Source organism: Lates calcarifer, linkage group LG9, assembly GCF_001640805.2.
Source record: "Lates calcarifer isolate ASB-BC8 linkage group LG9, TLL_Latcal_v3, whole genome shotgun sequence".
NCBI classification, from domain to species: domain Eukaryota; kingdom Metazoa; phylum Chordata; class Actinopteri; family Centropomidae; genus Lates; species Lates calcarifer.
Window position 1 is genome coordinate 7,449,781 of NC_066841.1, and position 132,142 is coordinate 7,581,922.

General features: G+C 39.8%; 1 protein-coding gene across 1 annotated transcript; it reads left to right on the forward strand.

Moving 5' to 3' along the window:
* The first annotated feature begins 60,889 nt into the window (after positions 1–60,889).
* On the forward strand, positions 60,890–119,114 carry mmp17a (matrix metallopeptidase 17a). Its single transcript, XM_018680671.2, has 10 exons — positions 60,890–61,521; positions 81,865–81,997; positions 82,160–82,295; positions 93,402–93,688; positions 105,940–106,116; positions 107,217–107,319; positions 109,073–109,155; positions 110,027–110,179; positions 110,790–111,047; positions 117,316–119,114. Exons 1-10 carry the CDS (start codon positions 61,414–61,416, stop codon positions 117,639–117,641), a joined length of 1,764 nt encoding a protein of 587 aa, XP_018536187.2. The 5' UTR covers positions 60,890–61,413; the 3' UTR covers positions 117,642–119,114.
* Positions 119,115–132,142: the final 13,028 nt, after the last annotated feature.

Below are 132,142 nucleotides of genomic sequence, written 5' to 3' on the forward strand. Positions count from 1 at the left end.
GCTCTTGCAATTTAGCAGTATATAAAGATAAAAAAAATGGAGAGGAGTGAAGGAGGCAGGGTAATAGTCTCTGCTATCTCTCACCTGCTGAATTGTTCAGCACTTTTCAGCAGAAGGATATTAACCAGAATACTGAGTGTTTATTGCATCTTATATTCTCATAAATGCCAATACAAATTTTTGTTCTTTAACTTGGTCAACTGTTGCCTTGGACAATGTGAAAACCTTATTTTTTGTGCTGCTCATTAAGGCAAGTATTACTTTTTTAAAAGGAAGCCACAGAGTATGTATGTATATTTATATTTTAAGTGTAAACAAGTCAAGTTACTTTAACACGTGGATTTCTTCAGTCACTTCAGTGTTATTAAGAGCACCTGGGAAGAGTAATTTAGACTTAAATAAAATGACAGTAAAGATGTAATTTTTAGATGACACAAATGTAGCAGGTACAGAACATTCAAACACATGACTCTGAGTCACATGCACCTACACTGAAGTTATTTAGAACTCTAAGAATGTGTGCCAATTAACGCTGAATGCAGCCTGCCGAAACACTCACTTAAATAAAGTTATGGCCATTAGGGCTTGCTGATCCATGAGTGTTTACGTTCTCATTACTGGCGTCTATTCATCCCTGTGACAGCTGTGGAGGATGTTTACTGACCTGTGATTTGTTACGGGGGGGAACAATTGCTACCATTAAATTAGTCCTGGACAGTGATACATGTTCATAGAGTGGGCTGCTAACTTTCTTTACCTACTGTGAGAAACACTTTTGTTTTGGTTTGGTGGTCATACATTTTAGTCCCTGTTTTAAATCAGAAAGAGAGGATAGTTTTGTGTTCTCAGAGCTGTGATGAAGAGCTGCTTAAACATAAAATTTGTCTTCTGGAGTGGAGAAAGGGAAGAGCAAAACCAGGATTTTTCAAAACTACGAGCTTGAAAAGCACATTTTTTGTAGGGTCATAATTTTGAACAACTCATGAGTTATATCGACACAATCCTCTGTTAACTATGAGCAAATGTTTTGAATGTATCACTAAAGAATGCTCTTTGAACATCAGGGGGCAGAAGTTGATAGATTCAGCTTTTAGAGTAACAGCTTGCCCTGGTGGTTTCTTTTCAAACAAAACTCCATTCAACTGAAGCACTACCTTAAAAAAGGAGAAAGATAATGACTCATGATATGTCATGCTTAGAGGTGTTTATTGTTGTTATCCTTTTCATCTGTGCTCCTCCCGTGCTTGGCTAAGATTTTTTGCTTCTTGAAGCTTCCATCCCTTCATCCCCATTTTTCCCCTCATGTGCCTTCATGCTGCATATGTGCACAAAAGATAGGCATATGTCAATAAATATTAATCTCTGCAACAGCAGCTAGGGGGCACAACTGAGTGAAAAAATATGACTCTTCTTTGCTGGTTACCATTTCCCTTTAATAGAAGTGTCATCATAGACAGACAAAGCAGTGAATAATGTTTTAATGTACATGCCGCCTCCTGTTTTAATGATACCAATGATTTGTTTAAGCTTTCAATGGGCTCTCTTGTGTTGCATAAATAAATCCAACCTTTTTTATTCCTTCTGTACCAAAGGTTCATTCAGTGTAGCCTGTAAATACTTGAGCATGTTTGCTTTACATTCTGTCACAAAGATGGTGATACATATTCATCAATACATCCCACTCACCATAAGAACTGTACAGTACGTGGTTTCCAACATTCCTCCTACACTCAGTAACAAACTGCATCTTCATCCATGTATCACTACATCAATCTTGGTTCAAGAGCAATTGTCTTGCTGTCCCCCCCCTCTAACCTCTTAAAATGTTGCTTGACTGGTTGGAGAAAATTTACTTCTGACATGTCATCTGTATGTTTCACTTTTTTGAGAATTAGATAATAATAGATAATAAAAAGAGGATTGATAGATCATAATTTGGGATAAAATAGGGAATAACAATAATAAACACATAGTTAAGGATGTGGAATAGTCATGGTTAAAGAAACAATTATGGTTTCATGTGAGAAACAAACAGCAGTTTTCTGTGCTCCCACCTTTATTACCACCACCACAAGAGGTAGAATGAAATGTAACGGTGGGTTGTAATAACCTGCACAGATGACCCTTTTTGCAGAGGCGCAGATTTTAGTTATCACACTCAGTAAGAGATGTAGTTATATGATACATCTGCCAACCCTCATTAGAACAGTTTGCTCCTCCCATATGTCTAATTTAGAGCGAGTCCATACATCCCACACACTTAAACATAAATATGCTTTTCCTCACATCCCATCCACTCTTACAGACCTGTCACACCAAACTGCTGCTTGGAAAGCCTAATAGTTAACAAGGGAGACATAAACGCTAATAACACATCTGCCCCTCTGGAGCCCCAAATGTACATCCAGGTTGTACATAATGATTTTCTTCTAATTTGTCCTTGCAAATGCAGCAACAACAGACACAACTTATTGCTTGGAGAGACAGAGTCAAGCACTAAGTATCAACCCCTCTGACAACAATTATTCCATATATGGTCTCTGAATGACCACATACTGTACCTTCTGTCACCATTATCATGGCAGCAAAATCCACAACCACCTGTGCCAACCACCAAAGTTACAGAGGCACAAACATGACAGAAATGTATGGAAAACACTTTGTAGCAATTGCCACAAGTCCGAACCAATTCTGTGTCACCTGCTGTTGCAGTGATGTGGGATCCTAAAATGCCTTGCACAGACAGAATCAGGAGACTCAAACAATGTGTAATTTGTCAAGGATGTGTGAAGAGTGAGTCCGGTACAGACCAAAACACAGCAAAAGCAGTGAATACAAAGCATCCTATTGATGGACGGTGTAAATGTAACCTTTTATGCAGATTTTGTCCTACAATGTCAGGATTATAAAATAATGATTTGCAGCAGCACAGAATCGGTCTTTAACAAACTGTGGAGGTGACTCTGAGATGTCTGATAAACTCTCTCCAGGCAGAATTTGTCATTTTATGGAGATTTTTTTTACTTAATCTCTAGCAAAGGCTATGTACAATATATCGCAATGAATTGAAATGTTTTATCTAAAATCTGATTTTTATTTTTTCAATAAAATGCTTTCTGACTTCTGTTTGCCTGACTTGTAAGGACTGCCTCGTGTGTCCTGCTGCCTATGAGAGTCACACTTATGGGCTTTCAGTAGAACAATAGGATACCTTCTTCCAGTTTGATGGGTAAGGCACTTCAGCTTCTTTGCCCACATACATTGGTTGAATTTACAAAAAAGTCTGTATCAAAACCACATTTTCAGGTTGTTTTTGTAAAAGCCTAAACTCAGCACTGCTGACTGAGACATCCCCTGACCTGACATCTCCAAGACAAAAGTGTGAAAAGTGAAAAGTGTGTCTTTTCTCCAGATTGTGCCGACACATCAATAAACAATGTCAAATAGTTTGATGATCTTTGATGACAAATGAACAGAGGTTCTTTGTTAAGCTATCAGATGATCTAGTGCAAAGTGGTACAGACTGATTAACTGAAAGTAACGTCAGTAAAGTCAGTGTATCTGCTTTCGCTGTCAGCTTTGTTGAGGGATCCCTTGCTCATCGTTTCTAGCTTTCACCAAAAGTTTTTCCTAGTATATGACTCATTACTATTCTGACAACTTTGATCTCCCTGATCCCTTGATCTTGAGCTGGTCATAAGAAAAATGTTATAATTGACTAAATAGCAATTTACAGAGGATCTCAGCTCTCCAGGAATGAACCAATAAATTTTACTGTGCCAAGCTTACAATTAATAACTTAATCAGTTTCATGGGGTTAAGATGTCCACATGTGGGAACAGTATACACCCAAACAATATTTAAGCAAACAAGGGTACATCTGTCATTCCTTCAAAAATCAATTCACAGCCCCAGGCTACAGTTTCCACACCAGCAGTGTCGCCCATTGTTCCCCCACCGCCAATCACAGACAAGTTGTTGGATTGCATTGACAGAAATAGCATCAAGCGTGAAGAACACACGACCCATGGTGAGTAGTCTGATCAGAAATACATTTGTTTGACAAAACCTTCCTTGGTTTACTCCAGGGTTGACTTTCCGCAGCCCGGGAAGCAATACAACACCTATTACAAGTTTCATTTCATGCTCCTCTGTCTCTTTCTCCCTCTCTTTCGGTCTTTGTATTCGTCTGTGAAAAACACACCTAAATGACCCTTACCCATAGCAAGTCCTCAAACATAAATGACATAAAAGGTTCTATGTCCTTGCCCTCTAAAAGGAACAATACAACCATTACAAAAATAAAGTTCAAACATTCTCTGATTTGCCAGTGCTAAGATTTGGTCATAGGCAATTAAACTAATTGGATAAGACTAGGGAAAGGTTGTGGTCATTGATAAAAGAAACCATTGTTGCTTGGTACAGGTTGGTAACTTTGCCTGAAAATTTGTTTAGTCACTGTATCTGCTCTCTCCATCAGCTTTGTTGAGGGATCCCTCGCTCATCATTTCTAACTTTCCCCAAAAGCTGAAAATTTTTCCTGGTACATGACTCATTGCTATTCTGACAGTTTTGATCTCCCTGCTCCCTTGATTTTGAGCTGGTCATAAAAAGCTAGAAAGCTGCAGTCAGAATAAAAACTCTAGCAATTCCTTATGATACGATAATATGTAGGGAAACTACTTTAGAAGTCTAATGGAAAATAGCGGTCAGTTCAAAGCTTTAATGACATCAGCATGCAACACATGGAGAAAAACAGATATGAGACTGATGGGAAACCAGGACCTAGACATTAAGCAACCTTTAAAACCTCAGTGACTTTGATTCTCTAATTTGGATTCAGGTGTTTTGAGATAATGTGGGGCTGCACAGGAAAGATGTTGCCTGAATATTTGCTCACCAGTTTTAAAGTTTTAACTATGAAACAACACTTTTTGCTGTGCCTTGGGATAATGAACAGTACACAGCTGCAGTCATAACCAGACTCTGAGGTGTTATATTTAAATAGATATAGGGATATGATTTGAATTGGGGGGAAGTTTGGAGACCCAGTGCTCTTTGGTCATGCTTTGCAGTTACTTTCTTTGCTTTCACCTCAAATATTGTTAAGAAGGCAGAGGAGATGTGCCAATGTGTTTGTGGGTGTGTGTATGTGTTGAAAATCTGTTTTTTAAATGTCTCTGTCACCTGGTGAAATGAATTTATTGACTCTGTCTCACTCGCTGCCAGAAACTGATTTCACCTCAGAAATATTTAATTGGAATTCATCTAGGTTAATGCTGCAAAGAGAAAGTTATGGAGGATAAACAGGCACTTAAACTAATTAGAAATTAATCATTAGAGCATAGTTAGAGTGGGAGAGGTGCCTGTGTCTTAGTTTATTTGTTTCAGTTTTTTCTTTAATAACATCACTGTATGTCTGTCCTTGTTTCTAATCCCTAAATGAGACTATAAACTGAGACATTGGGACTTGCATTTTAAGGCAGATTAAGTATCTTTAGAGATTTTTTGGCAGATATGAAATCAAATTGAGTTTGAGAATTTCTCCTTTTGTATGTACAGATTTTGCAAGAGGAGCCAGAAAATAGGGGATAGAGTTGTTACTTATCATTCTTATTTGGATTTTTACTGTACTCTGCAGATCTTTGTCAGTTAATAACATGCATAAGTTTGGACCAAACTGCACAAACAGAACCAAATAATAGTAAATAAATCTACTGGTAATTTTAATTCTATCAATTATGTAATATTCTCAAATAAATATGAGCTAAATTTATCAAATAGTTAATGTAATAAAGTAGCTTAATTTGATTATCAACTGTGGTTGGTCTAATAAGGGCAAAGAATGTATGATTTTGGATGTGTGTTTACAGTCATGCTTTTACCTGGATGGACCTACCTAATTGCTCTTTATCACTTCCTATTCATTCTAATTATAATTGCTTGCTTAATGTGTCTCAGGTCCTTAATGAGGTAGCTGTGTCAACAGAGATGCAACACTCTGCTTGATAAGCCTAACACTTCAATGGCACTGGCAAAGCATGCTTTATTGTGTATTGCTGACCAGTAACTGTCACCAAGTAGTTCAGCATATAAAGGTCTAAAATAGTGTTTGTTGTCCTTCATTCTTTGTCGCTTTTACCTGAGATGTAATTACACTCATGAGAATATAATATATCCTAAACAAGCAGGCAGTTCAGCTCTCCTTTGTTCATGCACAGCAGGGTGGAGAGACTGCGCTGAAAAAAAGCCTTTACGTCAAAGACTCCGAGCTAAATTTCATGCTGTGGTAGAGCTTCTCAGGTTGTCTCAAAGGGATCTGCCAACAAACAAAATTCCTAATTAGGTGCATAAAATGGCAATCGATTTTAGTGTTGGAAATCCTGTTGGGGCAGACCTGCTCCCCAGTAGCAATTATACACCTGCAAATAAGTGGCAGTATGTGGTGCTTCAGAACCTCATCCAATTCCAGATTACACACATTATCTGATCTTATATGCTACATAAAATGAAAGCTTTTATGGGCTCACCTCTTTTAAAGCAGGCAATTTTCTCAGCAAGTTTCAGCCTGGATATAAGCTTGTAATCTCAGTCATTGTGAATGGTTATTGTGGTCAGTTCACCACAGCCCTCTGATGGGTCGTTTAAATAGAGGGTTTTGAAATGCATCTTGGCTGAGAGAACAATCTGTGGCTTGAATCTGTTGTTGGAGAGACTGCAAAAAAGCTCACACATTGTGTCAAGTGAATGAGAATGCCATTCAGCTTTCCTATTCACAGCTATTCAAACAAAAACACTACAACACTACAAATTAATGCAGATTTACTTAAATCTGTCTGTATACTGCACACCTGACTCTTACTGCAAACCTTGTGTTATACCTTTCTTCCACTTAGCACCCTGCGGTATGTCATAGTGCGAAGACTCATGCTTTCATTACAAAGTCACAGCAAGGAGTTGCCCTGCTGTGTGTTAAAAGTCCCCTCCCTCACCCGAGCTGTATTAACGTCACAGCACATGTTGAGGTTGTATTGAGCTTTCAGTCCTTTCTTCCTCTACTGCACAGTTTTGTTCCACTCTTACAATCCTATTACTACTTAAATATGCATTTGATCCTCACTGTTTTCTGATTTACACTTCTGTGTCAGAATATTGGAGCCGCAACAAAGCCCACTTCAGTCTGTTAATGCAGTCGACAGGATCCTTTCCTCAACATCATCTGTTGATGGTGTGATGTGTGTTTGGTGCTAATGGGACCCAAATACTACTGCCTTTAATGGTTCTGTTATTAAGCTTGTCTGCGGAGTTGTGTTTGAAACAAAAACCGGGGAGGTAATGTAGTTAAAGAAGACAGCAGCAGGCAGTGTTTGGGTTTACTCAGATCAGACTACATGCAGAATACTGTGAAGGCCTAGTTTTACCCACAGATAATCAAGCCACCCGGTAGAGAAGCTGTAGGATGATGACTGGATGATCTCAGTCATTAAACATAATTCATTCATGTCATTTTCTTGTTCTTGTAAAGTTCAAGAAATATTAATGAATAGTATTTTTTTTCCTTTCAAAGCTACAAAGTAGCTGCAAACCACAGTTACTCTTGTATTTGGAGCTTCAATCACAGCAGTGCAGCATTGACAGTTCACTGCAAACTTGGTATGAGGCTTATGTTTGTCTGAGGTTTGCACTCAGTTTAAAATAATCTCACTGTAAATAACTTTGTTCTCACAACCCTAATTCATTTACTGCAAACATTCATTTTTATTTGGATGTGCAGTATGTGAACAAGAATAAAATTAAAACTTTGCACAAAAACATTGTTAATGGGGTGGTCCTTGAACCTTTCCAAACAAATTTTGGAGCCATTTATTTGGAGTGAGATAATGAGCCAACCATCTAAGCTCAATGGCTCCGGTGGAGGATATAAAAGGATCAATGCAACACAAGTATCCCCACTCTGGAATTAAAGATCTGCTGTCAAACAGTCTTTATTGACAACATTTTAACTAAGCAGTCCCTCCTCAGGAAACAAACAATCTTTCCCATTTTGCCAAAACAAGAATGCCAAAACAACCCCCCATCCCCCACCAATCCCCTGGTTTTGACAAACAAATTAATTATTGCCTCAAGGCTTGCAATCTGCTCAGATACATAACTCTGATCAAAACTGATGTCCTTTTTCAAAGTGAATAGAGCAACTTCAGGATGCTCTCTCCTTATTAAGAGTCTTGGTTTTCCTCTTTATAACTTTAAAGTTTCAGATTTTAGATGTGCTGTATAATATTTATTTTTAAGTTCTGTCTGTCTGTTGCAATGAGTGGAACTTTGCTTTGATTTGACATGTATGAGCACATAACGATTTTGACAAGATGTCACACCATAACTGTGTCATATTCTTTTGTGACACTTATGTGTTGTATGTGTTGTGTGGATTGAAGCGCAGAGCACAACATACTGCATATTTGGTCATACTACAACAAGCAGACAATTCACAAGGGCAAATTAGTCCAAAAGGTGGGCAGGCATGCAAACAGAATGAAGGCTGCACACTGAAAGCTAATGTGATCTGGCAGATGACTAGTGATTGTGGGCAGGTATATGTACTGAGTGGCTGATTTAGGGGAATGAGGGGCAGCTGTGCTGGCAAGTAATGGTCAGCTAATGGGAATGTCAAGAAAAGCTGGGGACCACTGTTGAGTAGGGCTGGGCCTGAATGTACTGAACATTTTACAGGTGGCAGGCATTGATAATAGACCAAAAAACAAAAGAAAGAAAGAAAGAAAAAAAAGGCCAAAGTATATTTAAATGGAGCTGTCACCATGACAATAATGACGCATGGCTTGTATGGTGTTGTTATAGTAACAAAAGTTAAGAGTTCAAATGATTTATCAGAGAGGATACTTTAACACTCTCTCAGAGATTTTTTACTCTTGAAAAGCTTTGTGCTCTGACAAATGTGTTCTATCTCCTGCCAGCACTTGGACTCTCACTGCTCACTGTCTGAGTGTTTGACTATCTCACTGTTTTACGAGCTCAACAGTTACTTCATCTGACACCAGCTAATAACAATTAACCCTAAATAACTGCTCATATTTAATTCCCTGACCTGTCTGCCTTATTGAATCACTGCAAATTGTCTACACTTATTGTACACAAGTATCAGTAGCACTGGAATTAAATAAGTGTGTGCTCAAGTGCTAGTGAGAAAGTCTGGTGTCTGGAATGTTTCAATTTGGTTGCCAAATGGTGCCTTCTTACACTTTTCTGTCAAAAAAAGCCTGACGTGCTGTGTTCAGGCTGTCTTTGAAGCTGTTATATGAATGTAGCTTTCCTTTGCGCACACTCATACAAACAGCAGTTGGTCTCACCAGTGCACACTACAGAGCTGATTCATCTCCTTGCTGGGCTGGCTACCACTAATCTTTCTGTAGTGTGGGGAGTAAAGATTGGCTGAGTGAAGGGTGTGTGTATGTGTGTGTATGTGGGTGGAGGAATCCACCCGCAGCGAGCCCTGATCACAGACTTCATTTTACAAGGGGCAAACAAAATCATGTACGCACCTCAACGGAAATTCTTGAACTCGTCGAAACACCTTAATGAAAATTACAAACACGACTGCAGAGGTGAGTTAGATTTGGATGGATGCTAAAGAACAGCATTGTAAGCATTCTGTAAACACTCAGAGCTGTGCATACTGTAGGTTGCATTATTTAGTGTCCAAGCTTTTATTTCCTAGAATATTGTTATTAAATTCAGACAATTTTCAAAATGATTTCTTTGAGTGTGTCTGTGTTTTTATAACCCTGTATTATTTGACATTGTAAGGTGATTAACTGTGTTGACAGTTATTACTATGGTTCAAAATATAGTTTTTTATGTAATTATTTATAATATAATTTCTAGTCAATGAAATGGTATTGTACTAAGTACTGATCTCACACATGACAAGTGCAGTGTATTTTTTGTGCTTCTGAAAGACAATTACCTTTGATGTGTTCTTAAACACTATCAAACGTCTCTCAAAGTTTGTTCTCCTTTAATTCTGTGTCTCTGCTTGTATCATGACTTTTCCATTCGCAGCCTCTCAGCAGTGTATGCGTAGGTTGGGAGCCAAGAGCACTTGGTCTATAGGTGTTTCTACCGAGAGTTTCTACTTATCTCGTTCTTGCAGACAGGTTTTCAGTGGCAAGCAAGCCACTGATACGGGCTATGTGAAGGTACTTCATTGATGTGTTCTGATAGAGGCTTTGCTTACCTTTTGCTGGCAATGCAGTTTGCCAGCTAGGTGACCAAGCAAAGCAGTTTGCACTGTGCTGTCTATGATAAGTATAATGAAACTGCTGAAGAAATGAAGTGAATTTCATGCACAATTCTCCATTCAAGTCCTAGTGAGTGGACACATAAGCAAAGTGAGTGTGGAATATATTCTGCGGGATGAGTCTAATACACATGTATGCTAAATAGTTTTGTATTAATTGCACTACGATTACATGAATTTGTGATTCTAAAAATGTGTACACTCAGAAAATAAAGCATTCATCTTTCAAAAAAAGGATTACTTCTCATACATCTTAAAATGTTCTTAGTCAATAAACATACAGGCTGTAATATTTCCACACAAAGTGCACTTAGATAATGGAGCCAAATTATAGTACTTGAAGTACTAGAAGTTGTGATCTGATTCCAACTAGCCAAATAAAATGATTCACCACTCTCACTCCCTGAAGTTAGATGGGATATGCAATCCCTCTAGCGTTTTCAAGGTCTGCCCCAGGGTCTCCCTCTACTTCGACATGCTTGGAAAACTTGCTGAGGGAAGCGTTCAGGAAGCATTCTAATGAGATGACTGTGAGGGCCCACCTATCTGGCTTCCTGTGCTTTTCTGTTTCCTGCTTCTAAGAGCCTGAGTGGGTCGTCAGAGCAACTATCTGCACCTGAGAGCGGGGAGGGGCAAAGTGCACACACGGGCTGATCTGCTCCCCCTACCCCCGCGAACATATCGCTAGCCGAAAGAATGGCGCACTCACCATGGATACACCGTAGGACGAGGTCCCAGTCGTCCCAGTGTCCAATTAGTCTGTCAGCCCTTGGCAGCGCGAAAAAGTCCGTCATTTTGTTAGTCTGCCGTTCTTGGATACCATCCCGCCGGATAACCTCACAATCCTATGACATCATCCCGGCCGTGATTCCTCCTGCTAACATTACTGCACCTGCCCTCGGGATTGGAGGTAAGGCCGGAGTTTCCGACTTGGTGGACAAGATATGTTTTTATGAACAGGAGGTCTCACTCTGACTCCTTTTGAGAGGCTCCTTAAGAGCTGAAACTGAAAACAGACAGAGAGTGTGACTCTGTGAGTTGTGGGAGTGGGGATTTGTTACATGGTCACTGTAATTGGGTTGTTTATGCCATTATTGTATTACCTCTGAGTGTTGTGTTTCATTGCTTGGGAGTGCTGTACTGGTTGACCACGGGCTTAAAGGCAAGGCTAATTCCTTTGTAGGGGTCTATGGTGTCACGTTTGTAGCCAAGTTGTGCCAAGTTGGCTCCTGTCAATACAAAGAACAAACTTCTAGGCAAGTCTTGCCACTTGGCAGCCATCTTGGCAACACCTTCAGGTAGTTATTTTGGGCGAACAAAACCAGGCTCTTACCTAATTGAATGGGGCAGAGAGCTGTAACTTTGCTTTTAATGGCCACAAGGGCATGAAAATTGCACGAATAGAATCACCAATCAAATCAGATAGAAATACACCTAAAAAGTTTGGTGACTTTGCCCCAAAATGAGTTTTAAAATACCCTTTTTCCCCACAGGGTTTTCTACTATGTATGCCCAAGCTCAGTCCAAAATGCAATGATGTGATGTTCATATAGCATCTTTCAAAACCAAAGTTACAAAGTGCTTTACAATAAAAATAGATAATGCAAGTAAATAATATCCAAAACATTAGCATTCATGGTAGCTTCTATCAGTAATCTCATTCTTTAAGACTTGTGAGGGTATGAACATAAATCATCTTATAAATTGAGGGCCTCACGTTCATGCTCGGCTTCCTCTTTCAGTCCAGTTCGACCCTCTGAATCACAGCAGATGCTATACTTACCCACCTGACAATCTCACAACCGATTTACTGTCGCTCTCTGATCCTTAATGTGGGATTTTCGTCAGATTCTGCAAGGGATTCCGTTGCCAAGAGTGCTGATGCGTAGTAATGGGGGTATTTGAAAGCCTCTTCAAATGGATGACAAGGAAACAATCAAAGAGTGCTCGACTATGAGTCTGTGTCACGACTCACCACAAAAAAGCTCAAACTCTACATTTAAAGTGCAGTTGAGTTAAATGCACCCTCTCTATGTCCTCTCACCTACCCAGTGAAAAATACACCTGCTTTATTGAAATGAAAGTGAAGTTCAGACACAGGTGTCTGCGAGCACCATTAACTTACCTCACATTCTGTAGCTCACCTTTGCTTTTGAGGCAGTTTAAAAAGGGGTTCAAGCACAAAGTGAAGCAGTTTGAATGCAGCGTGTTGCATTCATCTTTGGTTTTTTGACTTGCTTCACAAAAAGTCTTGTGTTTCCATTTTGACATTTTTAGCTACCCTGTCATTTTTTAATCACCTTTTTTTAGGCTTTTAGTCACCAGTCCAAATGTGCCCTTGACTACATCTCTTGAAAATGACATTTGAAAATATACTTTGGTCTTTAATAAGAACTAGATTTCCATTGTTCTGTGTAATTGCCTTCATGCATGAACACAAGACTGGGACACAAATTGGTGTCACTTCAAAAATAATTGGAAGATGAGACTACTATTGGTAGCTGTTATAGATGTTTGGTAGATTTGGTGGGTGCAGATTTAGTTTTAGATATAAGTCAGAAAGTCTGAACCTTTTAGTGCCTTTTTGATAACAGCCTCTGATGGGAGAGAAAAACTGACCAGTCTGGCAACACTGCTTCACTACTCAGTGCCTGGCAAAGTGACTGATCACGACAGGACAGGATGGCATCCAAGTGGGGTGGGGGTGGGGTGGGGGAATGTATTATGAGAGCAGCAATCCGATTAACTTGTTTTTCATCTCTCCTGACATATTGAACTCCCCTCACTGTTACCTCAGCAGGGGGCAACTTAGAGAAAAGTATATGCTTTTACTGCCTAAATGTGAATACACAAGGGTAAACACCACATGAATGAACATTTTGCTTTCATTATACTTGAATATAACAAAATGACAGACCTGACTTGAAGATTTGTTAATTATTTTATAGCAGGTTCCACTCTTTTATTTTAGTTGGAATTAGATTAAACCTTTAGAAGCAAGTTAACAGTTTCTGCCCCCCTAAGACTTTGTTCATATCTCTCCATCACTTCACTCCTGGGCCACTGCTGAATCAGTCTGTCTTGTTTTTCTTGAATCAGTTTGACCTTCTTAACTCTCTCTGTGTTTATTTGTCTCCTCTCCAGCATCCAGTATTTCTGCTTGCTTCTGCCTCCTCTCTCCTCATCCTTTCATTCACATTCTTGAAATGAACATAATGTCATGGGAATATACTGTAGGTTATGAACTTTACATTCAACCTACATTGAAGCAGCAGCTACATAAAGTTGAAACAAAATGATCACGACTTTTTACTGGACCCTTTCAATTTGTAAAATATCTATTTTGATAGCACTAGTGGCAAAAACATGCTGAGTATAAACAATACAGTGTCCCTCCTCACTGTTAAAAAACCAAACAGATTCCTCTTCCATTTACTGCTTAATAGCAACTGTACCACAGTGTTAGCAGCACCTACTGTCAAAGAGGAGATTAGCTGTCACCTGGATATAATACCCAGTCATCAGCCCCAGGAGTGGCTGGAAAACCAAAACATGACATAATTTGTTCATTTTCTTCCCCAGCAGTGATATTATAAGTTTGTCCTCTGTGGCACAACAAATTTGTGTGAGCGCACAGTTTCTGAGTTAATCGGGAGACAGAACACACAGAGCTGCAACAAAAGAGGAAGGAGGAGGGAGAACCCCCGTGACCAAAACAAATTTCACTGATGGATGCCTTTCAGAGAGGCGGGAGGTGTCCTGGCAGGCTCCAAAGTATTTGTCATGAACCAGCGCAGTTGCCTGTCAGCCTCTGCAATGTTGTCTAGTTATTATTCTTTACTATTATAATTATTCGAAAGTCTTAAACATCAGCCCTCCTAATTTTAGTGTTTCAAATTACATAAAAATCTCACTTTCTTTTCATAGCAGTATGAAAAGTAACAGCAGCCGGTATCAGTGATTCCCTTTTACATGCCTTCCTCCACAACACCATTTTCAGTTCATTTCCTGCAACTCAATTCATTTACTTTTGTCTTTTGGTTTGTTTCCTGCAAGTACTCTCAGGCCAATTTCTTCACAGCTCTCACTTTAAAATAAGGCCCTAGCAGGTAGCAGGGAAAGTTAGTTTATGACCATATTTTGTGATATATAATGGCATTCCCAGTTGTAGTCATCTCTGCCGGGTATTGTGAACAGTGACCACAATGCTCACCTCCAATTATTCTGAGTTTATTAGCTGTACGTAATGTGACACATAGTAATGTCACATCTAGTAGTTGTTGCTGTAACATACTGCCATAATGTATTGGTTGCTTGATGCTGTAGTCTGTAATACATCAGTCTTCTGATGTCATCATAGTTGTAGGCTGTTATATAAAACAACCAGAGCTCTGGTTTGTCTGCACTGATGCACTGCTGTTTGGATTATTGGCCAACTAATGATGAGTTTATTGGAGTTTGGAGAGTTTGAACTGCAGCTGGAGTGTGCTTGGTCTAATGCCAGAAACTTGAATTTTAATCAGTATTTTGCTCTGCCTTTATGTCTCTCTCCATTTGTTACTCTTATGTGGAAATGAATCACTTTACTTTCATAAACAGGTTTGGATGGACTACTTGTGGAGTTTTGGGCTGGTATGATGGTGAATGGGAATGTGGATCCTGTCTATTTATGAGAGAGTGGTGTAAATTAAACATAGTTTGCATGATAAGTATAAAGCTTCGATGCAAGTCCTGTGGTTCCTTGTGAAAAGCCACTGCATGGTTCCTACTTTTGCCACAGGGAGCAGCAGAGCACCAATTTGACATGAGACCACACACTGAGGGTGTTTTCACATCAGGGAACCAAGCTCGGATCAGAGTACACTTGACCCCAAAGTCCAAAGTTTATGTGATGAATGTGAACACTGTGTACCGAGGCTGTCTCCAGTATGGTTTGCATCAGGTATGAGAGCAACTGTGCCAAAACACGATAACATATTTCTGTTTAGAATGAGTAGTGTAGTGTACTTTTCTTCATCCTTGTGTTTATTGGTGGATTGCAAACCAACTAAGTTCATGCTACCACTTACTTTATGGGGATATGTAGAAACACAAGTATACTTGGGTATGTAACAACAGAAGGGTGGTAATCATACTCAGGCATGGCACAGAGCAATCACACCTAATATGCAAACACCCTTAGATTACTACATTTTCACACATAAACAGAATTACTGTGTCATTTTGTTTTTCACATTTCATTTGAGTTGAGTGGAAAGCACAAATTCATTTATGACTGTTGTTAAGAGAAAGTAGAGATTGAAAGAGAAACTAGAAACACTGTGCAGGACAAAAGGAGAGAAAGGAAATGAGTCCTAGAATTTCTATTTAGGATAATGATTGTCATAAGAAGGTTCCCCTGGGGTTCTAACATAAAAAAGCAATTGACTAGATTGACTAAAATGAGCAGTGTTCGGGAGAGTGCAGGCATAGAGAAATTAAGCCTTCAGAATCATAAAATCCATCACTTCAGGGACGGTCGGATCACGCTTTTGTGCTACAGTAGATGGGGAAATGCTAGAAGAGAGAGTAATGTGCGCTCCTGTACATAATTGTAGGACAGTGTGACACTGTGGTACACCAGTCAGCAAACTACAGTACATGAAATGAGGGTCTTTAAGCTGCTCTGCCTCAAATGATGCTTTATTAACAGTTTTATACAATCTAATAAATTCAAGACTACCACTGGTACCAGGCCTTCCTTGTTGGAGGTGTTACTGAAAGTTTTTGAAACTTTGCACAGCTGTTGCTATGTTGCAAAATCTTTCAAAACATTCCAGAAATGACGTGTTGGCCATATTCCCCAGTGATGGTTAGAAAAATCAGACTAATATTCGCTAGAGATCTTTATTTCTGTTTGTTTAATATCTGCAGTCTCTGCCTGCCTTCGGAGAATGCTTACGGCTGCATAGAGCAAGAACTAATTTGTCTGTCTCTTGTGTGCTTTTTGCTGAAGCTCTGTTTGTGTCAATGACCCTAAGAAGCAGATGGCCTCTATGTCATTTAACATTTATTCTCTCCCCTCCTTTGTGACCTAGTTTTACTGTATCATCATTTCCTCTCACTTTAAAGTTTTACTATACTCCTTTCAGTCTCAGGGTCTGCATTACCTCTTTTTATTTCTACAGCCTGTCCAGTCTCCTCCAAAACACTAGTTTTCCCGCATACGTACACACCCCATAAAGTATTGGACAATCAAGGGCAAAACCCCAATTCTACACTAAGGCTGGAAATGGGCTAGGAAGGCTGTAGCAGTGCAGACACTTGCAGATTAAAGTTAAAAAGCAGAACCTCTTACAACAGCTATACCAGACCCTGTGGTTTCTTTTCCTCTTATCAACCTCGCAAACATGCTGAGCCAAGTGGGAGAATTCAAAACCAAAGCTTCTTTCTCCTCCTTTTCCCTCATCTGTTTTCTTTATCTGGATGCTTTATTGTGCACCACATTAAGAATTAGTTTCTTTATGACTGTAACACGAGCTAATAAAAGCCCACAAGAGAGCAGAAAAAACACCCATGCCTGTTTTACATTAGAGTTTTATGACTTTCTTTGTAACTCTCTCATTCCTTCTATTGCTTTCACTTTTTTTTGTTAAAATGTAACAAAACTAATATGACGAGGAATCAATAGGCCTGCAAGAAACAAGGTTACGGGAGGCTGTTCTGTGCACTAATTCCTGGCCACAGCCTCTGCAGCCCTTTAATTAGTTTATTCGTTTCTAAATGCAGACAGAAGATTTAAGAGTGCTCTCTTTACTTGTTCTCTGACCTAAATGGAATAAATTGGACTGGGATTAGTTCTCGGCACAACACTCAGCGTGTGATTGGTGAAAAATGATTCCTCCCACAGGACAATTTGGAAGCCAAGACATAAAAAGCCCAAAGGAAATGAGCCATCCTAGGATAGCAACTTTCATTTGTTCTGACTGACCCCAAATTATTATAATTTTTAGGTCTGATATCAGTTTTGAAACTTCGTGATTGTGATTTAAAAAAAAAAAGATTTCTGTCATTGTCGTCTTGTATAATTCTAAACATAAATATAAAGCATGTCCACCTCCACAGGCTGTTTATTTTTGTTCATAATGCTCTGAGAAGCATACCAGCAGATGAGATGGACTGGACCACTGTTGCTATGGTGCTGAAACAGGTGTCATGAAAAAAAAAGGGGGGGGGGGTCTCAGTTTGGGTACTTCACATGTATTTTTCAGTGAAGAAGCATGTGTTCTGGTTCAAGTAAACCTCAAAGAAACAGTGTGTGTTTTACCTACCTAAATACTTAACATACTTTCATTTAGCTCCTCCATCTCATGTCACTCACCAAAGAGAAATGGATGTAATTCAAATGCAAATGGAAATGCAAATAGATGCACGTCCCCTGTGAAAAAATGGATTACAGTAGACATATAACAGGTTGTATATGTGCTGAGGTGTTTGTTTCCTTTGTTTATATGCTCCTTATATGCAGAAAGGGTGCGTGGAATGGGGCTGATTTGATTGAGCTGATGTTTTGTAGTTGTTACCTTGTGATGTATTGTAATTTGACACAGCTTGCACATCTTTCTTTTCTATTCCTGCATATACCTACTCCCTCAATCCCTAAACACAGTGGAAATAAGATTTTTGTCTTCATTGTGTTATATTTGTTGTAATGTGTGTGTGTGTGTGTGTGTGTGTGTGTGTGTATCTATATATCTATATATATATCTATATATATATATATATATATATATATATATATGAGCCACTCAGTGTATATATAAAGAGCCAAAGTAAAAGAAGAACTCCAAGTTTCTGTACTAGACTTAACACCTGTAATGAAGCTAATAACTAATAAGCTAATAACATGTCATGTGGTTTAGATGCTAAGGACAGAAGTTTGAAAAAGAAGATTGAATATTGTTTCCTCTGCCAAAAAGGTTATGTTTTCATCCCATGTCTGTTTTTTTGTTGGTTAGTTTGTTTATTTGTCAGCAGGATTAGGGCAAAAAGTAAATGAACCAATTCACACTAAACTCAGTGGAGGGATAGGGCACAGGCCAGGGAAGAAGTCATTGAAATTTTGGTGCAGGTCTGGTTAAAGGGGCAGATCTGACAAATAAATCATTTATGTTCTCAGACTACATTCTTTTCCTTTTATTTTTCAATAATAACAGCTTAACAGACATGTGTAGGATTGTTTGGCCTTGGTGGAGTTGTGTGCTCCACTGAAAGCCATTCTAGTTTATTAAATATTTCAGTTTTTCATGGCCATTTACAAATATAAAACCAGGGGTTAAACATCCACGGTGGGGTGGGGGAGCATGTCTGTAATAACAGCAGCGTAGAGAGGAGGGAACAGAGTAGATGTTTTCGAAGATGAGAGATTACAGCTAAAAGTTTAGAAGAGACTTTGGAGGAAAATGTCACCCTAACCTACGCAGCTGCTATAGGGTTATAATCATGAAGGTTGCAATTTCAGTACAGTAACTGCTGTTTTGGATGCCAGTTTGGATATAGAAAGTAAACCAGGGAAATATGCTTCTTTAGAAAGACAGATGAAAGAAATGCTCAATGAGAAATTGCATTGAGTTAGTCCTGATATGACTTCAGGATTTTAGCTTTCAAGATACCATTTGAATACCTGTTGCAGCACAGATCCACATTTCTGGTAGAAGGTTGACTTTACATGGTTTATTTGAACTGTTGTGAGAGACACCTATCTCATGTGATTAGCTTTAAGTTTTCATTATTTAACACTGACCTCATTATTTTTTCCCACCTAAGAATTTTCAAAGGAGGATGGCGTACCATCTGTTGTGCTTGTATTTTACACATTCCACAGCTGGGTGACTGAACCAATCGTGTCCATGGAGATGGACAGCAAATGGATTTAATTTCCATTCAAATGGATATCTAGTTTATCCAGCTGATTATCTGCTGTGGAATGTAATCTATCCAAGCATAGTTACTGTCTGAAGTCTATTAACATTACTGGGTATGACATTACTTTGTCATGCTGCATACATCAGTTCCATGTTACTCTTCCTGGTCCTACTGTGAGCAAAATGTCCTTTGAATGCCACTAAAGACAGAGAAGATAAACGCTGGTTGGCCAGCTATGTCAAACACTTAAGCAAAATCTGATATTCCTGCAGAGGAACTGAAAGAGGACATCAGTAGGATCAGTGTTGCTGAAAGAAATGGATAGAGGGGATAAAGTGCAGCTTGATTACCCCGAGCAAAGGGAAGAATAGTCGCTCCCTCCAGCTCTAGTGCAGCTACCAACCTTTTGAAGGTCACTGCATGGATGTATTTTGATAAGACTGTCAAACCAATCAACACAATCAGATGAGGTATTATAATCTATGGCATGTTTGTAATAGTTTAAGAATATGTGTGTGTTAGTGTGCTTCAGGTATGGGCAGAAATATGTGTCACTAGAAGCAGAATTTGAATAATTCATATTTGAATTTGAATTGCTCAACTCGAATAAGATACCTCTCCTTTTCTCGTTTTTTTTTTTTTTTTTTTTTTTTTTTTAATGCAATGCAATTATTCAAGTTGAGCAATTCAAATTCAAATTCACTTTCTAGTGACACATATTTTTGCCCATAATATAATCTGTGGTTGACTCTGAGAGTGTGTACCCTCTCCTGAGATCCATGTGGCCTGCTCTTGCTGTACGGTAGGTGTGCGGCACCTTGTTTTCCCGGTATTTCCTGTGGTGCAGCTGTGATGTGAGCAGTGTTGATGTCTAATTGACTGGGCTCCATGTCTGCCATGCTCTGTTACAGACAGCAAGGCCCAGTCCTTTGGGAGGAGTGTCATCTCTGCTCAGGCAGCTTTACACCACAGGCTCAAGGCTTTGGCAGCCTGCTTTAACATCTTGACACAACTCAGCCAACTAATGAACAGTATTAGAGACCCATGGGCCAGCACATACAAACTCATGCACAAACACACACACACGTAGGCACCCCAAGAAAACTTTTTCTCCACTTTGCAGTTCACACAATTTCAGTATGCTGTAGAAGGTGTTTATGATTCTTACTTTCTTCTTTTTCTCTCTGATGTCTTTACACTTTTCTTTTTGTCTCTAACTTCCTCCCTATTCAGAAAGTTTTCTATGAATTTAATAAAGCATGAAATAACTGGGGCTACACTGATTGTCTCATAGATAAATGCTACATAAGGGGAGTTGTTCGACTGGATTCATCAAGCCGACAAAGACAAAATCAGATTCCTTTTCATCTCCTATAAAATGAAATGAAATATAAAATGATTTAAGATCTGTATTAGTGAACTCTCTCTCTCTCGCTCTCTCTGTTCTGTGTGTTCATCTCTTCCTGTCTCCTCCCATTCGTTTCCTCATTTCCCCATTAGGATTCCACCAAGGTCAGTTCAGCTATTAGTCAACTATATACACGGATGGTCAAGTTTTATCACTTGTTCTGGCAGGCAGGGGCATAAATCTTTCTCATCTAATGACCCCAACCAGCCTATTACGTGGAACCAAGAAGAGGAAAAGTCATAAATGACAGATGTGTTTTCAGTACTGTATGTCGTTGGTTAGTGTGTCCATACTCGATCAGAAAGCCAAACACCCTCCCTGTGCCACCTTTTCACCAGCTCCTGTCACTGACAGGTCTGTTCCAAGTGCTAAATGGCTAATCATCATCACCCTGTGTGTCACTGACATTAATTGAGCCACTTTCTCAGAGGTTCAGTACAAGTTTTGCTTGACTCCATACTTGCAGTTAAAAATGTGATTTTGTCTCACTTTATAACTTTGACAACCTTCTTAATTTAATAATGGCTTGTTGCCTAAAAGCAGCATGCTGCTTTTTCGAACCACTTACCCTGCAACATAACTTGTAAATGGCAGGATGTCACCATTAATACAAAGCCAGCACTAGACCAGACCCCACACTGATGCTGCTGATGGCTGTTTACAGCCGCCCCAGTCTCTTCCCCTGCTGTAGTTTGGGATAAATGTGATGAAAACTATGTTAGATAAACATAGCCAAAGAGCTACAAAGCACGTCTGTCTGTCAGCTCTTGTGAACCATAAAACATTTTCATCTCCACAAACGCAAGTTCACTGGAATGTTTTGTGACTTGCTTGACTTTGCTTTGCAAAGTATTTACAGACAGATTTCACAAATTCATGGAGATATCTATCAAACTGGTGTCACCCCATGACAGCTAACTGCACCTCCTTGAAATGCAGTTCATCATTAATGATCATAATAAACTGTGAATACTGAAGTCAGACATAATAAATCAAATCTTTATTTGACCAACAAGATTTAAATCAAGTGCTGGCTCTAATGCAGGTATTGTGTACATTATGATTATTGTATTATATCATTGTAACTGACAGTGATGCTGAAAGCCTGCATCTGCATGAATATCACACACACAACTCTGAACCCCAGGAGCTAAAATACTACACATCAATTCTTATTGCTTCAACTCACTCTCTCAATAAAACAACAGCGATCAGAGTTGTCAACCATTATGTCACATTGATTGATTAGAGGGTCAGTGGATAATTCTCAGATAGAAGTCATATAGCTGTTGCATATTAACAGAGCCTGACAAACCCAGCTAATTCAGTAGTATTAAAATGGAGATGACAGTGCTTGGCAGGGCATCACTGATTCTGGTCCCTGTGGATCGGTTTTCATTGGCAGGGATTGCATTTGTATATAGAGAGAAAGGCTTCAAGCTTAACATCTTGATTGAGGCAGAGTCTGTTTGTGTATATTTATGTTAATGACTTTAAGTATAAAAACTTAAAAACATGAACATGTCTTGGCCTCCACCTTGGCTTGCTGAATGAGCTATGAAACTAACATCCATGGGGAAAAGTACACTGCTAATATCATCCACAACACATCAACCAGCTTCGAAACTCACCTGAAAATGGCTTTTCAATGCTGCTGTCATCCTCACTCTTCAGTACCACTGCCAACAAAATGCACTTTGTCTACGGCAGGCTTGAAAGCTAGAGTTTAACTTTGTCTCTGTGAGCCTGCTGGGATTCACCTTTCAATAAATTAAAAAATCACTTTGACATGATTTTGACATCACTCTGACAAAAGGGGCGACTGATGGTAGTTTCAGTTCAAACTTCAGATGGACTTTGATTGAACTTGACTGCCCAAAAGCCTGACTTAATTTGGACTTGACTCCCTAAACAAAATACTTCTGCCAAGTCTTTTTCAGACCTGTAACTATGATAGAATCATGTATGTTGCATAGCTGCACAGTATGAATGCTTACTTTTTTTTGGCCAGTTCATTGATCTCATACAAAAGACTATTAATAGAGCTTTGAAGGATAAATGATCAAATTCTGTGTCATTTTAATAAGCATTTAAAAATTCTTACAATTGACTTACAATTTGCAGATGTTTTAAGAGTTTTGAGAATCAAGACTTCATTTTTGACTTCTCTGTTTACATGAAACCTGACTTGGACTCACCCTTAAAGTTTAAAACGCAGCCCTGATGGTGGTTATGTCTTAAATTTGTAGTAAAAATAAATTACCGTCTCACATTCTTCAATTCAAATTGAGGACTTGGGCTACATTAGGCAATTCCGCTAAATCTAAAAGACTGTGCTCTGTGTGTGTGTGTGTGTGCAGCAGAACAGAGCAGAATTAGGAGTCCAGGGAATAGCAGCCAGGAGTTACTAGGGGACACAGCCGTGCTGAATAAGGTGACCCGGAGCAGATTATTTGCAGACAATGAGATGTGGATCCTGGCACCTTTGCCTCTTTTTTTTTTTCTTTCTATCTATCATGACCAACTCTCTGCTGCCATGCATCCTTATCATTTCCTACCCTTCATATTGCTGCATGACACCCTGACTGACTGATGATCTGCCCCCACCCTCCTCCTGTCGCACTATTGCTCTCTGGTACACAATCATTTATCCTTCTATGAATAGTCCACCTGTCTCATCTTGCCTCTCTCTCTCACAGAGCCCCTTGTCTTGCAGTCTTATCTTCTCTGAGCTCTGCTCCTTCCTTTATAATTTTGCTCCTCCTGTACAGATTTGGTGTCTTTCCTCACCACCTCTCTCCTCTCTTCTCCTCACCAAGTCTTCCAAACTTCTCCAGCAGGTTTCAGAGACAGGATACTTCTCTGTCTGGTGTATGGGACAAACTTTCAAGATGTCAGTCTTAATGTCAAACCTGACTCTCCCCCCATACTGTTTCATTATCTCTCCCTCAGCATGAACACCAGATAGTACAAACAGAGAGAGGTAGCATCATCCCCTTATCTCCTCTGTTGCCCTGCATTTTCTCTGGACACTTAATCTTGTGCTGTGAAGCTTTGTCTTTATTTCTCCACTCTTTTTTTTCTTTCCTTGCCTCCCTTACCCATTCTGCTTCTTCCCTCTTCAATTTGTCATTTTTCGTAACATCTCGCCTATCTCCCTCTATTGCTCTGACCTGGCGTGATCCTGAGTCTATCGCAAAAAATGTTTTAAAAAGAAAAAAAAAAAGAAAACAGATGAAGATGATTATGAAGATAGACGATGGAGAGCGAAGGAGATAAATATAGATAACATCTCCCCTTCTCTGAGATAGACAGGGGCAGTTTTAGTCAGTGTATCCTGCATTTAGTTCTATTAATTTTCTGTGATGGGACACAAACTCCGGCCTCCTAATATTCTGATGTTCACATATCCATCTACCACCCCGACATCCACACACTTAGTTTCCGCGTTGTTAAATAAAGGCCACACTCCCTCCTGCATTGGTGCTCAATGTCAGCACTAGACGTACTGTAAATCCTGCACTGCAGAACCCTCCAATATGAGTGTAATTCTCTGGGAAAATGTTGAGGTGGTGTGTGCTCAAGCTAGTTCATTTTTTTTCCTTGTTTGAAGCTGTTCTGCTCCTGCAGACGAGAAGTTTTAACAGACAACAGGCACACTCAAGTATGACTTTGTGAGCTTTGCTAATGAAGGGAAAATGCACAACTGTACATTTCCTGACTGTGAAGGGGGTTTGCCTGTTTTTAAATTGCCTCCTCACCAGAACACACACTGAGTTTCATTTGAGTTATCTCTGAAGAATCTTCAGTTACATTCTTTTGAATAATTTTTGACTGATCATGTGTTAAAATACTACTACTATACTACTACACTGTTGCATCCTGTCAAAAGGCCTGACCTCCTAAAGTCTGTCTTACTTGCCAACTTGGTATGTAGTGAAAGTCTCTTCCTCAGTAGGACTCTTGGACACTCTGGTCCTGTTGTTGTAGCTAGTTTGGACCAAGTCTGTGAGCATAACTACTCAGGATCATGATGTTGTCCATATGATGCAACTTCTTTTGATCTACCTCAACACCCATGAATTCATCATTACCTACCTGAGTTTGAGGGGAGTTTCTTCACTGCTGCCTGTGTCTCACACTGGCTGCATGCACAACAGTGCAACAGCGGTTTGTTTATTAATGACCAGAATCAGGGGAGGATACAACATTCCCCAGCACAGCGGGGTGAGCAGTGGGCTGGATTAATGTCACTGACCTTGTTTCAACTCTGCTGATATGAGAAGAGATACCAGGAAAGACACAGTTTTAAATTTTTGCATGTTGAGCTGACCTGCTTTGCACTGGCTCTCTTGGTTACACTGGCAATTAATTAGATGAAATTAATTGGAAATGCACCAATTGAACACTGTTTCCATTTTCCCTACAATTAGTTCAATATTCAGTGGTCTTCTCCAGAAGGGTTATATAAGTTCATTTTTTAGGAAATTACTGCAAAACCATGAGACCCTTAAATTAAAGATGTTTCCTGTCAATGTTGACTTAAAAGTGAAGGTTTCGGATTACTGATAGTGTTTGACCCTCGATATAAGATGCTCAGATGGAAATCTTTATCTAAATCACAAGTTTTCTTCTCTTCATCTACTGATTTAATTATATTGTCTTCATTTTTGGCTTCCTTAAAATAGGAATTAATACACTGCTGCAGTCTTAATTATCTTATTTTTCAACTTGTGCCTGATGAAAACATGAGCAGACTCAGTCTTACCCTCAGTCACACGTGGATGGCTGCACGGGTGAATTCTCGGTTCCCATGCGCATTCAGCGGGGTACTAATCTAATTTGAGCAGACAGTGGTACACTTGGGTAATTAAAGCCACTTAGGGGTAGAGAGTTAAAACAAAGTGTGAAGCCTGAAGGCTGCATCGTGCTGGATAACCTACACCATTTCTTTTCTTTTTTCATTAGTCAAAGCTAAGTAAGTGCTTTTTTCTCTCTCTCTGCAGGAAGAAGGTGGTAACATAATTAATATGAATTCCTGGGGCATTTTTGCTCCAGATGGATTCTTTTTAAAGTAATTGTAATGATACCAATTTTGTTCCTGCAGATTTTATTTCAGCTGTTTCACTTTACGTCTTACTGAAAGTTGAAAGAGTAGTTAAGCAAATAGAGGGCTATCAGCATTAATTTGATGATGCGACAAAACCCCGGATTACATTCTGTGACAATGTCTTAACACACCCACACAACATCCATCACTGTAATGGAAGTTAATCCGATAGGATACTGGGTTCCTTATTCATAATGTTTCAATCCTAAGACCTTTGGTGTGCCTTAGTTTTTGTGTTTTTTGAAATCTATCAATGAAATTAGAGGAGTTGACACAACTGACAAGAAAATCCTTTCTCATCCACCTCTTTTGGTGATAATATATTTGGCTTTGTTTTGTCTTGTGTAATTTTAATACTTAGGATTTCAATTTCCAATAGTACCCAGAGTATAAAGCTTATAAAGCTATAAGGCTTATTTGCAGTAAGTACTGGGAGCCCTATATTTGAAACTGGAGTATCAGGTCTCATCATTTTGGAACACAGCCAGGAGAGAGTGAGGTGCTAACGGCTAGTGAGTAAGAGCCAAGTGGCCCAATCATATATTTTTATATGATTTAATAACAGGCTGAGGAGGGGTCTCATCTGGGACATTATAGTCTGCAAAGCCTTGGAGCACAGTCATTCATGGAATTGGGAGGAAAAAAAAAAAATCTGTCAAATATCTTTAGTTTTGTCACCAAGTGTAAGAGTTTCTCAAAATCATGTGGAAAGTGTGGCAGGAGGAGCATTGCTAACATGATGAATAGGAGCCTTGGTTTGTGACTCTTAGTAGTTAGTGGCTCAGAGACATGCAATGGGGCATATAATGTTCTTTTAGCAGATCATTTATCCTAGAAGATCTTTTGTCAGATCTAATTGCCTTGGTCTTTAAAGGGAGCAGTAATATCAAATTAAGACAAGCAGACGTGATCAAAATCACTTAGTAGTCCAGCAATACTGCCTTACAGAAATTACCTCACATACATTCTCCTGGAGTGCCTGAAACATAAAGTCTACAAACTACTGTTAGACTGACACATCAAGACAGGGTATAATATACTACCAGGCAGCACTGGGTATACTTGGTGGTCTTTTAAATGATTAGTTTTTGAGACATTTTTTTACTTTTATTAGAAAGTGCCAATAAAGTGATTATAGGAGTATAAATACAGTGGATTTTTGTGTCTAATTTTAGCAGCATTTAAATTGAGAATCTGAGTTAAAGTAAGAAAAACCCCAATTGTGTAAGAGTTTTGAGTCAACAAAAACTGTTAGAACAAGAACTAACAGGAGCTTAATGACTCAAGTTTAAACTGGGAATATGCACAAATGGAAGCACTTTAACAGCTTCATTTTAATTCTGCCATCTGTGGGTTATCTCACTTGCTGCACCCACATTCTCCTCTCACATTCATTTCCTCTCGGATGTTCAGGCCAATTTGTCATTATCAGTTGGCTGTAATTATGCCTACTTTATGGTGCCATTCTGATGATCCTGCGAGTAAATTCTACAGATGGAATCATTTAAGTACCGGGTTTTAAGAAACACTTACAGTAAGTGAAGTAGCCAGAAATTAAGCAGATCGAAGAAGGAGCCCCCCCCCCACCCCCTCTTTTTTTTGTTTCTTTCTCTGTCCTCTGCCAGATTTCCTGTGACTGCCCTTAATGAAGTATTTTCTGTCATCTCTCAGTGAATCTCTATTTCTTTCTCTCTCTGTGCTCGACTGTTGATCTCTTTCCTCCACTCTCCTCTCCTTCATTGATCATCGTCTCTGTCTGTCTGCCTGCCTGTCATTGCTTCTCCCTCCTTATTAGTAAAGGTTAAATGAGCTTGGCCTTTTTTCACTCCGCTGGGCAAATTTAAAAAGATTTTAATATCAACTCAGATCAGCCTACCTCTTGCTGTCTCTCTGTCTCTCCTCTCACTTTGTTCCAATATCACAACAAAAGCTTTTACACAAGTAAAAAATTAGGTCAGTGACTCCAAAGACCTCCACGTAAGAGAACTTTTTTGGTTATTTTTAACCTTCCATTTTCCACTGAAATTATTATTGTGTTGTTGAGGTTTAGGCAACTAATATAAATGAAGGAAACCGAATGGTGACTTTTGGCAGCTGTTTTGTGTCCTCATTTTTAATTGATTTGTTTATTTGTCCATCACCAGGTCAGTGCAACCACAGGTGACAGCTGATTGGTTTGATGTCCAGAAATGTACCAGTAATACACTTGTGTACAATGAAGTGTTACGTACAGTGCTTGTATTTTATTGTATCTTATCTTTTTCAAAATCTTTTCTTTTCCTTGTTCCTTCCCTTTTGTTTCCCTACCTGCCCACCAGATGTCTTCCCACATGTCAGTGTCTTGCTGCACACTCTAACAGCTGTATCAAATTAGTCATTAGCTCCTGCATGTCCCTTTGTGGGTTTGTCAGCTGCTGAAACTGTGAGGAAGTCAGTCTAACTCTGCACTTTTCTGGTTGCAAACTTAATGTTTCATCACATTGCTACACTGGCTGTTGTTCTTTGTCCCTGCCTCTGGACAAAAGGCATGTTCAGCTATTAAACACACTGTGAACCTTTTTGAAAAGTGCTGTGGAAATATCAGTTGGACAGGATCCAGACTCATCAGTGAATTATCCTGCTTTTATACACCATTACCTGGTACTGTCCCTTTATGAATACACACACCTGTTTGGGCAAAATGATTAGTTAGAAAATCCAGTTTCCAAATATGACCTCTGTCCACTGTCAAAACACTGGACTGTGCATGAACAAAGCCAGTCAGTGTCACAAACAACAATAAGTCAGGTCAGTAACATTAAAACCAGTGGCTTTTTCTCCAGAGACATTTGGGAGCAAGGCATCCTGCGTTCAAGCAACAGGCCTTCTTCACAGCAGACATTTTGACATTTCATTGTTAGATAAAGCACAGGTGAGTCAGCATGCACAATACCAGGACCCTGAAACTGAAGCAGATAAATGGAATTTTGCCATCATTCATTTTATTATTTACACCTGTGCTATTCTTACTGTGGCATGTCAAAATGTCCTCTGTGAGCCTATTGTCATTTACTTTTTTATTTGAACAAAAATCTCTGTAAATGTCACTTTCCACCTTGTAAAAAGAAACTAAATATGTGGTTTGGGGGGAAAAAAAATTTGACAGAAAGAAAGGCAGTTTCTCCTTTCTTTTAACCCCACTCTGTTGAAAAATAAATAAATTTATGATAGTGGTAAATCTAGAGTAAATATTTGATTCAAATTTGCTTTTACCTTGATAAAGGTTTTACATATTGTGTTTGCAGTTGTGGGATCCATTCTGCCTTTTATCTTTTCACTGGATTTTGGACTTTTACCTCATTGGACATTTACCTTTTTTTTGAGTTTCTCTCAGTAAACGTGCAGTTCAAGCTGGTAGAATATTACCTCTGTTTGGAGGATGTAGATTGGCTAAATTAGCATCAAATGGTTTCACTGTTTCTAAAGCTCCTGTGTTATAGGGTGACCACAAAAGCCAACCAAGGTTTTTGTGACCTTGTGAAGAAATTGATAGTTTGATTCCTACTTTTATCCAATGCATTTCCTCAAATTAGAAGAGGACTGAATGGATGGGAGGAAGAATAAAGTAACGATAACTATGGGGTGGAAAGGGACGAAGCAAATAATCAAATAAACTTTAGCTCTGGCTGCTGTGTGTGCTATTCATTTGTCAGCCTAAAATGAAAAGCATCAGGTAGACAGCTTTGTGCTGCTATCTCTGAATGAGACAGACATCAGCTTGGTTGGCCTATTTATTTTTTGGCTTTGTTCTGCAAGAGGATGGCAGAGGATGGTATTTTATTCTGAAAATTAGCTCATCACTGCAGGGAGGAAATAAATTTGTATCTGTTCATTTTTTTAGCCAACCCAGTCCCACAACAGTTGGTGAAATAGTCACAAAATGTAGTATATTGATTTTGTGTAGGTGGACACAAATTTTCCATTGTTTTATTGACAGTCAGCACAACTTTTAAACTTATATATTTCTATTTAAAACCCAAAGCCATGGCATAGACTTTTTAGTGACTACAGCAATATTAGACTTATTTATGGTTATGTGTATACACTCACAGCACTTGGCTAAGGTTAGGTAAAGATCCTTGCCTGGTTTATTTAAATTCAACAATCTTTCCCTGACCTTAACCAAAGTGCTTTTGTTGTGTAAACCTAACCACAGATGGGACTCTGGATGCGAACCCTGGTCTGTACACCCCCTATCCACACCAACCTCCTCCTTGCAACTCCACCGCTTTTAATGAATGTAGTGAATCAGTAGACTGAATTTTGTGCCTCTTTGATATACCATCGTGAGAGTGGGTTGCTTTTACCACATTTGAACAGTGAGATGAACTTCCATCCATTCAGCTACCTGTATACCACTGATTCAGTGTGGGGTTATGAAAGGGAAGGGGCCTATCCCAGCATGCATTGATCCGAAGACAGAGTGCTTAATGAATAGGTCTATTACACAGCTAACACACTTATATAGCACATATATAAGATTGAGTGAAGTGTTCATCAGGTAAACACTGGGTGGTTTTGACACTGACAATTAGTTCCAACTTATATTTCACAATCCACGCAGAGCAGTAAATCATTTGCAGCACTTACTGTTTAACACTTACACTGCCTGTTCACTTGTAGTGGGAGCGAGGCACTGGAAGAGAATAAAACAGTATTTCATTGATGCTAGATAATTGGATGGAATGATAAGTAAAGTAAAACTCTGTCTCAGTGGCAGTGGGTGTTTCCCAGGTGATATGATTTGGATGGTTTCTTGTTCTTCATTACTGTTTTCTTCTTCAGACACATTGTTGCTTCCACTCACGCTCACTGACGGCCCACAAGCTGAACTGTGGCACTGTGTCTGGAATAAATTGTGAAAATTCATCTGCCCCAACAGATTGAGTCTGGAATGGAATCAGACTGAATCTTTGCTGTAGCATTGTAAATCAGCTGAAAACCTATGTGTTCTGGCATGTTCTCAATGTCAAGTTTGAAAATTAATTTCTGAGGCTCCAAGTGAGTGAATGCAGTGCAGTTTTCCACTGCTTTGTGTGTGTGTGTCTGTGTGTCTGTGTGTGTGTGTGTGTGCTGTTTTTGCATGAATTCAGTTTTCTTTTTAAATGAGCAGTGTGATAGCAATGAACCAATCTGAGCCAAATTTATTTGGTTCACCCACAAGAAATTACATCTAAGCATGCTGTTTTGATTGTCTGAACTATATGAGACAAAATTTGAACACAAAAAACGCAAAACTTTTTTTTTTTGGATAGAAAACAAATTTGACACAAATAAATAGCATTAAAAAGTCCACATAAGTCAGATATAAATTCATGTTTAGTGTGCCTGATGTGAAAAGAAAATCTCACCTTTTACCCTCAAGGCATGGCTTTAACCCAGCTTTGTATGAAGCCCTTACTTTTCCCACACATCATTGTATTGGCAGATGACGGTGCATGTGAAATTTGGTCTAGTTGTCACTAAATGTCTCAGTGCATACATATACCCCTTCAATTTTTACCAGAGAAGTCTGATAATCTTGGAATAAGGGAGAGGCATTCACAATTTTGTGTATATTTTCTGGCGCTAATGAGGATGTCTTGGCTAGTGGCCTTTCTGGTATCAGGCTGTGTGTGAAATAGTGTTGGAAGGGGACAGAGCACAGTGTCTATTCTGAGCATCTTTACTATACTGTATGTGTGTGCTCATTATGACAGCTGGGCATCTTTTCCCACTGTCCAGAACTGGAGTGAGGCAAGCCAGAATATACTGACAACCCCAAAATCCCATTTGTTTGTTGAATTTGGGATGGACTAGCTCAGCCCTGTCAGCCCTGGTGAGGAATTGCCAGAAATCAACCATTACCCTACTTTACTGAACATGGGCCATTGGTATACCAATGGTATCTGAAAAGATAATTGTGGCAGGAAATAGGAACAGAAAGCAGAAAAAGTAAAATGGAATAAAAAATTATCTAATGCCCATCAGCCCTGCCACAAATACTGCATTACTGGTGCTTATAATGTCCATTTTTGTAGAGACGGTGGCAGAAAGGTTTTACATTATACAACTAATCATTGTCATTTTTGAAGTAAGTTTATAATGGATTGCATTAGAAGGTGTTCATGTTTGTTTTTGTTTTTTTTATCCCTCCAACTATGTTTACATGGCAGCCAATCTGACAAATGATTGCATTTAGAGTTGCTCAGTTATTCCATCTATCCATCCATTTACTGTCACTTATCCAGGCCTGGGTCACAATGGCAGCAGGGAAGTCCTTATTGGTGAGTCCAGACATCCTGCCAGAGACAATAATTCTGGTTGCTTCTATCCATAATACTAGTCTTCTCGTCACTGCACTTGGTTCATTACTGTGGATGAGGGATAAAAGGAAGATTGATTGTAGAGTGTAGCCTTCAAATTCACAGCCCTAATCACCCCAACATTATGCTACAACACCAAGATTACTGCCATCACCGCACCAATCCACCTGTTGATTGCTTTCTTCATCTTATTCTGAGATACCTGAACTCCTACACTTTGAACACTGCTCCTTTCCTTTCTGTTATCCCTGTTCCTAGCTTCATCAGTCTTTCACAAAGTTGTGCAACGTGTTGGTTTCATGTCCCAGTTCTGACTGACTGAGCTAATTAGATGTGCTCTTAATTTTTAAAAAGAAGTGACGCAACCCTTGACTGCTGAGAGGCAAACTTGCCCGGTGCAGGTGGAAGATGTTCAGAGTATTGTGATTACTGATGTCCCCTTACTCTCCCAAGGTATCTGATGGTGACAAATTAAAGCAAAAAATCTGAGAAATTAGTGGAGAAACAGGACAAGAGGACAATAAATGTTCACCTGGTCTAAAAAGGTAGTGCAGCTTCGAATGCAGGGAGTCAGTGAAGGTCAGAGTCCAAAAAACGTTTGTGCTGTAGGAGGTCAACTGAGTGTGAATGGAGAGTATGCATTTGGCCCCAGCAAGCCTGCAGCATCAGCCGCTTGGTGAAACAGGATCAACTTTCACTTTACCAGATGCATGAGTGTATATATGTGTGTACACACAAACACACACACACATTGTCTCTCTGTGTGTCTGAACCTTTCCACTTGTTTAACTCGCTGCTGCTCTCTAGCCTTTCACTCAACTCTGATTAAATTGCCAGTGTCCACATGAAGGTAGCTTTTCATTTCCTGTCGCTCAGAATTACACTAGTCATCCCTTCTTCTGTACAACCCTGATTCGTACATGTGTCATCTTTGTTCTTGTGGTTCTGCTCCCTCTTTATGGGTATATTAAGGCTTATCCGTACAGTATAACATTTTTTGCGGCACCTTTTTCCTGTTGCACACATTTGATTATATTCTTTCCCACTTCATCTCATCTTACTTGCTCTTTGGTACTTCTTTCTGCAGCTGAAGAGCAAATGGCAGTATGCAGCACAAAAGCTCCTGTATATTCTTTTCAGTCAGCAGGTCAAGTGTGCCATTTATACTGCTGAGGTGACAGATTGTAACTGAGTGGTTACAACTTTATATCTTGCTTTTACGGCTCACACAGGTGATACAAATACTGTAAGTGCACTTCTGGAACAGGTATGTATTTTGGATGAAAGCGGTCCCTAAAAACAATTTCAAAGTAACAATAATATATCATTTAACAGCTTTAACAGCTTTTTAAAAATAATCTGCATGTATTCAATGCTTTCTGTAGTAATGCCACAATATTCCAGGACCTTGTCTCTATATTTGTTTGTTTGTTTGTATGTGACTGGGAGGCCACATGCATGCACTAACATTCCCCCCTACCTATTGATATAAGTGCACAGGCTAGTTGTTACAGAAGGTCACCTAATGCTAGAAAATATGATATTGTTTTTTATCTGGTCGCCTAGTGCCTGAGCCACACCATCAATAGCATTACTGAATAGTTCTGCTAATATTAACTAAATGTGGGACAAGATTTTATGAAGATATATCACAAAAATGTATTATTTTACTATTCTGTCCACACAGTTTTGTTCACTCAGTTCACCTATGGAACATTTTTTCATGCTGAAACACAATAAATGAAATAATGAGTCTCCAAACTGGGACTTGTGTTAGTCTTGAAAAATATTATATTGCTATATTGCTTTGTTTAAGTCCCTCTAGCTGTCACATCAAATTTGTTGCTATGATAAGCAGAAAAATACATGTACAAACTAATACTTACCAAATTCCTGCCATTTTCCCCATGATCTTTACAAATTGTACCCTTCTGACAGATCCAGTCTGCAGGACGTAATGTGCCCAGTTGTTACATTAGTTATACTGTTGAAAATCACCTGCAATAGTTGTCACTACCAGCCCTATATTTCAGAATTGGTATGTGTTAAAAATGCCTTGCACAAAAAATAAAACGGAAGAGAGTCTCTGATTTCCACAGGATCATACCAACAGCAGACCCATGCAATGTTTACATAGATTGTTTACTTTTTAAAATTATGGATATGGCAGATTCACATGTGATTCCCACAGAATATATGTAATTTGCACAAATTATTTGATGTCCCAAAACCAGGTAAAACTGTGTTACAATGGCTATAAACAATAATCTAAGCCTATGACTCATCCTCTTGCCTCTTTTCTATTCATTTTTCTCAGATGATTCTCCTCCCTGTGTTCATCTTAGATTTATTTCATCTGGAGCCTCAGCAGCTTCATTATTGGTACGTTGTGTCTTGGGCAGCATTGTGAGTGAAAACCAAAGTGGCTCACCTGTAAGCAAAAATATCTGGTTCCATACAGTACCTGGCTGAGAAAACAGCTCATCAGCTGTGAGGCTGACATGTGTTTTGGTGCAGAGAATTTTAAGCAGGGTAAATAATTCATACACAACAGAGTCTTGCATCCTGTTTAAGAAAAAAAAGATTCTTATTTTCTCCCAAGTGATAATGACATTCTTTGCTGTATTCCTTAATTGTGAAGCTGCCAGAGGGCTTTATTGTATCCCTCTATTAAGGGTTGTGTTTAGTTTTTTTTTCTTTTTTCTTTTTGTTACTTTCATTTCTCTCTGCTGTTGTTTTCTTTCTCATTTCTTCTCCCCAGCTGTCTTTCTCTTCAGCGCCTTACCAGTTCCACATGACGAACTGTTTTTATTGCCCCCCCCCCCAAATGTGTCTCAACTGCTGTTTTACACGCTTTTCTGTGTGTATGTGGTCTGTAACAAACTAGTTGTGCAGCTACTTCCTTGTTGAACCAGTACATAAGGTTGAAGGGAAAAAAGGGCAATTTTTGCCTTTCTTCTTGTAGGTTGCATTTGAAAAGGTGAGGGATCAGTTTAATCAAGTTCATCTAATTAAATTCCTAACTGATTTATTGTTCACAGGCTTTGTACATATTCCAGTATGAAGATATGGAAAGGAAATTGCTACTTGTTGCTGCACTCGACCTTTTATGTTGCACAAAAATGCATTCTAGATAAGGTGCTGTAAATCAAGACAGACAAAAAATTAGGAAATTATGCACACAATAGATTAGAAGGGTTTAAAGGGTTTATTTAAAAAAATTAGGGTTAACAACATTTACACATAAATTTAATTATTAACTCAGATTTAGCTGCTCACCACCATTCATCTGATATACAACCATCAACAGGCTACTGTATGTTCAAGACCAATTCATTTATTAACCATTCATTAACATAACCACAGTTTCTCATTTAAATCACATATACAGAAACGTTGTAGTCACAGATGGAATACAGTTAGAGGTGGCCATGCCTGAAACTTTGGTGGTCAAGTGACCACTTGTACTCCTTCCTGCAGATTTTCTAGCAGCCATATTGCACAGTGTAAATATGGAGTGCTAGACCTTAACATCCTACAGGCACCCGGACAGATTTATACTCAATTTAAAGAGGTCATAACACCTTGTTTCTTGTGACAATGCAAAAGGGAGTGTTTGAACAGCTTTTTCAGTTTGTCAGAGGAAACATTTGGCCTTTCACTCTGCAGTGATGAATCTTCAAAGGTTGGTTGTCCCAGATTACATAAAAACACATTTCCCCACTTATTCCTAGTGGAATCTATCCATGCAGATAGTTTTGCTTTTATTTGCCCAGATTTTGAGATATATGGTTGTCAAGGGACTATTTCTTCTGTAGAAAGTAGTTCCATTGGAAAAGGTTGACAGCAGTATCTATGGATTTCTGGAAAGAGAGTACCACAAATGAAATTCCACTTACTTTCATTATATTGGTTTGGAGGCTGAAAATCCATATCTCAAAACCTAGGTTAAAAAAAAAAACCTACTGTGACTGCAAGGCTAACAGTATGAGGGGAAAATATGTTTTTTATGTAATTTGGGTGAATGCCATTGCTTCCCACAGAGGCTCCAGATTATAGATGGCCCCGTAGGGACCCTGGGGCTGTACGCAATCTGACACCATTTGAAGTATGTAGATGGATATACTGTAAAAGACAAACACAGATTTTTTTAATGTCCCAACACTGACCTTTAACACTCAAAACTTTGGTGCGTTGTACAGCTATCGCACTGAGACACTGTGTCTCTATAAAATAGCTATTTATCTACACACTTATGCCATTTTAGGTAAACACTGACTCTTGAGTAATTTTTCTTCCACTCATCATCTTGAGACATCAGTTTTGGGTTTATTTCTGCAGTCTAAATAGATAAATGGAAGCTTAACACCATGTGAAAAAGGTCAAGGCAGGGTAATATCTTTCAAATTCAGAAAACTTCTCCATTTGCCAGTTCATATTCTTTGTCCATGTACAGTCACTGTCGGGTGATTTACAACAGCACACCAACAAAGGAGGAGAGATTTTTCCACACCACTGACAACTGTTCAGTGAAAATCAAAGCCTGCTCAATAAAGGATGTTTATCTGGGTGTTTTTGTACTGAAAACCTCCAATAATCCCAAAGTGTATGAGATCACAAAAGGCCTAATTTTTTGGCACTTCTTACTTCCATCTGTGAGTGTCTTGCCCTGATACTGTATGACAGATGGGTCAAAAATGCTGCTGTTCTCTTGGCCAGTGCCATGTGTGTGTGTGTGTGTGTGTGTGTGTGTGTGTGTGTGTGTGAAGAGAGTTTTATTTGATTATTATTGCCTTTTATCTGCTTCTACAGCTGTGCTGGCTTTGATAAAGCAGAAAAGTAAGGCTTTTTCAATGCATAATTGTCCACTGCCACTAAGGAAGAGATAGGTTTGAGTCAAATCGAGTGGAGTGAGGAGGCTTTCTCACAATGAGCCCATATCCCTTTATTACAGAAGCCCATATTTTTATATTTCTTCTTTGCATGAAGATTGTGTGATGTTCAGCTCTTTCAGGCATTATTCCAGATGTGTAAAGGAGAAGGGGAGAAAAGTTACAGTAAGTTAAGACTCAGAATGAAGCTGTAAAGTCAAGATTTATTTACACAGCCCTTCACCACACTCCAGTTCCAACACCAGTTTCCTCTTCACAGCCTTTCACCGGGTTTTAATAAGGTGTGATGACAGAGTTAGCTGTGCACAACCATATAGAAAACCTGACATGGGAATATGGGGTTAGCCTCTCTAGGATAATGAATACTATTCAATATGACTAATTTAATAGGTGATAAAAAATTGCATGATTTCAAATGACCTTATGGAAATTATAGAAGGGCAAAGTGAAGAGGTAACATTCACAGCCATTTCTCCTGTGCTGTTGTGCCGTAAACTGTTGCCTTTTTAAATGTTAATGACTGCTCACATTAAACCTGATAGTCCTTCAAAAATACAACACATTTCAGAAAAGACATTTGAATCCTTTGAGTGGTCCTTCGTATCTTTCTTGCATAAACACATGCTTTGAATCATTATTTTGTATGCTCTCAACTGGAGAAATTGTTCATAGACTGTTGACATTTGCAGTTAAGTTGTTGTAATAAAATCAATATTTGTATGAAGTATTTGTATTAATCGAATTGTGATGATTGTGATGTGATGTGGAAACATGTTTATTAGCTTTCTCTAGACCAAGGATACCATTAGCTTAGCATAAAGACATATAGGGGAACAGCTAGCCTGGCTTGATTAAAAGTGTCAAACAAATTATGTCTATAAAAACGTTTTACTAATTAACGTAAGTTATATTTTACTTGTTTAAGCTGTACAGAACATTTTTTTAAATAACAATATCGCTACTGGGCCTCATGGTGAGGTTGCTGGGCAACCAGTGTGTGTGTGTGTGTGTGTGTGTTTTCTATATTGAGCGCTCTGCTTTTCTACCACAGGAACAGATGTAAGATGTAGGTGAACTGGAAAAACTACACAGCACTATAGGTGTGAATGTGAATGCCACTGTGGTGTCTTAGCTGTATTTCTTAGCTGTCTTATAGACCTGCAGGATTTTTTTCCCCCATTATTCACACCTGAAAGCTGTTGAAGTCAGATACAGTCTAACTGAGCTGCCCTGCTGGAGCAGTTGGGGGTTAAGTACCTTGCTCAAGGGCACCTCAAGGACTCACATTTAGCCTAACCGTTTGTAGATTTAACATCTCTGCCCCTGAGCATGCTCAGTCAGCCATGATTACTCAGAGCTGCTGCACACTAACTGTATGCACTGTAGCGTCTCTTTCATTGCCTTTCCAACCCTAAAATGGTGAACTTAAGACTGGTAAGAAAATTACCTAAGTAAATGTTAATTGGTTGGCCATTTGACCCTGATGACTCTGATTTACGTTGTCAGGCTTTGATATTCTGGTTTGACTCTTAGCCTCTAAAAGGTTGAGAGTAATCAACCACCAGCCACCGGAAATGTCAAAGAAAAGGGCTTGTAGGCAGCCCCAGAGGTGTTATGATGTCCACTTATTTGTCCACTTATTGTTGCCATTTTTTGTAATTCACTCTGGATGAGGCTGTCTGCTAAATGCCTAAACTCTAAATCCTAAAAGTAGGCAGAATGGCACCTCACCTGGTAAAATAGAGTACTTTAGTGCTGAGTTCAGTGCTGCTTTACTTTCAGGTAAAGTAAAAAGAGGAAGATAAAAGAGGCAAAACTGAATTACTGAGAGGAAGGAAACACACAAACACAAGTGTCCACAGTTGTTCCTGACATTTTTTTTCCTCCTCCTCTGTGTTTGTTTCTGGTCATTCTCTAAAGTGTTCTGCAGTTAAAAAATATCTAAGTGCCTGCAAGTGCATGCTTCAATTGTTTGTCCTCTCAGAGCTCCACGATGGGGGCATGTTATCCCTGGTGCTTTTAAAACCACTTACCAACTAGTGCACTCTTTACACATAAAGTATATTACTTAGCCATTCATTTGACATTCATGTGATGTCACTGTAGCTCTCATGTTGAGTATTTGTCTTGATCACACTCATCATCCTATCTTGTCTTCCATCCTTCCTTTTCCATTTCTCTTTGTCTCTCCCAGTTCTTTGTCTTCCCAGTTCTCTGTTTCTGTATTGAATTGTTCCCCTGCATTTTTGGTTGTTTGTCATAATGAGTATTTCCTTTTAGAAAGAGAGAAAAAAAATAGATGAGGAAAGATAGCATAGTGAGTGTAGGGAGGCAGATTGAGGAAAACAGAAAACCACAGAGTGCATTCAGGGACTTAGTCATAGATAAAGAGAGAGAGAGAGAATAATCATTTGAGTCTGACCAGCTATTGTACAGCATGAGTGCTGGATGGCTGTAGTGTTTGTTTAGGAGAACATTTTCCCTTGAGGTCTCAGCTGGATTTTTCATGGTGCGCACAGGAATGCCAATCAGCCAATCGGACTGTGACAGAACACAAGAGGGAGAATGCTGGAGCTTCTGCCTGAGTCAGTGGACAGCAGCAACAGCAACAGCAGCAGCATCAGTGGTGGTGATGTCCCTATTTCACCTCCTATCTGTTCTGTCTTTCCTCTCCTGGTGTCTATAGCAGTCTCATGGCCTGTTCTCACAGACGAACAGCCAGTTTTCTGTGGAACCCATGCAGAGCAGCGCAGCCATTGTTCCTCTAAAACAAACCAAACTCCCAACATATCCATCCTGTCAGCCTCTAAACACTGGAACACAGGTAGAGCTTTCTAAACCGTGGCCCCTGAATAAGTGTGACATTAACAATGTAGACAGTGCTACTGTAATTGGAAAGACCTATAATGAGTTAGGCCGAGTGCCTGACCATGGGCCACCAAGCCTGAAGCCAGAGGGTTTGTATTGTATTTTTCTCACAAGTGTATGGATGGGATAAATTTAGCACTGTATGTGCATTGCATTTCTGTCAATAGTCATAATGATGTGTAATTGCACTTCACTATACCTCATATCCTCAGCAAGGACTGGAGCATATTATTGGTGAGTTAATTTTATTATCCCCAAAGGGACATTGCAGTATTTGCAGTGTGGGTGCAGAGAACAAGAAACAAACAAATTAAAAGCATCTGACCTGCATCTTACATAACTTCACTGCCTTTTTTATTGCTGCCAAATGATGCAAATGAGACACCAACCATGTTTCTTAAAGGAATTTGTAACAGAATTTCATTCTCTCCATGATCAACATTCTTTCATTGCCAGTCACAGCAGTGCAGCAGCAGCGGTCTCCTGCTCGCTCTGATATTACACGCCAGCCTCTCCACATTTGACAAAGAGTAAGGTCGCAACCTGTCTGAGCCTCATTCTGACTGGCAGGCGTGATGGCCCTGTTGGGTTTCCCTTGGCAGAAGTAATCTGCGTTTAATCAGGCTTTGACAAAAGCCGAGTTGGCAATATACAATTTCCAACCTAAACAAGACGCGAGCTGCGAAAGATAGCAAAGCAATAATAGAGCCGTGACACTGACTCCTCTGTGTGGTGCTCTTTTTCAGTGTTTTTACAGTTGTACTGATCTGTTAACCACTGTGCTCTGTTTATTTAATTATCGTATAAATACACTGCATTATCTGCAGTTAAAACTATAAGAGTCAGTGAAAGAGAGGGGCAAACTTAAATCCCTGCCCCACACTTGAAAAGAAATCTAAATGAAAAACCGTGGTCTCATGAAGACAGGTGCTGGTGAACAAAGATGATTGATGATTTTTATATAACGAATCAGCACCTCTGTTTGCCCCATAACCTTAACCATGTGGTTATTATTGTAACCATGCTGATGAAGGTACCCTAACCCAAACTGTGATCTTACCCTGAACAAGCAGGTATTTTGTCCACCTTAACTATGGCAGTGTTGTCAATAGCAGCAGAGTGTGCAAAGTGTGACAATTAAGTCAGCGGCATAGGCAGAGGAAAGATGACCTGTGCCAACTGTGGACATGTGAAGTGATGTGTTGGGAACAACAGTTGCAACTCAAGGTATTTGAACTGGTTTGCCCCACTCCATCTTATAGATTCACATTTGGGTCAGAAATAGTTACAATTAGGTCTTTGTCATGATTCAGTTTGTCTATTGTTTTCTTTCCCCTGTTATTTTGCATCCTATCTCAGGACCTGCTGTGTATCAATACACTGAACAATTGTCAGCATCCGTTTGCTCCAAAGTCAGCACACTATTGTTTATTCATGGTTCATCAGAATTCATCGCATTCTGGTGATGTCCTACAGCAAGGGAGGTGAAACATCTCCTTGCCTGCTCTCAACCAGTGAGTGATATAAAAATGCCACTACTAATCAGACACACTTCTAAATCATAATGATTTTTTAGGACATAGCTGTGTAAAAACATTTGCGAGAGTGATGATTTATTACAGCCTTGCTCACAAAAACATGCACACACTCATACACACACACACACACACACACACACACACACACACACATACAGAGACACACATGGCTGTTAGAAGCTCAAACAGAAACAAACCAACCGTTACTACCTCTACAGCATAACGATCGGGTACAGATTCAGTGCCTTCAGCGGCCATAAAATATCTCCATTTTCATTAACCCTGACTTGAACCTGGAGAACAAGGAAGAAGGGACTTCACTGTGACAGCTGGGTGGACAGGAAAATTTACAGTCGCGCCTTCTGGATGTTTTATGGCTCTAACTTTCCCTCAGACATCCAATTGAGGCATGCATAACTCATAACTGCTACAGAAATAATCAGTTTTCCTGTGTAGGATGGCCAAACGGTGCCCACACAAACATGTGCAGATATGGGCATTAGAGAAAAACCTAATATATAACCTGAGTTCATTTTCTGTCCTCTCCCAATGGCACTCCATTTAACTGTTCCATTAAACACAAGTGGGCCTGCAAAATCCACTGATTTATTCATAACCAAGCATCACTGAAGCACAGTTAAAATCCACCTCTGAGAAACCCACCCCCACCCCCAAACTACATCATGAACATACTTGATGTAGTCAACATCTCTATGGCAGAGGATGGTATTTCAACTTAACAGCATGGAGCAAGTTATTATCCCCACTCAGTGGTAATCATATAAACTATCTGGCTGTATGAATGTAAGAAAGGATTAATAAGAGTATGAGTGAGGATCCATAGACATTCCCATTTTTCAATTTAACTGGATTATCATCATCTTCTTCAGCTCCATGAAACTGCCTAAGCTGCACAGACTCTGATACACATTTGCCCACTTCTGTAGCCTTAAGTGAGCAATTGACGAGAGGGGAGCTATTAGTCTTTCCAACACAATCCCACATAGTCCCATCATTGTCTACTCCCTCCTGTTTTATTCTTCCTCCCTATCTGCCCCCCCCCCTTCCCTCCATTTTTTAGTTTATCATGTATTTCTTCTCCTCTGCGCTGCCCTTTTAACCATCACCCATTCTTCCATCTTCATCCATTCTCCCAAATTAATCTGGTTAATGCGTCCATCCAGCCCTTGTGCAACTGAGCAGAACAAGGCCCCATAAGATGTGCACCAACAGAAACTGGAGCACACTGAAGCGCAGCGCTCATGTGCACCCAGAGGACGCACTCAAAAGAAACATACTGCACACACTGAAGCACAATGATGCACACACACATACTTTAAGACTTACACACATATGTAAGCAACCGTGCCCAGATCAAAACCATTTACTTGATCACTGCACAGTCGCTGGGATGATTCTGCAGCTGTAAAGGAGGTGAATTTGATTTATGTGTCCTGTGGATGAACTGGGTAACCCTGTCATAGCACTACCTTAATTAGCAAGTAGATCAGAGTGGCAAGGCGGGGGCATTATGGGATTGACTAGTTGGGGGTTGTTGAGGTTTTCCCCTCTATTACTCATCTACTAATACTTGCATCGAGGGAGGATGCAAAGGAGAATGGCACAGTGAAGCTCACATCTCTCTGGCTCCTTAGATTTCACAAAGACAGCTTCAAGAAAATTTCCCCGGCATGCATATCTTCTCTGCATCTATCCTTGAGCAGTACTGCAGTGGCAACTGCAGCCAGGTATTTTTTATTTTTGTGAGCTTGTAAACCATTTTCATCCAATATTTTAATACTTATCTTGTCTATTTCCTGTGGAGAAGTGATTTTCCAGAAATGTCCGTAAAAACAACACTGAACCAGTAGTCTCCTATTGCACGTCGCGTAACATGTAAAATTCAGACATGAAATACCTGTCTGAATTTTTAATAATTAATTCTTTGTCTCCATTGTACCCTGTCAAACTATTCCAAACTGCCTTGATCCTCTCAGAGAGCATGTAAGGGTGAGATCACATCAATCATTGTACCATCAGTCTTGTATGATCTCTGTCTAATGAGCCTGGAAACAGCTGCTCACACATGCTTTTTTGAATTATAGATGTGATGGGCTGGTGCCTCCACCACTCATCATTTTGTAGGTTTCGCCAGCACTACGACTGTATCAGGTGTGGAGGGGAAAGAAAAAGAGTCACCGCCATTCTCTAGATTCTTCACAGTGAATCCCTGCTATTCTTCCTTTGTCTCAGATGGTCTTTGATGTAGTATTGGAGGTATAAATGTACGTTTCCTCAGGAAGCAGATGACTTGGAATTCATCTCTGAGTGGATATGTTGTCTGCAATAAACATATACCTAGTGCAAGTCCACAGACTGTGAGACACTCTTTTTGAATTGTTACACTACATACCTAGGAATCCTGCATCATTAGCAGCAGTCAGTGGAAGCTACAAGAAATGAAATTGCACTTAAGAGGATGCTGCCACATTCCTCTGCATGCATACACATATTGTATTGTACAGTATGTACATACATAAACACATAAGAACATCTAGTCCTCAAGGATCACAATTCCAAGGTACACTACATATTGTTTAAGTAACGCACACTGCATGCCTTTGACGTAGAGGCCATCTTTAAACCTGTCCTTTCCCCTTAGAATGAGGTGCTCCTACATTCTCATACACTGTTTTGCCCAGAGGCTCTGAGGAACTCAATTGCCTTTATCCTCCTCTTTGGCCTTGGTTCTGCTGGCATCACTCTGACTCACTATGGTTCCTGCTGCTGTGATCACTGAGCTCTGATCACATCCCACATCACATCAACCTAAAGATGCCAAAGGTAGCTGTATGGTACATACACAACCAAGGCCATGTGCATCTGTTTTACTACTGTGTGGGGTTTTTTTATGCTTCTTTTTAAGTTTACAAAACATCAAGCTGCTCTGATGAATATCTTTATATTAAGAATGGATAAAATTATTGTGTGTAATGTAGTCTAGTGATGAACCCACAGAGGATTAAAATCCAGACTCCGTCATATCGACCATTTTGGCATCTTTTAGCTCCTTGTTTCGATTTTACTGATCATAACTTTTTCAATTCACTCTCACCATAGTTTTTTGCCAGAGCGGGAATGTTTTCAATTAAAAAAAAAAAAAACCTATGACAAATGCACCTGCCAAACACAAAACAGCAGACAAATTTTTAAAAACTGAGCCTCTTACTCAGGAGTTGAAAGATACCAAAATGGAGATAAAAGGACAGCAAAAATTCTATTACAACTACAAATGAATGTTTATGTTGGTCCATGTCTGCAGGTGTTTGCTAAAAAGTTTGCTCTATCAACTTTATCAGGTTATAATATCATCAGCATTCTTTTACAGTATGATGAGCTGTCTCCAAGTGGTTGAACCATTAATGTTTTCTGTGTTAACACTGGTTTCCTAAAGCTTGGTTTGATACCTTCAGTAGTGTACCTCATAGAAATAAAGATAGTTGGCCCATTTGCACTACAATTACACTGTGTTATGGGGTATACTCACATAAAATTCTTACACTATATTGATACTTTCTATAAAGTATGTGTGTGTTTGAAATGGAAACCATTAAAACGTTTGGTTATTGTGATTAAGTATTTTAATTTTGGTTAATTTATTTGCTAAATAAATAAAATACTCACAACATGCAGTTTTGTTTTTACTTTCTGCACTTTTCCCACTCAGGAAATTACTATTTTGTAGAGAGGCTTTGTACATTTAGTTAAATCAGGATACATTTACAAAATGAGTGTGCACAGTATTACACTCAGTAGTGCAGCACACACTTACTAAATAAAAGCACTCTGTTTAATTGACAGCAGTCAGTGATTTGTGTTTGGTGTTGAGCAGCATCCTTCAGGGGCTGTTAGTGTGGAGGGAGCTCCTCATTCAAACATCCTCCTGGCTGGCATGAATAAATTGTGCATCTCAATCAGCATTTCCACAACATTGGTAAACAGCAGTGCGCTCCCATCTCTCCCAAAGCTCTACATCAGTTTGTTATTGGCTAACCATGAGAGAATGTCAGCTGGCGTCACTGCAACATCCGCTGCACGCACCAGCACACAGACATCTTCAGCCCGCTCAGCATCTTCTTGATGTTTGCTCATTACTTCATCTAAAACTAAGGGCTAATCTTAGGGGGGATCAGTATTAAAGCAGTGTGTGTTTCATTGCAACTCTAGCAAACATAAGGACACTTGCTCACTTAATTTATTTCCTGTGATTCTTTGATCCTTCCGTGCTCCCCAGTCCATCTGCACAGTATAGTTGTTGAAATAATTCTGCCAAAATTACAATTGATCTTTTAAAAACTTGGCATGGCAACATAACAAGACCCAAGGGAGTAGGGGACATCTTTTATTGTCATGGACTACTGCCTAAGTGAGTGAAAAAGAAAGAAAACAGTCTCTGTTAGTCATCCCCAAAGGATTGAGAGTTTTAATACTTTTTGTTTTGCCAAATAATGGTCAAATGGGACCTCAGTCGGTCTATTATTAATGCTGAATGTATTAGTCTTGTGTTTGAAGAGGTCTTATACTTTATACTTGAAGTTTTAAATGACCACCAAAGTCTGAAAATGAACAAAAATAGCCCTAAGCAGTCATTTAAGAAGACATTTGTGGTTAAACATAAGACAAGAAATCTGCTGGGAACTACTAATTATTTGTTTTATCTGTTTTTTTAATACTCTTACAAACAGCTTATATTCATGCACAATATTAACAACATTGCCCAGAAACACATTATTCCAACTCAAAGTTTTGAACAGTATCTAAGAGCATTTACAATGTCAACCAAACCCAGATTACAATCCATCTTCCTTCTAAGTAGATCCCCAACTTTAAGTGGTTTAGTAAATATATGATACAATAATATACCCAGCACAATATCAAGAGGTAGCAAACACATAGCCCATATTGTATATATATTTCAGATGAGTAATTTGTAATGTAATTGACTGAAATATTATGAATCTGTCATGTCAGGAAACAACAAAAAGCATTGTGTGGGGAATGGAAGTGTTACTTTAAAAAAAGGGGTTAAAAGTGAAGTTGCATATACTGAACGCTAAATCCTGTTCAAATTATAATGATAGTAACAGAAGACAGGAAAAATATTACCTCAGAAACAACCCTTTGACACCAGAGAGATTTTGTGGGTGCGGATTTAGAGCTTTGAAAAAGCACTATATGTATATAATAACAATATGAGGGAGCTGCACAGAAGTTACTGATGGGCCAAATCCACAGAGACAGTCCTTCAGGCTGAATCTGAAATATTTCTCTTTGTGCCCTAGACAGCAGGCTCCAGCAAAGAGTGTGATTGCAAAATGTTGAAAAGTTCCGCCAGCCGGTCCGTGGTCAATAAGTTTACACAGAAGGAAATGACCCAAACACCTTGAAAAGAGATGTGATTTTGGTCAAAATATTGAATAAGTGCATCAAGTGGTTGTCGACTTTGTAATTCTTTAACCAAACTATGGTTTTTCCCTCATTCTTAACCAAGTGAGATGAGTTGCCTAAATTTCCATAAAAACACATTGCTGTTGTAGAAAGTGGAGGAGTTATAGCCATCGATATAATTTTAAGACAGGCTGAATGATTTTTCCTCTGCAAAGCATATGTGCTAAATCCAAGCCTGGAGTTGTGTGAAAATACAATAATTACTGTGAGCTTGTGTTGTGTGTTCATATTTGTGCTTGGTGGTTCACAGGAAATTGGGAGTATTTGCTATTTCACTGCTACCTGCATAGAGCATAGACACTCTCACACACAATGTCTACATTAACAGTGTTTATTAGACAGGTTTATGGTTGATGTTCACAACATATTGAATAAAACACAGTGTCAGTGACATCATTTAAATATTGTGAGAGCCAGCACCTTGTGAACAGTGAGGCACAGAAGCAGGACTGTGTGCCAGGGGGTTCATTCATTGACGGCAGCTCTAAATGTTGACAGTGAATTCTGTGCAAGGGCTGACACTAATAAAGACTAACTATGTTTAGAAATTAAATGAACAATAGGACCAAAAGAGAGAAGGCGAACAGCTACATCTGATCAAGGTGATTCAGGTGATAAGCTTCGACAACAATGTGTTTTGAGATAATGGTCTTCCATTCACCTGTTTTTGTTTTTTTTTAACATGGAGAAATGCAGGGTCTTTTTTTTACTTTTCAACAGTGTCCCTAGGGTTAGAGCCAGCTCCTGACCTCCCACTGATTTTCTGTGAGAAACGGTGAATCACTTGCAAACAGCACTACAGGCGGTGAGTTGAAATAAGTGAACTGTGACTTCAAACCGATGTAGAATCGTGCTGCAGTGACCAATCACACACAATATCTGTTATGTGTGATTACGTGCTAATTATTTAGCCACTTGAATAAATTCAGAACCAGGTTTTTGTGCAGACCTGTGAACTGGAGCAGCACCACAGAAGCGAGCTGGAAACTTGGTTTGACAAGAAAATGGGTCTACCCACAAGTCACCAAATCTTGGAGGTGTGTGCAGCACCTTGTGCCATGACCATGTTCTCTCTGAGTTTACACTAATGAAAGAAATGCTAATTTTCCACAAAACTGCTGTTCTGTTTTAACAGAAAAATGTTGTTTACATGAACACGAGCAATTGTGAAATAATTTCTGTGCAAATTGTATCAGTACACAAGTGGTTTTGTATATACTCCATGCACAGTATAGCACTCCTTTGCTATGATTGACTGAAATCTCATACTGATTTATTTTTTGCTCACAAATCTGCAACACACACAGTAGTAAAAAAGAGATGACTGGAATACAGAGTGTTTTTTCTTTTCTTTTCTTTTTTCTTTTAAACAAACTGAATGCTAAAACAAGGAGCAGAGTTGATGAATGGTCAGTGCTCACTGCCCCAAAACGGATTATAAATTCTCTCCCAAATAAAGGAAGTCGTTCAGCCACAATCTGGAAAAAAAAAGTAGAAGAGCCGAGAACTGTGCCTACTTCTCTCAAGCAGCAGAGAAATGCTGTGAAGTTTGTTTACTTGCACTCTGATGATTCCATTAATGTTAATTTAACAGAGGAATCAAAGGGGAAATGGAATATTTTGAGAGCTCAAAGCAGAGCACATTCATCTGAACTATGTTCCTATAAATAAGTAATCGGGAAAAAGGTTAAGACCAGTTATTAATAAAGTAATGGGATGAGGTGCTTATTTTGCGTTCTTTATTATACCAAAGGGAGACAGTCTGAGCACATCAGACCCACTCTTCTTGAAAACACATACCTCTAGCATGTGAAATATTTAATGTATATGATTAAGCAAGAAGAAATGGGGCTCAGAGTCTTTAGAGTCCTACTACGAATCTTGTATGTCAGGTGTGACAATCTGAGATTTTCTTTCAGAGACATCACATGAGACACAGAACAGGTTGAACCTACTGCTGCTCATTGAAACCTTGTATCTTCACAGATGCAAATGACTATAATATAATTTCACAACACATTTATGAAGAGTCTGGAATGTATTTTAAGACCTCTAAGAGAGTAAAACATCTTGTAGATGATGCTGACTTTGCCACCCTGAAGTATCTACACAGATATAAGCTTTACAGTTGAGAAATAAAGTAGACAATTAGACTCTGTAATTAGAACTATTACATTTTCACAGAAGCCACACACCTGTGATAATTGTTTTAATGTCGCCTCTTACTATTCCAGTTTCTGATTTTTACATCCAATTAATGTCTTGGCTCAACTCTGGCAGCTGGATGTGGACTCTCAGCATGCAGACATGAGTTCTTCTAACAATCTCTTGGGCCTTTCATCATCTCTAATACCTTGTTATATGCATTAAGGCAAGAGCCAGCTGAAACTGTCATCATCTAATTACCGCAGAATGAGTCACTAGCTGCCTTTCTTTTGTTGTTGTTATCCATGTGCTGTGGGTGCGGATCGGCACATGCTCACTGCCTCTTATCCATAATGTTCTTGTTATTATCTTGGTTACATACTTCATACAGGATTTCAGTGTTTTATTTTTGTGGTGAATTCTGAGAGATAGTTGTGTTTGGTGATGTATTTTTCTCCTGTTAGGCCCTCATCTCAGCAGGGACAATTGATTGGCCTGTCAGTTCTTCCAAAACAAAATATCTTAATAAGTGCTGTCCAAATCACCATGATGGATGATGTGGATATTCAAGGTCTTCAGAGGATAGAGCCTAATTGTAGAGTTGACACTGCAACCTTTTCTCTTCAGCCATCTTCAAGCCAAAAATGTCACCTGTCCTCTCCAGTTAAATTCAGGAACAGCTGCACAAAGATGCTTTTTCTAAAGCTCCTCTCATAATACGGACAGAGGTTGCTAACTAGGTATTTATTGGTACAGGAAAAAAACAGTGAAATAAAACCCATGCTTCACTGGACTCCAGCTCCAGTTATTCGACATAGTCACTGTGAATAGCCTGCTGGAACTGGTCCAGTTGGATGATCATTTCACAATTATATACTTGAAAGACATTTTATGTCTCCGTTGCTTCCAGGCGAAAGAAGTCACTGTGATGTGGGTCCCAGAACACCACCTGCTAACCATTACCCAACCAATCAACATAAGACCATTCTACTGCACTACCAAAGGACCCCCAAGAGGTTACTTCATCCTCAGGGGACTCTCAGGAGATATTGGTGTTAACAGATGCTGTGCACAGAGAATGGAATGGGTGCCTGGTAGGACACTGACAGCTGTGGTCCTGCAACATGAGGCAAGGTAGAGGTGGCCAATAGATGGTTTTGTGCACAGCCTGCATTGAGGGTCAAAGAGACACAGGAGATGTGGTCATCTCAACTACCTCAGAGCACTTCACAGTCCTACAAAACACCAGGGATAACACCATCATCTGAGATGTGTTTGGAAAAATGACAAGGCTGAAAACACTGCTTTGTTTCTGTCCTTCACATGAACCCTGAGCTGTTGGGAGTGAAACTGAAAGAAAGTGGTTGTGGACAAGACAACAATAATTCAGTGGACACAGGTGCCATCATGACCATGTAGCATCACACAATCACTCTTACACAATAAAAACCACAGAGTCAAAATTGGTCCACACTGGATAGACAGAATAGACAGAAGGGCATAAATAATGCTCTTTCTTTCAATATAGACGTTCATTCACACCCCAGTCAGACCTCCCTTGCTCTGCCAATTGCATTCTGCCATCAACCTGTGTAATCTGTCACCCCTAAATTTAAACACGGACGAAAAAAAAACAAGATGGTGATGGAGCTACAATTCCTCCAAGCCGGCCTCTAAACAATCCTGGACCTTAGACCCCAGCTCTTTCACCCTGTGAACACGAAGCAATCAACAGCCCGGCACCTGAGGTAACTACGGCAGCATTCAACTTTTCTGTCCAAGATCCTTTATTAATTTGAACAGGAAGAGGATTTACTCCTGAGAAAAAGTCATTGAATGAGACAGACAAAAACTGCCCGAGATTTTTTATTACTTTGGTTAGGAGGAGGATTTACTCGTGGGGAAAACTGAAATGGACAGAACTGAAGGCTTCCTTTATGTTTTGTTTGGGAAGAGAGACTGAACCTAACTAAGTGATTTTTAGTTGTTTATTGTTGAAAAGTGATATTTTGTTGAACTGGACTAATTTTGGTGACCATCATTCAGACTTGCCTGTAAAGGACATTTTTCTCCTTTTGTTGGATGTGGGTTTTGTTGGTTGTGCCCTTTTGTTGGTTGTGCCTGTCGTTCTGTGCTTACTTGGTCAGCATCTTAGACAATAATGTGAGCAGTATGGCCATGATGGATTTTAAGGAAGATTAATGTAAGAATAAAATCCCAAGTTACAAAGACTAATCTCCTGAATAAGAATGGCTTTATGTAGATTATTAGTATCTTTCTTAGTTTTGTGTCACTGTGATGTTGGCACTTGTTGGTGTGAAGGTCAATCTGATGCTTTCTCAGAGCAGGACAATATGAGACATTAGCTTTTTTTGAATATGTTATTTAATTTCCAATCTTTTTGATGTACCAACACAATAGCACACATACACCAAAAAAGCACAGCATTAAAATGAGAACAATAACCATACACACAGAAAGACAAAGAGAGAGCAGCAGAGATTGATTCTTAAACTTGGCAAACATTCAGGATTTAAAATGCCTTCCTGTAGCAACTAATATTAATACTGCTTACCTTCATCAGTTCTACTGGATGTTATTAATGGCAGGGCCTACAGTTATTTTTCTGACTAGCTAAGTTTAGCACATCTGTGTCCTCTGAGGTTTAGTACTAGAGGTTTCTACAGGTCAGTGTTGCTTCTCTTACAATGGGGCCAGGGCAATGTGATCTAAAACCTGTACATTTTTAAGAGAGGTCAAAATAGGCTGGAAACTGTAATGTTCTCAATTTGAGAATATATTTTAATATGTTGTAGTTGCTTGATATTGTTTTACATCCTTACAATCCCTCTCATTCTGTCAAGAGACTGATGAAAGTGTCCAGGAAGGAAGCACAGTGCTAAGAGGTTGTGTCATTACTTGGCAGAATCTCAGGTCTTTCAATGCTGCTCACCCTGGGCTCTGACTGTCTCAAAAGGATCACAGAGAGATGAGATCTGGCAGTTAGTTAGATAACCAAAAGCCATTTTAAAAATATATATTTATTTTCTGCATTTACATGGTTGATCCATATTTTTAATTGTGCTCCTTGTCCTAGTTCTGTCTGTGTGGCAGGAAACACTTTGGTGTGGAGATCCATATATCAAACTATCATAATAAACAATCAGTGTGTGTTTCAAAGGAAAACTATTTAAATTCCTCCACTGAGTAATAGTTCTTTACAAATAATGTTTTTTTTATGCAAAAGATGCTTTCTACTGACTGAAATTGTACAAGGTCTGTGAATGTCTTCAATGTATCAGTGACATATTCTCACACTTTTAATGTCCCTGCTCATTGGGGGATTGTGGCTTTAATTTAGCCATGCAAAAATAGAAACTTGTAGTTTTTAAGGCTGCAAATTCCTTTGCCCGTTGAGCAGTGTTAACAACTCTGAAAGTCTCAACAAACTGCCTTTAGCTGATTCCTGGGCTCATTATTTTCAGGTTTCATTTATCAAATGAAAATCTGGGAATTAATCATGTTGGTATTTTGCATATTAATAACAAGTTGAAATCAATCAAAAATGAATAATGTAAAAATTGAGTATATTAAGTACCATTGGCAACACAACCAGCCTTTGACTATTTCTTGTAATTTTTTTTATCATTTACTAAACATAGTCTGGCGCATAATCAGTAGCTCATCTGTGTTTTCACAACAGTTTTTCTTAGTATTTATCAGCAGAGGAATTTCTGAGCTGAGCTTATCATGCACAGAACTTTTGAAGAAAATATGTAAAAACTGTTTTGGACAATAGTATGTTGTCCCTTGCATGTATCAATAGATGTACATTGTTCTTTGCTTTTTATTGCCTTCATGGTCCAAGACAACAACCCCCATTCAAAGGCTACTTAGTGAGATGACAAATTTAGATGAACAGTCTGACAGGTGGTTTCCTGGGAGGGCTTGTGATGTGAGGAGGAGATGAAAGGTGAAGTGAAGAGGTAAGAGCAGGCCAGCAGGATGACTAGAACATTGCCTCAATGATGCATTACTTGGCTTCAACCCCTATGGTGCAGCTCTTTATTATCTGTCAGGGTCACAGAACCGTTGGACTGCAGTAGAGCAGGCATTACTAACCAGGCCTTCCTGTGCTAACACTCATTAACATTGGAGAAATGAGGCCAAATAGCCCACCTTACACCCACACATATTGTATACAGTAGGCATAGCAATGTGAAACTCCTTTGCTATAGATAAATCTCTGTAGAGTAGCACTTCTTTCCCACTTAAACATACAAATCAGAACCGTGTCCTGACCCAGAGACAAACACAAATATTGACTTGTTGCAAGGTATCAACTAGTTGTTGCTGTTTTTTTCCCCATTCTGTGTGTGCCGCCATTGTGTGCAGCTGGAGGGACATGGCAGCTGAGAAGAAAAAGATTACCTCTGGGCAGGTGTAGGCGAGCCTCAGGCACTTTCAGAGAACGAGTTTCAATCTAGGACACAACTCTCGCAGAGCCTCTAGGCTGGAGGAACCATCGGGATTACTCTCCAATCTGATTAACATGGATGGAAGAAAGGTGCATATCTATTGCCTGCACAACCTCTTGGCCTCTCTCATTGCACTATCCAATATCTATTTTTTTTTTTCTTACACTTGAGGGAACAAAGCAGAAGGAGTAGGATGCTGAATGTCCGGACATTCATCTTTTTTTTTAACAGCAGTAATGTTGCTTGTCTCCATGTAGCCCTCTTTCAGCCAGAGTATCAGATTTCATTATGCACCACTACTGCTAGGCTGTTACGGATTTAATCAAGGGTCTAATCATACTATTGCAACTAATCACAAATACATCTTGAGATCAATATGCATTTCACACATGCAGAACCTCTCAGAAGAAAACACTGAGCAGAGTGTGCTGCATCTTGTATGAAATCAAGCACTTGGCGAGATCCATGAATTAAACATGACTATCACAGTAGTACAACTGAAACCTCCCCTGTTCTTTTACATCAAATGTAACCTGTAATGAATAATGTATCATAGGGCTATAAATCCACTTTAGAACCCTAATTGGATTAATTTGGTCATTAATTAGGAGCAGAATGATTGAGGGAACATCCAGGTAGCTAATGTGAACTTCTGTTTTGCACAGCTACTGCATGATTTTAGGTCACTCCTAAATCACTTCACATTTGGATATGAGTGGTACTAGCGGTATCACAGGGCTGTGCAGGGATCGACACATAGTAGTATCTAGCTAATGTAAGATTGATGAGTTTAGCCTTAAATTAAAATATGGAAAACAGGAGCAAGTGATAGGGCCATTGAAGTCAGTGACTGATTCAAGTGAGGAATGAAATCTTTGCTACTGATAGAAAGACAGACAGAAAGAAAGGTCTATCGCTTAATCTCTCTGTGACACAAACTGTTTAATGTGAAATGAAAAACATCTCTACAACCCCTTTTAAATGATTTTTGTTTTTATGGTAAGTGGAGTACAGTACTCCATGTACTGAAGTGGCACTTCTCCAGCTCTGCTTCCTCCCTCTGTTGTTCTTTGCAGTGAAACACTCATTTGTTTATGCCATTGGTTTTATGTCTTGTCTGCCTTCTAATGTCTGAACAGAGCAATGTTTATGACTGCTGACAACAAGAGTTATGTAACAGCTTTTGAACACATCTTGGTGAGACTGAGGAGATGGAGGATGTGTGTTTTGTTTAATTAATCATACATCCACACACTTGTTGGGGTCTTTCTCATAACTAGAGTGAGGTCACCAAGTGACAGAAACTGTCCAGGCCCAGCTTTTATTCCCCTGCCCTTACTCTACCACGCCTCATTAATCATCTACCAGATCTCAGAGCAGAACAGAACAGGCTGCAAAAATCAGCTCTTGCTCATAGTTTCAATTTCAACAGTATAGCTGTAAAACATTGCATATGAATATTTATATTTATAATATTAAGAATAAGAATGGTGTGTTTTATAAGTGTTTATATGTTTCTTATGTGCTAGTTCATCTGTACTAATATACATTACCTAATAAAACAACACCCTGGAAGAGACTGTTTTATTTTTGATACCTAAAGTGCATTTTGCTGACAATACTTTAAAAAAAAACTTTTACTTAAGTAAAATGCAGGTCTTTTACTGGTAAAAGTTAGTGAGTGTCAGTCAGTGTTAGTGCTAATTTTACTTATTATATGTTATGAGTACTTCTTTGACCACTGGCTGTGACACACACTGTGTAGAAAACAGGATTAGTGTAGAGACCACAGGGATCAGGAAGATCGGAGATGCATTAAGTTCACAGTACAGCAAAGGTGGAAAGAAAACATGAGACCTCTGAATTTAGAAAAACTAAAGTAATCTCATACTGAGCTTTTCTTGAGTTCAATATCATCACCTCCCTCTGACATCCTCACTAACCCCATAACAAGGCGAGGCAAGTGTTTTTATGTAGCACCTTGTCATATACAGAGGTTATCCAAAGTGTTTTATGGGCAAAAGATAAGAAAAATAGAGATTATATATATAAATAGGATGAATAAAAAGGTACAGGTACATTTAAAACTAATTTAATATAATGAATAAAAATACCATAAAACTGATTGATTCAAGTCTTTGGTTTTAAAAATGACCACATAGGGGTATATCTTGGCTCCAAGGGCAACTGATCCCAGCAGTGGGGAGCTTAATGCCTAAAAGCTGTAACAAGTGACAGTGAGCACACGACCATGACCAAAACCTTTATCCTAAATTACTTTTACAGTAACAGGAGAGACAACAAAAATGGGAGCATGCCAGGAAATCTCTTTCAAATAACTTTGGGAAAACAAAAGACTTAGAAGGTAAGAAAGCATTAAAATGTACAGTTAACTCAAGTGCAGTTCCTGCAAAACTGTACTTGACTTTTTTGTTACTGTACACATACTCAAAGGTATGAAAGAGCCTTGGAGGCCTGGAGAGAATGGAAGGATCAAATTAAACCTTAGGACAGTGAGTGTGTGCTGGTCTTGACTTACGACCTAAATTAAAGAGAACATGCAGGCAAGGGGGGAGGAGACATCCTATAAATTTTAACTCAATCTTCCACCTTCTTCCCATCATGTACAGCAACCTCTGATTCAGTGCACCGTGTCTTTCACTGGTGACAGTGAAGTTAAAACTTGAGCTTAAAATATTAAAATTAAAGCTAAGTTTATATGCAACACACTGTAAGACACAGCAGCTTTGTGAGCATGAAGTCTATCAGCATGCATGATGACCATTTCCTGCTTATAGTGGAGGGTGTCCCACAGGTTGTCTATTTATACCCATCCTCTTAATGAGGAGTGGCTTCTGCTGCTGTGGGTGTAACTGCAGTGAAGTGGTTGTGAGCAGGGATCAATGTAGAGTGTAGCCACCTTCCTGGGTGGCAAACACACAACAGTCAGAATCTGTAACTATTCATTCTCATGGAGGAAAACAAGGCAAACATAGTGGCTGTATGAGGCTGTGCTCAGGCACAATGGTTCTTTGACCTAAATGCTGTTATCAAGAAATCACCAGGGGGATTAATTGTTTCGGGACCACGAATCTGTATAACATTTTTTAGCAATCCATCCAATAGTTGTTAAGATATTTTGGTCTGAACTACTGCTAACTTGGAGAAAAAAAAAAAAAACACTTCATCACACAGGACAAACAACAAACCTAGTTGTGGCATACAGTACCTCTACAGAATATTTACATGCAGGTCTAAACATCTTCATGCTGGATTTGTTTTCTTTATGTTTATTTGTTTATGGGCTCCTTCTGTCATCCTCATTTTAAAAGAAACATTCACATGAATTATGGATTTTGTCCTCAAGCAAAGTCTACACAACAGAAATCATGCATAAAGGCCTGAGAAACTCTGCAGGAGAGCCCTCATGCGTTTCTACAATAGATTTTATGGCGGGGCAGCCCCAAGCTCTTGTGGACTTACGAGAACTGTACATCAAAGTCTGTGAGTCTGTGACAGTGAGATTGGGCAAAAGAGAATTAGAGGGGACGGACACAGAGATGCGGAAGTGGAAGGATGCATTTGAGTAGTCACACACACATACATCATGTAAGATTGATTGATTACAACTCCTCCATTACCATGATTGATTTTACTGTCCAGAATCATATTGACAAGTCCCCCATAGTGAACAAATGTTACTAGAAACATTATTTACATTGACACTGACACACACTGGCATGCTAAATACGGTTTACTACAAACTTCCCATGGGTGAGCATTTGCATTTGACCAACTTATACTATTTATGCATGGATGTGTATCCCAAGGGGGAAATAAAACTGTATGTTATATTCCACAAACAGAATTTTGAAGTATCTTTTGCCCATCACTGCTTCACCAGACTGGACATGAAAACAACAGCAGATGCTGCTCAGGATGAGAACAAAAATGAGACAAATGGACAGTATTTAGACAGATTTAAGATTTCAGAGTATAAATTATTGTGGCTTTTTATCTGTCTTGAACAAAATAGCGAACATATGGGAGGGAGTGTAGACAGATGCCAATTTTCAAGTTACTCTGCCAAATGATCTGATTGGTCAAACATGATTTCCAGCATAATTAGGTGGATTACAGTTGTATGGAGAGATGTCTTGCCATGTTGATTCTTATTTATGATTATGAATTTTACTGAATTATATACCGTTTTACATAATGTTTTTCTTGTATAAATGTTTTGCTACAGGGTGTACAAAAGCTGCAATACCACAGAATGTATCTTTGCTGTATATACTGTATGTAGTTGATGGGAATTACCCTTGATTGTTGTAACTTTCCACATTAATCTTGCACCCATTCTCAAAGTACAGAACACACACAATATGGAGCATTATCTATGTGCCTATTTAACTTAACCATGACAGCGTGTTCAATCATCCCAATTCAGAGGCTGCATTCATATTCCACAGGTGTTTCTTCATCACCCGGCAAAAACACAAGCACACACATACACAATAACATGAAAGACAAAGAATAAAAGGCTGCTCAAACAACATCCCATTGAGCAACACAAAAACATTTGCAGCACTCCTCTGTGATACTTAATGACTGATGATTCAGTGGTATACAAACATGTTTGACAGGACTGATGTACATTCATTTATCCTGAGGGTTTTAACCTCAGGGACGCAAGAGGTCTGCAGCTAATTTGAAATCATACCCTACAACAAATGCATGTGTTTAAACAAACTCAGTTCAGTCCACGTCCACACTGGGCAATGAGTTTCAAATAATTATGCAATCTGACCAAAGAAAATGAGCTGAATTTATCTGAGAATAGTCTGAAGGTGTCGAAACACCTAGGTAAAATGTGCACAGCAGACTGAGATGAGTAAATGGATGTTTTAACCTTCTGTTAATATAAAACTGAATGACTGAGGCTTCTTTTGGCCAGAAGACATGCTGTGAAACACAATATTCAGATGCTATAATTATCATAATGTTGTGGCTACGACAAGTCCAACTGGGACTGGAAGCACTAAAGTTTTAAAGTTTAAAGTTTTAAGCCTTCAGCAATAAGACAGCAGAACTTAATGCTACTGAGCAAAAAAAAACCAAAAAAAAAAAAAAAAACCAAACAAACATATTTTTCATGTCTCTTTCCTGTGGACCAGTGATGAATGACTGCTGTAATGGATCTAAATAAGAAATGGAAGTGTGTGTACTGGCGCATGTGTGTCTGTTTTTATCAAGGAGGAGAGCATGGTGAATTCAAAATACACAATTCATTCAGTTCAGGCTTTTATTTAAATTTATTTATATATATATATTATATATTTTACTCTGCTACAGGAGCTCTTAGGGATGGTTAGTTATTACAGTATGTTCCTTCATTACCTGGTGGATTTTAATAATATGCAACACAAAAGATAGAAATAAGCACATTAGTCTTTTCTCTCAAGGAGTGGGATGATACCACTGTTTCATGTCATAATTATCTTTGCGGCTCAGCAAATTGTTTTGTGTTTTCCTCTGATGTTTCCTCAAACATGGTGAAAATAGAAGTGTAATGAGGGGTACAAAATAAAACATCTTTGCATTTCAGAGACATATGCAGTTTCTCTACTTCAGTGACCTAGCTTCTGCTGATTTGTATATTTAATTGGGTGTAATTTTAACTCGTTGAATGTTCACTTCCCATATTTTAATTGAGTCTGTATTATTAATACAATAGCCTACCATTAGTAGTAGAAGCAACATTTGTCCCTACCTTCCTTAAAATGATTTTTACTGACATCTTTACATGTTCTTAAAGGGCAGAAAGATGATAAAGGATGTATATATGATATTGATTAACTGAGGTTTGGAGGGAAAATAACTGAATGACCTTTTGCTGTGATCTAGTTTGAGATTTCTCACTGATGATGCAGTGAAAGAGCAACAGTGACAGTCAGTTCACTGGAGGCTGCATTCAAAGTTTCAAGACTGAAAAATGACTTACCCTTTTTTCTTCATCCCCCTCTCACTGCCTTTGCTCCATTCTTTCTAGCCATTGCTATTAGAACCCTTTCTCAGCTTGGACCAAGGATGTTCTGCAGAATAAAAATAATACTTGTACACACGTATGTGTCTGAATACAGGCCTGTCACACCTCAAAGTGGATCCCTTTAATTTTATTTACCTGTGGCCATGTGAAGATTTTACATGATTGTGGCTTTAGATTGAATGCCCTCTTTCATATTACAGATGTGTCACTGCTGCATTTTCCCACTGTGAAAAACACTCTGATCTTGAAGCCCTGTCTTGTAGGCCACAGTGGCTCTGTGAGGCTCCATTGTGTTCATACCTGGCACTAACATGTGACTTGGATGATCCAATCACAAGTGGGCAGCTCTATCGGTTCACATTTTGCATTATAATGGGTCTCCAAATGCGTCTCAAGTGACCTTTTGTGATCAGATCTCACTTCCCCGCTCTATATGCAAATAAGCATGTGCATCATTTCCGTTTGCAGAGACCAAATGCACTTTTGTTTTTAGCCAGTCCCAACTATAACACACTGGTCCATTGTCAATGTGTTTGTTAGGGAGACAGAGAAAGAGAGAGAGTGGGACAAGGAGGGGCTGAGCAACTCAGTGTGTTGTGCAGCTGTACAATGAAATAAGATTTTACCCATTTGTAATAGTAAAAAAATAGAAATAAAAATCGATATGTGGCAGTCAGTATTGATATTACAGCAGGCTGTCACAAATAAATCAATGTATGGGACACTCTGTAAGAAGTCTAAAAATATTTTGGTTCATTATGAAAGCGACAATTAGACTGTGCCAAATCAGGAAAAGTCAGGGGATCACCAAAGTCAGAATGATTTGTCCTCTGGAGACCATGAATATCTATATAAACTTTCATGGGAATCCATCTTGTAGTTGATGAGATATTTCAGTGTGGACCAACTGACCAACTACTCTTTAAACTCACTTAGACTCACACAAAAACCACAAAAACATGAGAAGTGGAACTTGTGATGATGATAATAATCAGTATCAAGGTCGTGATCAGAGGCAAATAACCTGACTGCCTGCAGCAAGTCATGAAAATGCCCCTTTTGTTATAGAAAAATATTCATTTATTCAGATGAATTTTTGTAACTTCTCTCTTTGTTAGGCTAAAGGTAAAGATAAAATCATATTCATGCTACTATAGTTCAAAACTGGATTCATTCCAAGGCGAGTCCTACCCACTTAACACTGACATATTTCTCACTTAACGATAATAGAGCAACGCTGACAAATTGTGCTTTATGTCTTTGGTCTTAACCCTTGAGACTCTCAAATTACGCACGGCGCGCGTCATGAATTCAAAAGTGTCCAAGTGGGGCTTAAAAAGGCGCTGAACTCCCCTCCCCTCTCCCTTCCTCCTTTTCCCTGAACCCTTCGGGCCAAATACTCATCCTATCTCACCGTGTGTGCGTCAACGAGCGAGTGGTCTCTGCTGCTGCTGCTGCTGCTGCTCGGGACAAAACCGCACGCAGCTGCTTTCATTTTCCACTGCTCGATCAGGAGGGGAGCTCGCGCTGCCTGCTGCAGGGATACCACGTCTGATGGACTTGACATAGGATCAAGAATATACATATCTTTTCCTATTGCTTATGACCACTTAGGCGATAGTTACACGTGCCGAATTGTTGAAAACAAACTTGTAAATCCGCCCATTCCGCCGCAGGTTTTAATGTGTTTTATGTGTTTGCGCTCAACAGTGAGGTAGACTTATTCGGGCAAATTTTACAGGAGTGTCGGCGTGTGATTTATCCCGTGGATGCGGCTGTCGGGGTCGGTGTTTGAACCCTGCAGGATCAGCCTGTCGTAGGGCATCATGATTTCTCCTGGTTCTTCACAAGTGGATGAGGAATATTTCTCCGGAGATGCTGCTGTTGGTGCAGATACTGTGGTTTTTACCTGTGACTGGAGCGGCTCCTTCTCTGACTACCGAGCAGCTGGACATGGGGGTGGTAAGTTTTCCACCTTTTCTAAACGGGGGTAGTAAGTTTTACTACTTAATATCACTTTTGGACGTGGTGGGTGGGAAGTTGTTTCACTTGATATTACAATTGGACGCGGTGATGCTTTCCTAATCCATACCCCGTCTATCACACAGCGCAGTTTACCCTACTTTTGGATGTCGGTGAGGCAAACGCTGTCGTCTCTCCATACTTGACTTGAATTTTAACACCTCGCAGCAGTCCAATGCACGAGTGAGCTTGGCATTGCGGGCTGTATATGTGATGGAAAATCAAATAGGAGCCTGTTCTCCAAAGAGGAAATCAGGATCCCTGTAATGGCTTGCAATAAATAAATGTAAATGTATTTGCCTTGGCGGAATATCGACCTCCTCCACAGCATGCTGACATAGTATATATGCTGCACTGATGAATGGCAAGAAGCTCACTTCCAGCATAGTGACAATCCAAGCTATAAGACATTACTGGCTATTTCCTTTTCTCAGTCATGCCTGTAAAGGACTGCTCCAATATGTCATCTGTTGCCAAGTTTAAACAGTAACTGGGTTTAAAATAAGGGTTGCTTGTAATGAGACCCGGTGTGACAGCAGCAGATCTTCATGAGCCAATTAAACGGGCAATTTTGGACAATTAAAAAGACAACATATTAACACATTCTGTGGTGCAAGCTGCAAATTAGTTAGTAGTTTCATCCAGTAGTAATTGTGAAAATATGGAACAGATTAGTAAGTTGTTTTAATATTCACCTCATTAGTTTTGTGTATGGATGCTTTTTGGCAGTTTTAAGCCAACTAGAATCAGCCCAACCCTCCCAAAGAATTGTATCTGAGCAAATTGAAGCCATTATATAATCTGAGCAAATTGAAGCTATTATATAATGTTTTCTTCAATAGGTTAGACCCACCATACTCCTTTGCTTCATATTTGGAGTTTAATGAGCAGAGCACCTGCAGATAAAACAAGTGTCTGCTAATTAGTAACTCCAGAGACAACATTCTAATTAATTGTTTGCGTTAATGGCCATAGTATCAACATAAATTCCTCATTTGCTTGCAATTTGTCTCCTTATTTATTTCTAAGCTGCATCATTCATAATCACTCATCAATGCCCTGATAGATTCATGTTACACTGCTGCTCATCCAACTTCTCTGTCCTTGCATCATCTCTCTCTCTTTCCATCTGTCATCTGCTGTCTTGTTTGTTTAGTTTTTCTTCTCCTTTTTTATTGGTACTGAAGCTTGAGGATGAACTTTTTTATCAAAGATATTGCTGAGGTATTTGTATTGCTGGACCACCTCTTTTTTCTCCCTGTGGATGTGTGCTGCCTGGAGACAACTACTCATCTCTCTGGTTTTAGATACATTTAGCTGCAGACACAAATTGTCCCTGAATTTATTGCAGTCACATGGTATTGTGTAGGGAATCTAAGTGCACTGAGTCATCTGCAAATGCCATCAGGTAGAGGTTTTGGATGTGCAGACAAGATGAGGAGGTGAAAGGACACATCTCTGGGGGAGCTGGTGTAGTGTACAGCAGGATTATTGCATGGTTGTTCAAATACAAGTTTGTCATTGTTCAAACACAGATCCATGGCCGCACTTCTACCTTGTAATGGCTAAATATAGTTGTTACATTTCATTTTCTCATCATTAAAACTTGTTTTATCCTTGTTTTTACACTAGAGAGACAACGTGTTGGGTAGATGGATGCAAATGATCTGGTGTTTGGTCGGGCAATCCTTAAAGCCGCCTTGATACTATATCATCCCTTATCGAGATCTGTTTTAGTGTGTGAGCAAACACTTGGTGTCTCACACATGCAGTAGAAACAGAGCAATGTGGGCATCACTGGAATTCTGTTTCTCACCACTTATCCAATCTCAAGTGAAAAATTCATTGCTGTTTTATTTATGGTTTGTTTCTCCAACTATCTATAAAAACTTATCTGGGTTTACAGCCTGTTAGATGTTCAACTCTTCTCATTAGCCATGTGTTTATTTCAGCCCTCCACCATTTCATACTGCACAACTGGTTTGTATGAGCTCATGTGCTGGGAGCAGCTGCCCACAGTGTTTTTTTATGAACCTACAAACCAAAACCAAAACAATGGGCTGAAAGCGGCTTAAAGCTGCAGAGAGCTGAATCCTTATTCTCAATAAGATTGGCTGAGCAAGCAAACCTTTCTTATTATTGGAAATCATCTGAGCCTGTGTTAATATCCACATTATAGCTTAATGCAGGTTTAAGTATAGAGGATTTCTTTTCTTGGTCTAAGGTTGAAATGGACAGATTTGTAAATACTATCTGGGTTTATAAATTCAACTTATCAACTATATATAGTTGTGTAGATATCTTTTGACCTACAAATCTGGCCTGGTATTGTCTGAATATCTTTGCAGTTGAGAGGAATGGAATTCAATGGTTAGAGGCAGGGCTGGAACTAATGATGATTTTCATTAATGATTAATCTGCTAATTATTTTCTCAAATAATCAGCTGGTCACATTGGATGTGAAATCTCATCACACAGAACCCAAGGTGAAGTCTTCAAATCTCTTGTTTTGTCCAACCAACAGCCCCAAACCCAAAATATTCCATTTACAATGATATAACACAGAGAAAATAATAAATTCTAGAGACACTAGAGGAGCTTAGACCAGCTATTTTTGCTTGAAAAATGACTCAAATGATATATCGACTACTGAAAAAGGTGATAATTGGAGCGAATGGGGACACACACTCAAGTATAATAAATGGTCTCACCAAAGGCAGACAGATTTTTCTCTGGTTGCTGGTTTGGTGTGGAGGGGGTATACAGTAGGATGACCATGGAAGCTAGACAGGCAGACAGACAGATGAGCACCCTTGTCCCCTGTGACCACCTGATTGACTTTTAAATAAGACTTTTCCTGCATTGATGCAATTTCTCTCAGCTGTTGAGAGCAGGTGGATAATTGGTTGTGGAGGGACTGAGCGGGTTCTCCCATCTCAGCCCAGTTGTATTCATAACTGCTCCACATTTGGGACTTGATCCACAAAAACAACCATCTACCCACAGAACCGTGTCTTGATTTCCAGTCCTGCTGCTGCTCCAGTCCCATTAGACTTCAGAGCCACTGCGCTGCATTACTTGGCTTTTAGTGGAGCTTGAGCTCTGAATGTATCTGTCCCTTTCGTAACCACTGTACACTGTGACTGTAATTAACTGAACCACGAACTTAGGCACAGCTCTGAGGCATCAAGTTTTCAGCTTTGCTGTTATCTAGCCCTCCAATTAGCAATTTAAGCATTTCAGGGAGCTTCTACGTAACAGCTACAATGTAATCTGCACTATGTTTTCCGCTTATTGTATCATTTTACTCCTGATGGCTGTTTTCTGCAGTTAGTACAGAATGACTGAGCTCCTTAAGGGACTATTTGCCTTCTGAAGCAGTGCTGTACTTGCTTTAGCAGCTGTTGTAAGATAGAGTGAGGTGACCAGATTGGCTGCTGATAAAAGTACCTCAATTACCATTTAATCTTGTAGGAAGTGACCTTGAAGAATGTCTGTGTAGCATTTAATCTTTTTCAATGAGGAAAATTAAATTTCTGTCATGTTTTACACGCTGTAAGAAATAAAACCAAATGAATGAGCGGTGTGTGCCTGATGGGATAACCACACCCTGCCAGTCTGCTTCTAATTCTCATTTTGCTTTATAATTTCTTCAATGAGAATACCATCTGGTCTTGTGTTCACTGAATAGAAGCGAGGGAAAAAAAAAAAACCCTGGTAGACGCCACCCTCCTCCACCTACTTCCACCACTCTCCCTCCTCACTAGACCTCATAATACCGAGTTCTCATGCAACTAGCCTGCCCGGCTCCGCTACCACCACCCCTCATTAGCCCTCTCTTGCCTCTCATGAGTGCACATTTTACCAGTATCATATTCTGTCCCCTCAGTCTTTCAGTCTCCTTCCTTCAATTTTCTTCTTCCAGTCCAGATAGGAAGCTTTTTCCTCTACCAGTACATCATGATTCTTCTGATTGCACCCGGAGGCTCGGGGATAGAGGGGGCTCAAACAGAAAACTGGATGCAGAGAAAGTAAAGGGGGGGGTTGTTGCACTGAAATAAGTAATCAGCCAGACAGAGTTGAGAAAAGAACCAGCTTTTGAATGAAAAGGAAGGGGATACTCTAGAACAGTTCTTCTCACATGTATCAGCATAGTGATTCAGGGCTTTTGAGTGTCATAGCTGCAAGATATTCTTACTTAACTGCCCCTAGCAGGTGTAAAAGCAAACAAGTTAACACACATTTCCCCTCTTTGTCATACTAGACCGTTTGGATACATTTAGCACCACTGTCCCATTTCATCAAGCTGTGTGACTTTTCTGTCTGTGGCACCGAGTCATGGGGCTTACATCCAGGGTAAAGACACTTTTTTCTTTTTTTTTTTTCTTAGGGATGTCAAATGGGAAATGACTACACAGTAGAACATATCATAACATATATCATTGTGTAATGATTGACACAGAGCAAAAGAAGACAGTTCAGCACATAATACATAGCACGTTCTCAGCTTCTCAGGAAGAGGGAGATACTGAAGAAACCGACCAGTCCTTCAATCCACTCCTATTGAATCTGTCATCGCAGCTTTGCGGAGTGTAAAAGTTCTCCAGGGACTTGCAAGTTTCTGAGGAGATTGTCAGAGTTAATAATATCGTTACAGGCCAACTCAACAAGGATCTTAAGGGCCGCCGACAGTTTACTGGGTGCCAGTGTAGCATAGCGGCGTGGGGCTGATGTGTGGCAGTTGTAACGCCTTTCCACAGTGTTTTCTGTCAGTGACAACAGCAGGTAAATTTGGATGAATACATGACTTAAAGTTGATATTATGGACAGGAAAGCTTTGAGGTTAATAAGAACACTTTAAGTAGCATGTCATGGATTTAGAACTGCATCTGTTTCTGGTCTTCGCTTTGATCTAAGTGGTGAATCCCTGTCTGTCACTGAATCTGGCTAAATTGGTGCTCTGGGGAAATTTGTTCATGTATTGCATGTGCATTTCCGAGTAATTCAGTCTGTCTCTGCTGTGTGACTTTATGAAATAGTAAAAATGACTGAACTGATTTGTGGAACACTATTGCTGTGTCTCAACAACTCTGCATAATTATCAGTTTATTTGCTTTTCACTCCAAGAGGAAAGTGTGGATATCTAAAACAGCCATTTGTAGTCACAACACAGTAGTTCTACCCTGTCTATTTTTGTTTGATTTGACACTGGTGATGGATTTAATATCGTGGGCAAGTGAGTGTTGTTTTCCACAACAGAACCGCACGCGATAGTCTTTTTCCGCTGGCTTGAAGCGACTTTATTACTTGTGCAGGCCCACTCTAGGGCTCCCCATATAGAAAACCTCAAATCAACTCCATGTGGACAGTTTCTATTTTAACCTCTGAGGAGCCCCGCCCCTCCTCGTTGTCTTCGACCAGATCAAGGTTTTGGTTGCCACTGCTATTCAAAGGACCGACTAAATCTTGTAATTACAGTGGTTTCTGGTGTTGTGCTGGCTCGCATGCTGAAGCCTAAAATAATCTATAGCTCTGCCAACTGAACTGCCAATAGACGGCTTTAATAGCACGATCAAGAAAACCCAAAAGCAACAACAAAGTTACTCTGAAATTGCTTGCAGAAATTGGCAGAATTATAATAAATGCGGTTTGTGTGTGTGCGCAAGTCAGTTTCTTCTTCTTTGTGTGCCGCTATAAAATGTGTCTATGCATGATTGCGTGTGTGTGTGTGTGTGTGTGCGTCACTGCAACACTGGTGATCTCATATGTTGTCTCTCATTAGCATTTGTCATTTCTTAACAAGTCACAGTGGAGTAGAGGGGGAAGGAAAAGGGAATGGATGAGGATGATTGCTTATCATCTTTGGAGTCAACTTCAAGACCGTTGCATGCTCGTGATCCCATTTCTCTGAAGGTCCAAGTGAAATGAAGAGAATTAGACAGGAGGGGGGAGGAAGACCAAGAGAGATTGAGTGGGTGGCAGAGATAAGCTACTCCATCCAACTATCAGTGGCAATTAGACCCACTTTTTTTTTTTTTTTGGTCCAGTGTTGATACTCAACTTCCTATCAAGTCAACATAATGATCCACTAACAGTCTGTAGAATTTCAAGTGGAACTTGTGATTGTGTGAATTGCAGTTTATATGATTGTGTGAATTGCGATCAAGACCAGGTTTAAGCTTGCAGTTGGGTTAATGTTAAGAATAGGGCCATGCTCTTTTAGGTTGTAGTTTAAAAATAGAGTCAAACACATAGAGGCACATGCTAGTGTGTACATGCGTGTGTGTGTATTTTTGCATGTGCATACTTTACTGTAGACATGCCAGTTGCCAACATTCCTCAGCTAACACTGGGGAGACATTGTCTTCTTTGTAAGGATTGCTATAGTAGCACATGGCAGCTATTTCATGGCTTTCGTGGGCAGCTTTTATGAACTCCATACAAGGACAATCCATAAATACATGCTCTGTATGTGCTCCCGCCAACAGGTTTGAACTTTTACAGAAAGTTACAGAGGTAGATACCATCTCTAATACCTGAGAAAAATAAGCTTTGCAGTCTGAGCAAATAGAATAATATTATATAATTTTATCATGTATACTGTCCCTGGTTTCTGTAGAATGGCTTTAATTAACATTTGTAAAGGCCACAGAGATTAACCGCAGTCTATATATGATGTTGACTGACTTGATAAGGAAGAACAGAAAGGCAAGTTGCATTCAGGGTGGTGAATCATTTCCAGCCTCCAGTTTAGGAAGGGTTCCTCAAACCCCAATGTAATGTTTCTCAGACAATTAAGGACATTTGTTCACATAAAAATGGTTGGAAATTTGAGAACACTCTCGTTGGACCCACAAGAAAGTTGATTCTGAACATGATCTTTTATTAACAAATAAAGATCGACTTTGTGATAGTTGAGAGCTTTCACATGTGTTTATGTTTGCATGTATTTTGTATTTAACTTTACAGCCTTCTCCTTTATCCTCCCTATCAAGAGACACTGGGCAAGCTTTATTCAATCCTTGTGTCTGTGGGCTTTGGCTGGGTGCCATGCCACATTATTGCCCACAGAGAGAGGAACTTCAAAGAAGGGTTGGGGGCTTTTTCCCCTCAGTGGAGCCACTGAAACTTGTGCCTGTTAAATTAAGCCCCAGTTACAGGGGGTTGTTCTAATTGGCCCCATGGGTTTGTTTATCTTTAATCTCTTGCTGACAAAGTCCTTTTGCATTCAGTCACAAAATTTACAACTCATCCATCTATGATTCATGTCCTGACATAAAAAAAAAGGTTTGATGAAGATACACTTTTTGTCTATAAGAGACCTCTAATAGATAATAGTTTCACTTTGGTTTCTGTGGCTTTGAGTCATTAGTGAGGATGTATCCCTTGTATCCTGCAATGATACGCAGGTTAACTTGTGCACTGCGTATCCTTTGTCGCCTGCCATTAATCTAATTTGCAACTGAAATTTAGGACTTGAACATACACAGGGAGGTCATTGGTACATGTTATTGACCTCTCAGAAATAGAGATGAGTGATCAGTCTCAGCAAAGTGGTGAACATGGTCTCTAAAAACAAAACATAAGAGGGAAAAGTCAGAAAATGTCTAGCACCATTCCCAAACAATATGTAGGTGTGCCTTTTTAATATTTTACTCATAAACCCTGTAGCAATAGAAGCATTATAATATTTTTATATTTGCTGATTCAGGTGTTTTGTGCATCTAATTCTCTTGTGAAATCCTTGTTAGTGGTGCTATTAAACACACCAGAAGGAACAGATAAGTCAGGGTTGATGTGGAGATGTGAGCTTGCAGAGTTCACACATAAACCTGCACTTAAACTGCTTGATTAAGCTTTTTGCTGGATGTGACAATATGTTCTGCAAAGTCCATCTTCAACCTGATTTCTCCCAATAACCTCTCCTTAACCTTCTTGCTCTATTTTGTCTGTTTCTGACTTTCTGCATTCTGTTTTCCTCTGAGCATCAACACAGTTTCTTCTTTCTCTTGTCTTTCATCTCTCGCTGTTTCTTTTTCTCTTTGTTATTTCCTCTTTGCATTCTCTCCCTTTTTCTGTTTCTCTACCTCTTTCTCTTAACACCCCTTGTCTCTCCACCTTCCTTCCTTGTTGTTGCCTCCAGGAACAGACAGGAGTTGAGTCTCAGCTCTGTGTACAACCAGCTGCTCCTAAGCCAGGGATTAAATGATTCACTTACAGTCACATTTTTTAATCCCCGTTGTCACGCTCTCACACACACAAACATGCAAATTAGCAAAGATTTTCCTCACAAGTGTATAGGAAAATGACATTCACACCTCGACCCTGAATTGAAACTGGGTGTCAGAATGAGTACATCCATCAGAATGTGCCATATACTTTCATGAAGTCAGACTTGTGTCCCATTATAAACACTCTGTATCTGCAGCAGGGCAAAATACTTCCTGAAGCGAAGTGATTGAGTTTTTCAGCCGGGTGGCGGGTGTGCCATCTGCTTGTAGAATAGTTGGAATCTAAACTGATGTCTTTTATTGTATGCCATGCTTCTCTCCATCGATCTGTCTTTCCTGCTCACTATATACAATCTGAGGAAAACAGTTAGATTCTAAATCATTCTAATTGTAAATAAATCCCCTTACTGAATACATCTATGAAACACGACCAGATTCTGCAAATTTCACCATCTATGTGCTTGTCAGCAGACTTTTTGGGACCTTAAAACTTTTATTTTAGAGATGACATCTTTTTTTATACATGAATAGCTCAAGCATAGTTTCGAGACGTTAGGTTAAGATATTTTGCACCAGAAACCCTGCTGAGAAAAAGGCTGTAACTAGCTGACACCAGTATTCTCCTCAACTCTTTTTGCCTCACTGAAAAGATCCTCTTTAGTAACATGGTAGCCGGGTTGAGATGAGGCTTAGTGCTGCTATCATTGGAATAAATGAAAAGACTACTTAGGTGAGCAGGAAGCAAAAAAGAGTTCGATTCCTTCCACTCTGTTGATTATTTGTTCTTTGGTGTCCACTCAAAGAGCTTAAGCTTATGTATACTGTATTTTCTCTCACGCCTACTTGTTAGAGCTTTGTCACATATCTATTATACCATGAGCCAAGTCCATTGTGGATCCCCTGGAAGTATTATATAATATATTCACAAATCGTGCTAAATATATCAACTGGGCCAGGATAATTTGAGGTATACAAAGAAAGTCGTGGTGAGTATGTAGGTCCATTCAGTAACATAAGGCTCATTGTTTTAGGTTTTCATAATGTTCAGTGAATAATACCCAGACAAGAAGCAAGTGTTTTAAACTGGCCTCAGCTGGATTTTATGCTTCCATGCACCCAAAAGTTGTTTCCTGCTGCATTAAGACATTGTTCACTGCTGATTACAGTTGAAGAAGTTGTCTTGCAAAAAATATGCCTCTGGTGATAGAAAGTGAAGAGAAAAACTTTGAGTAAACATAAATGATCTGATGAACTACTTCCACTCTACATATCATTCTGATGAAATACAGTTTTTGTTTGATTGCCAGATGAGAGGTATTTAACTATGATACAAACTACCTCATACCCCCATATATTCTCTCTTAATTTCAAATGGAAGAATTTTTTTATTGGCAAGTTAATTACTCAAAAATCATGACATATGATTTCAATAAGTAACTGAGGCAGTAGCCAGAATCAATAATGGAGGCACAAATGACTGCTGCTGCCAAAACTATCTAGTTGTAGTAATAAGCAAATGTAAGGACTATGTAGTATTGACTTTCCACAAAATAAAAACAAGGCTAGAGCTGCTATCCAGCACATTTTAAACACCATTGTATACACGAGGCAATGACCTGCCAATATGTGAATCGTATTAGAAAGCTAAAAGTTACATACTTTGACTACAGACTACAAAAGTAACATTAGGAACAGAGCTGAGAGATTTCCTTTAGCAGCACACTATGATATTAGATTACATTAAAGAGAGGCATGTCAGGTATTACTGACTTGACCAAGTTTCCATCACAATGTAGTCCAAAATGTAAGCACATTTTCCAGAAAATTGGCAAAGAATGTTACAAATTAATGTGTGTTCTCATTCATTACCATTATGAGAATATTAGGAGTTGGACATAACAAGATAAATGGCTGGTGGCACAAATTCTCCAGTCTAGTGCCCTTAAACAACTGCAGAAGAGCATCCTGATCTCTGCATGTTGATTAGACAACTGAAAATGGATCTCCTCTACTGTGGGTATATGATTAGGCCTATGGGTGACGTATGTGAGTTCAGACTTCTCTGCGTATTTTGTATTTATTTTGAGTGAGCAGCAAATAACTTCTAAGATTTAGAGTTGAGCATGTTGTTTTGCCCTTTCTAAGGTGAGGTTTTGGTCACGGTTGCCAAAACAACACACAAAATTGTTCAATGATCCTGTACTCACGACCAACTCTGATTCAATTTGAGTGGTCTTGCCGGCTGACCTGAGTGTAGCTCTTGATACATGAGGTTCTATATATAGTGTCTCTGTGATTTCCTGCTTTTCAGCTGTATGTTGTAAAGGTTCTGTTCTTTACTTATTGCAGTTCTCTATTTATACCTTATTTCTCAGTAGATTAAAGCACAGTTTTAGCATTTTTTATACTCTTTAACACAAATGACCAACCAAAATGGATAAATACTTATTTTAATTCAAAAACCTGATATCTCTAAACCTTTTGCCAAGTCTTATAAAGTAATTCCAGGCCATTTTTAGATTGTATTTATTTATATAGATTCTTAATAAGCATTAATAATGATTCTCTTTGAGTTGCTTGTTGTGACATAGCTTTTTAGAAATTAAGCCCCACTTAGAGGATTTCAAACAAGCTCTAAACCCCTGAACACACACAAGGAGACATATACACCAGGAGAGAGAGTGAGAGAGAGAGAGAGGTCATGTTCAGTTTAAAGCCGTGACAGGAAAGGTGAGGGAATTGCATCAGAGTAGACAGATGATTTCTAGGCACGGATTAATCCTCACTCTTTTACCGCCCGCATGGCAATCCAGCCTCAATTTTCTGTTCGATTAAACGTGTCATTCAGGCTGCATGTCACCCCCAATTTCCCTCTCTTTCTATTCCCCTATATTCTCCCTCTTTGATCTTATCTGTTTGCACAAATGAGACTAAGTCCTTCATTTCTTCGGTAAATTGTGTTTACGCTGAAGATGTGCCGTTGGAATGGTTTCAGGAGCTTCTCGGTCAAACACACTTGAGCAAGCTTTCATTCCTTGGATCCTACATCATCCCAGTGTAATACTTTAAGTAAACCATCTCTCCCTGAATAAGCTGGTGATATAAAATGGGAAGCTGCTACAACTGCTTTGAATAATGATAACATCTATGCAACGACACCAATGCAAACGCCCATGGGTGCTCTGATGAAATTCGGTTGAGAGAAATCTCCTCGGTGCAGAGCGACATAAGAGGCAGAGGATTGCTTGATGTGAGACATTTACATCTGTGTGATGTGTGTTTATTGGTTTATATGTCATTTAAATGACAATGGATTTTTCTTTTAACAGAACTGAAAAGAAAAAAACTTTGCTCTCTGTGTCAGTCAAAGCTGTTTCTTGTTTGATTTTTGTCTGATCTTTATCTGCATTTAGAGATCGTACCACTCACCCATACCACAATACTAGCTAGATTCTTTTGATCAGTAGTGAAGTTGGAAATGTCAAGTAAAATCAGGTCAAGTCAATTTTATTTATATGATCCAATATCGCAAATCACAAATTTTCATTAAGGAGTTTTACAACCAGTACAGCCTATGATACCCTCCATTCTTATTAAAAGAATATTGTTTCCTTGTTGTGTAGATTGGAACTTTTAGTTGCATTACATCAAGCTCTCAGGGCCAACATAATATTAGCCCCAGTATAAGACAGCCCTGATCATTATAAGATGACCTCCTCTTTCTAACACCTGATTTTGGGAAAATACTTGGTATTTAAGAAGCACAATCTGTTGAGATAGATAGTAGACAGGGATAAAGTTCTCATTCTCAAGGCATTTTCTCTTCTAAAAGGGAAAATGAGAACGATTGCAAGGCTTGCAACGTCAGTACACTGTGTGGAACAGTATAACAAATGTAACATTCTTTGCTCTGAAAGGCTCCTCCGCTTGTGTCCATGAGTGGAAACAAAAGTCTTCAAAGCACCCGAGAGGCAAGGGAAAGCTTCATCCTTAATTGGCATTGATTAATGGACTTACATGATGGCATCTCAAACCTTTCAATGTTGCACTAGTCAGTTTTTCACTTTTCAAACTTACTTTCTGTTGTTGAGCTGCTTCACTTTCTCTAAAAGTCCAAGAGGTCGGCCACAGATCTGACCCCGTGCTCGAGGTAGTAAGGAACAATGTAAACACTATAATGGACTGCGCTACTTCATGACCCTTTGAGAGTCACAGAGGTTGCAGGGTTAAATGTCTCTCTGTGACTCATTTCCTGTCAGCAGGGCCAAAGATGAAGGGATTCAGCAGCTGTTCATCAGGGCTAAACAGGGAGGTATTGTGGGACAGAGGAGGTCACGTGTTTTTTTTTTCATGCTCTGCTTTTGAGAAATGTTGCTGTGGTTACACCGTAGTCACAGAATTCATTATGTGTGTGTGTGTGTGTGTGTGTGTGTGTGTCTGGTGGCGTAAAATTGTACAAAACCTGGTGATGGAACACAAGAAAAATAACAAGCAACCTCTGACCTGAGAGTCTTGCCTTAAGGGAAGTTACAGTAAAGTTGGTAGGAAGATAATGTGTCACATATTTTTACCTTTTAGCACCGTGCAATGTCAACATTAAGTGAGCTAACTGCTAGCTGTCCTCTCCTCTGTTGGCAAACACCATGTGCATCACAGCCAATGTTTGGTAAGGACAGAAAGACAGCGTTTACTTTAAGAATTCAGCCCATTAAATGTCTGCTCTGCCACTTTCTGGACTCTGTGTGCTGAACTTGTGATTTAGTTAGTTTCATTTACATATTTTTCCTCTCCTGTTGTCAGACAGTGAAACGCCAAGGCAGCATTTTAAGATTTATCCACTCTGGAGACAGTTTTGGTAGGGTTTCACTTTTGGGTGAGAAAATGGCAGCTTAATGTGGATGAAGATCCAGAAAAAAAATGGCTTATTGTGGACTATGAAATATATCAGTAGACTGGAGGACATGGGCCCCCTCTGTTCCTTCCAGCTGTTTTTTTTTTTTTTTTTTTTTGGTTTGTTTTGTTGTTGTTGTTTTTTTCGGTTGAGTGTAAAATCAATACAGACAGATTTCTTTTCATCAGCAAATCATACATAACCAAACACTATCCTATCCCTCCTCAAACTCTCTCACCCACACACACACAGTTGCTTCTCCATCTCCAACTCTCCTATTTCAAATGCTACACTGATAACTGATGCATTTGCAATTCAGCAACGCTTCACATTAATCAATGTCCCGCACACATGAAGTTTGGCTTTCTTCTTCAAAATGACAAGCTGCTCTGTTGCAGGAAGGTAGTGAGTGGTTCTCTCCCGTAGTTTGCTCCATCCAGGGCTCAGCCAGTGAGAAACAAGTAATTTGAAAGATTATTTACTTAGGAGAAGTCCACGTCATTTTCTGTGTCAGACAGCTATGCCTCCCATCTCCAACAAGCTCTATACTTAAATACTATTAATATACCATACCATAGCATACTATAAGTGCCATACCAGACTATAAATATCATAAACTCCAATGAGTTGAGGAAAGATGTAGGTCTACTTTATCTCAGTACTAAATGGTCTTAAAAGCCTATATATAGGCCCTACTCTCTTTCTGTCTGTGTTTTTTTTATGAATTTGTAGCTTCTTTTCTACTCCAGACCTCACTGTATTAAAAGATTACAGTGACCAGATTAGGGAGATAAATTATCCTTCACATCCAGATACTATAGCATGGACTGGGTGTAGCTCAGACCATATAATACCCACTCCACACCTCAATTGTGTGTGTATGTGTGAGAAAGTGAAAGGCAGGGTGTGTGTGTTATGTCCTTGGTGTACTAATGGTCCCAATGTAGATAAAAATAAAAGATTCGAATGTGTGTCTGTGGCATGTGAATGCATGAGCTGTTGAATCAGTGCATGAGTGTGTATGTTTGCATACTTGTGTTAATGAACTGAATCATGTAGAAAAAGGTACTGTTCTCTAGTGGGATAGAAATATATAATCAACTATCTTAAATATACTGCTGCACATGCTTTACAACCACAATTGCAAGGTTGGTTGTGTGATGTGGTGTGTTGGTAGAATTGTTTCCATATAGTACACAGTTTCTCTCCATACTTCATGTCTACCTAATGTAGGGTTACACATCATTGAGAGTCGGTCAGTGCATTATGAACAGCATCTTCCTATCACAATTTTTTTTCTCTCTTGTTTTTGAGACAGTGAGCTGAATCTGTCAGGGTTACATGCTGAGGAAAATTGATTGCTGTTGCAGTAGGTGGTACATCAACAGACAAGTTTGGTTTAGGAGGCTGTCTAATTGTACCACAGAGAAGTGCATCAGTGCAGCCCCGTCTCCCACGAAGTATACAGCAAATGATAAATGACAGCTTATTGACAGAGAGGAAAAGTGTTGTTCAGATTGATTAAATGCTACACAGCTGCCAGTATTCAAACAAAACAGCTCAAAGAGAAAAGAAAACATGAGTGTGTCATTTGGCAGAGCACTGGAGGGACTGCATCACCAATGACATTTTTCTCAAAAAGGACTGTAAAAAGAATTGATGAATGAGTAATCTGGGGGAAAAAAAACTGATAGGGAGACTTAAAGGCTCAAAACTTAATAGAAAATTATAAGTAATTCTCTTTAACAGTCTAAGACTAAATAAGCAATAATCATAAGATATGTGTATTTCCTTAAAACTTTTCTATAACACCAAACTTACTGCCTGAAATTACACACTTCAATTACATAGATGTGTTGTGGTTTTCACTTAGGAAACAGCATTTTGTAAATATGTGGAGTTCACAGGATAACAGTAATCAAAAATAAGCTGGAACAGTGGGCTACACAGTGTTCTAATGCCCTGGATTTTAGGACACATTTGATGAATGATAATAACATGAAAATAATGAGAGTAGTTGTCACCTCTCAGGTCTAACTTGCATGCCTCATAACTGTCTTATCTTTAACAAAGACCTCAATTCCTTCCCAACATCAAACCCTAATCTAAATGCTGACCTATTTCTTTAATCAAATGCCTTTAGGTGCCGTAACATAATTGTAAACATTTTTAAAAATTGTGCTTCATTTGGATTACTGCACAAACAGTATTGCTTCAAACCAACAAACAAAATGGAACATGATTTCTTCAAAACTAACTAAATGATTAAATTCCATCTGAACATTTTTCTTTTGAGGCAACTTTAACACACAGATCAAAACTGAAAGATAATATACCAGCACTGGTCTGGTCATTTGAGCAGCAAGTAAAGCTAAGTGGTAAGGACCCCCTGGGCCTTAGTTGGGACATGAGGTCAAGCCCTCACGTCAGTAAGCATTTGCCCTGCAGAAGTCACTGAATACCAGCTACAGGGCAGCTGGACTGCAGCTATATTAACAGCCGGTGCTGTGACTTCATGGAAGACGAGAAGAAAGTTTTGTTGGTTTTTATTGTGTGGAACCTGCTGTGGTTCTTTCCATTGAATGTTGTCAGTAGAATAGAACTTATAGGTATCATTTAAGTGCATCACTATCCTGTGTACTACTCACCAGTTATCTGTTGTCTGAAGTGCAGCTTGTTTGCATTGATTTCTGTCCATTTAAGAAGGATTGTACAAACAAATAGAGGTAAATTTGAGAATAAATGACTGCCATTTCTGACCATTTGTAATTTTCAATAACAGGGAGGACGAGAAGTTGTAACTGTGTGCTCATTTAACCAGAATTGTATTCTGACATCCACTGATCTAGATTGCAATCCATCTCTTTTTATTTCACAGGTTCATTTAATTCATGAGTCCGATTGCATTAGGTTTACAAATCACTCTGTAAAAACAGGTAATTACTGATTTTATGAGAAATGGATGCCATTTGCAATTAACTTTTCTTAAGTTCAGCCATAGCGTTTTTCAGTGTTATTTCATTTATTTCATTGATTTCTATTTCAGGATCACTACATTTAGATATTTTAAATGTTCTTTTCTGAGCTTGGCTGATCTTAGGCAAATCCCAGCGCTGAACTAAGCTCTATTGTGTGATAAGATGCTGCTTTATTAAATTGGGTCCCAATCATACAGAGATTTGAAGTGCAAACTGAATAAAACGCTCAGCATAAATTTGTTCTACATGCACTTTGATATAGCATTATAACATTTTTTGTCAAAAGTAACAACTTTTCTTGTTATTAAGTCTCTATCAAACTTGACTGTCTATCAACACATGACAACCAAACTAGGCAGTAGACTTAAAATAAGTGAGACTCAAGTTAAAGTGAATTGTATCTCTTTGGTAGTTTTCTTCAGATGACCATAAAATCTGGTTTTATTCTGACAGAAAACTTTTATTTGTCTGTTCCTCTGTCTTTCCCTCACATACTGGTTTCTTTCTGAATAAACTAATGTAAAAACAGAAAAATAAAAAAGAATCTCACTTACTTTTTTTTTTTTGCTTTTTTGTCGCTTGAAGCTGTAGTTGAACTTTACTCTGTGCCACTCGAGATGTTCTTTAGTTCCGCTTTACAAGACTGCACAAGAAAAGTAAGAGTCTACATTCGTATTTTATACAGAAAGCAACACAGCAATGAAAACACAGCTGCAATTGTAGAGTCAAACAAGTTACTGCAGTGGCATCAAAGGCTTCAAAAAAGGCTTCTCATTTGGGATGCAGCACGGTGTGTACATATATATATATATATATATATATATAAATGTACACACACACACCCACATACACTATGTGGGTGTGGGTGTGTTTGTTTCTGTGCTTAACCTTGTATATATTAATGAGTGATTAAAGATTAAAGTAGAGTTAATCATCTGTGTCTGTCCTCTTCTTGTTAATCAGAGATTTGCAGAAGCTGAATTTGTTGTACAGGCATGACTCTGTGTTTTTCTATTTATTCCTTTTGTTTTTCCCACACAGCACTCGTTTATTTCTCTTATCTTTATTTCAAGGGTGAAGACCCCAGCAGAAAAGCATGGTTATTTTTTGGCTGTTTAAAACTGAGATACAGATTTCAAAATTTATTGTCTGTGAGAGTGTGAAATGCTGCCATTTTACTGTAAGTGCCCTTGACTTTATTGTTCTCCTTATTCAGAACTCTTTGATTTTTTTGTTCCTCTGTTTCTCTGTTTGAACGTGGATAACTCTTGAACAACCTTTTAAACCTACACCAAATCTCACCTAAACACAGGGACATCCCTGTATATAATTTAGCAGTGTTCAGCATGTTACTGAACTCGTTGGCAGGTTTTACAGCTTTTTTCCCCCTCCATGAGCTACAGTGTCAGGGTTTAAATTAGCTGCTGGCTCCACAAAAAAGTTTGATGTAGTGAGTTTATGGGCAGTGTGTGAAAACAGGGAGTTGCGGTTGTGTAATCCATCACTGGCACACCGTGCTTACAGAGAAGAAGAACTTAAACCTCCTCTTGGCTGTATGGATGCATCCACATTCCCACAATACATACAGATAAACATACTCACGCTTATTTTGATTTAAAGAAAATGCTGGGTTTGCTATAACTTGGAGCTCATTTTCATCTCCATAGCCATGCTTTTTATGTGTCATGATAACTACTAGCACTATTACTATTTTATACTGAAAGGAAATTATACAGCAGTGGTTAGCACTGTTGCCTCACAGAAAGAAGGTTTCAGGTTTTGCATCTTCTCCCTGTACCTGCATGGGGTTCTCTCCAGGTACTCTGGCTTCCTCTCACAGTCCAAAGACATGCCTGTTAGGTTAACTGGCGACTCTAAACTGCCCGTAGATGTGAATATGAGTCTGATTGGTTGTTTGTCTGTATGTGCTGGCCCTACGATGGACTGGCGATCTGTCCAGGGTGCACCCCACCTCGTGCCAAATGTCAGCTGGGATAGGCTCCAGCTCACCGTGACCCTTAAAGGATAAGCATTACAGATAATGGGTGGATGGATGGATGGAAATTATACAATACGTGTGACATCAGAAGTCAAAGTTCACACATGTACACCACAGAAATATAATCAAGGATCTTCTGTTAGCACAAAAGCTTTTATGCTTGCCCACAGTTGGTGCAGTTATTAGCAATGGCACACAGGTGTACAAAATAGGCTTGACCATGTCAGACAATCAATATACAGTAGATACAAAAATACAGAGCAATACACACTGGAAATAATACTAAAACGTAGCCTTGGAAGCACATGCTGTGCACATAGCCTTCATTTTTTTTTCTCTTATTTGTTTTTGTTTGCTTGTTTGTTCTGCAAGATTTTTCTGAAGCTGTCTCGCCCCTATTCACAATTTATTTCATTTTTTTCCCGCCAGGAGCAGTTCCTCCAGTTCCTTTGTGCATTGCATTGTGGGGGAATAATGTCCATGAACAGCACACGCAAAAAAAATCAAAATCTAATTTATGATGCATAGTGTCTAGTTTGTGGAGTAGTATGCTCAATTGTATCACTTTTCGCTTTTCACTGAACACATTACATACTCCAAAACATGTAATCGTTTTCATGCATGTTTCTTTACCCCAACTGACTTCTTTTTAGCAATGAACAAAACAAAAATAAGACCTGCATTTTTGAATTTCACTAGACAGTTTTATTCAGCAATTCTCTGTAATAACATCATTGGAAAAGTGTCTTCACTTGTGTTCTTTGTTGAGTCACAGAGTCAATTTTACTTCCCTGCTATCTTTTAAATTCTGTGACCTCTTGCACTTACCACTGGCATTACAGTTTGAAGCTCTTTCGGGAAATTGTTGTTCCTCGTCCTCCCCAGCATTGCTAAGGGTCAATTCAATTCCCCTGTACACTTTCCCCAGACCCTCTGCAGGGATGGCTAAAGCCAAGCATGAGGAGGCAAATATCAGCCAGCAGGGAGCTTCACTAAGCTAAGTCATTCACTTAATGGGATTTTCCCAGCTTTGTCAATACAGGAGGGATGCCTTGCCATCGATCGGTGTCGCTCACCTCTGATGAGTGCTGATCAAAAACCTATTTAAAATCTGCCATCTTTTATTGGCTGTCAGATCATGAGGGAGGGGGAGGCTTCAGTGCAGCTGAGACAGACTGAAGGGAAGAGAGAAAGAGAGAAACAAGGCAAAGACAGACCTCAGGGGAGAAAGGCCAGAAAAAAAGAAAGGAAGAAAGAGGAAAAGAGCAGTGCTCAAGTTGCAGCTTCCATCAGTCAGACCTTATACGCTCCAAAACCAATCAATGCATTCAGCTGGGCTGCTTTGATTGACAGCAACTTCACTGGTTTCAAATGGAAATGGGGTTGCAGTACTACCCTTTATATACACATGGTTTACACACTATTTTTACTGGGCTGTCTCATCCATATCATCCTTTAAATTGATCTTATATATGAAATAAAATCTATATTATCATCATTTTAAGACTAACAGTAATATCTTGAAGGCATTTGTTTAAAATATCAAGATTATTAAGATTATATCAAGATTTGGTCATGAAAAAAACATTAAATACATGTCTGTGTCTTTCATTTGATCGTCTGTTTCTGATGAAACTGTTAAGCTCCATCAGCAACCCTCCGTGCCTTGCAGATAGAGATTTAAATGTCCCTCACCATGTGCGGCTCTGGCATAACTGCAGAGGAGAAAGATGAAAAGAGCAAGAGTGTGAGGTATAAAAAGAAATGAGAGGAGGGGGCGTCCCCACGGCCTAATGTTTGGGAAGACAGTGTTTCCCAAATATTTTTAACAGTGTTCCATCTTAGGGGTTTTTAATATAGCATAGCAATGATTGTGGTGCCTGAGAAAGAGCATTCATTCGTTTTTAATCAGAGACTATCTACTTCTGTCCGTCTCTGTCTTTTTAATCATCTGTGTATAGGTTGTTTGCACAGACATATACAGTACATAAACCCACACACATGAAATAATGTCTTAGGTACAGTAATTAAGGGACACAGAACTTGAACGCATGTATGTGTACAGAGAATCCACAGACAGTAAACAGGAACAGGTGTCAGACCTTCTCAGCAGCAGCAGATACTTGGAGTCTTTGAAATGCCTGGGATGACTCTTGAACTCTGTGTCTACTATTTCCCCTCCAGGACTGGCTGAGCAGGTTTGGCTACCTCCCGCCCCCTGACCCAGTGACTGGTCAGCTTCAGACCAAGGAGGCTCTGACCAAGGCCATCAAAGCCATGCAGAAGTTTGGAGGGCTGAAGGAGACCGGAGTCTTGGGTATGTGGCTGTGTTTGTTTGGGTGGATCATGTGGAAGAGTATGGCTGGATGGAGGCAAAATATATGGAGGAACTATAACCTTACAACCCAAGACATTTCCATAGAGTTGAATCAGCACCTCTCTGACATGATCAGCCACTCCTCTCTCTTTTCCTCTTTAGACCAAGCCACACTGGGGCTAATGAATACACCCAGATGTTCTCTGCCAGATGTGTCTGAGGCTGAGGGGACAATGGGTCGCAGGAAACGGAGCCTCACTCCTCAGAACAAATGGAATAAGAGGCATCTATCCTGGAGGTAGGAAACAATGAGATATATGGTCTACTGGACACTTTGCATTGTAATTCTGTAATTTAGAATAACAAAATTTGAAAACGGGGTCGCCGCTTTGTTTGGTGTTACTGCAAAGTCTAATAGTTTAAGTATAAGTTTAAATGTTTGAAAGGTATAGATATTCACTAGTTGTCCTAGCATCACTCTTAAGGCAAAGGGTAGTGTTACAAATTAAGTTAAATTAAGATTAGCATTAGGTCAAATGTTTGGGTTAATAGTTACATAAGTTATATAAGTACTGACTGTCTGAAGTTGTTTCAGGTGAGATCAGTTCATCTGAGCCAAGTGCAGGTCTGCACAGTCAGAATCAGTGAAGTCACATCAGTGCTCTGCCGTTAGCTAGAAGTGAGAAATCCCACCATTTCCCCTCCATCTGTGCATCCTTCCACAGATTAGATTAGAGGACTCTTCCTCTAGCTGGAAAAGTTTTGCTCACCTGATCAATTCTGGCTCAGAGGAAGGGTATTTTGTAAAAGTGGCAAGCTGATTAGAGAAACCTTTAATAAGCAATAAACACATCTGTCCTTTTGGAAATATACAGATTCCTCAGGACATAGATACCTCATTAAACATACAAAATAAAATGTTGTTTTTAGCGATTAGAAGTTGTCTACTTGCCAAAATCCCCTTAGCATTACAGCAAGGTGCAGAAAGATATTAGATCCACTAACAGGACATTAAGCGGTTTACATCCATGCAGTTCTACTGTAATTAAAGGAATACTCAATCTATTCCTAATTAATTTCTTCATTACATTAGATTCCAATGGTGACCCAGAGACAATAAAAAACCTTAGTGACCTCTCAAAGCATTCCTGCAACATACACCAACTCCTAACTCTCTTAGTTTCCCCACAATATAGCTAAATGCATCACTTTATTCTCACATCATTGCCTCCACATCTCTCAGAAATGGTACAGAGCATGAAAGTCAACAGCAGAGAAGTAGATAAGTGCTTTGAGAGGTGGATGTGGATGTTTTGATGTTTTTTTTGCCCTGAAACTTGCTCTCTGTTGGAATCAGTTGTAACTGCTGTGAATCCAAGCTGACAACAGCTGCCGTCCTCCGCTAGAAGCACGATACAAACTTTTTAGAACCATGTTTCAAGCCCTGTGAATGTTTGATAAAAGCTTTAAAAGATTTACGGTAGACTATTCCTTTAATGATTCAGAGAGTCACACATGTGACTCCTAAGACTTTGTTGCAGCAGAGAGGGATGTTTTCCCATGATAAACATAGTGCCTATGGTCACGCGTAACCATCTGAGAAACCACATCATAGTATTAGACAGCAGCGGAGGAGGCAGGGAAACATATGGATGGTCTGTGTTGATTCACACACGCTATCGCTATCGCAATGAGCTGCCATAAGCTGGTGTGTGGGCCTGTTTGTTTGTTTGTTTGTTTGTGTGTGTATGTGTGTGTGTGTGTGTGTGTGTATGTGTGTGTGTGCAGAATATGAATACATGCATGGACTAAGAAATAAGGAAAGTCAACACACACACACACACACACATACACATATTCAGTATATATGCACAGGTGTGTATGTGTTGCCTCCTTTCTGGTGGGCTTTAACTTTCTTTCTCTTTGTACTGCTGCCAATCATGCATTGTGCTCCTGTCAGCTCACTCCACTCTGAAATAAGACAGGCTTGTCTTCAGTCCAGTGAAGCACCTTTATATTCACAGCACTCAGATTTGTAGAACAGTGCCCAGGAACAGTTGTGGATTATGTGCTAACTTCAGATCCACAGAGATTTCCATAGGGAACAGATTTTCAGTAAAGCACCACAACAAAGCACTCATATTGTGCACAGATTGGCCTCCACTGTAATTCTCTGGGTGTGCTCCCTAGTTCTGTTTTCAGCTGATGTTGTACCACTTGCATAGTGATTCCGTCACTGCTTGCTTCAGAAAATTATTTTTATCATCTAATATTTCATGGTATCTCTGCTTCATTAGATTATATGGGCGAATAACAAGGCTGACAGAATGGAGATAATGTGCAAAGCAGCTAATGAGTCAGATGCAATCTGACAGGCATATTAAATGTTAGTATGCTGATCCACCACATCAGTCAGATTAAAGAATCATCTAACTATTTATATTGCTGAAACAGATATATTGCATTAATATATTAATATATATTAATATATTTGATTAATTCATTGTATAGCCAGGAAAGAAATCCATAAAAAACAAACTAGTTTACTGATGTTTTATTACTCAAATGTATAGAGTGCCCCCACAGAGAATAAAATATTTAAAGGACACATAAAAAAACTTGGTTACGTATATTAATCAAGTTCAAACCACAAATACTGTAGTATGGATTTGGAGACCTTGCTGTGTATCTGATACTTCTGATGTTAAAGAATTTTCACAAATGCTGGAAGCTAGAAAATATTAACACATGCTCCATGGCTGTGGTTGTGACAGTACTTTTAAGTAACACTACTCTTCCCAGATCTTAAATTACTGTGTTAGGATTTATGCTATTGGAGCAGTAACAGTTGCTCATAACTGAGTGTATGATCAGTGAATGATATACTAACCTGATATTAATCCGATTCATCATAAGGAAACTCTCATCTTAATAACATAATTAGGTTATCTTACATTAAAACTGCAATCACTGCATGAGTAATTTTGTTAACAGAGTTCAATTACTTACTTAGTACTCTTGTGCTATAGTACTTTATATGTTGCATACAGCTCTGTAAGAAGTACAAATATGCACAACAGGTGTTGGTGTGAAAAGCCTTTCACTTCATCATAAAGACGTCACCATGGTTAACAATGAGAACAAAGTCTTGTTTACAAAGTAGACTACAATAGTATGTATAGTACATAAAGATGTATACATTCTTCCAGGTGTTGGCTTGAGATCAAACTGCTCAAAGTCACTACAAAGCATTCAAATATTTGAATAGAACTGGGACTTTTATTTGGGTATCTGCAGTGTTTAAAATGTGAGTTGTCATGTGAGTCTCTGATGTAGCAAAGGGCTGCACCATTATGCAGTGTTTGATTAGAATATTACTAACTTTCAGTAAGAAGCAAAGACTCGCCCACTCATTCCAGATTTAGCTCACCTCAGTACAATTGACTATCTGACTGACTGGCACTTAACACTCTTCTCTACTTGTTCACACACACAAATTACATCATTATGCTCTGAAAATATACAGAGTAGGTGGTGAGTGTCAGTTATTTCATAGGGGGAAAAAAGATAAGGGGCTGGTCTAGACTTAGTTTCATCTAATGTGTTTTTCCACAATAGAAATATAAGTAAATGATTTTTGCGATGATCTGGGATAGTTTATGTCAGAGCTGAGCCCTTAATCCCAATTTAACTCCTGCTTACCTTTTTCTTGTTCTGTTGCACACACACAGATACAGCACAGTGCACCCAGCCAAGTATATTACAGGCACTAACAGCCGAGTTGTGTAACAGCCCACTGTTAGCTCATTATCTCATATTGTTAGCCCATTATCACAGCAGACAGCCTGGCAGTCATTAGCAGCCCGACTGATAACTCAAACAGATAGGTGTAGCGAGCTGAGTGGAGGAGAGAAAAGATGGGGAGGAGGATGAATAATGATGACGAAGAAGAAAGAAAGAAGAAGTAAACATGAAGGGGAAGGCTGCATCTTTTCTTTCTGTGTCTGTTTAATCTAATACAGTAGGTAATTTTTACAGACTAATTCAGAATTTGCAAAATCACCAACTCTCATCCGTCTCTTTAGACTTGCGCTGTCATCTCTCTAATGAAGTAAATGGCCTGAGTACAAGCATGAGAAATGTAGTAACATAAAGACGCGCTTAATGATCATGAAAATTCATGGATGTAGGTCCACAGTACATCGTGCTCCTCACATTTAGGGGTGTATTATTATTGTATTAAATATCCTTATGCTTAAAGCCATTGTTTTATGAGACCTGCATGAGGTAGCAATAGGTAAATGCTTTAAACATAGTGAGGGTTATTTAAAAAGAGAAAAGCCATATTCAAAGTCGAGGGCAGTTGGTAATGAGAGTATTAAGTGTAGCCATAGTCATAACTCAGCAGCAGGAGTCCATCAAAGTACTAATTATAGCCATAGCTCACTGTTGTTAGTTAAGTGTTAAGAAATGCTGCAGCTGTATCCAAGGCATTGCTATGTTAAAGTCATAAAGTAGCACTGGGACTATAAGAAGTAATAACATAAAGCTGCTAGTGGTAATGGCCAGGCATGCCATAACATGACAAATGTTTTTTCATTCTCTTATTCCTTTGGCACCTGTGAAATATTGTGGCATATTGCTGAGTATTCAGCAGGTGATTAACTTGAACCAATTCCTGTGTTATTTGCAAACTAAGAAAAACATTGAACTAATTTGACTTTTCTGGGGCTGTGTGCCTAATCAGGAACAACATAGGTCATAAGTTCCGCCTGAGTTAGTGGACTGAAATATTATATTGATACTAAAAGGTCAGAGCCAAAAAAAAAAAAAAAAGTCCAGCCATGCTAGCAGTTTAGACACACTTACTTAGACATAGTGGTGCTTTGGGTTAAATGCTAACCTCATCGTGCTAATATGCTCAAAATGGCAATTGCAACATGGTAATGTTTAGTCTAATGTTTACTGTGTTCATCTTCTTAGTCTAGCATGGTAGCATGTAAACACAGCAGAGGTAATGTACTGGATGGGAAAGTGGATTAAGTATGTACAATAATAATTTGGACAAATTCAAATTTTAACCAGATAATAGAGCATAGAAGGAAAGGTATTTTCCAAAGGTGTTACAGTAGCTGCCCTCAGTGTCAAGTCATCAGGATACAGTGCATCATCTTGGATGATGAATGTCTGTACCAAATTTCATAGCAATACATCCTTGAGATATTTCAGTTTGGACCAAAGTCACTGACATTGCCAAAAATCAATCTACTAAAAATGCTAGAGCAAATGTCAATGAGAAGACAAGAATTCCTAAAAACATTATGATGTACATGGCTGTCTTTTAACTGAATGAACAATGAGGCACGGTGTTCAGTGGAATTACATATTTTGACTCATCTTTATCACTGACAGCATTTTGTTCCCCAACAGATGTACCCATGAGAGGTTTGTTGACTCCACTCATGGACAAGATTCTGCTGCATAAATCTCTCTTAAACTGGCATTTCATTGTTCATGATGGAAACTCCCACTGCTGCATCACCCTCAGTGGAAAAGAAATAGTGTAGGAATAGCACAGTAAACAGGAATTGCTGTTATGTATTTCTTCAGTATTTAAAATAATTACCCTTTTCAAAAATACATCCTTGTTTACATGCAGTTTGGGCAAACTGAGGTAATCGCATCACTGCATCACTCTATTTGAATTAGCTATCATGAGTAATAGATTTTTGAAATCCTTCTAGTCAGGGAAGCGTGCACCTTGAGTTTCTCTCATATGTATGAGAGAGATGCCTCTATTATTGGTCAATCACAAAACCATCAGTGTGTCTGTATCACAAAGCAGTTCTGCCACACAGAGGAGTTTATTGACATCCTGCTACATAATTCCAGGGCCCTCTGCATTCATCTCCCTGCTGCCATTTGAGGCCACCAACCTGTGAAATTGCTTGGAGGGACTTTAAGAATAAATATAATGCTGTTATTAAGTGTTATCTTATTAGAACCCGTGGTGTTTTTCAGCAGATTTCACATCGCCATCTGAGAGTTGGTGACTGTAATAGTCAGAATATAGTGAGAATGGAGGGAAGAGGGAGGCGCAGTGGAAAGGGGAGAAAAAGATTTGTGGAGAGAGGGGAGATGCATGCAGAGCCTTTTAATTTAGTGTCTTTCATCTTCAGCCTGAATGACATGATGTGTGTGCGAGCCTGTGTGTGTGTAATTGAAGTATAAGGAGTTTTTGGTAATGCACAGCACAAGTCTCTGTTAGCAAAATATTTCCACATATGTGAATGTTTTTGAGTGGTTGTGCTGCTACATGTGTCCGTCTACAAGCTCACATGGACATATGAATCACCGTTGGCGTATGAGCTTTCAGTTTGCAGGGTAATCAGCTTATGTCTATGGAGGGTAGCGGGGCACAGGAGGTGAATATTATTTTTGTGTGTTTGTGTGCTCATGTACTTTATAGCATCACTTTTGATGTCCGCTCATGTCTCTGTGGAACGGCAGAGCCACAGGAGGTAAGAGCCTGCTGAGAGGCTGAAGGCGGGGGTCTCAGAGTTTCCTTGGTCTGCTTCTCTCCCTCTCTCTCCTTTCCTCTCTGCCTCTCATCATCTGAATCATCACTCTGAGCCCACGTGTGTGGAAAGGTCTGCAACGAGTATGTGGAGCTTAAAAGTCAAACAGGTGAAATGTAATAGGGGAGTGTGTGTGTGTGTGTGCATGCAAACACGTCTTTACACATCAGCTTAAGCTCATACACATAGCATGCATGCAGACACACACATACACATTTACCTACCCATAAGCCCAGTTTGCTCTCACTCATTTATCAAATGAAGGAAGAATTAAATAGGTCGAGAAAATGAAGTCCACCTTAATCAGCCCTCTGTCCCTCAAACTAATTTCAAAGTCTGTGAAGTCACTTTTTCCTAATCTTTGCTGCAGGAAGCAAGAGGGATTGTAGACCTTTTCCTTGTTCATGCCTGTGTTTTCTCATTACAAGTGAAATACTGACTTTAAATATGTCTTTGAATGAAATTGCACCTGTACTGATGTTTGGCTTACAGTAAATATGGTAAGATTTATATGTTGTTTATGAATCAGCCAACACAAAGTGTGGAAAACACTCCAGTTAATAATAAAGTGTGATACTACCTGATGTAGATGCAAGAAAATACAAACATGCTCAATCAGCGTTTAGTATGGAACATTAGTACCTCCAGCCATGCGGGTTTCAGCCTGAAAGGAGGCTCTGAAGACACAAGTCAGCACTGAAAAGTAAAAAACATACCCCCCTTTTGTAGTGTGTTAAGAAAAAATTTTTGTTTTATGTTTTGTTCATGGGAGATAATACATGATTATATTACTCCTCTAAAAAGGACAGTTAAACCTAAGGGCAGTAAAGACAACAATCAAATTTTTTGGTTAAAAAGAAAATATTTTGTTGTCTGGTCTCTATCAATAAATTTAAATGTAGTTTTATTCTGTAAGGCATGATGACCAATGCAACATATTATATTAAGCTGATATAACTGCCTACTGGGGAAATATTCGAGTTTTCCTAATCCCTGGTTTTTGCCCTTCTCCCACTTACACTCATGTATCATCAGCATAAAAGAGGCAGACTCCTTCTCTCTCTCTCTCTCTCTCTCTCTCTCTCTCTCTCTTTCTCACGCTCACACTCGTGTACTGCCTTACGAGTCTGCAACAGAAGCCATTTTTAAAAAGCTTTTGTAATGAGGAACATTTTTGGCGGGTAAGAAAAAGGAGACATCAGATACTCTGTCAGAGATGGAAATGTGTCTGTGTGATCAATGATCCCTCTGAGTGTAGTAGCCTGGAGAAACGCTGGAACTTAAAGAACTCGTCATTCTTATGGAGAACAAACTACGTGATTCTGACTACAGTTAGAAGAGTGGAAGATGAAGCCATAGGGAGTTGTCAGAAATATTTCTGAAATAGCAGCGTGTCTGTATTTCTGCCTTTTAGCCTCTCTTTTTCTCAACCTCCCTCATGCTCGGTCTATTTTCCAACAAATTTTATCTCTCCTTCCTCTCCTCATTATCTACTTCTTGCGTACATCTTCCTCTTCATTCTCTCCATTGTTTTCCTCTGGTGATTTGACATATACAGTGACTGAAGTAAAACAGTGGGTAGCTGTCACCTGGTATAATTAATAAGAGGAATATTAACACCATAATCTTAACAAGTTTGATGCTTACCAAAGCTGGCTCTCCACACGCATATACACTTAGAAGCAAGTGCAATAACTGCAGTGCACTCTGTCTCTCCTGAAGTACAGCTTGAGTTGTTTGTGGAGGGTTTTTAAGGTGTCAGGTTTGGCATAAGTCCACAGAGACAGTCTCAGAGATCATAGCACCAGACAAACAATCTCTCTCTACTCCTGTTTCACCAAGCTGATGGAAATCCAGACTCTGTGGTCTCTTGGTACAGTCATTACAAATTAAACAAGCCCAAATCACAATTGAAATTACATCAAGTACAGAGATTGTACTGTACATGATGAGCAGCCCAGTATCCCTAGAAAATTCTGATTATACTGGATGAATCTCTTTTGAATCTTTGCCAGTGGTCTTAAAATCAGAACAGCCTAGCCTTGGGAGCTCACCATGAATCAAGAAACAGAGAGAAAGATTTAAAAAAAAAACAAGAAAATTAAATGAACCATTGAAACTATCACTATGAACCACTTCTGTACCTCCACCATGACTGCAGATCGTAGGCCAGTAAAAGACAAAAAACAAAAAACATAAAAAAAAAAACAGTGGGGGTGAAGCTCCAGTCAGAGGGATGAGTCATCATTGCTCAGCAAGAAGTCCTTAATCATAAAGAATTCATGTATGAATTGAAAATAAACGTCAAACAAATGATTTGTTTGACAGAAACCCGGCTTTCAAGATGCCAGATTGAACAAAAAGAAGAATGGGAATGACAGAGGGCTTTTCATGAACACAATTGTTTGTAGTGACAGAACTTCAGTCTCTGAACTTATTTGTGACCTAAATGTTTAACATGATTGGCACGGACTAAGTTTGAAAGCCCTGTAGCTGGTGCTGCTTGTCTAAACTGATCAAAAATAATAAGGATTTTGTGGTATTATTGTTGTGTAGTGAGATTTGTAAACATACCATAAAGGGGGAAAGCGAGGGCAAGCATTGTAGCTATATCTGAAGATTTCAGTCTGGGGTGATTTGGTGACACCCAGTTGATGATGGTGATGCCCCAGTCATTATTCCGTTATTGTTATCTGTTAACAATATAGAGATAAAATAATGTAGTGTGTGATATAGAAGTGTTATGATCTTTTGCTTTAAGAACCAGTTGATAAAGATTATTTTAAAAGTTTTCATTGCCTTTTCATGCTGAAATCGAGTTAACATATTTTTAAAAAATGAATTAAAACACCAAGCAAACAGAAAAACAGCCTGGTCCCCTGAGAAAGACAGAATTAATTATAAGCCATTTTATCCGGGATTTACTGAAAAGTCACCTCACTCGAAGTGCACTGACCTTCAAGTCTCCCTACAGAGTTTATATCTTTCCATTCACCATTTCACCCAGCTTTTCTTTTTCATGAAAATTGCAGCATAAATGAACAAAACAGGTTTTTTTGACAGATGGGCATTATTGTTTTGGTACATGCCAGAATCATTGTTCTCCTGAGGTTGCCCTGAACAGGAATGCCAGTATTTGCTTATCTGTTACAGCGCATTGTGTCTATTTTATTTCAATCTTCTATCTATGTTCTCCCCTTAGATTCAGAGACGAGTAATCTCTGTGTGCGCTTGTGGACTTCAGTTTGTTTGTGTGGGAAATGTTGCCTTGTAGTGTAGTCCTCAGGTCTGCCTGTGACAATCGATCTGTGAATCAATATCCATGTTTGAGCTCCCTTTCCTTATTACAGCACAGTCGTGTCTTATTTGATGCAAGTCATGACACTTGAAAAAGATATCAAGATTGTCAATAAAATCTAGCTTTAAATACATTTTTGGCCATAACTCAAGAATTCATACACTAACCATGACATAATTTCACAGAATAGGATAAAAGGATAAAATGGGATAAAATGATGAAGTGATGACATTTTGCACCTAAAAGGTCAAAGGTCAACTTGAGTGTGACATCATAATATTCTGAAAAAAAGAAGCCATTATTCAACACCATAACTCAGGAAAAGAGGGAGAGATTGTGACAATATTTCCTGCAGCATGACTGCTTGGCAGAGGTGTACAACCATGAGGCAGTAAGTCTAGTTTCTGTTTTAAAAAAAGGATACTCCATCAGTACCCCACTTTATTCATTTCTAACTGATTGCTAGCAGGTTGTAAACTAGTTGTGGTGGTAAGACAAGGCAGTGTTCTCTCTAGGCTAAGAGCCCTGCTTTCCTGCAAATGAACAAATTGCTCTTGTGGGGAGAAAGTAGGCAAGTGCATCATGTAAAAGCAGAACTGTAGGAGGAGGCAAAGAGAGGGAAAACAAGAAAATGGAGAAGCACAGTGGAGATTTAGAAGGACAGGGGGTAAACAAAGTTAGCATGATGTCTGAGTGGTTTCCTTTTTATTCTTGTCCTGTTTCTACTGTGCGCTGTCAGAAGGAAATAGATTGAGAGATGTTGAAATGATGTGAGGAGGGAAGAAAATTAAATAAGGAGTGAAATGGAAAAGACAGTGAAAAGCTGATGAGTTGTTCCTGAAAGTTGATTCAGTAATCTCTTCCAATTCACATTGTGCTCTCAACTTATCACCCGTATATGTGAGCGGTAGGAGCACCTGAGCATGAAATACAAAATCTGATGGAATCACATAAAATATGCAAACTGAATTTTCGTTTTCATGCAGGTCCCAGTTGCAGTGGCAAACATAGTTGACCTTTATGCTTTTCTGCTTTTATGCAATTCAGAGCTCAGCATCCTGCTCCTCTCCTGTCAGAATCTACTGTATACCAAGCCCTCCTTTTTCCTTTTTTCACTTCTTCCTTCTGTCTCCTGTGCTCAGCACCCTCTTTTCCTCACCTTTACCTTTCTTGTCTCTTCTTCGTCTTCATGTTCATCTCTGATGTGTCACCCTTGTAGCTATTTGACATACTCCTCTTATCTTGTCTCCTCCCACAGATTTTACCTCTCTAACCATTTCCTCCTTTAATCTTCTTTTTTTTTCTCCTATTGTTTCTTGTCCATCATCATTTTTCCCCCTCTCATTTTTCCCTGCTCTCCTCTCTTGTCTTCACTTTTACTTTGTTCCTCTGTCAAGACTCCAGTCCACTTCCCTCATCAGCCATGTCATCTCTCCTCTCAACTCCCTTACGTACTTCTCCTCCTCACCATCCCATCTTCTCTTTCTTTCTTGTATCTAATATATCCCCTCTCTCCCCTGTCTCTCAGGGTGAGGACCTTCCCTAAGGATTCGGCCGTACTGGGCAGGGACACCGTTCGAGCCCTGATGTACTACGCCTTGAAGGTCTGGAGTGACATTGCACCACTCAACTTTCACGAGGTGGCTGGCAGCGACGCGGACATTCAAATCGACTTCACTAAGGCCGACCACAATGATGGATATCCCTTTGACGGGCCGGGAGGCACCGTGGCGCACGCATTTTTCCCCGGAGAGAGGTTCACTGCAGGGGACACGCACTTTGATGACGATGAGGCGTGGACATTCAGATCTCCAGGTGAGACAAGTTGTAATCAGCTCTAGTAAACCACAGATTTAGCATCCATTTGGTGCTGCCAGCACAGGCTGAGATAATTTTCCATTTACAATATGCTTATATCCTAAAATGTAATATAATTTGCTATTGGTTCATACATGTTTTGGTGATACTGTATAAAATGCAGAACTTAACTGCTCACACCTATGTGATTCAGTTAATTTTGTATATGTTGACATCCTAAAATATCTACAAAATAGTAAAAACTGCTGGCAGTAATATCTGTGCACTACCCTGGCTCATCTGGGCATTGTTTTTCAAACTAAAGTTACTACTGAGTAATGCTGAGAAATGCTGAAATGCTTAGTTGATTAATAGATAAGTCAGCTGACAGAAAAGTGGTCCTTAACCCCCCCCCCCCCCCCCCCCAAATCAATCAATCACTCAAGTTCTTTATCAATGAAATTACCCAACATTGCTTGGTTCCAGTTTCTGAAATATAAAGATTTGCTGCCTCCACTAAATCAAATCACAGTAAATTAAATATCTTTGGTGTTGGATTGTTGCTTGGAGGAAACAAGCACTTTGAGAGCTCTCTAAAACATTTATTTTGCATTTCAGACACCAAACATTTGATCAAAAGTGTAAATTTAAAACAGATCAGTATTCATTAGTTACAACCAAACAAAAAAACATTTTTTATGCATCAAAAATGAAATTCCATTAAGCTTTACTGTCCTGAGGTAAAGGCAGAAGTCTCAGTGGTGGCGATCTCATAATTTGTCAAATGAACAAAAACTATTTGCATTTTCTTTTTTTCTTTTCTTTTTTTTTGGGTGAATTGTCTATTATATGTCATTGCAAGATGTATTATTGACTTGAGCCACATTAACTACTAAACTGTATCATTATCAAGTCTGTCTTTATCATAATTACCAACTGTGTTTGGCTCATTCCAGTGAAACTCATTCCCTCAGTGTGTTTTTTGCTTTGAGTTGTGTGGGCTAATAGATCCTGACTGATCTGGCCAAATTTCTTTCATCACACAGTTTTCAAAGAGCTTGATTACTCACTGAGGGAAATCTGCGGGTTTGAAATGAGGATAGGATGACAGCAGCTCTAAATGGAATTCAATCAGCTCTGCCAATCAAAAGCAGACAAGCTTATATTGGAAATATCCGTCACTTTTAGACAGCCCAGGAAAACACTTCAGTGTCTTGGACTCACATTCACTGATTCATTCATTTACTTGTTCATACATATTCATTCACTCACAATATAATATCTGTCCTCTTTGCAGATATCATCATTCATTCGCCTCCTCTCTGAACTCCTGCTGAACTGCATGTGTCATTGTTATCTGATGAATAATTGTGAATTTCAGAGCCTTTGCTGTGTGTGTGAAATTATTGGTGGCACAACAGGACCTTTTTTCAAAATGTGATCTCTAAAACCTCAGCAGTCTTGTCACTTAGCATCAACCTAATTTTCTCCCTGCTGTCCTTTGCTCTTTTTATTTTTAATTTTTTTTTTTTTTTTAAAGGAAGCAGGGGGGTGTTGAGCAGAAGGGGGGGGGGGCATTATAAGTCAACTCATCCGGATATAATGAGCGGATGGAGTGATCTAGTCACAGTGAAAGCATCATCAGGCAAGCCTGTCTCAGCGCGGTCACACGAATGACAGCATAAATCATTAACTCTGCTTTCTCTCTGACTTGCTTTCTTTATTCTTCCTTTCATCTGGATGACTTAACTTAAAATGACGTTCCTCTCTCCTTTGCTCGGTACCTCCATTCATCCCTTTTTTTTGAGAGATGGATGGACAGCAGAGGAGAGAGGTAGAGATGACGTGAGAAATATTTGGCTAAAACATCTCTCACAAGCATCCAAGGGGAGTCAAAAAAAGAGTGAAGCCAAGTATGAAAATTCATATTTGACCTTGGAAACAGCAATATGACTAAACAACCCCAAGCTCCACTCACCAATGAAGTTGTGGTTGGATGAGGGAAACTGGCTGAACTATAATACTTAACCAGGTCAAATTTTTTGACTTAGTAACTGTTACTTGATTACACTGCAACAGACATAGCTGTGACATACACAGATTATAGGTGATGTGAAATTAAGTTAGAGTTAGCTAGCTGTTAGCTTAGAAACTACTGGACTGTAACCCGGTTGATCAGTCCCAGGAGACAAAAAAGAAACAGCATGCATCATAGAGTCAAATCATATCAGGCTGTTTCAGGTTGAGTGATAAAGCAAAGGTTTGTTAGACGATTTGCCTGAGGATGTAATCATGAGTGACTTAATTTAGTGCCAATCTAAAATGGATATTGGCATATGGTTAATGGAATTTTGAACTGACACACGTAGGCTGCTAAAAAATAAGTGTTTTATAATAATCTGTCATTTGAGTTTAGTTGTAGTTAGGATAAGAGTCATGATAGGTTTCAGCTTGAAATTTCCCAAGGGTTGCACTGAAAAGAACTCCTCCAGGCAAACCTGGAAGATCAAAAATGACCCAGCTAGGAGATGGCCAAGATGAATCTAACTCAATATGTTGCCAAGGATGGAGTTAACTCATTGTGACCTTATGTACCACAGGGAATGAAGAGGATTGACAAATGCTTGAAACAAACTTTGTAATACGAAAAGTTGTCCAACTGTATCTGAGGGCAGGAGTGTTAATACCTGTGCTAAGAGCTTGCCTTCATTGCCTTCTCTTGGCTTCATCACACTGCCTTCCTGATCTCTCGCCAAGAATTCAGTGTCTTTTGCCTGTCTCTGTAGCCTTCACACAATAAATCATACAAATGGGGAAAACAGTAGACACTTTCAAAATCCAGAAAAGAAAATCCAGTCCTGCTTTGTTTTCTCACCTGCGCACTTCTAGCTTATCACTGTGTGACATGTCCATGTTTGTTGAATCATTGATTTTTGGGAAGATATAAAAATTGGTGGGCAAAGTGTGGGGCATGGACATTTTGATGCTGTTAGATGATTTGACAAGCACTAAGATCAAAGCATACTGTCCTTGTTGCTGGTTGTTTCCACTAAATTCTGCCAAAATGAACTATAAATATCAGTTTGACATCACATCACCAAGCCAGCTCTCAGCTGAAATGGTTTATACAAGGGCATTTGACACAAAATTTTGGGTGAGACACCTGGAGGTTCATGGAGACAAGAATGTTGACGTCAGATTTACAGAAAGTGAATCAGTCTCAGTCACAGACAGACAGATACAGTATACTGTTGGTAATGTCGGCTCATGTGCGCCATTAACTTTGATTTTTTATAATTATATGAGCTGCTCATGGGTGACTGATGTCTCTATTTAGTCTTTGTTTCTATAGAATTCAAAATAGTACCTAAGCAGGCCAGGAGTAATTTTTACTGCCATGCTGCATACACCACCATCTGCTGAAAAGTCCCCAAAGCCAGTAGATGAAGTGAAGTGATGCCAAAAAGTTTGTGATATGTAAGGATGCCATTACTCCTCCTCTGATTCTAAGTGACGCCTTTTTCCTTCCAGGAGAAACTGAATTGCACGACTTGGCAGCCTACACCTATTTCTAACTACATCTCTTTCTCACCTCACCCTCAGACATCCCAAATAGAGTAATTCCTGGATGAAAGATGAACTCATTACAAAATCTGACATGAATACCTCCCCCAAAGCCAAAAGCAAACCCAAGAGAAAATATGTAAGCAAGCAGCATTTTATGAAGCAGCAGCTTTGACACTATGAGTGATTTTAGACATAATGACAGTATAGGCCTATACAGGGCTATGTGTATATTATCTTGTCTAATGCACTGTAGAGAACAACACATGCACATTACACACCAATACTTTATTTGATGTTGCTTCATTCTGAAAAAGTTGCCTCTTGTGGGCCATTGCCCAAGATGAATCCTGGGAACAAGCATCCAAGCAAATTATCAGTTTTTATGCCTCCACACCCGTGACAGCCACAGCCAGAGGCATTATGTTCTCAGGCTGTGTCAGTCCATCAGTCTGTACATTGGTCCATCCATCCCATTCTTGTGAGAGCAATATCTCACAAATGAGGGATCTCAGAAATTCCCCTGATGGAATTCCTTGGACTCAAGGATAAACTCATTAGATTTTGGTGGTCAAAGGTCGAAGTGACTGTGACCGCATAAAACACATTTTTGGCCATAACTCAAGAATTCACATGCTGATTAACTGCAACTGAAATAGTTGGCGTAGAAATACAACCACAAGGCAGTAAATCTGGTTGTAATATGACTTGCATGTGGATTCCTTTGTCATGTTGTACAATTTTCTTTCATAAATATTGTCCATAGAAATATGTATGGGAAATGCTTTGCTGAGGCACCAGCTCAGGGTTCTAAAATAACATCAAAAACCTGCTTCCTGTCATTACATGGTTTACTTGCTTGCCACTGACTATGAACTACTGTAGACTGGTCTTTCAACTCCATGAAAGAAAACAGCAAATATTTTGAGTCCAAAAGTTTAGGATACAGCCAGGTGGAAGTAGCTTTAGCGTCTCTCTAACTTCACCATCAGGGTACACATCATCTTCTGTAGATGAGTAGCTATGCTTTCAGCTGCCACTGGCATATTTTGTGATACAATTCAGAGTTTCTGAGACCGCAAATACATGTAAATATCAGACAATGTTGTACACTATATCGTGGACATTTCTTTAGGTGTGGGAAATTTATGGGTGTCTGAGAAAGAGATTATTTGGAATTTCACTGAGAATTGGGGGTTGTGTATCTGTGCAGCTAAATCTGTGACTCTGATTCATGATACATGTTGTTAATCTTTACAACTCTAGCTTCGACAACCAACCTTAATGGAATAGGTTTTTCTCTTCTTTAGTAAGAAGGCGGTAGATATTTACAACAAATATTTTGTGAATCTAAAAGCTGAGTCTGTAGTGCAAATATCACAGACAGGTTAACATGGTATCATTCTGTTGAACTGATGTCCACAGGACACATCTATGGAAAGATGTAGAGCCCTGTGGTACATTTTGACCCTGTGTTTTAGATTACACCTCAGCCTGAACAATGGTGGATAAAGAGGGCGGATTGTGTGTGTGTGTGTGTTTGAGGCTGTCTGTCCCAGCTGGTGAGTCTGTGATGGGGCCAGGACCTGCATGGATCTCCCTCCTTTGTCTTGCGCTGTCAGGGCTGTGAACCATATGTCACAGGACAGCAGCTCAATCTGCTCCGATTAGACCTCCCACCAGGCCACAGCAGTGGCAACCAGGGCAAGCAGACGATGCTGTGGTGTTGCTGTAGTGTGTGTTTGTTCGTTGGGGAGGGTGGGGGGGCAACAGCTGCAAAGATATAGGTTGGTTAATGCCTAGTGGGAGTGAAAGAGGGCGCGGTCAGAGGTGTGACCTAATCTATATGACTGTAATTTGTGTTTTACAACAACAATGGTCTGCGTCCATCATAGTAATTTTCAAAAGACAGTTATTAAAGGTTCTGACAACCACTATGCTACAATAAAAAAAATATTTAAGATATTTGTACTAAAACTAAGTAACCTATGAACAAATCTTTATATGTTTGTAAATGCTAATTTTGAAGATAATGTTGGTTCACAGAAACATAACTAGCCATATATAATTCAAGGAGATTGAAGGATGATGGTACACAGTGTATTAGTACAGTAAAGTGGCCTTTCATGTGGGAGAAGGTAAAAATATGGATGGATTCTGTGAATCATACCTCGTTAGATGTTCCCATTTTCAAGGATACTTCTTCCTCATGAGATGGGTAAAAATCACATCCAGTGCATCAGATTTTTTCATCTGTAAAGCCAGCACAGAAAGACTGCTATTTTTAACTGTTAAAATCTTCTAAAGAAAAAAAATAAAGAACCCTCTCTTCAAATGTCCTTTAATCAGTTCCCCGAAGATAGCCACAGACCCTAGTACAATGCTCTCTTCTTCTGTGGTGCTGGAAGTGAAGTTCAGCTCACCTCAGGATTTTAATACTTTGTTTAGCCGTCGAGTTTGCCTTCCCTGCAACTCCAAGGCTGCCAGGCTTGAAAAAAGTTAATTAAACAACTCTTAATTTCTTCATGTCACACTCTGCCAGCTCTACTTTGCTGCTATCTCACAACTTCTTCCTCCAGCGTCATCAGCTCGTCTCTGAGGTATTGTTTCGCTGAAGTCAGTGTTTGCTTGTATCGTTGTGTTTGTAAAGACAGATAATGATGATCCTGCCCAGCTTAGCTCTGCTCTCCACAAAGCTATCAGAATCATAAATTGTTGTTCTTAGCAACTTTTTCAAAAGCATAGTAATCCCTTGAGAAGATGTAAACTTGTTAGGTCAGCCCCAGAAGGTAAAAAGTGAATGTTGGTGCTTCAGCACATTGTAGAGCTCTGTAATCGTCTTTAGAAAAATGAACCCTATCAGACAAATCCGTAGCTGAGTAATTGCCTTTGCTAATTCCCTTCCCCCACCTCCCGGTACATTGTTCTCAGCAGGACCCTAACTCAGGGTCCGCTAAGGCCATCTCCTAATGTGGATGATGATGCTGAATAGTGGAATATTAAGCACCACATTTAGCGGACCAGTTCACCCCCACTGTTTGATTGATGGTCCTGGCGTCCATTAGGAGTTGTGAGAGGTTGGAATCTTGGGGAGATCAAATAAGTGGGGGTCTGGGAGTGCTGTTTTTGCTTTGACATGCAGCAGATTGCTTCTATTAATTATCACTCTGCCAGCAATCTGCTTCTGCAAACCGATTACCTTGACTAAAACAAAAGCATCATTAAGCAGGTGAATTTTTCATGACATTCATTTTTTTCTGTGTGTGTGTGCTATGTGGTGAGCACACAGCCTTGTGTGTACTGTTTATGTCTCTGTGAGGATGTGTTCCTCTGTGAAAGAGAAGAAACACTTTAAAAAAAAGATAATAGGAGGCAGATTAGTTAGGTTAATGTTACTGTATTCTCATCCTAATAAACGTCTTTATAGATATTATAAGTTAACTTAGCATAGACCTGATTTTTCAAAGCAGTCATGTTTATTCATTTATTGGCATTTTTGCCTTAATTTAGCTGGTGAAGATGTCAAGATAAAATGGGAAACATGGGTAGACATTAGGCTTCCTGTATATTTTGACTTGAAAATCAAACATTTATGAATCTGCCAACAAAAAAAGGTTTTGAACTGTAGTCACAGACCTTCATTGGACATTCTTGGCTACTCTCAGGTATATCTGTTATTTGTGAAATTTGTTGCAAGGGACCAATTGAAGTTATGGGAACATGGACAGGAGAAATTCTTTCACTGGCCTTGTCTCTTGGTTCATCTCTCTTTTTTGTCAGCCAAGGAGAAATGGGGAAGTTATGTAGGAAAGTGTAGTTATAGCCTCTCAAAGAATAAGGAGCATGACAGAATCATTGCCACATGGGGAGAAAGGTAAACTTTAGACACTCTGGGCTACATCATGCTGTTTCATATTGCTTTTATAAAACATTTTAAAAGTGTAATTTAAAGTTTTCTTGTCTTTAAACTCACCTTTTATATCACATCACATCCTGTCTCTGCTCTGGATTTCATACAACAACATGTCTAGACTGATGCTTAAGGTAACAGAGTTGACAATAACAAAAGTTTCAAGCACATACAAAATAGGAAACTGGAGGAAAACTATGCTGCAAAACAATTCAGACCCAGAAAATGGCAACAGGACCAGAATCCAGGGACAATAAAAAAAACCCACAAAGTTAGAGGAGGTATAAACAAAAGAGGGGCAGAGTGATTGAGCTCTGCAACTATAAACTTTATCCTCTAGGTACTCTAACTTACTTTTTTGTTTACCTCTCCTCTAAAATCAAGTGAAGAGGACATGACCCAATCAAAAAGGGTACATAAACTATGTATCACTCTTTATGTTTATTGCTTTCTCCAAAAATCTGCCCATCAAGAAACCATATGATTTAGTTTTTATTATTACTGATTCATGCAATCTCATTATTATCATTTTACATATTTCTGAGATTAAATGAATCTGCTTTGCGTTTGTGGCAGTTACTATTAATCTTTGTAGCAGAAAACATAGCAAAAAAATGTGAATGAGGATATTACTGAGAGTTTTATACTGGACATTGATGTTTCTGTGTCTTTGTCAACTGAACTGGGAGGAAATGTGAGGCAACACAGCCATTAAATTGCTTGCAGTCACTCTTATTAAATTTGAACAACTGGTGGACAGATGGAAAGTGGACAGGCTTGCAATGTCAGCGAGTTTGATATAAGACTAGGGATGTGTTCATGTACCTCCAGTGGATAAACATGCAATGTTGGCATGCAAGGGATCTCTGGAAGGGACTTTATCCTGGTGGGTTGTACATGGTTGCCATAATGGCCATAGAAATTTCAGCTTTAAAAGGTATTTTTATTTTACTATTAGTTAAAAGTTCATATTGGGAATTTGAGCTAATAAGCTAATATAGCTATTGTCTCCCTGTGTTCTTTTGCACTGATAAGATTCTTTTTCTCTGGCTTATTATTCATGATATAAAGATAATTAAAAACCTAGAAAACCATTTGAAGTTATTCAGCTTTAAGATGAAATTGCTGACCACTGTATTACAAAGATTCACATCAAATGTAAAGGCTGCTTTTTTCCATCAATGGCACACTGTGCTTTTTAAAGTTCACCCAAGTACTGGAAGCCAGGGTAATTACATCATCACATCACAATAAATGGTGCACTTGACTGCTTTGTATTCATTGTGCAACAAGAGATGCTTACCTGGAGAACTGGAGGGTCTGTATAAACCAAGGTGATTTCATCATACTGCAGGATAGCTGACAATAGTTACATCTGCCACAATTGTGGGTGCACAGCAAGTTTAACATTTCAGCTAATGTTTTGTAAGATAGGTACAACATTGACAATCTTTTGCCTTCATTTACCAAATGTTTGTTTTTTTACAACTTGGAAGGATGTTGTCTAAGCCAGTAACAAAGAGAAATAACCCAACATGTTGTATGTTTACCTCAGTATAACACAGGAATGAGGCACCACCAGTACTGCTTAATTATGTGTTATGCAAGGTTATTCTAGGCCCATTATTCAGTTTGCATTTTGCCAATTTCCCATCAGCTTTCTTACATGTTGTGCAATAAACCTTTTCTTTGCCATTTGAATATGGAAGCAGAATTGAGTGGTGGGATGCTGTATTTTATACCACAGCTGAAATGAAAAGTTGCAGCTGAAAGCTTTGATCAGTTTCAAGTTGTACTGTTTGCAGATTTTATAGTTATAATAACAATAATAAACAGAAATGCAGCTCTAGAAAACACTAAGCTCTAGACTGGAAATAGGTATTGATATGTTGCAGTGCAGTCAAAACAAGTTGGACTGTTCTCTCTCTGTCAGGCATCCTATCAGTAATCTAAATATTAATGTGCAACTACATTAAACAAAAATAAACTCAAGAAACAGAATAATATGCTAAGCAGATGTACAGTAACAAGCCACACCAACTACTTTAGACATTCATTGTGTGAGGAAAAATTCTCAATAAAACATTATTTGTCTAAAAATGAACAAAACCGTGAGCATACCAAATCAAAAAGGATTCCCAATTGGAAGGAAGACAGTGTTAAATGCAACTTTAAATACCATGTAATTGAGTTAAGGACAATGAAAGAAGGTGGCTATTGTCCCTGACAATGGCTGCTGTTGTATATTGTGGTGCTTTTTACCATTCTGTTTACCAATTAGGGTGCAGCACTGGTCAGAGGAAGAAGTTGTTTTTGTGCCTGGCTGTCTTGTCTCCAATGGCCCAGAGTTGCCTCTTGGAAGGGAGAGTTTAGATGATGTGGATGTGGAGGTTGTTAATGATGTTGGATGCAAGCTGCCAGAGCATAGAGTAGCTATTTTGGAGAATGGGCATGTTGTTAGGAATGAAATCTGGTTACTCAATTATTTGTGTGGTCTGGTCTTTATCCCAATGTGTTGTGTCACAGTGGACTGGATGTTGGCTCTGGGCCACCGCTGTCATTGACAGGCAGAATGTCCTCAGCTGTTGCATTAAGTGTAGCCCTTGCTGGGCTGTGTTGGTGATTGAATTAAAGTTGTGACCTCAAAGGCTTTCTAGGAACTTCAGTGGTTTGGATTCGTGTGACTTGCCACTGAGTTGTGTTGTGTCATGTTGTATTTATTTTAGTTTTGCCTCTTATCAAGTCATGCCATGTTGTGCTGTGCCATATCATTTCCTGACTTGGCAATGTGAAAGATCACGAGAGGGTTGCGGGAGCTTTTCAAAAGTTCAAACTAGCCTACTAATACATGTTGGGTAGACTTCTACAAATCACTACATTATAACATTTTAGAGAACATTCCTAACATTCTTATTGATTAGTTGTTACCAAATATTTGTATACAGTAATTGTCAGGCAAAACCGTTTCAAACCAACTGACAAAGCTAGCATTAGCTTGCTAATATTACCTGTTTGAAGATAAAAAGAGATCATGTGAAATATACAGTTGACATATCTGACACTTGATAAAATACTGTTGAATAAAAAATAAAGATTTTAAATTTCACTCCACAAAATAACACAACATAACTCAGAACAATTTCTCACTCATTTAATATATAGTTTCTTGTCTAAAACTGTCTAAAGTTGTTTAAACATAAACAACTTTTGTTTATGTTTAATGGTTCCTTGGCTTGATGGCTTGATTATGAGCTAGTTAATAAGAACTGAGGAAGGGATTTGCTAATAGCAGATGTAAGGTCCAAACAAACAACATCCTTGTAGTTCCCAGTGCTTGTCAAAGTTACCTATTCATTGCATTGCCCGTAAACATGCTGGCCCCTGTAAGGGAGCTTCAGGGAATCCAGGAAGGGATATCCGTTTGAGGCAGCCAGACAGAAGTCTTACAAAGGACTTCTTGAACAAGATCAAAGCAACTGAGCCCTGTGATTCTAGTATTTGAGGACTTGAGGAATGGCAGACAGGAAGTTTAGAGGTGTAGTGAATGAAGCTGTAAATTCCCATCCTTAGCATCATGCAATGAAAGGATTTGGGTGGATAAAAAGCTACTCAATGACCCACTGGTGAATCTAGCAGAACCAAGACTGAACCCTTAAATATAAAAGAATTCAATGTTCTGTAGAGCTACATAAATCGACTCTGTCGCTCTGTCTCTCTCTTGCCTTCCTAAATGAATCTGGTTCATCCACCCAATCCTCTCTGCTCCTCTTGTCCGCAGGCATTACGTCTATTCTGTCTGCCTCACATGGATTGTAAATATGATGACATGGTACATACTCTGTTCTGAGCCCCTGCTCTCTCCCTCTATCCTCCCTTTTGTTCACCTTTCCTCTCTGCACCATATGCTCTTGTAGATTAGAGTTGGCATTTACCTTCTGAATACCTCAAGTGGGTACTGTAAGCACGAGAGCATGTCCCAGGCCGAGGCCAACAGAAGGTTAACTGAAAGCAAACTTGAGCCTAACCACCAAGGAACTCTAAGCTAGCTTGGCTTGACGTGCTAGCTCTCCATATTTTTGCAAATCTAAATCTCCGAGCCCTTAGGTCTTTGTCTTGCTTCACAGAGCCAGACAAGGAGTTTCGGTGGCTTTTTCTTTTCTGTTTTTTAGCTGAACATCGAGGGGAATGTGCTTTAATAGCCTGCAGCCTCTTTAGGTGTCTTTCCGCTCTCAGATTTTGATTGGCAGTCCAGAGACTCAGACGGTATTACCATGGTTATCTCACTACGCCACACACCTAACAGCACTCAAAGCCCCCTGAGCTGTCATGCCTCTTAATTTGCACCATAAGCAGATGAGTTGAAAAGGGATAAAATACCTGGACACGGGTTTGGCTGGGTCATTCAAGGACACAGACTTAAAGCAGAAAGGTGACACTGGTGAGTGTTGCTACTGGGTCTTCCCAAAGTCATTCACTAATCTTTCATGCCGGTTCATACACAAACTCTGCATATGACACAATACATTAAACAATATGTTTGACCATTGACAGCAGTTTACCTTCTGTCACTCTGCACTACTATAATAACCATTATAGTATCTATGTAGTAATACAGCAGTAACTATAGTAGCTCATGTTCACCACCTCATGTCAGTCCAATCAATCGTGACCCGTGGATTGTGTTTGTATTCAGTTTTGCCTTCCCTTTCTTGTTATGTCCTCATTTTTGTTATACCACCATGTTTTTGTCTATTAACATGTTATGTTAAATTATCTTTGTCTCTGGTTCCTTCAGACTCTCATGGCATGGACCTGTTTGCAGTCGCGGTCCATGAGTTTGGTCATGCCATCGGCCTGGTCCACACCTCAGCCATGGAGTCCATCATGAGACCGTACTACCAGGGTCCTGTGGGAGACCCTCTGAAATATGACCTACCCTATGAAGACAAGGTCCGCGTCTGGCAGCTCTACGGTACGAGGGAACATGTAATCAACTTACTGTGTGAGAGAGAGAGAGAGAGAGAGAGAGAGAGAGAGGGTAAATAATTTTTATTTCCATCAGAATTTCCATTAATGAATCTTCCCCCATTGTTACAACAAGCACACCCAAATGAGAAATGGTATTTCAGGAACTGATCAGTACTGGGGACAGTGCTATAGAGAAATAAAACAAAGCGGGAAGGAGTGCCTTAAAATAGAAGTAATAGCATTTTTTCTAGCCAGCCTTTCCAAGTATTTTCAAAATACTCTGCTACTGGACACATACTTTTCCATCATTATTTCCAGAGTGTTTACAGTACAGTGAGCATGAAATTTACAGTACACACTGGCTGAGCTGGCTACTCATTTGATGCATCATAAAAGCAAGCGAGACTCAAAAATGACTCTGCTTCTACACTGATCAATCCAGTGAAGTCTCTGAGTGTGTGTGTGTGTGTGTGTGTGTGTGTGTGTGTGTGTGTGTGTGTGTGTGTGTCTATAAACATTGTGGAGACCTACTCTGCCCATATCTGCATTCACAGAATCTTCCTCTACTCCACTGACCATGACTCATGAGCCTCTGCTCTGTAATTATGTATATTTCTCGGTGCAGTGGTGGAAACAGCCGTTTGCCGGTGACAGCTCAGCAAACTGAAGATGCAAAGACCTCCTCATGCAGGAGGCAGTTGATGAGCTCTGTAGAGCAAGGTTATTGATTAAATGGAAAACATGGAAGGAGTTAATTGGACTGCGTTATGGCATGTGACCTTACCACACCATTCCTTGATACAGGAAATAGCAGTGTATGAGAGGGGAATGATAAACATGTAGAGGAGAATGAAGTGCAGGAATAAATTGTGAAGACACATGAGATGAATTGAATCAGAGTGAAGTGAAGTATGTGGGGGAACAAAAAGATAAAACAGACAAAAGGGAGATAATTGCATGCTATGTGCCATGTAATACTATGGCACAAAATAGGAAAATAGTAACATTACAAAAGAACAGGATTAGACCAAATAACTAAGAATTACCAGAATGTTATTGCATGTGTCGTAAATTCATCTTGACTGGCATTTGGTCTCATTCTAGGTGTCAGAGACTCAGTGTCCCACACAAACCGACCAGGCAACCCCTCCCAGACGGCTGAGCCTCCTGTCCTGCTCGACCTTCCTGAAAATCGATCCACTGTCCTGTGAGTAAAAGATTCAAAGACACCCAGTATCTTTCATGTGTAACAATACTGCATGAAAAAGAAAATCCACTGCAGCCTCTTCAACAGTCCCTCAGGGTCTAACTCGAGGACCCTACTTTTGTGCGAAGATAAAACACAGTGACCCAGCATCACCAATGTTGCACTTTTGTTGGGTGAAAGGAAATATTTCCCATACAACATGACACTGCCTGTGCTGTAATGGCCACAAAAGTGTCGCAGAGTGGAGTGTCAATGTCAATGAAAATCGAATGTCACAGTACAATTTTGGTACCAAGAATGATGCTTGCTCTGCTGTTGACTCAGGACGCATCTTATTAGGACAAGTGCTGCTCTTTGATATGTCTAATGGCTTCAGTTGGCAAAGGTGCTCATGCTCATAAACTTCATCTCCTCTTTCAAGCTTATATAAATTGCTTAACCAGGCATTTTTACACAGCCATAAAATATGTAGGTATGCTGAAACCAAGGCAATAACAGGAGTTTGGGTACATCTATAAGAACTCTACTTTTAAAAGGTCTCACACAGGTGATATTTATTGCAGGGTAACTGTATTGGAACTCATTATAGAGAGATTTCTATTTTTCTGATGGTTCCCTGAACATCAGCATAATTACATTGTGATTGTTTTTTAATTTTCTTACCATTTTCCAATTTTCACTGAGAAACAATATAATGAATCCATTCAGGAATACTCTACATTTATTTTAAAAAGAGTTTTTTTGGTGATATGAAGTCATGAGGTGCCAACAAAGCAAATTAGCTAAGAGGCCGAGAGTGAGTTTGGGAGCCTGCCCGTCTAATTAAGTAATTCCCTAAAGCAAGTTAGGCGCCTATCAGCCTGTAGTTTTTTTGATGATCAAGGATAATTAGACTTAATTTTGTCCATTTATGTATTTTGAATGTACATAAACACGTTTGCAGACACATGCCCAAACCACCAAGTGCTAACCTTAAAGTGGTCCCCAAGTGGTCAGACCAAAAATGTCTTAATTCGGAAGAACTGCAATTTAAATTAGTCTCTCATATGCACACACACACACATCAGGAAACAATGAGGAAGCACTAAGAAATATGTCTAGCTAAACAGGCAGTGCTGGGATATTCACCTATCTTTTGCTCCCTGGTTTTGGGCCTCCACTGACTTCATTAGTTATTTCCCACTGACTCCATCAGGTCATGATGCGTGAAAAAGCTGGATTAGGCCTGACAAGAGCAGCAATACTGACCACTAGGCAGTGGTGTAATGTTAATAGAACTCTGAATAGAGACCTTTGTTGGTAATATAAGGCTTGGCGGGCTCCCACTAACAGCCCTGTGGTACTAATGGCTTCATCATTGGCAGGCCGGCCACATCAGTGCTTTAAATCACTTATAATCCTCCAGAATAAATGCACAGAGGGCCCTCACCGTGTCATCGTGACAGCATCTCCTCTTTTGTTTAGCCTTGTTTCATGATCATGATTTCACAGGCATCCAGTCACAGTAGAAGACAAGAGAAATATATACAAAATTTTAACATGTAAAAAGGTGTTGAACATCAACACATATCTCATTTAAAAGAAATTTGTTATAAGTCATTTTAGATGATACATAACCCATCAGATTTGGAAACAACACTGTTTGCCGTCTTTAAAGATTTCAAATGTTGAAACTGTCCAGTTTTACACAAGAGGTTCTTTTCCCCTCTTTTTTTGCAATCTTCTCTCCTCCTATTTTCTTCACGTCTCTCAGGCTGGCGCGAGATGCCCCAGACAGATGCTCCAGTCACTTTGATGCAGTGGCCCAGATACGAGGAGAGGCCTTCTTTTTCAAAGGTACGGCGGCACAAAGGGAGAAAGACAGACACACAGTTACAGAGCTGTGTGGGAAAAAATAAAATGAAATTAGCCTAATGAGCGGAAGTAAGAGGAGGAAGAGCAAATTAAGGAGGGAAAAAGAAAAGGAAAGAGGAGGAGGACGAGAGAGTGGTGGTGGCGAGGGAACTGTAGGCACCCAGCTGAGCTAGTTGAGCCCGGCTGAGAGACTGCAGTCCAAAAATTACATCAGGCTTTCGTGCTCGTCCCTCTGGAGAGATGACCCCAAGCCTCCCACTGACAACAGAAACAAGAAGCAGACTCTCATACCTTCAGCAGAAGTGCTAACAAAGTATGCTGAACTTTAACTGACACTTTTTCTCTTACCTGTTTAATCTTTTATATAACTTACAAGGGATGACATTAAAAGTTTATAGATCATTGTTAGAATCATTTTGTCCTTTGAATGTTGTTTTTTGAGACATTTTAAATGACTCAGACTTTTAGATTTTGGACACTGTTTAGCATTCACATTCATCTGAGACAATGTGAACCCTCATTTTCAGTGAGCCTTGGACATGTTCTGAAATGTACTACATTGGTAAACTGCTGAAAACAGACAATGTAAATCTGTGAAAAAAAGGAAACACTTTGTGCTTTTTGATTAAGGTACACAGTGTAAGTTGCTGTTGAGTCTACATAAGCATGCAAATGACAGTATGAACTAAGTTAGTCTTCAGTAGATTCATTTACATTTGCACTGCTGTACGTTTGCCTTAGGGAATGTATAAAAAGAATAACTAATAATGGCCACTAAAGACATTATTATTTGTTGTCAGCATCCTGAATAGCGCCGGTCCTCTTAATGCAAACCTGCCCTTTTTCCTCACAGGGAAGTACTTCTGGCGACTAACTCGAGAGAAGCATCTGGTTTCTCTGCGTCCCGCTCAGATCCATCGCTTCTGGAGGGGTCTCCCAACAAATCTGGACAGCGTGGATGCCGTTTATGAAAGACCCCTAGACCACAAAATAGTCTTTTTCAAAGGTACAGTATATTAAAAAAAAAAAAAAAACTCATAAAAAAAATCAGCATACTAATGTGTAATCAAATCTTGGAATGAGTTGTTATTCTGGTTCATTAGTGTCAATGAGTATCTGAAACCACATGATTTCTGTCACAAAACCATTGTTTTTAAGTAATGTAATAGTTTAGTGCATACTGTATTTTAGTATCCAGCATCCATTCTTAAAACACTTTTAAAAATGTGATTCATCCACAGTATAAAGAGGCTTGATGCAAGGGGACAGTTCACACCTTGCTCACAATGTGGCTGTGACTCTGAAGGAAGCTGTGGCATTTTTTTTCTCTATGTGAGAGGGCAGAAGTGTTATAAATTGAATTTTAAAAAGAGAGGTGCAGAAACAAGGGCATGATTTGATATGAAATGCGAAACAGCCTTCATAGCAGAGAACGTTCGTCACTGGCTGCCTATCAAGAATGTGTGTGTGAAAATCTTTTTTATTTATTTCAGAAGAGTGTCCTCTACATATTTTATAGCTGTCTCATCTTTTCAAATGTATCATCTCAGGCAGATACACTGTCTGTGTGTGATGTATAGATTTTTAAATATATTTTCTGTATCCACCCTATTCAGGTCTTAAGTACTGGGTATTTAAAGACAATATCGTTGAAGAAGGTTATCCTCGTCCAATCAGTGACTTTGGCCTACCCTTGGAAGGCGTGGATGCAGCCTTTGTTTGGCTCCACAACGACAAAACCTACTTCTTCAAGGACAACCACTACTGGCGCTATGATGACCACCTTAGGCGTATGGACCTGGGCTACCCTAAAGACAGCACGCTTTGGAAGGGGCTGCCATCACAACTAGATGACGCCATGAGATGGTCTGATGGTGAGTAGCCTTGAAAAGTAACACTTCTTTTCATTGTTAAAAAAACATGCAGAGATGAGATTTCTTCATCATCCGCAGTAATGCCTGGCACGAATAGAAAGATGACACTGACACATTTGTCCATTTTCTAGCCACCTACTGGGGCCATAGTTGCTTCCTTCACCCCAGAAACTTCTTCTCACTCCTCCTAGGATATTTCCAGGCACTCCCGGGCATGCTGGGAGATGTAGTCTTTTTTTAGTGTGCACGTGGTTCTACCTGATCCTTATGGGTCATGCAAGAGGCAACTCAAAAGACAGGCTATGTTGACTTCTACGGTCCTTTGAGCTACTGACAGATAGAGTAAAGCATGCAGAAAAAAAAATATTTTGAACCCTTGTCCATGAGATTTGTGATTTCATTCTTTTCACCAACCAAAAATTTGACACTGAAGGTGGGGGTCGAAATTGAAATCTTTGTTTGGGGGCTAAAGGTGTCAGTATGTTTCAAATAACATACTAAAAAGATCACAGAATGCAATGTGTTCTTTTGAGATTATAAAATAGACAGTTTGACAATCATGTCCACTTTATGCTGCAATTGGTCAAGTGTACCTAGGTGTGAAACCAGGCAGGGTTTGACACTAGCCTGTAGTTGTGGCTGGATGACGAGTCATGCAGCCTAGGTCGTTTGATGCATACCGAGGCCTTTTCTGATTTAAAACCTAAGATGTTCTTTCCTGAGCTAAAACTAAAGTTAGCAATTAAATGTTTTTATCAAACACCTTTCTACTGTTGTGTGTGTTCTAGTGCTTTACAATAAAAGTCAGATTTAAAATACGCTCCCAATATGTGACAATGGTGAGATTGAGTAACACAAAAGCAGCTGTCTCTTTCTTTCTTTCTCTGTTTCAAAAACTACCTACTTCAATACTCCTGAAAATAAAAGATTGAAACTGTACCACCAAAAAGTGATCTGTCAAACACAGTGAAAAGGTGTGTGGAGGGATGCCAGTGAGATATTTTGACCTCTTCTGTCTTTGATTAAAAAAATTTGATTAAAAAAACATTCTGATTGATTAAATTCAATGTAGAAATGATGAATCACCATTGTCTGTTTCTTCCAGCGATAAATGATTACATTTCTCAGAGAAAAATAGGATTCAAACACTCCACCAGAGCATCAGACCACTGGTAGCTCTGGTATTTCTAGTGCCTAAGGCAAGACCATGCAATATCCTTCTCAGAAGTAATCCTCAGAGAGGAATGAACTAAGAGAGAATTATGAGACAAGGATGGAGCAATTATGCAAGTTAGCAAACACGCAGCATCAAGTATTGGTTGAAGTTTTACAGGCTCAGGCCATTATTCTGAGGCAACTTTGTAGGAGTAGTAAAACACTGTAGTTTTAAGCATTGCTAATGGTATGACTCTAGGGATGGCAAAGTGAGTCCACCACTTTGGCCCAGACTGAAACATAATTATTGGATGAATTTTTGTGACATTTTGTGCGCACATTTTTGGTGATCCCTGACTTTTCTGTTAGCACCACTATGAGGTTGATGTTTTGGGATTTTTAGTGAAATGTTTTGGTAACCATGATCTGCATCAGCTGTACTTTTAATGCTAATTTGCAAATGTTAGTGTGCTAACATGCTAAACTAAGATGTGAAACATGCTAAACATTATACCTGCACCTATACCTATACCTAAACATTAGCATGCTAATACTATCACTCTGAGCATGTTGACTCTTAGACCTGAAAGACATAACCATACTCAAGTAATAACTGGTAGCACTGGCACCAGTTATTATCTTTAACAAATGGTTCCCATGTTATTAATTTACCTTATATTGATGTTTCAGTTGAAATGCTGAGTTTTGCACCTCACTTGAGTATAGGGGTACTCTTGTTTATCAGCCAGTTCTTTCTTATCTTCATTAAAGGTGATACTGTTAATGATGTGTTATTATATAAAGAGAAATAAACACTTAACATGGCTTTCAGCATCTCATCAGTCAGTTATATTTCATTTTCTGTCAGCAAAATATAAATCAATAGTAACATGCAGTTCCCTTTAATCTTACTACAACTAAAAAACTGTTTGAATTCAGTTCAATTTTTTATAAACTTCTGTCACTCATAGATAAGACATTCCACCTGAAAAAATATATTCCATATTTCAGTACTCATTATCATTCATACTAACATTTTTTTTTTTTAGTTTATTTTATTTTGGCAGTCCCTGGTTGCATCCATGCACATTTTTTGTTGTTGGCATAGCTGCAGTATGCAGATTAAGAGGCACATTTGCATTTGATTGTTTTTTGCTTCTTTTTTTTTCATGTGTCAAAATATTTTTTTAACCTTTATCTGTTATTTTGACATGGCACACATGGTCTTTTCTGCCAACACTCTGCTTCACATTCATGCAGTCAAACACATTCAAACCTTGGAGCGAACCCAGTATAATCACAGTGAGCAGCTCCAGTTTAGCAGCTGAGTGTCAAGGTCACAACGCCTGCTTCCATCAGAGTATCGTAGCTACAGACATCTGATCTTGTGTGCATTTTAATAAGAGGTGTAAAATGGCCTAACACATTTGTTTGAGGAAATGTAGTGAGGAATTTCTCCTCTGTGAGGCTGTTGTGTGTGTGTCTGTAAGGCTCTGGGTGGTGCTAGGTTTTAAAAATATCCTTTAAAAAGCTACTGAGACCTGAAATTTAAGACCACTCTCAGTAGGAGTCAGGATGTCCCTAATCCCCCTTGCAGCATGTGAATACAAGGATGCTCTTCCCCTGTCAGGTGTTTAGTGGTCTGTGTTCTGTCTTCTGAGCTTGTAGACTCAGAGGTCTCGCTCCAAGCTTTTTGATGCGTGTATGTGTGTGTGAGAGGAGGCCCATCGTGCAGTTCTTACTCTGCTTCACCTCCAGCCATTATCACCACAGAGCCGGGAAGGGTGAACTTGGAAACCTACACGCACAAGCGCACACAGAAAGACCATGGGGCCTGGGAACTGGAGCCACATCAAAGCCTGCTCTCTGTTTGTCTCAAAAGCTCAGGATGAATAGAGAGAGAAAAGAGATGGAAACAGACAGTGGGGAGAGAAAAGAGTGATATGACAGTGAGAAGGAGAGAGGGGATGTGGTGACACCTCGTTATGAAAATAGAACAGAGAGACTAGGAAGGATGAGAAGGTGAATCCAGGCGAGAGGAGATACGGGGACACCTGAAGACAAAGACAGTAAAGAAAACAGAAGGAAAAGGAGAGATGTTAGAAAGATAGATGGCTTGACTCAAAGGACAGATAGAGAAATCACAGTGAGACAGGGAGAGGCAGTAAAACCACAGAGAATGGTTGCTGTGGAGGGAAAAAGAGGCATAAAGGGTATTAATGTAGCTGTAATGGTGATAATAATCATTGCTGCTGACATCAGTATGGCATCCAGGAATAGTTCAGTCTTTTAGCCATGAAGAGGAAAATGAAATTTATCGGGCATGAATATGATCTTTAACCTGTAGTGGAAGTTCACATAAACCAGCTGAAGTTACAACCTCTGTTACCATAAAGGCAAGAAGCAAGTCAACATTTCATTTTAGAGTAAAGGGTTTAGAATTTTAAACATTTTTGAAGGGCCTCTGTCCTATTTATCAAAGTAGACTGAACTTAAACTGAACTGAAACAGTCCCCCAATTGTTTTTGCAATAGCAGTGTTTGGAGGAAACACAAGAGACCACTGAGTAAAACAGTTGAGACAGAATTTTCTGTAGCTACAGTTCATCGTTTTCCCTTCAAGGATGAGGCTGATGATATCTATAGTTGTGTTATTGTCAGAAAATCCCCTGAAAATACCAAAACCAACAATGAATTGATCCCACTAACAAGAACTGCCAGTGTAGCCAAAGCCTGACATAGCTTATTCCTCTCTGCCAACAAGCTCCATTGTTGTCCAAAAACTATTAAAGACACATCAGTGAGCCATGCTGTTGCACATGTTCCTTCATTACCATAAACCTGGGAGCTGCACTGTACTGCACATTACTAACTAGGAAGGAAGGAAATTAGTAAAGTACTAAAGATTTCATCTTTAGTAGGAACCAGTGGGTTTTAGACTAATGTTGTTGGAAAGGTTTTTGGTTTCAGCTCTTGAAATTATTATACAATAAGTAAAAATAATAAACAAAAAAGTCACAACGTCATATAACTTACAATACTAAAAAACACAAACAAGAAGGGCTCTCTTTTTCAGGGTCAGTCATTTGTTCAGTATAGCTGTGATTTAACGTCAGTCAAAGAGTCTAGAAAAAGTGTATTCTCAAGGGTTATTAGTTAGTAGTGGGTGAAACCTACTCATAAATCATTTATTTAAAAACCTTATTTGGAAGAGATTATGTCTGCCATATGTTGGAAATTCATTATCAAGGCCAAAGCATGGATAAAGGAATAAAGAGCAGAGAGCTGCCTCCATAAAGCAGTAAGTTTGCACCCTTCCATATACAGTAATTTAAAAAACCATGCAGGCAATATGTTGCTACAAAATCGCTGCTGCATTATGTATTTTATTTAGAAAGTGATGCTCAAACGTAGTGCTAATAAGTGGTAAATTTTCTAAAAAGACATTTAGGAGTAAACTGAATGCTCTGATCATTCTCTGTTTTTAATTGTTATTTCCGCTCATCTCATCGTCTTACTTCTTTCAAGACGTTGAAGGATGAATGCAAGACCCATCTGTGTACAATATGACAGAATGAGATTCTGTTTGTTTCTATTGATTTTGTGCAACAACCATTTAAGCACAAACAAGACTGTTATCTTCATCACTTCTGATGAACACTGGACCTATTTTTCACAATGTCACACAATGCATTTTGGAGCCTTTTGTTCCTGTGAAGTGGTATTTTTATCAGAGGCATGTAGCATGTAGTTTTTCCTTTTATCCTGCCAGTGCCCATTTGGTATTTTGGTGAGTCTAATTAACTAAAGTAACCTAAAGTGAACGGACAGGCACGGCAGGGGGTGCGTCAGCAACAATCAAGTGGCACAGTGTAATTATCGTACCAAGAATGCCCACAAGGCATTGCTGTGATCTGTGCTGCCCAACACACCCACAGAGAGCCTACAGAATTACATTAACCTTGACGTACAGTTTGTATAAACCCTTTTATGTATGTAATCCTGGCCTGTTTTACTTATTCTTCAAAACAAGCCTCGTGTGTAAGTGCACATTGAACATATAATTACATTTCAACCAAATTTCTCTAATCCTCAAAACAAAATGCTCAGTCTATATGAAGAGTCTATTTTAGGGATTGCTTGTGTATCCTGCTGCTGCTGCTCAATTATTCAGTCTCTTCCAGTGTGGGTGCTCAGTCTTGCAGCTATCACTAGCAAAGTTACTGGCTACAACCCAGCTTTTCTGCACATCATCCAAGTTTATATAGGCTACATCTGCCACCTTAAATTTGTGTGCCAGCTTCAATATTATTTTCATGTGGAGAGAGTGGAGCAACCAAACAGCAAGAAGACCAACTCCCTATCAGGATATTGGTTTTAGTTTTACAAGACCAGTCTTGTGTCAGTAGAAAAAGGTTTTTATGTGAGAACATCAAGCTCAGTGCAGGTTTGAGTCTGTGAAATGGTATTTTCTTGAGATACCAAGTATTATTATTATTTTTCAGTAAGTGAAAAAGAGTGCAGCTGGAGGTTACACAGGTAAGAATGCAACAGATTATGCTATTTAGTCTAGCCAAATCTACAGCTCCATTTCATGGTTAGCTTACATTTGCGAGTAGGGTTTGATTAGAAAATTTTCTCGCCTGCAAGGATGATAAATTCATATGACTGTGAGAAGGAAAAACTTTCCTTTATCCAAAATGTAAAAATGTTTTGCTTTGCCAAAAAAAACAAAAACTCTGTCCAAAACTCATCAGTAGGAAATGCAACTGTTATAATAAAGTAACTGAAATTATGATTTTTCATGATGAATGTGCTTATACATGCCCACTCATGTATGTTTTGTAATCCTCAGTCTCAAATAGGTGGAATATGGTAATAACAGTGTGAAAGTACTAAACATAAACACTTTCCACTCTGGATCACTGGTTCACGAAATTAAGGCCACTGATGTTTTATGTGTTCTGTGCTTGTTGTGTATTTCAGATAAGAGCAAAGACAATTCTCTACTTTGTGTGAATAGTCTTTTCACTGGAAAAGACCATTCACACAAGGAAAATTCTTTTCCTGTGTTGCACACTCACAGTAATACCAACCCTCCTTTTTCTCCAAAGGCTCGTCCTATTTCTTCAAGGGGAAGGAGTACTGGCGAGTGCCAGGCAGCGACATGGAGGCGGAGGCCGGATACCCCCGCCTCATCGCCAAGGACTGGCTGCTGTGCACCGAGATGCAATCGGACTCTCCGGACACAGAGCCCAAGAGCACGGAGACAAGAGTCAACGTGCACCATCACCCAGACCATGCAGAGAATGGATACGAGGTGTGCTCCTGCACCTCTGACACCGCCTCACCTTTGGGCGCCCGCCCCTCCCCATCTCCCCTCTGGCTGCTGCCACCACTCTGGACGTTGTCGCTGGCCCTCCGCTCTGAACTGCTATGATGCCAAAGCATGGGACAAAGTTCCTGAGCTGGTTGGTGGAGGGCCAGCTGACACTCAGTCAAACCGACAACTGGAATATTTTGTTCTTATTATATAATTTGGTATCTTTTTGCTCTGATTTTGCTGTTATTTATTTTACATGTCATTCAGTGGGCACTGCCAACTAAAGTAGTCCTGATAGGCATCCACCCACTCACAGTGCTTTACAGAGTTCTACAGAATGGTCAAACTGCCTCATCTCTGCAAGGAAAAGGGTAAGTGATTATTTCTTCCCATGAGCAGCAGGTTTACAGCAGCAATGCCTCAGACACAGAGAGATGAAAGGCACCTGGTGCAAACATGTCACATACTGTTGTCTGTTCTATAAAATTACAGTAGATACCTTATTAAAGGGGCATTTCACCACAATTAGCACAAAATGTCTTTAAAAGTACCAAAAAAAAAAAAAAAAAAACATATTTTCACACTGACCTCTGGAAGTATCTAGCCATGCAGATGGTTCATTTTTTATGTAATAGTTTCTGTCTCCAACCCAATTCAATGGAGGTGGATGGAATTTTATTTGTGCTGTTTAAGACAAAATAACATTTAAAAAACTTAGCAGCAGTGTGTCTGTGTGAAAACAGCATCACCGTTCCTCTTGATGATCCACAGAACTCATAGGAACTATTTTTATGTCAAACAGTAGTTCCAGTGTACCACAAACAATTTCTATTCACCTCCATTGCATTGGATGTTTCAGAAACTTGGGAAATAAACCCCAAATTATGTGCATTGCAGGATACCACCACAGGGAAGAGAGAAAATGTTTTTTGGTTGGTGGGGGTGGGGGGATGGGGATTGGGGAACAGACCTGTTGATAAACCCCTGATTCCACACACATATCCATCCATGTTTAATGTAACTCTGACCTACATCGACTTAACTGCTTATGATAAGCATGGATGTCTTGGCTCCATCTCTTACAGACAGTGTGAAAACTACTTACTGTGAGAACTAGACAGATGCATGGATGAGTAGGTGGATGGACTCAGCACCAGTTTCCTTGCCTAAATCCATCAACTCATCTCTAAACTGAGGAACTGCTGTTTGTGAATGTATTTCCACAGGTTCGTTACTTTCACCTCTGGAATGGAAGCATTCCCCGCTCTTGGTTTGGTCTTATTTTTTGTATCAAATTCAGATAATATAATATTCCATGTTTATTTTACATTGCTTTGGTCAGGTTAGAGAGTTCATAGAGCCTTTTTGGGACTGTTGGACAATTTCCCTCACACCCCATACTCCTTCTGAAGAGTCACAACATGGCCCTTGGATTTATTCTTGCTGTAAAGATATATTTACCTATAGACTGATATATTTGAGTTGAAAGGTTCTGCAGTTATTGCATAACCAAGTGGACTGTGTATATTTTAAGCTGTGTTTTCTAATGTAAAATATTTTTGTAGAAAAATTAAAAAAAAATCTGAATGACTTAATTGGCCAAGTGTGGTCACATGAATATGTATTGGGACCGATTATTTGGAGTACTGAGTCTCGCGGCTGTGTGGGCCGAGTGTGTAATTATTTAGTGTCAGTGAGAAGGAGTCAGGGCTTGAAGACAGATGAAGGTAACATGACAGCTTGCAGACACCAACTGGGAGATGCTCTCCATCTCTCTGATGTTCTTAAGCATGTTTTTCCTCTTGTAATGGTCACTGCTGTTCATCAGGAACGCAAACCACATTGTGTCAGTCACACCACAGACACACACACACACACACACACACACACAGAGTGGCTTTATGAACAATTTTTTTGGCAGAGGATTATACAGTATACCCATGTTTCTTAAGGAAAGAGAATCAGAGAAGCAGTCATCTAATCTGGCTCAGATCAAAGTTAACAGGATGTCAGGCCTGTGGAGTCTTTCACTCATTCATGCACACACGCTGAGGACCACAAATTACAGCATCTTAATTACAGTTATATATATATATATTTACTTTAATAATGTCAAAACCATGCACAGGCAGAAATATTCTATGTGCATGTCTGTGAAGGTGTTTGTGCGGATGTTTGTTAGTTTACTCTACCCAAAGGCTGCAGATGAACCCCCATCCAAAATAATGCAGACCCAAAACTTCATTCTGTTTTTGAGGTAAAATGAAGTTTAAAAGTTTAAAAAGTCACTCAATCGCTATTTCTGCCAACAGCAGCAGTTTTCCTTCCCTCCTCTTGACACACTCGAGTGGTGTTAATTAACCGGCGTGGCTCAGCAGCCACCAAGAGAGCACCTGCACCCACAGGCAAATGCAGCAGGGATGGGTCACTTTCTTGCTACGCATCCTGTTTGGTAAGACGTCATTAACAGACCAATTAGATGTGTTTGATTTAGTAATGTTGGATGTTTAGAAAAAACAAAAAAAATATGATTTCTAAGACACAAGCGCGCTGAAAAGGCTTAAACAGTGGCATTATCCATGAAGCTTCCTCTCTTGTTGACACATGACAATCTCTCTGCATGAGCCCCCAGGTTGGCCAGGCAGAACCAATCAAACCCTCTGTAACTAAAATGCAGTTCCAGACTGAAAGAATTGTTTGCAAAGCCGAGGTCTTGCAGGGGGATGGATAACAGGGAAGAGAGCATACAGTAAGAGGAGAATCAAATGGACACAGAGTGACAGATTATTAGACAGATACACAGGGTTAGAAACAAACAAGCAAATTTAAAATGGAAGAAGTGGCAGCCGCGGAACAAAACCACTGAAATGACAAACAGATGTAGAGATAGAAAAAAAATGAAATGTCATCTCAAGAGAGACAGTGGTAAAGATAAGAAAGCAATTTAACAGTAAGTACATAATCCACAGAGGAGATAGGAAACAGTTTCCACATGCTGTAGCTGTTCATACAGATTTGTATGGGACAATTTGGTTCATTATAACTTTATGCCTTATTGGCCATCATCTCACAGTCATACAGGTTACAAACAAGATGTTTAGCCAGATTAACTAAATAATTTTGTTTGAAGGTGAAACCTGAAGTGAGTGCACTCAAAATAAGAGGGGTCTGCCAGCACACTACAAGAGAGGGGTGTAACTCTTAAGTATTGCAGGCTGCAGACAGATCCTTTTGCTCCAAATGCCTCAGACAAGGGAGGTTAATGCTCTGCAGTAATATGAATTCTGAACTATGCTCTCTGTCAAACACTTTCACACTCTTTCTGTACTGCTGGCTAACCCTACGCAGACACTTGAGCCTCTGTGTGTGTGTGGGTTTTTAGGCTTTCAGGATAGCCCTCCACACAGACCCAGAGGGTGGGGTGGTGGGGTGGTGGGGTGGGGGAGTCACGGGGGAGAAGAGCAGCTGTTGTGGCTGTCCATTTTGCATTTTGCCTGTCCTCACACACACATCAAAGAGCCTGGAGCGGGACCCCTGAAGCTGGCACAGGTGCAGAATACACAACACAGACCTCTAAATACCTGACAGGGCAAAGCATTTGAGCAATGGGAGATGCTGCAGGGGGACAGGATGCCGGAGTAGCTTTTTTTGGACCAAGACGAAAATCCAAAAAATCTTCTCATGTGAGCTGCCAATGGCTTAACTGTAGGAAACATAGCAAGTTGCAAAGGATGGAAAATCCTGTTTGGATTTCACATGGATTAGTACATTAGTACATCCAGGTGGAAATGTACATGGAAGATTCATGAGTTATGAATCCTGCTATTGAACTCTCTCACACCTGCTGAAAGCATGACTAAACCCAGTCAGACATGAGTGGGTTCAGTCATGTTACCGACATGTGCATTACAAATATGTAAATTTATTTAAATTCATGAGATGCTGCTGGTTGGCCATGGAGCTTTTCCTCTACCCAGAAATGACACCTGAAGGCCTCTGCGCCTATTACTAGTGGTTGAGTTCCTGTGGGATGGGCAGAGCCAATCAATCAGTCTAAAATGAACCAAACTGAGGCTGAAATATTCACCGCCACAGCACTTTCCTGCAAAATTCTGAATGTGTCGTGGGATGGATTTGAGAGGATGTGGTAGGATGTTAACCATGTGAGATGCACCACCTGTTGTGCTGGCAAACGGCTTAGCACTGCTTTTTACACATGCATCAGAATTTTCAGCAACTAATTGCTCACAGCTAGAGGGCTCCGAGTTTGAATCGTGGCTTTAGTCTGTTCTGTTCAGGTGTTTGTATGGGTTTCCCGATGCCGTTCTTTCCTCCCTAATTCCAAACACATGCTGGTGTTTGTGATCAGCTGGACTGCAGACCCGTAGTAATTAAGCAACGATGACACGAGTACAAGCAGTGAGGTCTAGCTGTCATTATTCACTCTAAATGAAAGTAAATACATGTAAATATAGGTGTGGATTCTTTAAACCACAGAAAAAGAAAATCATGAGGCGATATAATTTCACTTCTCTCCAATTTGACTTGACTTCCTTGGATTTTTCTATATCAGCACCTCACTTTCATTGCAGTCGTCTTGGTCGTAAGAAACTCTTTATTTCTGGATGTGTTGAAGCTAAATATGCAACAAATGTATTTTTAAATCTGTCATTACCTGCTTCAATGGTCTAAATGTAAATATACAGAAAAGTGAAACCTACTGTACTATACATGTCCTCACACCTACTATTTGTTGGTGCTATACTGCCATCTGCTGGTGTTAAAATACAAGGTTTGATATGAGTTCTCATACCACTAATCTTTGTAAATGTGGGGTCTTTGAAGGTAGTTTATTCATTTAAAGGAAGAAATATAACATGAATTGTAATTTATATCAAATATCACTTCTTATTGCTTAATACTCAGTGATTGAAAACAGTGACTGATACATATTATTGGAAATGACTCAGCTTAGCCCTCTCTAGTAACTGACAAGCATGGATGTATGCTGACAAGACTAATTGGCTAATGTGCTGTTGGTTGAAATCTGAGTCATATTCCAAATGTAATGAATGTAATTTGTCATAGACCAAGAAAGTTGTATTCCTTTCAGTGGTTCTTTCAGATTCCTCCTGAGCCAACCGAAAGCAGTGCTGGTAGCAGAGGTATATGCGGGGGTCTCAGCTCTGATCTCCTCAGGCATCTTGTTAAATATTTCTGTGGGCTTCTGTTCAGAGGCTTTGACTTATGTCTGCTGCGCCCCTGGGTCTTCCTTAGACCCTCTGTTATCAGATCTACAGCCACTTCAGTTGCTGATGACTCAAACAGTTCTGTTGTTAATTACATCTTCTATTTTAAAACTTTAGAAATAATTGAATCTCTATAAACAGCTCTAAAGTCTATATTCATACTTACCTACCTACTACTTACCTTTTCTTAGATAAAGAAATGTCCTTACAGTTTCCTTCTACCTCTTAATTTTTGGAGCGGGAGACACCAGTCCCACAAAGTTTTCTTCTTCTCTTGTTCACTCCCTGGGGCTTTTCTCTTCTGTCTTCATTCTCTCTTGACCTTCTCTTTGTCTTGCCTTCTTCCCCTTCTTCCTCCTCCAATTATTCAGTTTTAATCATTTCATTAATTTCTCTCTTTCCATCAATTCCTTTTCAATTTCCTTTCATTTGTCATGCTTTTCATACTGAAAGTCAAAAAGTCGTTATTCCTTTTAAGTGAAAATCTCTCCCTCCCCCTTGATCAGACTGCAGATGTCCTTGATCAGACTGCATTGAGCGCACCAACAGGATATCTATTTTCCTTGCTCCTTACATTTCTGTTTTGAAATGTTACTATGTCTTCTTTGTGAATCTTAATTTTCTTTCTCCCGGCCTCACTCCTTTCTTGGTCTCCTTTCTTGCTGACATCATCTTCAACCAAAAACCCCTATAATATTGCTCCCTCATACTTAGCTCATACTTGTGCATAAGTCAAGGTTTCAGGAGTAATATTAAACTTTTTAAATGGGTAAACAGGAGCATCAGGGGGTAAACAGCTAAACAAAACAGTATTATTGTTATCCTCAGAAACTGCAACATAGAGCTGATGTTGTTAATTTGTCTGTAGATTTGTATCTACAAATATCAAATTTTTCCTGGAATAGAACCCAGAAAATTACATTCAATCTTTCTCAAAAAACCCAAACATACATTTAACAACAATAGTAAGAATAAATACCATCACTTACCAATCTTCATGCATTTCTACATGTTTTGTTTATGGGTGATTGGTGCTGGAATAAATTTCATCTATTAAGTCTCTGACAAAACACCTCTCAAAAATAACAGGAGTGCAGGATAAACGCTAAGAAAATAAGTAAATACATGTTTATCTTTTGTAATAAATGAGTACTGGCTGTTATGGTTTGGGTTAGTTTGTCTTTGTGTTGTGCTTTTTCTCTCTGTTCCCCCTTCCCTTTTTTCTGTTTGGTTGCAGAGCTGGTGTGTTGCTAGGGGTGTGGCTGTCTCCTCCTGTTGGCTGATTACACACACCTGTTTCCACTCCGCTCGTTCTCCCTTTGCCTTCTTAAGCCCGGCCTTCACCCCAGCCCTTTGCCAGAGTATTCCTTGCTGTATCCAGTGTGCAAGCCCTCAGCGCTACCTGTGTTTTGGATTCTCCTGTTCTCTGTGGCTACCTGTGTTCTCCAGTGGCAGCGTTTTCTGTTCCTCGTGTCTTCAGTACTTTCTTTAGTCAGCCAGTCGCCTGCCACGCTGCCTGCCTATTGTTCCTGTGTTTTTCATCAGTGCCTGATTAAAGAGCCATCTGTTGGTACCTACCTGTGTGCGTGTTCTCTGCATTGGGGTCCTAAACTAGAGTTCATAACAGAATACTCTGGCCAAGCATGGACCCCGCAGAGATTGAGAGGGTGAGACTCGCTCTCACCTCTCAAGGAGCACGGGTGGGTCAACATGAGGTTGCTCTGAGGGATATCACGGACAAGCTGCTCCGCCTGGCCTCCAGCATGACCCAACTCGACGCCCGCCTGGACCAGGTCTCCACGCAGCTTACCTCTCTGGCGGCTCCTGTTCCCCCTCCGGCTCCACCAGTCCATCCTCCAGCCCCTACTACTTCTCCAACCCTGCCCAGCCTTCCTCGTGAGCCCTTTATCCCCACTCCGGTCAGGTATTCAGGAGAAGTAGGGTCTTGTAGTCAGTTTCTCCACCAGTGTTCATTAGTTTTTGACCAGCAGCCCTTATCCTACTCAACCGACAGGTCCAAGATCGCTTTTGTTAGCAGCTTACTTTCAGGGAAGGCGTCAGCATGGGCAGTAGCCACAGCTAATGCTAACTCACCTGCTTGGCAAACATACCATTCTTTTTGCTGTGAGTTCCGTAGAGTTTTCGACCACCCACTCCGGGGCAAGGTAGCTGGTAACCGGCTACTCTCCCTACGTCAGGGATCCCTCACTGTAGCTGCCTATTCCGTAGATTTCCGCATTCTCGCTGCCGAGTGTGGGTGGGATGAAGGGGCTTTACAAGGGTTATTTCTGCGAGGGCTCAGTGAGGAACTCAAAGATGAACTTGCTTCTCGGGATGAGACCTCTTCTCTGGAGGAGCTAATCTCCTTGGCTATCCGTTTGGACAATCGCCTTAGCGAGAGACGCAGGGAAAGGGCAGTCAGAATTAGGGCCCCTTCCCTTCGATCAAAGTCCCCTCGACCCTCTGGTCCCATGGTACCTTGCCCTCCTCCGGAGCCACCTTCTGCCTGTACATCTCCCCCAGCTGCCTCTTCCTCCCCCTGCAGAGAGGAGCCTATGCAGTTGGGGAGGATGAGACTCACCCCCACTGAACGTCAACGCCGCTTCCTCCAGGGACTGTGCCTCTACTGTGGTGGTGAGGGTCATGTCCTCGCTCTCTGTCCCTTACGACCAAAAGATTTGGCTCATCAACCTCTAGGGGAACGTTGGTGAGCCGAACCTCTGCTGTTCCCCCATCCTCCAAACGCTTTTCTCTGAAAGGGACTGTTTCCTGGTCTAAAGAGGGCATTCCTCTCCCTGTCCTAGTGGACTCTGGTTCGGACGACAATTTCATAGACTCTGGTATTGTTTCCCGTTTTGACATCCCCTCGGAACCCCTTCCTGAACCCAAGGACGTTTTTGCCCTCGATGGTCGCCTTCTGGCCCATGTCACTCTCCGAACTATTCCTGTGTCCCTGCTCCTCTCTGGCAATCATCGAGAGGATATTTCCTTTTTCATAATCCCCTCACCATCTTCTTCTTTGGTGTTAGGCCTTCCCTGGCTCAAGCTCCACAACCCACACATAGACTGGTCCACTCCCTCCATTACTAATTGGAGTTTATTTTGTCACTCCCACTGTCTCCACTCGGCCATTCCCACCACCATCTCAGCTCCTGGAACCCCTAAACCCATAGATCTTTCCTCAGTTCCCCAGCAGTATCATGACCTCCAGGAGGTGTTCAGCAGGGACCGGGCTCAATCTCTGCCTCCTCATAGACCTTATGACTGCAGTATTGATCTGCTCCCTGGAGCCCCCTATCCATCCAGCAAGCTCTATAACCTCTCCAAGCCTGAAAGGGAGGCTATGGAGACCTACATCTCTGACTCTCTGGCGGCAGGTCTCATCCGTCCTTCCTCTTCGCCCTTGGGAGCAGGATTTTTTTTTGTTGAAAAGAAGGACAAGACTCTTCGGCCCTGTGTAGACTACAGGGGACTTAATGAGATCACTGTAAAGAATAAGTACCCTCTTCCCCTGATCGATTCTGCCTTCGCTTCCCTCCACCAGGCCACCATCTTCACCAAGTTGGATCTACGTAATGCTTACCACTTGGTGCGGATCAAAGAGGGGGATGAATGGAAGACCGGATTCAACACTCCTCTCGGTCATTTTGAGTACCTTGTCATGCCTTTTGGGTTAACCAACGCACCTGCTGTCTTCCAGTGTCTCATCAACGATGTCCTCCGTGATATGCTCAACCGGTTTGTTTTTGTCTACCTGGATGACATTTTGATTTTCTCCCGCACCCCTGATGAACATGTACAACACGTCCGGCTAGTTTTGCAAAGACTTTTGGAGAACCGTCTTTTTGTTAAAGCCGAGAAGTGTGAGTTTCATGTCTCCTCAGTCAGTTTCCTGGGCTTTGTGGTGGAAAAAGGGCAGGTCAGGTCTGACCCTGCCAAGATTAAGGCAGTGGTTGAATGGCCCACTCCCACCGACAGGAAGCAACTACAGCGGTATCTTGGGTTCGCTAATTTCTACCGCAGATTCATTCGCGATTACAGTAGAGTGGCTGCACCTCTTACTAAGTTAACCTCTGTCAAATCACCTTTTGTTTGGTCCCCTGCGGCTGAGGCCGCTTTTGCTAAGTTAAAGAGTTTATTTTCCTCTGCTCCCGTGTTGTGTCACCCTGATCCCTCTGTCCAGTTTGTTGTAGAGGTTGATGCCTCGGACTCTGGTGTGGGAGCGGTCCTGTCTCAACGATCCACCTCTGACCAGAAACTCCACCCCTGTGCGTTCTTCTCCCGCCGTCTCACTCCTGCGGAGAGGAACTATGATGTGGGGAATCGGGAGCTGCTGGCAGTGGTGCTGGCCCTCCAGGAGTGGAGGCACTGGCTGGAGGGTTCTACACACCCTTTTATTGTTTGGACTGACCATAAGAACCTGTCTTACCTCCGTTCTGCCCGCAGACTCAACTCCCGCCAGGCTCGGTGGGCTTTGTTCCTGGGCCGATTTAACTTCACCCTCACCTACCGGCCAGGCTCCAGGAACGCCAAGCCTGATGCCCTCTCTCGCCAGTTCTCTTCCCCCGTTGAAGGTCCTGCGGTGGACACCATTCTGCCTTCCTCCTGTGTGGTGGGAGCTGCCAGGTGGGAGATTGAGCAGCTGGTCCAGGAGGCCCTGTCTGATCATCCTACCCCGGAGGGTGGTCCTCCCAACCGCCTGTTTGTCCCAGAGCCTGTCCGTTCCCCTGTGCTCCAGTGGGGGCACTCCTCCAAGGTGGCATGCCATCCTGGGTTTCACCGGACCCTGGCTCTGCTTCGTCAGCGTTTCTGGTGGCCCTCCATGTCCGCTGACACTAAGGAGTTCGTCTCTGCCTGCTCAGTCTGTGCCCGGAACAAGTCTTCTCATCGTGCTCCTGCTGGTCTCCTACGCCCTCTTCCCATACCCCATCGTCCCTGGTCTCACATTGCCGTGGACTTCGTCACTGGACTGCCACCATCTGATGGTAACAACACCATTCTCACTGTTATTGACCGATTCTCCAAGTCTGTCCATTTTATCCCGCTCTCTAAACTTCCCTCTGCCCTAGAGACTGCTAATCTACTCATTCAGCATGTGTTCAGGCTTCATGGAATCCCCCAGGACATCGTCTCCGACAGAGGACCTCAGTTTTCCTCCAGAGTTTGGCAGGCTTTTTGCCGAGCTGTGGGGGCTACAGCCAGTCTATCCTCTGGTTACCATCCCCAGACTAATGGCCAGACTGAGCGGGCCAACCAGGATCTGGAGGCAGCCCTTCGCTGTGTTGCCTCTAATCACCCTGTCTCCTGGTCTTCCCACCTTCCCTGGATCGAATATGCTCACAACTCCCTGGTCAGCTCAGCCACAGGTATGTCTCCTTTTATGGCTGCTAATGGCTTTCAGCCTCCTCTCTTCCCTGCTCAGGAGACCGAAGTGGCAGTTCCCTCGGTGCAGGCGCACCTCCAGCGTGCCCGCCAAGTCTGGCGTGAAGCCCAAGCAGCTCTAGCCCGTACTGCGGCTCGGAACCAGAGGTTGGCTGATCGTCACCGCACTCCTGCTCCCCTGTATCAACCCGGCCAGAAGGTCTGGCTTTCCACCCGTGATCTTCCTCTCAGGTCTGACTCCCGCAAACTCTCCCCCAGATACATCGGCCCATACACTATCGACCGCATCATCAACCCCAGTGTGGTGAGACTCCAGTTGCCCCCCTCCCTCAATATCCACCCGTCTTTTCATGTCTCCCTGCTCAAGCCTGTCTCCACCAGTCCTCTGTGCCCTCCGGCCGAACCCCCTCCACCCCCCCGGATCATCGATGACCACCCTGCGTTCACTGTCCGGCAGCTGTTGGATGTGCGGAAGCGGGGTCGGGGCTTTCAATACCTGGTGGACTGGGAGGGGTACGGGCCAGAGGAACGTTCCTGGATCACTCGCTCACTCATCCTGGACCCTGAACTCATTAATGACTTTTACACCAGGCATCCCGACAAGCCTGGTAGGCCGCCAGGAGGCGTCCGTTGAGGGGGGGGTACTGTTATGGTTTGGGTTAGTTTGTCTTTGTGTTGTGCTTTTTCTCTCTGTTCCCCCTTCCCTTTTTTCTGTTTGGTTGCAGAGCTGGTGTGTTGCTAGGGGTGTGGCTGTCTCCTCCTGTTGGCTGATTACACACACCTGTTTCCACTCCGCTCGTTCTCCCTTTGCCTTCTTAAGCCCGGCCTTCACCCCAGCCCTTTGCCAGAGTATTCCTTGCTGTATCCAGTGTGCAAGCCCTCAGCGCTACCTGTGTTTTGGATTCTCCTGTTCTCTGTGGCTACCTGTGTTCTCCAGTGGCAGCGTTTTCTGTTCCTCGTGTCTTCAGTACTTTCTTTAGTCAGCCAGTCGCCTGCCACGCTGCCTGCCTATTGTTCCTGTGTTTTTCATCAGTGCCTGATTAAAGAGCCATCTGTTGGTACCTACCTGTGTGCGTGTTCTCTGCATTGGGGTCCTAAACTAGAGTTCATAACACTGGCAACTGCATTATCTTCCACCTAATATTATTTTTGCACCTGTAAAATAGCATTACGTGTTGTGAAAGCTCAGTTTGAGAGAGTACTTTGCATTATTATATTAGGTGCAGAAAAACTCATTTCCCCAACTGTATGTGTCACCGTGCTCAGCAGACCAGGGAATTATACTGTGCAGAGAGTGCAGTTTCTCCTAAGGGCATTTAAAAAAATCTTATGTGATGGCTTGATTTAGAATTTTTGTCTATCATCAGTTACAATTATTATTAACTGTAATTGCGACTGTTTCATTCATATCTATTACATATACGTTTCATCTCCGCTTATCTCATCTTATCTTAATTAAATACATTTCAGGACACTTTTAACGGACAGTTGTTGAGACTGAAAGGTATTGCTGTACATTTACTTGCACTTTACTTTTTAAGTACAGTACTTCTCTCAGTTTGACAGATATCGGGCTGCCTGCAGGAGGAACGCAGGTAGCGACGTTAGTTCAGGCCGGTGGAGTGATGCAGGTGCACACTTCATTCAACGCTGGCGTACAGTGAAGAAAGAAGTGCAGGAACAGCTGGTAAGTCTAGTCACAGTTTTCCGTGTGTAATGTTTAATGTGTTTGTGTTTAGTGTGTGTGTGTGTGTGTGTGTGTGTGTGTGTTGTGGCGTCCCGTAAGTTTTTCACACGTGACGCGCAAGGTTTCCAGCAAAAACAGACCGATCTGTTGGTGTCAGGTAAAAAAAACAAAAACAAAAAAAAAAAAAAAAAAAACACGTCTTTGTGTAAGTATAGTGAATTAAGTCAGACAAAATGTGTAGTGCGCACACTGCAAAACAAGATGAGGTTAATCTGCGCCTGTGTACTGGAGACAAGGGATTCTGCCTACTCAGAGATGGAGATGATGTTATACCGGACAGGAGCTATGCTGACTTACAAGTTGTGGATGCTGAGTGTTGCAGGTTTGTGGTGTGGGACTATACTGACATTTTTGCTGCGGGAATTTAGCCTGATATGGGATTTTGAGATGATGTAATTCCCAAAGAAAAAAGTACTGTACTGTACTGTAATTTCTCAGAGCAAAAGTGACCTTTTCAGTTCTCTTGTTTTGCTTAATCAGCTGTATTTACTATTTATCGTATGACAAGGAAAACTATTAAATTCTCACCTCTCAAACCTCTGTCTTGAAGCAAATATTTGTTATTGTTGGTTTAAAAATCTGTAACAGAATAGCTATTAATGTTTTGTCTGTGGACAAATTGACTGTAGCTCTCCTCACTTTCTCGCCAAAGAATATCACATACATCAGAACCAACAAATGCCACATTTCCTGTCGTGGATTGTTATTGTTAAGGATCAGTTAAAATAGAATTGAAAAATATCATCTTCAGTTTAATTGTACTTGATCAGAAATTCTTCATTATGTGTGTTAGACATAATATACATAAACTACACTGTACAAAACAATATCAAGTCTACAAATAAAATATTGGAGTGAGTTGTTTGTAAGTGTGCTAATTTTAACTGTTGGTCAGAGGGTGATTTAAAAAATATCTTAACAGTTTATAATGACCCTTATTTAAATGTTTTCACATAAGCTGCTGTTAAGAGCTTTGGAAATTTGGTTGTTATTCATTGAACAAAAAACAACACAAAACAAAGACATTTTAAATATGTGTTAATAATAAGAAGGTGAAATAATGATTCTGTATGTGACCGTTTGTGGTGGAAGAAATACTCAGACTTTTTACTGAAGTATAATAAACAAGACAAGTTGAAATCATTTACTTAATTTATAGTGTTTACAATTGTTGTGCCGTTCACAGACATGATTGCTTCAGTGATTAGTTGATGGACACACAATTAAAAATCATTTTACTTTTTCCCCAAATATTTGTTGTTCTTTGTTTCTTAGTGGGTGATGACTGTCAACTGTTCATTTTCTGAAACAGCCTTCTGATGTTTGTTAATTGCTCTGGTTCAGCTGTAATGTTGAATATTTATCTGTGTTTTCATGGCTAAACTGTTGATGAGGAATAGGTAGTACTGTATTTATCATTTTCCTTTGTATGTTTCTCTGATTTCCTCCAGGTGTCACCACTTCTTTGTCCATGACATCATCCACGATCGCCGAGACATCACCCACAATCACAGAGACATGGTCAATGATCGGACAGTCATTGTTGAGGATGAGAAGAAATTGTCCACAATCAGAGACATTGTCCACGGTCACAGGGACCTTGTCAAAGATGAGAGACATGAGCAAAAGTTGGTAGTGACAGAGTTCCTCAATTTGAGGGCATCATCTGTGTTCAAAGAGACAATGTCATTGATCACACAGACACCATCTATAATCTCAGAGACAACGTCCACGATCACGAAGACATTGTCCTTGATCGCAGAGACATTGTCTGTGATCACAGAGACATAATCAACAATCACAGAGACATTGTCTATGACGAAGAAGCTCTTTGAGACCAGGACTGAGGCCTCCAGGTAATCCACAAACAGCTTTACATCAACTGTCTAATACAGAGCACTGACATTAAATTGTTTAATTTCTGTATTCAGTATATTAGAAAAGTGTAATAACAGAAATGATCTACAGTGTAAAGATTATGTAAAAGTAATCTGTATTAATAGTAATGTAAAAGTAATTAGCAATATCACAAGTAAGATAAAATAGTAAAAAGTAATCTGTTACTTGATATAGTTTGCAACACTAAACGTTGTCTCTAAATTTATATGTAATAAGAAAACTAATACGGAATGGTAAAAGTAATTGAATATTAAAAGTACTAGAAGTGATTTGTATTATGAGAGGAATGCAGAAATAATAATAATAATAATAATAATAATAATAATAAAAATGTCATAGTA

Bases quoted from the DNA above. Each gene is read 5' to 3' on its own strand.
- mmp17a (XM_018680671.2), top strand. From the start codon at position 61,414: ATGAGGAATATTTCTCCGGAGATGCTGCTGTTGGTGCAGATACTGTGG. The intron at 93,689-105,939 runs GTGAGACAAGTT...TGGTTCCTTCAG, and splicing joins GTGGACATTCAGATCTCCAG to ACTCTCATGGCATGGACCTG. The intron at 106,117-107,216 runs GTACGAGGGAAC...GTCTCATTCTAG, and splicing joins CCGCGTCTGGCAGCTCTACG to GTGTCAGAGACTCAGTGTCC.